General features: G+C 37.8%; 1 long non-coding RNA gene across 1 annotated transcript; it reads right to left on the bottom strand.

Moving 5' to 3' along the window:
* Positions 1-48,557: 48,557 nt before the first annotated feature.
* Positions 48,558-112,015, bottom strand: LOC123394365. The gene is made up of 5 exons (XR_006609053.1): positions 111,567-112,015; positions 55,854-55,944; positions 54,851-54,966; positions 51,153-51,328; positions 48,558-49,771 (listed from the first exon to the last, which is right to left on the bottom strand). It is a non-coding gene; the product is annotated as an uncharacterized LOC123394365 (long non-coding RNA).
* Between the last annotated feature and the right edge of the window lie 32,164 nt (positions 112,016-144,179).

Genomic DNA, 144,179 nt, shown 5'->3' with positions numbered 1-144,179 from the left:
TCTGCCAGGAATCGTGTGTGTAAAAAACAGCGGATGGATTTCATCATGCAGAGAAGAGTAGGCAGGAAGACCTTCTCCTCCTCACTCCTGGGGGGGTGGGGAATGGGAAGGAAGGTTTGCTCTAGGGTATTAACTCCCACCGGAACCCCTAATTCTGTCTTGTCAGGAAATTAGTTCCTTTAGAAGCATTTACTTGAAAAATGTCTCTAGATTGCCATATGGCTATCTGGTCTCAGAGGTATTTCTCAATCTCCTTATGTCCTGCTCCACAGAACACGAGCCTTATTTCTTAGGTTTCCTTGTCAGTTGGCTGAGTTCAGCCAGCAAGAAGTATGGATAAAAGACTGGGGCGTATCAGGGAGATTCACATTAAAACCACCTTGAGATATAACCTTACACCAGTTAGAATAGCCAAAATTAGCAAGATAGGAAACAACTTGTGTTGGAGAGGATGTGGAGAATGGGGAATCCTCTTACACTGTTGGTGGGAATGCAAGTTGGTGCAGCCACTTTGGAGAACAGTATGGAGATTCCTTAAGAAATTAAAAATAGAGCTTCCCTATGACCCTGCAATTGCACTACTGGGTATTTACCCCAAAGATACAGATGTAGTGAAAAGAAGGGCCATCTGTACCCCAATGTTTGTAGCAGCAATGGCTACAGTTGCCAAACTGTGGAAAGAACCAAGATGCCCTTCAATGGACGAATGGATAAGGAAGATATGGTCCATATACACTATGGAGTATTATGCCTCCATCAGAAAGGATGAATACCCAACTTTTGTATCAACATGGACAGGACTAGAGGAGATATGCTGAGTAAAATAAGTCAAGCAGAGAGAGTCAATTATCATGGTTTCACTTATTTGTGGAGCATAACAAATAACATGGAGGACATTGGGAGATGGAGAGGAGAAGGGGGTTGAGGGAAATTGGAAGGGGAGATGAACCATGGGAGACTATAGACTCTGAAAAACAATCTGAGGGTTTTGAAGGTGTGGGGGGTGGGAGGTTGGGGGAGCCAGGTGGTGGGTATTATGTAGGGCACATATTGCATGGAGCATTGGGTGTGGTGCATAAACAATGAATTCTGTTACGTTGAAAAGAAATTACAAAAAAAAAAAAAAAAAGACTGGGGCGTGGGAAGAAGAGAGGAGACTGGGTATTTCTCACTGTCTGTGTGTCTTCGGCAGCTGTAGCTTCTCAGGCAGCATTTGAGGATCTGGCAGTGCCTTCTGTATACATCTCCTGCCACTCCATCCTTTCTTCTGTGGTCTCAATTCTACTTGGCAGGCTTGCCATGGGGTCAGCTTCTATAGGGCTGTAGCGTTGGACTCTATTAACATTACCTTGACCTCTAGTCCCTCTAGCCCTCTGGCATGGTAGAGGTTTACTGCAATTGCCAGTCTCTGAGTTGCATCACCAGCTCAGGCTCTTGGGCATTCCCAGTTCTTCCAATTTTTAGGATAACCTATTCTCTGTAGCGGTTGATTTCTCTAAGGTTAGAATACCTATAAAGGTCTGTCTTTCTTTCTTTCTTGGTTTTTGTTATTCTGGTTAGACCCTGACTGATACCATTCCACAGCCCATTCCAACTTTCGAATCTGCTGATTCTCAGCTTAGACTTTCTCCAGACCTTCACCTCAGAGGAAAGGTCCTTCCTGAATTGTAGTGTTCTTTAGTGAGTGTGCATTCTGTTGAGTGCATGGCTTCTTCTACCCTGGGGGTATGCTTCCACGTGACCCCCACTTGCGTTCATTGTCTAATTAGCCACCTCTTCTACTCTCTATTAACCCCTTTTATGATATCATTCCTAACTTATTCTTTTTTGAACATCTTTACTGTCATTTCAATGGCATTTTGGGGGAAAAAAGATGACTGTGTGCACTCAGTTTACTGCTTGATCATAAGAGGTTTTTTAATTTTAAGAGGTCAGTTAATTTTGAGGGGTTACTTATCTTAAAAAAACAACAGGAAACTTGGTAATTTTGAGAGTGATTTTATTTTTACAAATTATGCTAAAAACAACAAGATTCAGTAATGCTTATTTACGTATTTAAAGGCTAGAGACTAATTATTTTGAACTAGGCAACTTAGGGAAGAATTTAGGGGAGCATTTTCTGACCTATTCCTTCATTTATGTCCAATTACATCCTCAGATCAGAGGCTCCTCCTCTTTGATGTTTCTGTGTATTAGAAGCTGCCTCTCTCGAGGTTCCATGGTTTAATCGGTTATTCTGTGAACACACCAAAACTATTCAATTTGCTAATTTGGTCCTGCAGTGATTTGAGTATGTCCCTTTCATTTAGCCACTCTGTTATGACACAAACATGATTATAATGTAATAAGAAAAGACATTTCCTCTGCACTTTTCTTTAATTCCAGTTACATTGAACTGAAAACATCAATCTATTTGGGAGAGTGGAGACAATTACGTAACAGCCAGCTAAGGTATGGATTCAGTCATCCCTAATGGTTTTATCGTGGCTAGAAAATTGTGGTCTAAATTTTCAGGACTGAATCTACTACAAACTGATTAAGAAACTGTGTCCTCAATATTGCATATTTGAAATATCTGCCAAAGTTTTAACATACAGACACTCTAACTGGTTTCCATGCAAGGAAAAATTTGGATAAGAACATGTATTGAATGGACAATTATTGGGACATCTGCTCAGTTAACACTGACTCTTTTTCCCTGAGAAATGCACTCCTAGGCATCTCTAGGTGGTTTTGTTTTTGTTTTGTTTTGTTTTGGGGGGGGCATGTGTACTAGACCTTTGCTACTTTGATTAGCAATTGGCCCAGAATGGATGCCTGACCATGCTGAATCAATCAGATTCTCTAAGAAACTGATTCTCAGAGCCATCCAGTTACTCTCTAAGCATGGCTAGAGATATACACATGTAACATGTCCCTGGGTGACCTATCCATCTTCCACTATGTGGAAAGAGAAAACAGAGAAATGACAAGAAGCAATGATGGAAACAGGCAAAGAGAATGGAGGAGATAAGAGACCATGGAGATAGAGACAGAGAGTCACCGCCTAGGAGCTTTTATTTCTGACTCCAATCCCTTTAGAGATATAAAGTTGTAAGACCCTCTTGAATTTTTTTTTTTTTGATATTTATTTATTTTTAGAAAGAAAGAGAAAGAGAGAGCCTGAGTCAGAGTGGCAGAAAGAGAGGGAGAGAGAATCTGAAGCAGACTCCACCCGGAGTGCAGAGTACCATGCAGGGCTCAATCTCAGGACCCTGAGATCAGGACCAGTGCTTAGGGGACTGTGCCCCTCAGGTGCCCTGAGACTCTCTTAAATTCTTATAATTAAATCTTACTGCTTAAGCTGCATTGAACTGGTCTGCAACTTGCCTTTCAAAGAGCCCAAAATACAACAGAGTGCACAGCAGCATGGGTTCTCTGTTTACTGTTAATGTTTTCTTTATTACTACATAAGAAACATGTCTTCAACAATTTTCATAGTAAACCCTCAGCAAGCATCTAATTCTTGAACGCTGTTTAGAAGATTTACTTTGCTCAGTTAAAGTGTTATAAATTTGTGTTATATTTTATGTAATGTAAAAAAGGTTTGATAAATCAAGGACTTTTGATAAAACTCATTAGATAATTCTGAATGAGCTTTATAGAATCAGCACAATGTCTGGTAAATAGTATAGATGCTCATTAAACATTAGCGCATGTTCCCTCTCATTCTTAAGTTGGAAAGTGTTTCATTGATTGAGTGCTTCTATTACTCAGGAAACATTTGAACACCAAAGACTATACCAAGTCCTGGGACCATGGAAGTCTTAACATCGGGAAGGAATCTAATTAGAACCACAGAGGCACACTGAGACAGATATTTTCCATCCTTCTATTGCTAAGGATGGCAATAGAAGGATGAATAGAAATTTACACGTGCACAGAGGGCCAGTAGCTGCTTGGCAGTGAGGGTGATGGTGGCAGATTTGCCAGTTCTGTCCTCAAAGAGAGTTCTTTGAATTCTATAGTCCCCAATTTAGTATTTGTAAAATGAGGCTACTAACAATTTTCTCTTTGTTTTTTTTTTTTGCATGGTTAAAGAGGATCTTAAGAAATTAGTCCTCCAGAAGTATGAATCCTACCTGGAGAAATTGAGAAGCCACAACTGAGATGTGACCCTTGAAATGAGTCATGTTTTGGTTAGCAGCGTACATTCTCCTGGGGAAGAATATTTTAGAAAGAAGAAACAGTAGATATGAGAGCAGTTCCTCCCCAGTTTCAGAGGGAAGTGTCTTCCCGCAGTAGGGAAGAACTTTATGTGACCCAGTACAGAAAGTGTTGGAGAGGAGTGGTCCAAGAGACAGGTTGGGGGTCACTGGGAAGGGCCACCCACAGAGATGGAGACGGAGTCATTTCAAAATACTCAAATCTCTTTATTTCTGGGACACCACGAAGAGAACATGAGTCCATGGCATTACTTCTTAATACATCCATATATGAGTGATTTATCTATATAAGAAGCCAACAGAGATTTTCAAGCTGAGTGTAGAAATGCGGGGGAGGAGAACATTTCCCTCTACCTAACTCAGATTTATTGGCTGAGGCTTTGTAAATTGGACTCAGAAAAGACAGATTAACAAGAGGAAAACAAACAGAAATTTAGTAATGTGTGCATACACGTGGAGGTATCCAGTGGTGAGTAACTCAAAGGGGTGATTAGAGCTTGGGTCTATATGGCATCTTAATAGAAGAACAACATATTTTTGGAGAAATGACAGGACAAAGGAAAGATAACTGAGTTTCGGGGGTGTGTGTGCAAATTGTGGGAAGGTAAAAAAATGGGAGAACTAATGGACGATAAAGGGTAGTTGGGGGCGCCTGGGTGGCTCAGTGGGTTAAGCCGCTGCCTTCGGCTCAGGTCATGATCTCAGGGTCCTGGGATCGAGTCCCACATCGGGCTCTCTGCTCAGCAGGGAGCCTGCTTCCTCCTCTCTCTCTCTCTGCCTGCCTCTCTGCCTACTCATGATCTGTCTGTCAAATAAATAAATAAAATCTTTAAAAAAAAAAAAAAAAAAAAAAAAAAAAAAAGGGTAGTTGGTAACATTTGTTATGTTGGTTCGTCTGGTGCCATCTCTGGGCTGATAAGGATCTAGAGTTGTCTCTAGTGATTAACTTCTGTCCTTCCTGGAGGAGAGGAGAGGGGAGGCATATTTACAGTTTATGTCCTGCTTTTAGATAAATAGGGGGAGGGCAGAGAGCTTTTCTTGCATCTGCTTTTTCTCAGTTGTCCTCAGCTCAAAATAATCTTTATGCCAAGTGGCGTATTTTGTGGTGGCATATTCTGCTACCCTCTAGCAATCAAATTCATTTTTAGGATAATGAACTGCAGGATTCATGCAGAAGGCACCAGAAGGAAAAGAGGGAGAAGTCCAGTTAAGAATTCTCTTAAGATAATAATGTATCTATTTTCTGTGTTTGTTTCTTAGGGACCATTTATTCTCAAGACTCAAAAGGCTAATAATGATTGCTGTGGAAAAACACTACCTTCCCCAAGTGCTTATGGATTTAAACATCATCTTAAAAGACAGAGAAGCAGAAACGTGTGAGCTGAAATATAAAGGAGAAGAAATGTGTTTCTTAAAACATATTTCTGTTTTTTAAACAAAATATTTTTAAACAAAAGAAGGTGGTTTGTTTTTTAATTTGTAGGAAAAATTAAAAATGCAAATTGCTGAAGTGACTCAGAGAATGCAGCTGTATAAGGATGGTTGAATGGATTTATTGATTGTTGCTTGGTGGAGCCCAGGGCTGAAAGCTATTTAGCCAACTTGAGCAACAGGAATTGTCCTTATTACACTACAACAACTATTTGAGTCCTCAACTCTTTCTTCCTGCACTTTATGATAAACTCTAGTCATGCACTTAACTTGGGTAACGATTATAAAGCCATGAACCATGTGGTCCAGTCTCAGAACGTACCACAGTTAAAGACAAACTCAGAAAATGAAAAGTCATTTCAAAATACTCAAATCTCTTTATTTCTGTTTCTAGAACACCACAAAGAGAACATGAGTCCATGGCATTACTTCTTAATACATCCACATATGAGTGATTTATCTATATTAGTAAATTGGACCAGAATGAGCAAAGTAGGAGGAAAGGGTTATTCTAGAGAAGAGGGCCAAGGGGAGGTATGGGATAAGATGGCATATAAGTTTAGTCTTTGGTCTGATAAACTTTACTTCACTACATTTTTCATACTAGATCAATGAGTGTGAAGAGTCTGAGGGGTCTGTTACATTTTTTCTCACTTCTTTGAATAGGGTATGATTCTATTTTCCTTAAGTCCTTGGTTGGGGAAATGAAGAAAGACAATTTATAAGTAAATTATAAAAAAAATAGTTTATATTTATTGACTGCTTATTAAGGACCAGCCATTTTGTGCACATTATCCTGTTTAATCCTCATGGAGACCTTTGACATATACTGTTATGTCTACTGTATAGGTAACAGTACTGGCTGTAAAATGTTTGAGTAATTTGCTCAAGTTGGTGGGGTTAGAATTTGAACCCAGTCATTTTTAGTCTAGAGTTTGTAATTTAACAATTGTGTTGAGAAAGTGTTGTAAACTTTTTCTTCCACACTAAGTCCCTAGAATGGGGTGAAGGAAAGAGAGAAAGACCATAAAATACATTAAGGTTATTGTCTTACTTCAAGATACTTCCTCTGAATTGTTAGCTTTTATAAAAATGAGACTAGGGAGCTTTGAGCCTACAGGGACTTGGGCCCAGGACCCCCTCCCGCGGGCTCCCCAGGGAGGGCAGGACCTGTGGACGAGAGACGCCCCAGAGTCCTGGGTCCCCCCAGGTGCTCACCCCACAGCATAAAAAAAAAAAATGAGACTAGGGGCGCTTGGGTGGTTCAGTCGGTTAAGCATCTGACTTTGGCTCATTTTATGATTTCAGAATCCTGGGATGGAGTCTTGAGTAGAGCTCCTCACTCAGTGGGGAGTCTGCCTGGCGCTCTGTTGCTACCCCCATTCCTACTCTCTCACTCTCTCACTTTCCAATAGATAAAGTTAAAAAAAAAAAAAGGAGAGAAAGAAAGAGACTAAAATTCTTATGAATATGAAGATTGGCTAATTTTAGACCTTTACTGATGGCTAATAGAATGATTAAGCAATGATAACATCTTTGGGAAGAAATCACTTTAAACACTGTTTTCAAATAAACACACACTTTCTGAACACCAGTTTGCCCTGTGTTTTGGAATTCAACAAAGAAAAAGTGTAAAATTTTGATCTTTTAAACGGGGATAGCATAAATAGAGTACGTAGCCCATTCCATGGTTTATAGCAGGCCAATTAATGTTGGCTCTCTTCCCTATGCTCCTTGGTGAATTTAAAATATAGTTGGGGAAGCATGATTAACATATGAGATATGCACATGAGCTAGTGAGATAGGATTAGTATAGGTGATACAAGCTATATTTTATTTATTTATTTATTTTTAAAAAATTAAATTTATTTATTTTCAGCATAACAGTATTCATTATTTTTTCACCACACCCAGTGCTCCATGCAATCCGTGCCCTCTATAATACCCACCACCTGGTTCCCCCAACCTCCGACCCCCCCGCCACTTCAGACTCCTCAGATTGTTTTTCAGAATCCATAGTCTCTCATGATTCAACTCCCCTTCCAATTTCCCCCAACTCCCTTCTCCTCTCTAACTCCCCGTGTCCTCCATGCTATTTGTTATGCTCCACAAATAAGTGAAACCATATGATAATTGACTCTTTCTCTCTCTCAGCATAATCTCTTCCAGTCCCGTCCATGTTGCTACAAAAGTTGGGTATTTGTCCTTTCTGATGGAGGCATAATACTCCATAGTGTATATGGACCACATCTTCCTTATCCATTCGTCTGTTGAAGGGCATCTCGGTTCTTTCCATAGTTTGGCGACCATGGCCATTGCTGCTATAAACATTGGGGTACAGATGGCCCTTCTTTTCACTACATCTGTGTCTTTGGGGTAAATAGAAGTGAGTAGTTAGGTAAGGCTTCCCAAGGGAAATGGACACTGAACTGAGATTTCACCATTTGGTAAGATTTACTTCAAGTTGAGAACTTATTTTAGGAAGATGAAACCATTTAAATGTATACAAGATTAAATATGAGTTTAGGGGAACATTGAATATATTTGATTGGCTGAGTTAGACTCCTTTCTTTAAGAAAAATTACATAAATTTCTAGCAAATGATAACATTTTAAGTCTTTTTACTCCCTAATTTGGGTTAAACAGCATAATCATGATAAATGCTTTGGTGGCACATTATCCCGAGTGAATTAAGCATTATGAGTGGAGACATCTGACCCCAAAAGAGCTTTTGAAACAAAACAAAGGTGCTTATCAAATGTTTGGTTCTACTCCAAAGAAACCTCAGAATCTGGCTAAAGGGAAGTATTTTAAACATGTTTCTTAGGATAACGGCCCAGGTTTTAGGATTCTTATAAGTCACTTGAAGAAGGGGCTGTCAAGATAAGGACATTATCATAAGGACTATCTGATCAACTATTCATTTGCCCTTACAAATATAAACCTTTCCCCTTGTCCTGAAATATTAAATCAGTGGTCACACACAACTTTCACTACGTGATAAATTACTCTGAAAGTCACATACAAATCAGAAGGTACGGTTTGAAACAGTGATTAATGAAACACCACCGCATTATAAGGCAGCAACTGTCTATAGCCACACATTTTTGTTATTTTATAGTCTTGACAATTCTTGTGTATTTTTAAGGGAATCATTTTTAAAATGAAAGCCTAAATCTTGGGAGTGACTTTTTAGTTTAGAGGAGAAAATTGGATCTTGCTAAAGCTGAGATATATAGTCATTAATCCCTCTGTAGTATATCTTGAAAAGACAACAGAATTATACTCTGACGTACATATCGGCATTCTCTATTATGCAAACTTGCAATATTCTGCATGGTGCCTACTTCATTCCACAAGAAAGAAGAGCCAAAGATGATAACATTTTAATGACATAGGTCATATGAATTTATTTTTGACACAATGCACATTGGATAAAATATATAATCTTATTAGAGCTAATTGAAATCACATGCCAAATGGAACTATAGTTCACTGTCTATAACTTGTCCAAGTGCCATTTAATACCAAAAATATTTCACAATTAATTTGATTATTTATATATTGTGTATTGTGTCTAGTGAGAATCAAATGGAATGATGTATATTAAAATGTCCTGGGCACTAAAAAGGAGACTAAAATAAAAGGTTTCCATAATAAGCTTTGGTTAGTGTGTTTTGAAAGAAAAATGTGGTATACAACTAATACTTTTTATTGTAAATCTTCCTTTGGCTATCGTGTTAATAATGACTGGTTCCAAAGTACTGGCTTTATCAAATCTATTGGTACTGCAACTTTCAGAATAAAAATATGAAATAAAATACAATAGACCTAAAGTTAAGATACTTTATTTTTTCCCTCAAAGTAATTTTGAAAGGTAGACACAATTAAAAATTCAGTTAAAAACTGTTTAAAACGCACTTTATCCATATTTGAAGCGAATACCTTAGGGTAATTAATGCCTCATCTTGGTCTCTGCAAACACATGGAACACAGTGCTAGGAAATTGTTGGCTCTCGAGTCTCGATGTCATCACTTTTCAGATCCAGCTTCTGAAGAATATAATCATTCTAAGCACAACATAGAGAAAATGGCACTAGTGGCCATGACTATGCACAAAAAACAATAGTATTGACACTCTGGTCCTTAGATGGAGACAAGCACACTTGGCGCTGGTATATGTCAAATTCTTCTTAGCTCAACTTAAATTGAAAAGCGTGTTTCCCAACACATCTGGGTTTGCCAGATTCCATGGCCCAAATTTTCTTACCCTGGCCAATAAGCCTATTGATTTTTCTCTTGCTACATCCTCACCCATGGGGCTCCTTCCAGTTCCACATTCTGGCTGAAGTCTGGCCAGCAGAGCATTCTGACCTTTGGGACACAGTCCTGGACACCCTGACCTTAGTGGCCTAACCTCTTGGACCCCAGTCTTTCAGGAGAGCTGAGGCACTCCACATTTGAAATCTGACACCTGCCAATTTTACAACCTCAGGGCCAAGGGCACTGGGCTCTAGGTGGGCAGTGTTTTGCTTGATTAATAACACCAGCTGTGCCACTGTCTTAGAGGAAGAACGGCTATATTGTTCTGAATGCAATTTCTGGCTCTTCGAAATTCTCCATGTACAGGAACTTCTGTCCTTAAATTCAAGGACTTTGTTAAAGGGGTGAGCAAACCCAGCGGGGAGTCCTCTTTGATGTGCAGGAGCTCAAATATGCAAAAGTCTAAATCAGCAAATGCTTGAAAAGTGCTTACTCTTCTCCTAGTTGGGATTGGCCATTAACTCACTTCTAGGCATTCTCAAGTAAAACTGTTTTTCTGGTTGCTTCAACATCAGTCGATGAGAGGCTGTCCCTCAGCAAGTGTTAATAACATTCCCCCCAAAACTGCCAACGTGAACTCCTTCTGTGTTAGCTCATTAGCATTTGTAAGGGACAGCTCCGCAGAGTTCCTAGATGGGACAGCCTTCTATTTGTTCTCTTTGCCTTCAGATCTCTTCCCGCTTCACTGGATGCTATACCCAACTGTGTTTGACATCTTCACTACTCACTTTTGGTCATTGGCTCAAGAGCTGGCACTGGAGTCCATGTCCCATCTTGGTGACCGCCTGCTCTTCATCATTTATCACCAGTATTTCTCAACATTATTATCTTGTCACCTCCCTCGATTACTTCAGTGTCACTTACCTGCTCCTGGCATTATTATTTTTACTTCCAGTAGGTTTTTTCCCCCTGCATTCTATGATTTCCATTTGCATTACACTCTTACATTTTCATATCTCCCTTCTTTTTTTTTTTTTTAAGATTTTATTTATTTATTTGACAGACAGAGATCACAAGAAGGCAGAGGGGGGCCGTTGTAAGCAGGATTCCTGCTAAGCAGGGAGCCAGATACAGGCCTGGATCCCAGGTCTCTGGGATCGTGACTTGAGCCTAAGGAAGAAGCTTAACCCACTGAGCCACCACGTGCCCCATTCATATCCTCTTCTTCCAGAAACTCTGCTGACTACGCTGAGCCATTCTTTTCCTATTCAATGCATCCTTAACATAAATATATGCCAATTTACTTTATTCATAGGTATATGAAATTTTGCTTTTCGTATTTAAACCATTCTTTGATAATAAAGACAAAATTAATTTTCCAAGTCATACTGCATTTCTTCACATGTCACTTTTTTATCATAGCGACAGCTCTCTGATACAGATGTATTTATTTTATAGAGGAGAAAACTGAAGCGTAAGAAAATGCCATAAGATCACCTGTGTGGTCAGTGTGGGGCTGGATGTGAACTCAGATTTATCTAAAAGCAGAACATAAGCACCTAATTACTCTGTTGTGCCTCTGGCTCCTTAAGCACCAAACCCTTATTAAGCATCTAGTAGGGACCAGACTCCACAACTGAAGGCTGGAGACAGTCACAACACAGATCCTGCCTGCCCCCATGGATATAATGGGGACAAACCGACAAATGGTAAAATGTGTGGAAACACAGAGGTAGATAAGGAAGACTCAAAGAAAGGGACAGATTTGAATCTGAAATGGAAAGAAAGAGCTTGTCAGGGCAACAAGGGAAAGGGGTGGAAGGAGGTATAGATAGAAAAGTGTAGAAGGAAGAAGGGTCTTGATACCCTCAAGAACACGGGGACTTGGGTCAGGATTAGCCACAGCTGAGGCTTCACAGGCAGAGAGGGTTACATCCCAAAGGGCTTGTGTAAAGTCTGAGGTGGTTGGACTTTATCCTCTGACATCTGGTTGCCTTTGTAAGGCGTACTTTCTGCATGATTTTCTCTACTGATTAAATTGTGAAGGCTGCAAGGGCAGGGTCATTATCATCTCAATTGTTTGTGTTCCCACCTGGATGATCCTTCAGGCAGAAAGGGCTCCATCTGGCCCCCAGAGACCTTGGATTCCTTGCTGCTTTTGCCTAGTGTAGGCCTGGTACTGTCAAGAAGCACCGGGTACCCTTATTCTGGAAGGCTCCGGAACATGCGGCGTCCCTATTGCAAAAGTTGACGTGACTGTCATTCAGCCATGTGATGCTTATGGAATCTGTAGGAAAGGTGTGATTGAAAAGAGAAAGTGAGAGAGCCCCAACGGGGTATTTAGAAAAGAGAGTGAAACCAGAGGGGATGAAACCGAAAGATACAGGAAGAAATAGAACAGGGAGTGGAGGGAGGGAATAGCATCATAACTGATATTCACCAGCTTTGCTATGGCGAGGGTTGTTGTTTTTATTATTATTAAAATAAGACCACTCCTCAAAAAAAGAAATAAAAATAAGCTCTAGGAAGGAGGTAAGATAATTTGAAAAGTGAGAGGAAAATCAGAAAAGAAATCCGGGAGTTATATCAGTACTCCTGTGAAAGGAAGCTCACCTCGGGTGTGCTTTTAATCTGTGATAGAGACATTATCCCTTCTTGCTAATGAAAGGGGTGTGCAGTCTTAAAGGTTGATAACCCTGTAGTTTGGGACCCATGCTGCTTTAACTGTGAGAAGAGATTTCTTAGTGCTGTGTATTAAAAGACCCTGGAAGAGATGGAACAGTAGCATTCCAGAAGCACCCTGACCATCCGTCCACCTCACGGGGGATGAAGGTGTCTTTGACGTTCAAGTTCCTGGTAGGCTTGATGTAGGAAACGTGGCATTTTGTCCTCTTTTACTCTGGAGTCTCAAAACAGTTCTGCGGAGTAATACAGACTTAGGAGGTTGAAAAAGAGGACATCGGTGTGGCTTAAAAATAGTAGAGAAAAACGAAATAGCTATGTAGAAGACCTTCAATGACAAAGTGCTATACAAAGGTTTGAGATCCAATAAATGAAATTATGGAAAGTAAATGCTTCAAAGATGCTTGCATGCTGCCTGAGCTCATTCTACTGCTCGCTAGTAGAGGGACCCTGTGAGCAGGACCGCTGCTAGCTTCTGTGTTTCCTTTTCTTTCTTTCTTTTTTTTTTTTAAGATTTTATTTTTATGTATTTGACAGAGAGAGATCATAAGTAGGCAGAGAGGCAGGCAGACTAAGAGGGGGAAGCAGGTTCCCCGCCGAGCAGGGAGCCCGATGTGGGGCTCAATCCTAGGACCCTGGGATCATGACCTGAGCTGAAGGCAGAGGCTTAACCCACTGAACCACCCAGGTGCCCCTAGCTTCTGTTTCTTCATCGATAAGAGAGGGGTAAACATGGTACCTCCTTCCAGAGCTTCTGTGAGAATTAAACACATCTTTGTGTGTAAACCAGTTGGAAGAGTGTTGACACACAGGAAGCCCTCACTAAACGTTAGCAGTTGCTTTTACTCTTTTTTTAGTCTCCAAATCTCTTGTGATAGTATAAAGATTTACAAAAGAGGTATTCTTTGAATGCATAATGCAATTGTTTCCAAGATGATTAAGTTGATAGTTTGAATAGTATTTATGTATTTAATTTTTTAGTAGCTATGTGTTGGTATCAGGTGTTTGCATTTTTTTTCTCGCTCTAATAATATAAATGTTCTTCTGCCCCCTTGTCTTATCCCCAAGACAAAAGGTAACACGTATAGAAAGAGAGGAGAGAGCTGACCACTACGATATTAAAATTTAATACATACACACACATACACATTCTAGAAGAACATTTCTCATCCCAAGACACTTTGTTCATCACCCATTCTTTCCTGTCAGCTACTGAATCAGGAAAAACAGGGTGCCCAGGAACCTGCTCTTTGAACTTATGACCTTATGACTCTCAGGCACAACAAGGTTTGGAACTAAGTGTCCTAGATGCATCAGTTGAACTAATGCTGAATAACCAAAGTTTTGTATGCTCTGTTTTATAATATCTATTTGGCCCTTAACATATAAACTCCAAATTCCAATTCTTTAGAGTACATTGATTTTTTTTTTCCTTTTTATAAATCAGACACTCTTGGTGGAAGGTGCAGTGCAGGTGTCCAAACAAGCAGTAAGACATGTTTAAGGGCTCAATCTTCAACACCATTTCACCAATTTCATCAGGGATTATGTAACACGGCTCTCATGATATGGTTATTTTCCTATAAAGGACGGAAAGGAAATCTTTTTCTGTAGTTCAGCAGAGGTGGGTCTTGGTGCTGAGCTTAAATTTTCTGTGCCTCTGCATGATTTTGTCTGTGGGCCATGTCCTGTGGAAATGTTCCCAAGATGAGGATTTGCCTTACAGCCGTCCTCTGCTATCACGGCCAGTGTGCATTCAGCCCACCAAACAGGCACGGCCCTTTCCACAGAAGCCTCCATCTTCAGAAGGAGTTGTCTTTTCTGTGTCTCATGAATGTGGTCTAACGGTTCCAACCTCTCCTCCCTGACCTTTGTCCTATTTAGTAGAGTTCAATTCTCTCCCACATTTATTTAAGCTAATGATAGAAGCATTAAGCAAAAGTTGAAAAAAGGGACAAATGGATTCATCATGAAAATGCACTGTGCCATAAAAAAAGGCCATACACCAAGATGCTATTCACAGTGGGTAGTAAATTTATGAAACTCATTGCCTCACAGTATTATATAGGCTATTATATATAAATAGGTTCAAGAAGCTCTACAGCAGGTTATTAAACAAAATTGGGATGCCAGCGGTGGAAGTGGGCAGGCTCATCCCTTACCTTCCAGAGCACTCTGGAAGTTGGCAGAATATTGCTCAGCGTCTCTGTTCCAGAGATACTGAACTTGGGTGTATGTGTTTCCTGTGGCTGCTGTAACAAACTTGACCCCAAACTTGGCAGCTTAAAACAACAGAAATGTATTCTCTCTCACTTCCGGAGGCCAGAAGTCTGAAGTCCAAGGATTAGCAGGGCACCCTCCTGCCAGGGGATCCAGGGAAGAATCTAGCCCTCGTTCAGCTTCTGGTGCTTGCCTTGGTATTCTCATCCCTGCTTCTGTCTTCACAACACATCCTCCTCTGTGTGTCAGTCTTATAAAGATACATCTGATTACATTTATGATCTGGGATAATCTCTGAGATTCCTAATTGTGTCTTTTGTCTTATAAAGATACACCTGATTACATTTATGATCTGGGATAATCTCTGAGATTCCTAATTGTGTCTTTTGCCATGTGTGGTAACATTCCCAGGTCCTGGGGATTAGGATGTGGGTGGACCTTCCTGGGGGCCACTGAAGGGACACATCCTTCTTCTAAGCACTCTAGAGTTCGTCTTGTTCTTCCTGTGTCTCTAGAGTGATAGGGCCATGCTCCTCCAGTCATGTAGTTGCCATCACAGGACCATCACCTTGGACTTTAGTTCGTTACCCTCCCTCTTCCCCGCAGCAGTATGGGGTACTGGTTCTGCTGGATGTTGCAAAGCTGTTGAATGAAAACAAGAGTAGCTGCGTATGTTTGAGAAACATTGGATCCAGAGTAACACTTAAGAGCACTTCTCAGAGACTTGCTATACCAGTCCATCTTTGTGATGTTCCCAGAAGACAATATAGTCCGTTCATTTCCCAAACGCTCAACCACAAACTCCCTAGCCAGCCAGCGTTCCCTAGCATACACTTTGGGAATCCATGCTTTAAAGCTAATGCTTATGAGAATAATGTTTAATCGACCTTCATTGTTATTTTTCTTTCAGGGGCCAGATGTCGGTCTAGGGCCCTTCCGGTCACATTTACAGGTTGTGATTTCCTCACAGTTATTGGAATTAGTACAAAATGAGCTTAAGTTTTTTGACTTAAGTCTTTGGCTTACGTTCTCTCTGGATTTGAGCAGATTTTCTTTCTTTTGAGTTTCCCGTACAAGTCAAGAACTTACCCTGGAGCCATCCAGCTACTATAATCTAAACATATACATCATCCAAGAAAAACTGTATATAGGCTTCTGGGATTTTGCTGGCTCATTCTGGGTAGAGAGCCAGAGCTGCCTGTAAGAAACTCCTGGGTACTCGTCTTGACTCCTGCAAGTCAGGCTGCCAGGTTTACATCTTTTAGAGACAGAGCAGATCTTAAAAAAGAACACTCTACCTATTCCCCTAACATCCTTTCGCTTTTCTCTTGGAGTCAGGTAAGAGAAGATGAATATTATTCTATCACAATAAGGTTAGAATAGTGTTAAGTCTTTGATTTTCCTTTTATTTTAAAAAGTTCTTTATAAATGCTTTTGTATTTTCTTCCCGTGGTCATTCAATAAATACCCAGAGGTACCAGCACCTGAGGTCAGTGTGGGTTGGGGAACGGTATGTAAATCTGGATAAGATTCTGCTCTGGCTTTAAAGGCAATCTCAGTTTCACAGAGGGCAAGCAACATGAGGGGAAGAGATACATCACAAAACACACTCAAATAGCAGTGTGAAAAATATGAGATAACACTGGAAAGGAGAGAAAAATGAATGCTGCTTGGGAATGTTTTGCAAACAAAAGTAACATTGACACTGGGTTTTAAAGCATGAAGAGAAGTTCGTTAACTATGGAAAAGTATAATCCGGGATACAAAAAAACAATATATTTAAAGGAACAGAGTCATAGATGGGTCTGGTATATTTGGGGAGTGGTAAGAAGTATAGAATTATCAGACAGGATAAAAGGGCTATAGAACTGGAAAAGGAGAAGTTGAAGTGGTAGGCTAGTGTCTAATTGGAAGCATTCTGACTGCCCTACCAAGAAGCTTAAATATCACTGGGCAGGAAATCGGGGGTCTTTGGAGGGTTTTACACAAAGGAGTGATCTGTTGAGATTTTGATTTTAGAAAGACAATTCTGAAAGTTAGGACACATGGAATATTTTCTTTAAAGGGAATAACCTGCTAGATTACTAGTAAAGAAACTTAATAACAGTCTGTTTAAAAATGTGAAGAGGGCTTGCACGAAGGCAGTGGCATTTGAGCTAGAACTAACAGGATTTACTGACCATAGGATTGATAGTTCAGTGAATGAGGGAGTGACTGAGGCCAAATCCAAGACTTCTGTCTCAGTCACTTGGGTGCATGGTGAAGATAATAAACAAGACAGGCAAGGAAAGGAGCTACTTTGGGGTGAATCCTAGGTAGGAGCAGATAGTGAAGTACTAAATTGTAAATGGGCAGGGAGATAATCTAGTCTTTTGTGGTAAGAGTATGGATTGGATTCTCTCACATGCCTTTCAGTCCACCCCTTTGCCTAGTTACCCAATAACCTGTACTGTATTATAATGCAATAGTGATAAAAACTACAATTCCCAGATTTCCTTGCAGGGATCCATCAACCATACACTCAGTTTAGGGTCCATGCCTCCAGTCTTTCCACAAATCTTAAGCACCAAGATCTTCTCTTTTTAACCCACCTGGAGTGGGTCCAGTTGTCTTCATCTGATCTCTAATTCACCTTTCAAATGGAAAAATGCTTTATAAGAGACTTCTTTAAATGTTGTTCTCATAAAATCTTTAGTCCATTTGGCATTATGCATAGCTGACTGCTACTGACAATGTACAGTCTTCTCAGCTGTGAGAATATGATGGACATGACCTTGTCTTAAATACCTTTGAGTGCCTGGTGCCTAGAACAGGGCTTTGCACTTGGTGGTGTCCAATAAGCTCGTTAGGTTTCATTGCATTTAATTGAATTGAATGAACAATTTGTGCTTCTCCTAATAGTGTCATATAATACAGTTGGCAATCTCCCTGAATCTAATAGTTGTTTTATATGATAAATTGCCCATATTGTTAGTATCCAAAATACTTTGATCTTAAGTTTCTTCAGAATTCTCAAATGCATGCCATCTGGCTTCAGTGACTCATGGAAATTTAATGTCTTGAGTTGTATTCGCCACCTGTTGTTTCTTTTTTTATATTTATGCTAGTGAATCATCTTTGTTTTCAATGGAAAGTATTCTTTAGTAACAATTTTACATTTATCCTGTCAGTGATGATCACTGATTGAGTGATAAAGAGAAACAATTCAACCTTCTCTGACCCTTAAATGCTCCTGTCCTCTCTAGTGATGTGACTGCATTTTGAATTCCTTAGGAATGTCCAGACAGATCTCTTTCAACCCTCACACTATTCTTACAGAAGAGTGTTTTTTTTTTCTTCTGGATTTTATCTGAGTTTGATTGTTATAGTTTCCCCCATTTTGGCACCATTCAAATCTGATATTCTAGACCAATATTACTGTCTCTTTCTTATGTTGTATTTTTTTCTCATGGACACTAAATGATTTTAGTACTTTCTACAGCAAGGTGACTTCAAATGGCTCCCCAAACATTTCTGTATACTAGATCAACTAGAGGACAAAAGCGGATGGACATAGACACTCTTCCTATAGCTTGTAGCAAGGAACAGAAACCCAACTCAAACTAGATAAAAGATAAGTGGAATACATTAACAAAAGTGCTGAGATAGAGAAGGCTTCAGATAGAGTTCAGCTGGAGTTCTTGTTCCATTTCCTTGTGATTTTCTTGATTCTGTCCCCTCTGTGTTGGCTTCATCTTTGGGTTTTCTGAGAGTTGCGAAACAGCTGTCAATCACAACTGGAGTTATAGCCTGCTGTTCCACATCCATTGACCAAAATTCCTAAGCTTTGCCTTCATCAGGCCACCCTCTAACAGCAGGGATGGGTTCCTCCCTGGAGCATCTGTATGAGGTGTACTTCATGAGTCTTACCCAATGAAGGAAAAGTGAGGAATGTGGGGAAGGAAACTGTGTTTCTTCTTCCCATGACCCAGTTTTGCCATGATCTGTACTCCAGGAGGCCAATTGGGCATATTTCCTAGTATTCTCAAGGTCAGAATAACTTCTAATATACATTGTTGCATCATTTTTACTGTATATATTTTTCCCATTTCCTCTGTTAACAATGCAAAGCTTGAGGACAGATTTCATCTATTTTATACTTTTTTGTTGATGCTCACCAGCTATAGCAAAAGTCTCCTCACTGCAGGAAGCCAATAAATGTTCATCATCTACACGACATTCCGATTATGTGGGCTCAGAACAATGCAATTTTTAAATTTCGTTTTGTATAATTCTTGACTTGGGCTTTACCTCTTCTGTCCCTTTGAGCCAGAAATAGGGAATGAATCATTAACCACATATTAAATCCTACTGTATGCCAGGCATTTGGTGGGAGCTTGAATGGGGAGTATAACACATGTAGTATCTCATTAAAATATTTTGAAACAAAAGTAAATGAATGATGTTTATTTCCCAGATCTGGGCCTCTCCTATTACTTTTAGAATTCTTCTTACTCTCTTTGGTGCTGTCTTCATTATGAAAGCAAAGCTTAGGAATTCTGTTCAATGGATATGACAAAGCACCAAAAAACCCCTACTGTGATAGCCAGATTCCCAGTGCTATCCTGTGGGTTGTCCCCCATCCTTGATTTCTACAGCTGCAGTTCACTGGCTCTGGGAGGGCTCCTTCACCTACCAGTTCATCAAACCATTATGGAACATCCCGTGAGGATCCCAAGATAACTGAAGTACATGTCTTGCCTTTGAGTCTTTAAAGTCTAGCGTAAGGCTTTCACGTGAATAATAATGTGATGTGTGCCAGGACACGAACGAGCATTGGATAGAATCCAAGCTCCAGAACAGGGAAGTCAAGAAAACTTTCTGAGACACAGTGAAGACCATGAATTTAAAAAGAAAAAGAAAAAAAAAAAAGTAAAAGTCAGGTGAAAAAGCATTGCAGTGAAAGGAAATGGCATTGCTAGAAACCATGTGAAAGAACCTAGTTTATAGGGAAATACAGATAATTTTCCATATCTGGATCATTTAGTGAATGTGTAAAATTGTTAAGAACAGCCTCATTTTCTGTGTTCTGATTCCAATGCTGTGGTTAAAGTTCTTGGTGATCCTAAAGTCACCAGTTGACACCAAGGGGTATGTTTTTCCTCACAAATATAGGAGGAAGCCATACTCGGAAAAAGCCTGGGAGTATCTTTCTTCTCAGTAGGAAGAACAATTTTGTCTCCAGAGCCAGGCCTACATAAAAGGAAGTCTATTAAGGCAACTCCTTGCCTGGGGTGACTTGAGAGGATTTCTCAGCAAAACATCTTCCCAGTGGGGTCTCCTTCCCTTTCTCTCTGGCCACAAATTCTCAACAGTCAACTCACTAAGTGGTGAGGTCAATAAAAGTGGAACATCCTCTTCTATAGAAAGTCTTGGTGATAATGCAGCCTGAAGAGCACATTAGCCTAGATTAGCTCATTATCTTTGAGATGAACTTCAGAACAATTTCCGTTCAGTGGAAAAAGGAGGATGAGATCACAGGGTACAAGGCTAGGCAAGGCCAGGAGAGGAACAGAAGGTATCCGTTCTGCTCTCTCTTCTGTGGTCAGTTGGGTCCTTAGGTCTTCATTCCTCTTTCCCCACTTTTAGTTCTTTCTCTTTTGTAACAGGCAGAGTAATGCACTCCCTCCCCCAAGACGTCCACATCTTAATCCCTAGAATTTGTGAATATGTGCCCTTCCAGGGCAGAAGGGATGTCTCCAAGGTGGTTTAAATTGGGGAGCTTCAGATGGGGAGATTATCCTGGATTCTCCAAGCGAGCCCAGTGACATCACAAGTGTCCTTCTAAGTGAAAGAGGGAGGGAGGAGACTCAGGAGATCTGTTGGCAGAAACAGAAGGCTGACACAGCCATGATCCAAGAAGTGTGGGCAGACTTTAGAAGCAGAAAGGGCTCCCCTAGAATCTCCAGAAGGAATGCAGTCCTGCCAAACCTTGATTTTAGCCCAGAAGACCCATTCGGGATTTTTACCTCAAAACTATAAGATCATAAATGTATGTTGTTCTCAGTCAGCGCGTTTGTGGTCATTTCTTATAGCGGCTGTAGGAAACGAATACATGTCTCTTCCCTTGACACTCCTGACCAAGGAAGTCAACCCTTCCACCAGCCACCACCATCCCCCTCCGTCAAGTCCGTTTAGGGTCTTTGATTCCGTGGGCCGATGCTGGGATATTGTCTCAGGGTCAAACGTTTCCCAGAGCCACAAGTCAAATGCAAGTCACATTACAGGGAAACATGAGAGGAATGGAGGGCCTGTGGTGATCGAGTCTGTGGCACACCACCAGCAAAGTGTCAGAAGGAACAGGGACACCAGAAAAGAACATTAAAAAGAACATTAACCCGTTCTGTGCAGGAATGGAAGGACTTGGATGGGGCACGAAGCAGGGACAGCCAAGAACATTTCAGCCTGACCGAGACTTGTGTATTTTTGTTGGGTTCCACAACTTGAGGAACACAGTGACCCAGGTGTGAATGTGCGGTGATCCTATCCTCCGCCGTTACATCTTTAGATAAATCAAGAGAAAATAAAATGAATCCAGAAATGAGAACTTAAAAATAATTGTTTTAATGTATACATATATATTTGGCTTGAAGAATTTGTGGAAGCCCACATTATATCCAAAAATACCTATTAAAATTTTCACACAAACTTTATTCTCCACCTGACAGTGACAAGGAGCCAAACTCTATGAAAAGTCATCCAAAATGACTCAAGTTTTGACCATAAATACTATAAAGGAGGATTTTTTTTTAATTTCTCACAGATGTGCACTAATATATATCACTTTTAGAGGACATTCATCTTCCTTAGCTTCTTACTATCACCTTAAAAAGTAGCTTGGAAAAACACTATTGTTACTATTTTGCAGGAAACTGAGGCCCAGAGAGTTTAAGTGACTTGCCTGGAGACATAGACTTGTAGGAAGGAGAAGCTAAAATTATAACACATATGATTACCTCATTAAATCCTCACAGCATGAGATGAGGCAAGTAAATAGTATTTTTTTTTATTTTAATATTTGGAAATTAAAGCCAAATTGGTGAAACAACCGAGTTAGCAAAATGCAGCAACGTGGAAGGGGTTATGACTCACTGCCTTTTTCATCCCTAAGTACCTGAGATGTCAGTTTTTCTTCCCTCCTAAGAAGCAATTTGTAAGATGTCTTGGCTCCTTCCCTTCTTCTGGAACTAAATCCCAAGTAAAGTGCTGACAAGAGGATCCAGCTGGGGAGTTCAGTGACCTTTGCTCAGCCAAGAGGCCCACAGAATCACCAAGGAGACGGGTTCTGGGTCAATGCCTGGAGGAACCCCTTATTAACGGCATTAACTGCTCTGTGCCTTCTTCAAGCGATGACTGGAGTCTCTGCAGATAGTTGGAGTCCCGTTTCTGAAGTTGGTTGAGAGCACAGTCTAGTGGGGAGGTTTGTGGGAGCAAGACCTGACGTGTACCATGAGCCTCACATTTGTTATGAAAAAACCAGAAGGGGAAGATTCCGCTCTTTGACAGGTTGTTCCTTGGGTTACCACGGGTCACATTAAGAGAGAATCTCAATTCAGGAAACCAGCTCTCCCTCAAGTTGGCCTCTTCCATATCCCTAGAGAGCATGGGTTTGCTCTCTGTGGCGCTCTGTCAGCACTCTTGGAACACTGGCTCTGCCAGGTGGTCTGTGAAGGGGGGATGTTGTGGTAAATACGTTAAAAAAAGCTACCACTATGACCTCACCATTTAGACTCCCAAATGTAACAAACACATTAAAAGCTTTGTTTTACCAGGAAGAAACCTATCTCAAACTTGGTTGATCATGGAACACGAACTCTCTCCCACCCCAACCTCACCGTAAAACCAAATATAAACATAATGTGAGAAACCTTCTCTTAATTTATCCTTAGGGTTTTTTTTTACCCTAAAATATTTTAGTAGGATTTCAGAAGAAAGAAGATAGAGCACAAAGGAAGAGAGATGAAGTTCTTGCCATTCTGTTGTTGCCTCGAGCAAAAATTAGGAAACATCTTCAGTTCTTGCCCGGCAATGTGTAGGATGTGTAATATTCTCCTCAATGGACTGTTTTGGGGATATTGTAGTTATCATTAAACTTTATTGAAGTGATAGAAAATAAAACTAAAACAAGCCAAACACTTTGAGATGAGATGTCTTATTTTTCAGAAATGAATTTAGCAAATAGCATGTAATACTTTGCCCATTTAAAAGACGAATTTTAGTCAAATTCCTGTTTTCTTCAAATGTTAGATGGAGCTTAGAGGCTTAATTTCCTACACTAGGTTATGTATAGAATTGAGAGACAATCAGGATTTTGCAATAGCTGGAAAAAAGAGAAGACATCTGAGGGATGAGTGATGTGAAAGCCATGAGAATATAGACAGTTTATTTTCTCACAACCTAAATACATTGAGTTACTTTTCAAAGGCTGGCCCCATGGGAGAGGTAAAAATGTATTTACTTAACTGCTATATATGGGATGACATGGAAAATATATTTCTTGGGATCCTGAGGTGCATGCCAAAGATTGTCTTCCTATGTCTGCTATTAGTCAAATTAGTTAGCTTAAAAAGTAACCAGTAGTTTAGAATAACAAGTAACCCAGTAAGATTATACTGTCCATTCACATCATTCAGTAGTTTCCTCTTATCACATGCTGGGGGTTAAGAGATACACAGTGTGTGAAAAAAGCTTGTGTATGCTTTTAGCGTCTTTGAAATATGAATTACTTTAACATCTGCCTTGAGTGAATATTATATAGGATTATACAATAAACACATCACTATTGACCTTGCATCATGTTGAAGTATTTACAATCAATCTCTTAAGATACAGACCCAGGAAGTTTGAGGATAGTGTTTTTGTTCAGGCCTGATCCTAGGAAAGTAATACAGAACATATGAGTTCAAACTGTTATTTCCAGCAAGTGCTTCCCAGTTGCTAATAGCCTGAAATGAGAATCCCATGCCTTTCCTTTTAAGACCCAGCACAGTCTGCTTTCTCCCTAATTCCAGGCTTAGTTCCCATGGCTCCGAAGCAGCTAGTCTCCGGGCCAGCCAAAATCCCTGGGACACACATTCCTCCTGTCTCCACTTCTGCGGCCGCTCACGGCTGTCTCTCCAAACTCACCTCTCACCATCTGAAAACTATTACTATTATTAGAGGTTAAAACATTCGCCCCAGGTCACCAAGCAAGGAATGGGAAAAGCTAACAACTCAAAACCTGGCACTAAGCCCACAGTCTTCACAGCATCACTGAATTTGTGAAAAGCTGAACGCGTGATATTGACAGGGCCAGACTCGAACCCGGGCTCTGTGGGTTCCAGCACTGTGACCTGGGGGGTGGATATTTGGTCCCCATAATCATGAGTTTGCTTATCTGTAAAATGGGACTGATTATAGACCTTCCTTCATAAGATTCCTATAAAGGTTAAATAAGAGGATTCTTATTTGGCTTTGTGCCTGGTCTGTAGTGAGGACCTCAGAAACTCCAGCAGTTATGTTTACATCTTTATACTGCAGGATTTCTCCTGCTCTCACATATCTATATGTATCCCCTGCACCCCCACAGCCAGACTGTATGAATCCTGATGGGGAGAAAGGGTCCTGTGTTTTGTCAAACCTGTTTGGAGCATTAACAACAGTTCTTGAACTTGGGAGGGGCTAAACATATATATACACACATATATATGTGTATATATATTTTAGTGGATTTATTGAGTTGGATTAGATTTATTTAATTTGGATTTATTGGATTGGATTAGATTTATTTAATTACCAATAATTAGTTATTCTTTGTCTTAAGATTTTTTGGTGGCTCATTAAGAATACTACCATCAAAGCCTTACATAATATAATAGTTACCTATCCTCTGATAGGACAGACACTTCTCAATAATATAAACCTTTTAAGTAATTCTTTGGTATTTTGCTAACATTTAGTAAATATATTTTTTAAAGATTATATTTATTTATTTAACAGAGAGAGACACAGCAAGAGAGGGAACACAGCAGGAGGAGTGGGAGAGGGAGGAGCAGGCTCCCTGCTGAGCAGGAAGCTCAATCCTAGGACCCCAGGATCATGACCTGAGCTGAAGGCAGACGCTTAACGACTGAGCCACCCAGGTGCCCCACATTCAGTAAATATTTTTAAATGCATCTTCCTATGACACAATAGTATAGCCTAAGAGCTTTTGCAACTTTCCTTATTGCAATTTTCCATCTTTTTTTCATGCCATAGGAAATGTTTGGTTAATATTTTATCTTAGCTGATCTAGTATGGTGAATTAATTTAGTGCTCACATGGATATATACCACATGTACTTTTCTAGGTGTTTCACTATCATTTAGCTTTAGCTAATGGGCACTTAAAGTCTAGCTGATTTTTCCCCAAAGACCCATAGTCATCTATAACATTCCTGAATAATTGGGCTTTAAGTGGAAGTTAACAGGGTTGACTACTTTCAGAAATACGCAGAAATATTTTTACTAGTTTGAATTTAAAACTTGCATCACTCTTAAGATAGCAAGTTTTAAAATTCTCCCCTCAAAAACTGCAAGTTAATCAATACATAAAACAGAATGACTTGGATTTTGGTATTAGAAGTTATTTATACAAGTCCTATTTTTATAAAAGTATTATTCAATATCATTGTAGTTCTTCCATTAAAACAACAACACCACCTGAAACATGCAAACAGCTACCAGAATAAATCAGATGTATCATTAAGACCTTTAAGAAGCCTTATTTTGGGGATAGCCTCATTTCAAAATCCACTGTTGATTTCCCCTCTAGAGCCCTTTCCCTCTAGATCAGCATATACGTGTTGACATTGATTAATTGTCTAAGAACTGGCCGACAATCATTTGTAAAACTAAGTCTTTCATATATTCAACTGTTTTTAAATTGAAGTCAGTAGTGGTGGCTGGCGTCTGGTGGCGAGATCGGAGTGTTTCCACCACAAAGGCCTTCTCCATTTTGGGAGTGGCTTCAGGAGAAGGTGAATGGATGAAGGCAGGAGAGTATTTCCAACTAGTATCCACCAATTTCACAAGAAATTTCTTTCTTTTTTTTTTTTTTCCTTTCTTTTCCTTTTGTTTCCTTTCCTTTCCTTTGTGTTGTGCTTGATGTTGTTTTGTTTTAGGAGGAATGACCCACCAGATTCCTAGAGCAAAATATCGGTAACCTCATATTTGTTACCTCTTACATCATCTCCTCCAATAACTACAGCAACCCTGCGAATTTGGTAAGTTATAATCACCCTCATTTTATAGTTGAAGAAGCTAGAGCTAAAAGAAGTTAATTTATGAAGCTCACACATGATTAAATGAAAGAACCATGATTCTAATAGAGGTCTTAGACTTACTACTTTACTTTGATGCATTTACTACTCTGCATATTGCCTGAGCTTTTCCAAAGAAATGGAAAATAAAATCATTGGTAACTTAATGGATACATCTTTAATAGTATTACTAATTGTAATTGTGCTACATGATAATAATGGTGTAACAGACAAGTCGTGCACATAAATGACTGAAATTAGCATGACTTTCAAACATAGCCATACTTAGTATTTTTGGCAGCTAGAAAAAAGGGAGAAAAGAAGAGAGCAGAGTAAGGAGCTGCTAAGATTTTCTGGATCTGTCACTTACTGTCTGGATTTGGAAAACTGAAGGCTACAAAATTCTATTTTTCTACCTTCCTATCAGAGTCCATTGAAAATAAAGTCTCTGCATTGCAATAGAAGACAGAACAAGGGCTCAAATCAAATCCACTTTTGTTTTAGGGCAGGTTAATTTCATTAGCGAGCGGTTGCCTGCACCCATCACTAACTAGGGTTCTTTCTTTCAAGTAATTCAGGAGCATTCTTCTCTTAATCATTAGAATGAGGATGGCCAGAGTTTGGTGAGAACAGGACAACCAGAGTTATTCCTAAGACCAAGGTAAGATTTTCTAACATCTAAGAGAGAGGTAACTTTGACAACCTGACATCTGAATTTCTGTTTCTCCACCCACCCTCACTGGATACACATAAGTCTCTGTTTTTTAAAACCCCATAGTGAGAAGTAGAGCCCTCATTCTGTTTGAAACACTGCCCTGAAGCATTCCAAAGTTCTTCTGATTCCAATTATTTCTTTAAAGATTTTATTTATTAGGGAGAGAGAGAGAAAGAGAAGGAACAGGGGAAGGACAGGGGAAGAAGCAGACTCCCTGCTGAGCAGAGAGCCCAGCATAGGGCTCAATCCAAGGATCCTGAGATCATGAGCTGACCCAAAGGCAGACGCTTCACCAACTGAGCCATCCAGGCACCCCAAGAGTCCCCAGATATTTTAACCTCAAAGAAAACTCCCACCCCCTTAACATAGACCAGGATTCAGCAAACTGAAGTGTTAAATAGTAAATGTTTTCATCTCTGGTGGCCAGATGGTCTCTGTTGCAACTACTCAAAGTGCAAGTTGTAGGGTAAAAGCAGCCACAGACAATATGTAAACAAATGAGCATGCTGAGTTTCAATAAAACTTTATTTACAAAAACAGATGGCAGGCTAGATTTGGCTGAAAGAACAATCTCCCTGGTCCCATAGACCTTCCCCCTCATTATGCCATGTTCCAGGGTCAAAGTAACAAAGAGGAGGAAAGTAAAACGGACACGTGGTTCTCATTTAGTCAATATGAGAGCACCCATAACATGCCAAGCCCTGTGCCCCACGCTGTGGATTTAGTGGTGATTAACTCAGGCTTGGATCCTGGATTCATGCTGCTTCCCTTCCTTCTTCCAGAGGAGGAACAGTCCTGTCTCATCACAGGATGGCAGTATTCCAAATTTGTAACTCACTTCTTTTGCAACAGTATACAGGCTCTGCCAAGAAAGCTCTTGGTAAACTGACAAAGTAATCAAAGTCTGCCTATCCACATTCCCTCCTCATTCTTATCTTGTGCCTTATCTCTCACCTCCAGGTAATCCGTGCCTTTGCTCTGTTGCTGAGTCTTCCCTCTCTTCCCTCCTCTTTCACACTCTTCCCTTTCCATATTCCTCCTTGCCTAAGAAATCTTCCTGATTGTTCCAAGACCAACACAAAGTCTTTAGAGTCTTAAACTGAACAAGTTAAATGCATTAACACCATGGTATGCATGAGACAGATTTTCTTGCTTAACAGGCAAGCTTGTGAGCCCAAATTACACCGCAGCTGGTATGATCAAGTGTGCATCTCCACACTTGACCTAAGCTGTCAGGGATCAAAGTTCCTTTTTTCCAGGCTTGATAGAAATTAACTTGAATCCTGAATAAGGAGAGACTCTGGTACTGTTTTCAGTTTTCTGGAAGAAGAGAGAAAAGAGATCAGAACTGCTTATTAGGGGAGGTCCACTCAGTTCAAGGCCTACCTTGCTTTGCCAGCTGAAACAGAAGGGACGTGACAGATTAATTCAGGCCAGCACACAGCTTACTGGGAAGTAGGCTCTAATCGAGAAAAGTGGAATTCACCATTTAAATATGTCACAATAAAAAAGTGAATTGCCTCTACCCCCCTTGTCATTTCTTCCCCTCTTAATTTTGCACTATTTAAGGTGCAAGTTGTAGGGTAAAAGCAGCCACAGACAATATGTAAACAAGGATCATTTTTGTCTGGAGATCGAGGTAGTCAACCCTGACTCATTTGAAAATTCAAAGGCCTTTTGGACTGTAGCCTAGGTTTGGGGCAATTGATGACTCTGGTTGTGTTAGATGAAAAATATAAATTTCAGTTAATACTTATGAGTGAATACAAAAACATCACCAACAATTTTTGTTCGTAGAAAGAGAGGTGAGATTCTGTCTGTATTGGTCTAAAGAGAAAAGCCAATGGTTATAATATTAGAAGAGGATAATGAGGTATATAAAACAAAAAAGGGAGTCTATAAAAGTCAATCAGCTTCTATTGGCTTGATACACACACACACACACACACACACACATATACACACACACACAGTAAGCTTGGAGTAGCTTTGCATTTCAGCAAACATAATAGATATTGGCCTTCAGCCTACTCCATTGCATTTATTTTTCTCTAGGGAGTTGTTTTTATAGCCTAAGGAACTGGTCTAAAAAGAGTTGGGGTTACTTAAGAAGTGATGATTTACTATTTAGTCCTGGAAGAGCTGTAATGGCTTGGAAGTCTAACCCGTACCTGGCTCTATCTGAACGAATTCATCTCTTTTGCTTGATAAACGTGTTCACTGGACGACAATGAAATGACTGGGCTAATTATGCTAATACCTGACACCGATGGAAGAAAGACATCTTAAAGTTGGATTCAGCCTAGTGAAAGCAAAATGAGGGTCATATTGAAAATGGAAAGTAAAAATTCACCAAGATCTTTTTTCCCCACAATGTGGAGTCTCTCATTTCTTCTTCCTTATATTGATCTCATCTTTCTCTTCTATGTGAACCAAGGATTATAGCCACTTTCATGCTATGGATGCCCTTAGCCCTTTGAGGACACCTATGGGACCCTTCTCAGAAAGTGCTTTCAATTTACGAAATACATTATACAGAATTAGAAAGGAAACCAAATATATAAAACACCATTATAAAATATTAGGTTTGATTTGATTTTTTAATAATGTTTGCAATTTATTAATATATGTGTTTCTTTAAAATATAGTCAATAAGAAGATATGACAGTATGTCAGTAGTTACCATAATTCCAAAACAAGGATAGATTTTTTTTGATGGTCCTAACATAAAAACATCTGCAATTTCTACTGGAAATAAAGTCATAGGTGTTGCTGGTACTACTATAGTTTTGCCTAAATTCATGATATAGTTAGAAGCTGTGAAAACCAATGTAATTTTTTTTCCCCTTCCATGTTTATGAGCTCCCTGAATTCTCACCCTGGATCAGATACCTGGGCTCAGGTTAAAAAGTGCTGCTATTCTGTTTCTTGTCTTCCTTTTTATCTCTGTACAAATTGGGAAGTGACAGACCACTTAAGGGTTGCAAATTCCCACATTCAGAGTCTCAGCAACTGTCCCATGACTAAGTGTCCCCAGCCAAATCCCTGGAAGAGTCAGTCTGATTGGCCAGGGGCCATGTATCCTTTCCTAGTCCCCAAAACAATAGAACCAATGCAAACGATCCTGTTAAGGAAGTATCCTTGACCCACTCCTTTGGGGAACAAGGAAAAAGAGAATTCCAAAGGGAACGTAATGTGTAAGACAGACATCCTCAAAAAGAAATTTTACAGATATGAACTTAGAGTCTTTAAAAACAATTTGAAAATTCCTTAACTTTACAGATATAATGAGGGAGTTCTTCCCCTTCATTGAGAAGAAAAGTTGTCTGTGTACAAAAAAAGTTTAGATATTTTAAGTCTGTTATGGCACTGTCCAACAGAACTTTCTGTGGGGAAAGACATGTTCTTTATCTGCACTGTCCAATGTGGTAGCCACTAGTCTCATACAGTATTGAGCAATTTAATGCTCAATTTAATGATTGAAAAAGTAAATTTTAAATTTTATTTAATGTTAATTTATTAAAATTTAAATTCACATAGCCAAATGGGGCCAGAAGATACTATAGTGGATAGCCCAGCTGTAACCTGTTAAATCACTTTCCTTGTAACCCTGACACTCTAGTCAAACTATCAAAGAGCTACCTTTCTGCATCTGACCTTTGTTGTGACTGTTTTGCCAGCAGCCAGGTATGCAATCACAGTCTGTCCATTTCTCTAGGTCATCCCACATCTCATATGTCTAGCTCATATCCCACCTCCTCTGGAAGGCTTCTACTATCAGCTTAGCCCTCTGAAGTTTTACAGCACCGAATGTTATAGCACTCATTGGGACAAATCACATGCTACTTTGTATAGATATTTATACTTCTAAAGATTTTATTGATTTATTTGACAGAGAGATAGAGAGCACAAGTAGGCATAGTGACAAGCAGAGGGAGAGGAAGAAGCAGGCTCCCCAATGATCAGGGAGCCTGCCAGGGATGGGGTTTAATCCCAGGACCCTGGGATCATGACCTGAGCTAAAGGCAGATGCTTAACCGACTGAGCCACCCTGGTGCCCCGTACTGATATTTATACTTTTAAAAACATTTTCAGTTTACCTTCAAGTAGAGTGTATGCTCCTCTGTGGGAAGAAATGATTTCTAATATAGCTTTGAATACCTAATCTTGTTATGTGGATTTTCAGTGTGGTTTTGTTGAAGATGAGATCAGGAGATGATTTGGAAAAGCACATGATGCAAATAAAGACCTAAATCCACTAGAGCACAGAAATCCGAAGGTAAAGAATCACTATGTGGAAACAGATAACTGAAATATGTTAGATCAAAGAGAAGCCAATACATTATTTGGTGCTATTTTTAGGCAAATAAAGTATTCTCCTTTCATGGATGAGACAGCCAAGCTCTAGTGATATTGAATAATTAACCTAGGATCATATGTCAATAAAGGATGTAGGGGAAACTGGAACCTGGGTCTCTGGCATTCAGCAATATCTACAAAGCAGAATGCTAGAAAGATTGGGGAGATCTTAAGCAAGGGAGAGGGGCCGATAGAAGAGGACAGCATGGGGAAGATTCACAAAGAGAAATGCAAGAGAAGGTTTATGATGGATGTCCTTGGTCTGTTCAGGTTGCAGAAAACCTAAAAGGTAATGTCCACAAAATCAACAGAAATTCAAATATCTGATGAATAAGGAAGTCCTTCTGATTTTAAATGCATGAATCCAGGCCTAATGACTAGATATGCCTAAGATATCCCTCTGTGCTCTGTGGTCTCCAGGTCACATTATTTTACCTGATAGAGACTTGGGGTACATACCTCACTCTGTACTTGCATGCTAGGCTACAATGAATCAAGCATGGATGGAAAGCTTTGCCAGAGAATAAATTATTTTTTTTTTAAGATTTTATTTATTTATTTGACAGATCACAAGCGGGCAGAGAGGCAGGCAGAGAGCCCGATGTGGGGCTTGATCCCAGGATCCAGGGATCATGACCTAAGCCGAAGGCAGAGGCTTTAACCCACTGAGCCACCCAGGCGCCCCAGAGAGAAGAAATTATTTGACAGCATTTCCTATATGTTTTTGACATGAAAATTGGAGAGAGTGTAGGAAAAAAAAATGATTATGAATGTATGGTATGTAGTTCATAAAGGAGAAATCACCCATCCACCTATCTCCTAGGCAGTAATAGCATCACGGAGAGAAGATAAAATTCAACACTGGCTAAACAATAACATAATAGACCCCATACACCCACTGGACACTTATACAACTACCTCAAAGCTATTCTATCAGATCCGATCCATTTGTCTTCTTAGAATAGAGATAAATAGGAGACAGAAGAAGGAAACTCTTAGATGAGTAGATAGATAGTAGATGGGTATTTAGAGAAAGGAGACTCAAAAGTCAAAGAATTATATTACAGATGCCCTTGATTTGTTAAGAATGTGATATGCTAAGAATGTTCTTAGTATCCACAGGCTAAACAAAGTGCTGATTAAAACATTTAGACTAAAGTATCATTATTATACAAAATCCTTCTTAACATTTAACTGGGAGAATGTGCTCAGTAATCTATTTTCTTTCTTTTCTTTCTTTCTTTCTTTCTTTTTTTCTTTCTTTCTTTCTCTCTTTCTTTCAGTAGGCCTCACACCCAGTGTGGAGCCTAATGCAAGGCTTGAACTCAACTCCCTGAAATCATGACCTGAGCACAGATCAAGACCTAAGTTGAGATCAAGCATCAGAAACAGCCAACTAAGCCACCCAGGTGCCCCTTGCTGAGCGATCTTTTAAAGTGGTTAGTGTTTGAATGTTCTTACTGAATGTCTACATGTTGTATTAAGATCCCCAAATAATAAGGCTACTTCACATGATGCCAAAGCCAGGTGGTTTTCATGGGTCACAGCCCACTTTTGCTACTTAGTCACAGACTGGGAAAATTTCAAGTCATTCCATAAGTTCTTGGGAATATGTCTGATCATCCTTGATGTGAATACATTTGAAAGCCACCTATCAAAAGGAAAGAATATTTAGGGACATTAGGTAGTTCTATAGAAAAAGAATAACTTCGTCTACCAAGGAGTCATTTAAGAGAATCAGCCTATAAATGAAATTGATGGAAAATAATTTCCAATGGAGAATCAATGAAGAGTGAACTTGTGAATCAGGAAAAGTGAAAATGAAATTTTGGCCAATCAAGGTGACCATGTATGTATCTTGCAAACCCGGTGTTGTGCTTTTAGCAAAAATATTAGTGTCATTTTGATAAAAACAATAATGAATAAGCATGATGTGCTTATGATATGCCAAATCACTTTGCTAAATCCATTTGAGGATGATTTCATTTAATTCTTACCATGACCTTATGTAGATTATTTCTATTATTTCCATTTTTTATTTTTTTTAATTCTATTTATTTATTGAGAGAGAGATTGAGAGAATGATTGGGAGGAGGGGCAGAGAGAGAAGCAAACTCCTTGGAGAGCAGGGAGCACAAGGTTGGACGCGATCCCAAGACCCTGAGATCATGAACTGAGCCGAAGGCAGAGGCCCAACTAACTGACTGAGCCACCCAGATACCCTCTATTATTTTTATTTTATAGTTAAGAAAACTGAGATGAGATAATTAGGCAGATTTCCCTCAACACTTGGGAAGGGATGGAGCTAGGATGTAAAATCAGATAGGCAGGTTCTCAGTATCTATACTCTTAGCTACCATGCTATGCTATAGTTCATACCTTGAATGCATCAATATAATGATCTAATTTTTATCAAGTTTAAGTAATATACAAAACCTTGTTAGAGGTAAAAAATTGCATGAAACTCCTCATTTTGAAAAGTAATGGCTTCCAAACCTAAAATCACATTCTTCGAAAGAAGCTGTTATGGACCAAATGTTTGTGTCCTCCACCAAATTCATTTATTAAAGCACCAACCCCAAGTTAGTAATGGGGCCTCTAAGGAAATAAATACGGCTAAATGTAGTCATAAGGGTGGGAATCCCCTCTCATAAGATTGGTATCCTTATAAGAAGAAACCCCAGAGAGCTCTCTCTTTCTGTGTGTATGCGCTGAGAGAAGGCCATGGGAAGATGGGGAGAATGTGGTCAGGCGCAAGGAAAGAAATACAATAGGTCAGCACCTTACTCTTGGGCCTCAGCTTCCAGAACTGTGAGAAAATTAGTCTCTGTTGTTTAAGGCATCAAGTTTATGGTATTTCGTTATGGCAGGTGAGCTGATTAAAACAGAAGTTTTAAGTTATAAATTCTTCCTTAAAAGAAGGAGTTACATGGGTTTATAACCAATAAATTGATTTTGAAAGATAATCATTGAGGGGCATTTGGCTGGCTCAGTTGGTTAAGTGTCTGCCTTCTGCTTAGGTCATGATCTCTAGGTCCTGGGATCGAGCCCCATGCTCAGCAGGAGGTCTGCACATGCCCTTCCCCATGCTCATGCTCTCTCTCTCTCAGCTAGACAAAATCTTATAAAAAGACTTTGAAATGAAAATCTGAAATCAAAAACATCATAATCTGGCTATTGTTGATAAAGTTGCTATAAACATTAGGGTGCATGTATCTCTTCGAGTCAGTATTTTTGTATCCTTCAGTAAATAGCCAGTAGTGCAACTGTTGGATTGTAAGGCAGTTCTATTTTCAACTTTTTGAGGATATTTGTTTTCCAGAGTGAAAAGAGCTCAAATGCCCATCGACTGATGAATGGACCAAGATGTGGTGTGTATGGGATAAATAGATGAGAGGTACATAGACACAGAGATGTAAAATGGAATATCACTCAGCCATAAAAAAGAATGATATCTTGCCCTTTGCAGCAATGTGGATGGAGCTAGACAATATTATGCTAAGCAAAATAAGTCCATCAGAGAAAGACAAATACTGTATGATTTCATTCATATGTGGAACTTAAGAAACAAAACAAATGAACATAGGGGATGACAAGTGAGGCAAACAGAGACAGACTCTTAACTATAGAGAACAAACTGGGGGTTGCTGGAGAGGAGGTGGGGAGGGGAATGGGTTAAATGGGGGATGGGGATTAAGGAGGGCACTTGTGATGAACACTGGGTGTTTTTAAGTAAGTGATGAATCACTAGATTCCAGGCCTGAAACTATTATTATACTGTACGTTAACTAACTGGAATTTAAATAAGCCCTTGGGAAAAAATAAAATAAAAACATCACAAAACTCATTACCCATCCCCTCTTTCCTTAGAAAATGTGTCCTTTAAAAAAAAAAAAAAACTTTAAAAAAGCACCTTGGTGACTCAGTGGGTTAAAGCCCCTGCCTTCGGCTCAAGTCATGATCCCAGGATCCTGGGATCGAGCCCCGCCTTGGGCTGTCTGCTCAGTGAGGAGCCTGCTTCCCCCTCTCTCTCTGCCTGCTTCTCTGCCTACTTTGATCTCTGTCAAATAAATTTAAAAAAGAAAAAAAGAAAATGTGTCCTTGATTCCCAGTGTTTGTAATCTTCCTTAAGAGAAAGCATGGGCTAACGAACCATTACCAGAAATCTTGTGAATAAGTGTTTCATATCATCCTGCCTCCATTCAAAAATTAATATAGGCCAATTATTTCCAAGTAATGAAGAAAAAAAAGGACACACATAGACTAACCCCAGAATTTCTGAATGTTTGAGGTAGAAACCTCCACTCTTATAAAACAAACAAGCAAACGTATAGCTCTTGTGAAGAATGGAGTGTCACATTTAGTTAAAATAGAGGTGAATTCAGAAAATTTTTAAAGAAATTTTAAGGGAAATTTTCAGAAAATTTCCCTTTCATTTTGCACAGATAAATTAGTGTACAGTTATGGTATAGTCCACTAGAATATTTTATTTCCTCCTTAAATGGAGATGATGTCAGTGTTGTATATGTTATAAGTGGTCATTAAGATTATCAGAGAAAGTAATCACGTGAAGCCTCGAAAGCTTTCAACTTCTCTCGAAATGCTAAGTTAATTATTATTACTGAGTTGTTTATTTTCAGCGGCCAACACCACATTTTGAATTTAAATTGTGTGTACCTTATTGAAAGGAAGTAATAACCATGTAATTTTGGAAAACAAGTGCAACGTTTCCTGAATGGCCACACCTAGTATTTTTGACAAGGGAACACATCATTAAGTATATTTAGTGACAAAAACATACATAAAAAATACAAGTTTTGTTAAGAGCCTAATAAAATGTTATAAAGTAGGCTGACAAAGGATCTGTTCTGTGGATAGAGTGGATTGGAGAAATTTTAATCGTTTAAATGTGGCAGATTTCTGCAGAAAGGAGATACTTAATTTCAATGTAACCTGCATGTGGCAAGCGTCTGGCATATGAAGTCACTCTACTGGCTTCTGAGACATTAAGGCAATATGTTTGTAGATCTGCTGTTGGGTTGTGTCATATGGTGAGATTGGGTGGTAGTGGGGAGGGGCCAGTATGGAAAAGGTCCCAAGTGGTCCTCCTGAAACTTGGGATAAAGGAGATAAATTCAGAGAATGAGAAGGAAAGTTCGAGGAGAAGTGAGTTGGGGGAAATTGGAGGGGGAGACGAACCATGAGAGACTGTGGACTCTGAGAAACAAATTGAGGGTTTTGGAGGGGAGGTGGGGAGGAGGTTGGGGGAGCCTGGTGGTGGGTATTAAGGAGGGCATGTACTGCATGGAGCACTGGGCGTGGTGCATCAACAATGAATTCTGGAACATTGAAAAGAAATTAAAAACATAATTTAAAAATTTTTTAAAAAACTAATCATGTCCTATATGTTGGCTAATTGAACATAATAAAAACAAATTTAAATAATGGAATGTTATCCTTGTACGTCTACTTCAGAGATAATCTTGCCAGCTACAGGCCTACCTTGCAAATACATAGTTCATGCAGCAAACAGTGATTTTTGCTTTCTCAGTCTTGATACCCAAAGCACCCGGTGTCACTAGTGATGAACCAGTACCCTAATAGAAAACTCACATTACATAACTTTCCCCTTCTTCTTTAACGCTGAGTCTCAGAGGTGCATTAAATCTGGCTCTTATGAAATTAAAACTATTCCCATTTCTATGCAAAAGAGGAAGGAATTTCCTTTCAACACAAAGAAAGATGAGAGAAGAAATTCAAGCATGGTTTTTGCTTAGGTGTGTATAAATTCTATATTGTCACTATTATTTTGCAGATATTTTCCAGATGACATTCTTTGTCTTTAGGCTCTCATTGTCAGCAGGTTTGTTTTTCAAGTCTCTTAAGCTTTCAAAATTCTGACCGCTGGCTTTTGTGCATTTTTAACTTTCAGCTTCTCTGGGAGCAAGCTTGGATGGGCTGTTCCTTCCACCCAAGCCATGGTTCTCAACATCAGAGTTCAGTCTTCAATCAAAACACATTAATTTGCATCAATCAGCTCTAAGTGGACAAATTCACTCTCCCAATGTGGGTAAAATGGGGCACCTGGGTGGTTCAGTCAGTTAAATGTCCAAGCTCTTGATTTTGGATTTTGGCTCAGGTCATGATCTCAGGATTGTGAGATAGAGCCCCATGTGGGCTCTGTGCTCAGTGCAGAGTCTGCTTGAGGTTTCTCCCTCTTTCTCTCCCTCTGCCCTTCCCCCAGCTCTCTCTCTCTCTCTCTCTAAAATAGATAAATAAATCTTAACATGTGGGTTAAAATAAGATGATAAACTCATGTAATATGTTGATTTCAAGATACAGAGTGCCAGAAGTCCATATTTGTAATGGGAACTATCAGTGTTGTTAGATGAAATAGTTAATTATGTAGGGTTCTTATGCCAGGAAAGGGAGGAAAAAAGTTTGTTTGTGTGTTTGTTTTTTTCCATAGTTGTCAATTGAAAATGTGTGGTGTTGTAGCTGAAACATGAATATTTTAAAGTAATAACAAGTGCCTGTAATTCTTCTTGGTCAGAGGCTCCAGGCATGTCCTTAATGGCAATGAATCATACACAGCGAGAGTCTATCTCATGGTGCCAAAGAGTTAATTATGCTTCTCTTAGATTCTCAGGACATGATTGCCTTTATTATATGTTCTCTGCCCCTTCCTTTTCCATAAAGTGAAAGAAACCTCTCTGCCTGCCTTATCAAATTGTTTCATTTCAACCAGGTGCAATTTTCTGTCTTTTTTTTTTTTTTTTTTTATTCATGAGTAAGGTTTGCAAAATCAAGTCAAAGACTAATGATGCTCTAACTTATGCTTCTCTCATACTTTCGTATTACTTCCTGGGGCTCATAGTGTAAACATAGCCCCACACCCAGGGGGCAGTATTCCTAGCTGTGCACTGGAGGAGAGCATCAGGCTTTCTAAACTCTCTTTAGTTTGTAGTATACATTAAGGAAAATAAATGCCATTGAGGATGCCTAATGGAACTGTCTGGCGCATGCTGCTTAAATATAGTCTGATAAAAAATTAAAACCAATTTATCAAAATGGTAAAACATTTGGTAATTTGGAACACTCTTAATGTCCATTTAAAGTGCAATAGTCAGTAATTTATTCCATTCTGGAGATTTCAAGTTATCAGCATTTAGCACAATTTATAGCTCGTTCTTAATTTTGCTATTATTTACTTTAGCAAATAGGGGGGAGTCTTACTCGGAAAAAAAAAAAATGCTGATTCTCATCTTGTAAAGTACTTCAGAGTAAAGATCCAGTGTGGAAAACAAAGTGACAGTTTGCTACCATCAGAGCAGAGTTTTAAACTTATTTTATGTTAGCTTTTAGATGAGCGGTTCTCATTCTTTAGTGGCTTGAAGAACCAACTAGGGAGCTTATTAAAAATGAAAATTCCTGGCTTCTAGCCCTAGGGATTCTGATCACAATGTCTGGAATCGGGCCAAGTAATCTGAACTGATTTTTAACAATCACCCCTAAATGAGCCTCTTCCTAGGATATATTTGGAGAAAGACTCATTGAGATAGAAGAATCTGCGCTTTTCGTACATGATATTTATTTTATGTATGAACTACTGATTAATAGGGAGAGTAATCCTAGAATTAATGAGGTTGATTATATTCAACTTTCAGGATATACATGATCTTCCAAAAATTCAGTTTGGGAAGCTGTTCCATTTTGTATTAACATTCCGAGTTGTGTCACTGAGACCAAACCAAATTCATCAAATCAATAATTCATTTAAAAAGCTTGGTATACACTCAAAGCTATAAATATTTAAATGGGTAAGGTGTATTTCCTTCCCTTAGATAACATAATTCATAGGGAAATACAGATAGTGAAACACATCATCAGAAAAATAAATATAAATATAACAAGCAGCTAATATTAATATACACTGGAAAGAATAGGCTGATTTATTGAAAGTAATATTCTGCTGTATCCCAAAGACTTTCTAAAGAATATGGCTTCAGGGAGTCCACACAATGGTGAGGTTTTATTCTGGCCATGCATTATAATAATATTCATTATTATGGAACAGAAACCAAACCTCACTGTGAATATTTTTTTTACTTGAAGTGAAGTCAGCATGTAATATCGTATTAGTTTCAGGTATACAACATAGTGAAATGATAGTTGTGTATATTGCAAAACGCTCATCACTGTGAGTGTAGTTACTGTCTGCTCATGGTGAATATTTTGGCGTCAGAACTCAACATATTCTGAATAACATCATTTTATTTTATTTATTGTAAAGATTTTATTTATTTATTTGAGAGAGAATGCCAGCAAAGGGGCGGGACAGAGGGAGAAGTGGACTCCCTGCTGAGCTGGGAGCATGACATGAGGCTCCATCTCAGGACCCTGAGTTCATGACCTGAGCCAAAGGCAGATGCTTCACCAAATGAGCCACCCAGGACCCTCTCAAGACCATCATTTGAAATAACCCCATTATTTCCATCAAGGAACTAGAGCAGGTGTCATTATGAGAAGAATAATTTGTACGGTGAAGAAGATAAGTCCTGTTCTTCTCATGGGTACAAGTGGAAGATCAATGAGATTCGTAAAGACCTTGATTCAAGCTTGAAATCTATTGAATTGATCATAAGGAAATGCAGGATGTTAACCAGTAGGTATTATCTTAGATTTGTAGTGATGGTCTGAGTAGAAATTACAAGACTTCTCCATAGTCTGGTATATTCCAGAGGGCATAGGTGGCGAATCAATATTATTACAAGCAAAATCACAGTGCCACATGTGACCACATGCATGGGACAATAGAAAAATGTCATCTATGTGTGAGCAAATAAAGGTTCTTTTGCTCATCTCCAGCTCTTGGCAGATTTTGGCAGAGAAAGATTGTTCTGAGTGATGAGTGAGAAATTGGAGGAAAAGTAAAAATCAGTTTCTAAGGAATTTTCGGCCTAAGGCATTCCAGATCCTTAAAGCTGATCAGACTATAATAAGGACCTTAACAAGTTTTATGTTTTCTGATGTGCTACCTGAAATTTAAGAATCTAGAGTAGAAGAACAAAGAAAATCAGCTAGGACCTAGTTCTCCATCCATTATCTAGGTAAAAAAAAACACAGAATCAACCTACTGGTGCTGTTTATGTTTCCAATGAACCATTTCAAATATTTAAATGACATCAATACTGGTTTCTGGAGAAACTCACTGACATTAATAGGACCACCAAAGTGTAATGCAAACTTCTGAACGTATGTCCTACTCAGGAAAGTCTATTCTTCAGTTCGTTTCCACAAAGCTGGAGAAAAAAAACCATAATTTACTGTGGTAGTTGGGGAAGGAAACAAAAGTTTAACGAAGGCTTCTCATGGGCTTCATATCATGCTACGGGCTTTATCTATTATCTCCTTAGGTAGGCTAATGATACTCACTAAAGATGTGAGAGATAGTAATAATGGTTTCTAGATGTCCCAAGGTTTCATAATGACTCACAGGGGCTCACATCCTGTGACACTACTTCTTACAGTGTAACCAGAATGACCCCATCAGCCTGGGTTCCCCTGAAAGCCTCAAATACTCATGTTTATTTTATTTTTTTAATTTCACTTAATTAACATATAATATATTATTAGTTTCAGAGGTAGAGTTCAGTGATTCATCAGTCTTAGAGAACACCCATTGCGCATTATATCACATGCCCTCCTTAATGTCTATCACCCAGTTACCTCACCCCGCCAAACTTCTCCCCTCCAGATACCCTCAGTTTGTCCCCTATGATTAAGAGTCTCTTATGGTTTGTCTCCCTCTCTGATTTTGTCTCTCTTTATTTTCTCCTTTCTTAAATTTCACATACAAGTGAAACCGTATGATAATTGTCTTTCTCTGACAATTATTTTGCTTAGCATAATACCTTCTAGTTCCATCCACCAAATACTTATGTTTAAATAGCCTATTTGAGAGTCCGAATCCATGGAAGCAGGAACAAGAGAGAGGCAGAGAAATATATGGAAGGAAAAATGACCCAAGCTGAGTTCTTCAGTTGGCCACTGCTATGACTGATGAGTTGCTCTGTACTATGGAATGGCCTGAGAATCCACATGACACATGTCTTGGAATCATCTGCTTAAAGGGAAAAAAAAAAAAGGAAATAGTAACACATCGGGTTCGGTCTCCAAATAGCCAAGAACTGTCCCATGTACCCTGCAGTTCTTGTTACTCGGCTTCTCTTTCTGTTAGAGGAGCTCTAGAATAGGATCAAGGGACACCTATCTCAGGCCTGAGGGGAGGTACTGTGGGTCGCCTCCGTAAGAAATTCATCAAAGCCCATGACTAGATGTTTTGGCAAGTTTTTGATATTCACGAGTTTCCCTTCTGGTGGAGGACTAAGCATTTTGGCCTCAGCCACTAGCAGGTTAATTGCCAGCTGTTACAGCTCGGCTCCTAGAGACTTAAAAACCAATGGAAAATCGTTACATCTGCTCAGTGAGGGGATACACTCCTGGAAATTGGGGATTAAAGTGCAGCTTTTCCTGCTACAGTGAATGGGGAACCCCAATGCAGTATATCCAATGTCAAGTAGTGACGAAAGTGTGCCCAGGAGTGCCTTTGGAAGTTCTGCTTGGCACTTCATGGTCAGATCTAGATATTTAGTATGTAAATTCATTCTAAAATCACTTTTTTTAAGTGATGAGCACTTGTTAAAACATGTTAAGGCAAAGATTAGAAATAAAAGACTGATCTGGTTTGCCTGATAATGTTTACACTGAACCTAGTTCTACATTTTATGTTCATGAATTGTAAAGGAAAGTTTATTCTTTTTTAATTTTTTTTAAGATTGTATTTATTAGAGAGAGAGAGTGTGTGTGTGTGTGTGTGTGTGCACAAGGCAGGGAAGGGCAGGTGGAGGGAGACACAGACTCCTTGCTGAGCAGGGAGCCCTATGCAGACTCAATCCTGGGACTTCAGGATCCTGACCTGAGGCGAAGGCAGTCGCTCAACCAATCGAGCCACCCATGCACCTAAAGGAAAGTTTAAATGGAGGGAAGATTCTCCATAACCTGCTTTGCAGATGGGGATACAGATGTGGGCCAAAGGGGGCTGTTGAAAGCCTTCTTTCCTCTCATATATTATGAAATTATGCTTTGAATTTTTGATATCTCAAATGAGAAGAATATGTCAATTGTGAGCATTTTCTATTTAAGGAGTTTTGTTTTGTAAAGAGGATTGTCTATTCCTGATTAATAACATCTTGTATGATTTTTAGGTTTTCTCCGGACTGTGACCATGTACTTGATTTACTGTAACACTGAGCAATGATTTGATGGCCATAGTTCCATCTTGCTTTTTTCAAAAGAACCCTAACATCCTTTTCTATTCTTGTACTTCGAATCACTTGGCTTAAAGCACTTTCTGGTATGTTCTTGCGGTGTTAGAGTCAGTCCAATCTTTCTTTGTTCAACATGGCTTTATATAAAATACCTTGTTTCCCCACTTACTCTGCTCCCCTTTTTCAATTATTATGGATAATATGACTCAATCTAGGCCCTTTCAAACCCTGCTTCTGTTCAACAGGAAATATATAAGGTGATGGAGTCCAAACATTTTGTTCAATGAAGGCAGGGTCATTTCTGTTGAATGCCATGTATGGGAGTCAAAAAAAGGAGGCTTCCATCCTTCCATGGCTTCTTTCAACAGACTGTTGAATCATAGCATGCATAGAATGCTATTATTCTGGGATGCCTGTGTGGCTCTACTGGGTAAACTTCCAGTTCCTGATTTGAGCTCAAGTCATGATCTCAGGGGATTGAGAGGAGCAGGCTCCGCGCTCAGCAGGGTGTCTGCTTGAGATTCACTCTCTTTAAATTTTAAAAAATTTAAAAATTTAAAAATATATATATATATATTTTTAAAATTAGATCAATCTTAAAAAAAAAAAAAAGAATGCTATTATTCTCTGTGTGTGGGATATTATAAAATGTAAAAGACTTGAGTCCCGGGAAGTAAGCAAACTGATGTTGCTAACCCCATTTTGTCAAGGAATTTGGGTGTGGGAAATAACCAGCGGGAAAGCAAGTAGGGAAAGAAAAATAAGTAGGAAGACTCCAAACAGATGTTCAACACAGCAGGAGCTAGCATTGCAGACCTGGGATCCAGCCTGTAAAAAGAAAGTGTGCAGTGGCTTGCAGTTTGAAAAGAACCCCAGACAGGAAAAGATTATACTTTGTGGCAAAGACACAACAGGGAGACCTAAATGAGATCATGACTATGTTCCTTGTGGAACCGCAGAGAAGAATTTGGGGTTAGGAAGCCCATTAGCCAATGACATGCCTGGGAGCGGTACTTAGCTACTGCCTGGGCATTCGTGGTGGACTGTGTTTGTGTAGGTAGCTTATAAAACTCTGAATTGCCCTTTTCATTTAGCATCTTTTATGTAGAAAATTATTTACACTGCAGTCTCCTTTTCTCACATTTCAGACACCAGCTATTTCTTAGGTTATAGTAATTGTATAAGAACAGAAAATTAACTGGTACAACTCATTTTCAGGATTTCCTCACTTTTAATTAAACCTAGCATCAATATTAGAAAACCCACAAGAATAAAATAAAATAAAATTCCTTTTGCTAGTAAAATGGATTTTCAAAGACTTTCAAGTCCCTTGAGGATTGGAAGCCCGGAAGACATGAAGTCTTATCGTCCTGTATGCTAGAAAGGGCCAAATACCATGTGGGAAATTTGAGAGTGTTCTGAACCAGCAAAGGAAAGCAGCACCCCTCAACAAAAATAAATAAATAAATAAATAATAAAAATAAAAACAACCTCTCATCTACTTTGCAGTGAGAAAACTATCAGTCTCCCACTCAGAGTGCACTTCTTTGTGGTCATACAGAAATACAATTCCAGGTCCCAAAGGAATTGAGTTCCAAAAAGGGGTTTTACAGGAATCATATCACATGTGAGTTAGGTTCAAAATCAGGAGGTTGATGTCTAGGTAAAGAATGTGGAAAAATAAGGTCTAGATGAAAACAAACAAGCAGTTCAGATTATCAGAGGAGAAAGTCCAGAGAACAGGGGAAGAAATGCTTTCTATGTTGGACCATGGGGATAAAATGATAACTTGTCAAACTGCTTACTAGATGATCAAAAAAAAAAAAAAAAAAAAAAAAAAAAAAGGAAATTCTCTGGCCAAGGGCAAGGAACCTATCAGACCTATTACTAGACCAAGGGATGCTATGGGTTTCCCATTGCTCTGAGCATGTTCTTGACCCACTCCATTTTAATCAGCATCTTCCTTCTCTGTGTTGTATTTTATTTATAGAGATTATCTCTGTTGGAAGATTTTGAGGATATTCACTTACTGCTTTATAGATTCTTTGTTTCTTCATCTTTGAATGTGAGTTTCATAGTGGTTACCATGGAATGCTTATGAACAGGGTCCTATACATTGTAGTGGTCCAAAAATGTTCAATAAATGGACAAAACGTGAAATGAATATTTTGCAGGAACAGTCATGCCATAGCATCATTGTTGCATCATGTTCACAAGTGAAACATAATGTAAGATGCTATTGTTGATTAAAGCTCAGATGCGTTCAGTAGACAGAGAGCTTGGGAATGGAAGCCCTCTGACAACAGCCCTGTTTATGGTCATGCACAGTGAATTTCAATTCATTTTGTGAATATAATAAGGATGGGGTATTAAATATAACTTTGGCATAGCCTTCCTCGGTTGACACATTATGACTTTTGGTGGTTCTTTTTCTCCCAGAAGAGAATTCATTATGGTTAGGGCTAAAGTTAGGGAAAAGTTGTCCCACAATGTTTGACACAAAAGTGTTTGAACTTTATGTCTAACTTTTCAGAAACAATAGCATGCATTCTTTCCTTCCCCCGTGAAATTACCATGGAATTGATATGGTATATTACAAAACATACAACCTGGGACACCTAGGTGGCTCAGTTGGTTAAGGGTCTGCCTTTGGCTCAGGTCATGATCTCAGGGTCCTGGGATTGAGCCCCACATCAGGCTCCCTGCTCAGCAGAGACTATGCTTCTCCCTCTCTCTCGGTGACCCTCCTCCCTGCTTGTTTGTTCTCCCTCTCTCAAGAAAATATGAAAATAAAAAACCAAAAAACCCCAAAACAAAACAAAAAAACAACCTTTCTCCAAAAACTTGGATATTTCTATATAACTCATTTTAAAAATGTGTTCAACATGAAGGGATTATTTGGATCTTGAAAGTGTTTTCAACCCAAACTCATTTGTTCCATCAGTCCCTTGGATTCCTTCAAGAACTCTCTCTCTCACCCTTTCCCTCCTTGAATTAGAACCAATGTTTTATATCTAATGTCTTCCGGATGAGATATACATTGCATGAGGGCAAGGACATTTTCTAGTTCATTCCCTACTTCGCCTTCAGTGACATGGTGAATGCACAACAATGACAAATTCCAGATAAATGAAGGAGGAGCTAATGGGCTGTTTAAAGCTATACTTCCTGGAACATCTGGAGTATGGTAGGGCTCAGAGTCTGTGTCTTCATTGTGTGTTTGGAAATCAGTTTTTATTAGTTGTTTTAGTGGGGTCATAAGCTTTTTAAAAATTTAATTCTAAGTTGATTCTTTATTTCCAAAGTAAACTATCGCTGAAAGCTTATAGTAGTGTCTATCCCCCTTTCCCATTACCAAAAGCTTATTCGACACAGAGATCTTCCTTTGGAGATAAGAAATACCACCTTTCTTAGCTTTTCTGGTACTGGTATCTTTCTTCCTAAGTAGTATACAATATTGTTTGATTTTGATTATTAACTTTTTTTTTTAAGATTTTATTTATTTATTTAATAGAGCAAGTGAGCAGAAGCAAGGGGAGCGGCAGGAGGGAGAGGGAGAAGCAGCCTCCCCACTGGGCAGGGAGCCCAACTTGGGCCTTGATCCCAGGAACCTGGGATCATGAACAGAGTTGAAGGCAGACGCTTAACTGACTGAGCCACCCAGGTGCCCCTAATTATTAACTTTAACCATTATCCAACTCTTTCACAGTTTGGCAATAAAGCCACAGTCAATGTTATCTTTAGTGTGACTAAGGCAAACACTATTCGCTGTTGAACCAAGTAGCATGCTGTATTTATACTGCATTCCTATAGAATTTTCCCTGGAATTAATAACCTTTTTCTACTGTTTTCTCAGTTTATCTTAAAATTATAGCTAAGTCATCATATACTTTCTAGTAGCTATCTAAAATATTGCCTCATTCAAATCCCCATGAATCCAAATCTGTTAATCTATCAATTTCTTCTTCATCTTTATTTCCACCGGAAACTTCTCTTCTGGGGTCTTCTGTCCAGTCTGGAAGTGCTCTGCTCTGTGAGCAGGCTTCTGCCCAACTATCATCTTGGATACTTTGCAGTCTTTGGAGAATTCCTTTTGCTCCTCTCCATTTTTGATCCCTCCATTCTGGATTGGTTTCCTGATTATGGGTCTTCTACCTTCTTGGTTTATCCCTGGTTACAGATGGAATCTACCATAGCTTCTGGAGAAACAGAGTATGAGAGATGAACATTTTTGAGACACAGCATTTCTTAAAATGCTTATGTCATTTTTAATATTATATGTGGGTGATAATGTGTTTGGATGGAGACTACCATGTTGGCTATCATACACATTAAAAATTAGAGAGCCACCTGGGTGGCTCCGTGGATTAGGCACCTGACTCTTGGTTTTAGCTCAGGTCATGAACTCAGGGTCATGAGATCAAGTCCCAAGTGTGACTCTGCACTCAGTGGTGAGCCTGCTTGAAATTTCTCAACCTCTGCTCTTCTCTCCATTTGATCATGTGCTCTCTCTTTTTAAAAAAAAATTTGAAATTCATCACACTGCTCTCCTCTCCCATTCTATGTTGCTTTTAGAAAGCAAAAGCAATTTTTATTCCTGATATTTTTGTGTGTACCCCCTTTTACTCTAGAGGGTCTCTTCTTTATTCCTCCCCCTTTTCATGTATAGCTTCAGGCACTTGATGGTAGATCTTTTCAAAATGGAGACTTACATCCTTCAGAGGTGGGAATTTTCTGGTTTTCTCTATGGAACTCCTGTTAGTCAGATGTTGGGCCTCTTTGCTTAATTATTTTTCTTTCATCTTTTCACTCCTATTGGTTATGTGTTTGCATTTTTGATCTTCCAATTCTTTTGTTGAATTTTTATTCAATTTTTATTTATCTATTTCTTGTTCCATGAATGTTTCTTTTTATGCCTGTTGGTTTTGTTCCATGGGTTCAATACTTCTCTTATCTCTCCAAGGATATTAATTACAGTATTTTTTCTTCTTCCTGAATTTGTTTTGGTTCTCTTCTCAGTTTAATTTTAGAAGCTTTCAGTTCTTTGGTTTTGTGTCTAATTAAGATCAAGGCCTTAAAAATTGAATAGGAAGTTCTGTGGGTGTGGCTTGTGTTTCTGCACTGCTGAACCTCCTGTGTTAATAACCATGACTGACTGGTCAGCTTCTACGTTGTAAAATCCCCAAATGTCTGTTCCTCCTGGGATTTTCTGCGAAGCCGTATAGTACAGTATATTTTCTGTTACACCTACTGGTGGAAATTGACATGGCTACCAGCTTTCTGGAATTTGGTGAAATGGGAAGTCTCAGATCGAAAATTTATTAATCCAACTTTAACTTAATTCTACATTTTCCCCTAGTATGGTATCTTGCTCTCTGCTGTGGCCTATGCCTGCAGGTGTGCTAGAAGAGGGATAGTCATTTGAAGGCTCTCAGAGGGAATGTGGACCAGGGATGTGGGATTAACTGATCCCTCGGTGTTTATTCAAATACTTTCCTCAATCTCTTCAAATTATTCTTAGTAATTCCAATTTCTAAGGCTTTCTGGGTTGTCAGGGACAAATGAGTTCGTAGATGCACATGCAAGATTTTACTCCTTCCATTCATCTAAGATAGTCCTCTGTGTCCTTCAGTCTTTAAGCATGATGGCTTGGGATTACAGATATCTGACTGATTTTTTTAAAAAAAAGATATCCAATTTTCTTGTTTTAATCTATTTGTTTTTGTTTTGTCTTCATGGATTTTAGGGAGTTGGATTTTGAGAGGAGAGGTGATAAAAGATTCTCCCAACTCGAAATCATAAATCTGGTGATCAAATTTTGAGGCATACATTCTCTTTATTATAAAACTTATCAAAATGTGTCTTTAAACAGAAACAAGAAAACAAGAGAAGGAGACAAACCATAAGAGAGTCTTAATCATAGGAAAGAAATAAACTGAGGGTTGCTGGAGGGAGGTGGGGTGGAGGGAATGGGATAACGGGGTGATGGACACTGGGGAGGGTATGTGTTGTAATGAGCCCTGGTCATTATGTAAGACTGATGAATCACAGACCTGTACCTCTGAAACAAATAATACGTTATATGTTAATTTAGAAAGAAAATTACTATTAATTGGTACTTGGCAAAAATATCATAAAGTAAATTAGAATATTTCTAGTGTTTGCCAAAAGCAAACTTGTCCTATTAGGAAAGTCAAGAAAAAAAACTGATGTCCAAACATTTCTGGTGGGTATTGAGTCCGTGTAGAGAAAGTTAAATAATCTTTCTGGTTAATGTTATCACATTATCCTGCACTAATGCCAGGTTCCCCATATAAGTAAGTGCCTGCCAAGATAAACAGAATGTTTACATAGGGCAGCTAGGCAACTCTCACCATTGGATATTTCTGGTAATACTCAGAAAGAGGCTTTTTTTTTTTTTCCCCTCTATTCTTCATACAGACTACTGACACCTATCCTTAAAACATTACATTTTATAATTATTTGGGTGAGGAAGGAACAAACATTCAGTGCCATGTATAGTACTGTGGCTTATGCATTATTATTGTTATTATTATTATTATCTCCTTATTTGTCAGATCTTTGTTACATTTAAATTTATGCATTTTTAATGAGCTTTGAGGGAAGTACCTAGTTTCTGGATGAAATTAAAGAGCTTCCCATTATTTACTTGAATTATTTCTGGAAAGAGTTTCACCTGTGGCTGCCCACATTCATTTTATGATTTCTATATTTTATATTTTTATTTTTTTCTGAATTTGTTCATAATTCTGCACATAAATCTTTTTTTACCCATATTCTATGGTAACTGCACACTCAGCATTGTGCAAAATCCCCATTGCTCATCTTCCTACAAAAACAAGGAATCTTTGTATCTAAAGGGGTCTTAAAAGAGCTGGTCAGAGTTCAAAACTAAGCACAAGCCCTCACTGGACTTTGATGAAAAGCCCGAAAACCCCCATTTTTGTCTAAGCCGCAACGTGAAAACACACACATACACATACACCGCAACAAATGCACGTTTCTAATCACTGCACGTTCTCCGACTTTTGGAACAGAGCTGCAGGGACAATGATGAGTTCTTCTGAGGCTCGTTGGGGCTCTATCTTTAGCACCTGCTCCTGAGGTGAGCCCGCCAGGCAAGAAGAGAAGGTAGGACTGATTCCAAAGTGTTAGTCCTTGGCCAGTCACTAAAGTTGCAAACCCTCAGGGTGAGCTGGAACCACAGATGCACGTTAGAGGTTCATCCCTGCGTTAAAAAAAGATTCTGTGAAAATAGTGGCTGGTCCTGAGTCCAGCAAGCATGGAGAGCAAGAATGATAAGTTCTCCATTTCTAGCGACTTTATAAATATAGGACTTGCTTACCACAGACTGCTGACCTTGAATTCCCTTCTTATGAGTATGTTTGTAATTCTGAAAGCAGCCTCACGAGGCTGGGGGACTACTCACAGGGTGGCTATTAATAAGCCGTGCTCTGAAAGTTGCAGTAGTCCAGAGCGTGCAGACAGGTGTTTCATTGCAATACAGTCACAGACTGCTGAAGAGGTCAGGTGCATAACGTCCACAGCTTTGTGTGAGCGCGGTGGAGTGTGGGTCTGTGTCCCTGTGAGCACACACACTTGTGTCCACATGCACAATCCCTTCACACATGCTTTGAAAGTACTTGCAAGACGTGCATTTTGTAGTAAGTGATGCTCATTTAAGAGTATGGTACAAAGGAAACCAAAACTTGGTTTCCAAAATCATTCAAATTTTCCTGTGTTTTCAGCAATGTCAATGATGCTATTGAATAAAATAACGTTAGGCCAGTGTATTTTTGTGGCTGATGTTAGAGTCAAGACCAGCTGTCTGGAGGGAAGCAACATTTGGGTTGCTATTTAGACTGAGTTTATCTCAAAATGTAGGAAAAATAATATAAACTCAGTTTACCTCCTAAAGAAAGTCGGTCAATAGCATCTTCACACCTAGAGAGGTGGGTTTTCAATATTTAAAAAACTGTTGCCCAAATTGCACATTTCATAATCAAATAGAGACGGAGGACCAAATATTTTGACATAATGCAAACATTCGCAGTAAGGATAAATGGGTGAGTTTTGTTTTTTACCCCGATTTCATGTCTGGATTTATAACATTGCCTTCCATTTTATTTTTCATTTCTTTTATCTCTGTTTTTTTTTTCTCCTTCTCTCTCCTGCCCACCATTGCCTCTCAGTCATATTATGTAATTAAATTCTAATGTGAAGAGCATCTTCAAGAAGTTATATCCTATGGCCTTTCTTAAGGTAATTCAAACTTTTCAGTGGCCAAAAAAGAATCGTAGGCTAAATTTATGTATGTTCCCAGAGACAGGGAGAAACTATTTTTTTCTCTGTCCCCTTCATGAGACATTTAAACGAGTGGGTAACAGGTGCTACACGCCAGGAACACACTGTACCCTGAATATTTTTGTAAGAAGCTGTTCACTCTGGGGAAAGCATTTCATTTCTAAGTCCTAGCAAATACCACCTGTGCTTGGTCAGTCACTGGTGCCATAGATACATCCTCGGTGATGAAAAGGGATTTTATTGGACTGTGGGTAGAATTGTTTCTTCAAATACTTGGTGGGGGGGAGCTGATAAATTACACCTACCATGTTGGATAATCACCACACGTCCTTGGGGACAAGACATCACACACGCACTGTGAGCAGCAGGAACAATGCAAGATGGAACAGTGTATGAAACTTGCGTCTTCTTTTCTTCTGGAAAAAAGTCTTTGCTTCTACTCTTATGAGATGTGAAAGTTGGTTGTGCCAAGATGATGGTGCTCAAGGAGGAAAAGAAAATAAAATTTGAGATAGAAAGAAGAGAATATTGTTTAAGAGGATCAAGGGAGGCAAACCAACCTGTTTCTTGCATTAACCTCAGAATTAGCAGATAACATCTCATGGACTTGGCTTAATAAAGGCAATTTACACAGCACTATGGATAAGAAAAGAGCCTCAGAGACAATATTTGTAAGCCATAAATTACTAATACATATGTACTTATGATGAATAAATTATTTTCCAGTATGATGAGCAGGATCTTGTTTTAAAAAGAAAAATAAAATCCGGGTTTTTGAAGGAGGATTAACTCCATCTGCCCCTGAGATTACATATTTTTTCTTAAGTCATTTTCATGGCCTTGAGTCTTAAGTACACTAATGGTTAGAACTAATGTGCTCGGCCATACCCAGCATCATTGTACCCGCCCCCCCAGACCGAGCTGGACTGTGATTCATATCAGTACTTGAAGAATTTCCCAAGCCTGGCAAGGCCCTATTCTCCTGCTCTACCGTCTCTGTCTCCCACCACCCTGGGTGTGTGAATTGCTCTCCCGGTCCAAAAAGCACCGTGCTGGGTTTATCAATTGAAAGATCAAATCACTTCTCAAGAAGAACTCTACCGAATACCACCTGTGATTTAATGCTCTCTCTATCTACATGCTAGCTTTTTAACAAAATTATGCCAGTTGACCACCGCCGCATAGATTCTGACTCGGAAATTATTGGGGTAAACTCGATGGTGGGGAGGAGTTTGGGTTAGTGACAGCGGGTTCACACATAATACTGAGACCTAAAACCAGAACACTCCAGGCCTGACCCCCAAATTGTTCAGCTTATATTTTAAAATGTGTATTTCCCGGAGCCTTGAGGAAATTCCTACTTACATGTTTCATCGTAACTAACATTAAATTCGTCTCCCTCTCCACTTGGACCTGTTTTCCTTTTTACCTAATCCACTTTGTCAAGGATATTGTTATCCTTCTAGTTTTCAGGGCAAGAGGCCAGAAGTAGGATCATTTTTGCTGCTTCTTGCCAATACTCTCTATGTCCCAACTTCTATCAAGCCTCACATTCTCACCTTTTTCAAAGATTAGCTTAGATGTACTCCCCCGTGTGCGTGCCATTCGCTTCTAAGCTCCACTGGGCTTTCAAATCCCACCAGCTGTCCACCTCCAATCCCCAGCACACATTCTCTGCTTTCAAGGGGCCTCTTTGCACTGGCATTACACTTTGTGAAGGCTTATCCTGCTTCTGGAGCTTTCTTTATACTTTTCTTCTTGCCTGAATTGTCCTCCCAAATCTGACCCTAGATCCGACTTCCCAGATCTCTACCCAGATCTGACTGTTGCTTTTTTTTTTCCTTTTTTCGTTTTCTTCTTTTTAAGAGACAGCTTGTGTTTCAAGGGAAAGCTTAGTACACTCCAACACCAGGCACGGCCTGAAGTCAGGGCAGCCGGGATGGGTGGGTGATTCCCAGGGAGCCTCGCATGGAGAAGAGGATGAGGAAGGCCACCATCAAACAGAAGGGCCCCCTGGCCTCAGAAAGGGCAAAGCCCAGAATGGCTTAGAAGAGTTGCTGCTTAAGAGATGGGCTCCAGGCATCGCCAACAATCAAGCTGCTGAACACTGTTCCAATGCCAGCCCTGAACCAGCCACACCAACTGTGGCAGCTCCAGCACCCATAAACTTGGCAACTGGGTCAATGTCCCAGGAGACAATACCAGACTGGGTGTCGGGCCATTGGAGTGGAGAGCTGCTGTTTAGATGGGATCGCTGGTCTACTCAAGAGGCAAGCAGACACAGGCCTGATTGCACCCCTGGTACAATGGCGGATCAGAGCCAGAGGCTTGATGGAGCTGTTGATCTGCCCATCTGGGTCTGCATTCCTGCCGCCCCATGCCCCTGCTTGGACCCTGGAACTTGCCCAGCTCAAGATGACTCTGACAACTTCCTGTTGTTACCAATTCCTTTTCCACTCAACCTAAACACCGTGGTTGAATCACTTAAATGCCCCTTTACCAGCCCTCTCAATTTCTTTCTTATTTTGTCTTTTTTCTTTTTTTAAGGCATTATCCACCCCAGCCACCCTCATGACGATATGCAACCAAAGATTAATCTAACCTTCTACCCATTCTTTTTATTTATAATCATTCTTTCTCTTTACTAGTTGTCTCTGAACATTGACATTCATTGAAATGGGGTTGAAGAGGACAACGGCACTTGAAGCCAACAGGCCTTCCATACCGCTGGGTAATTCTTTCTCTTGCCTCTGATTATGACTCTTACATTTCTTGTTGCTGCTCTGCAGGTTTTTTACATCCTTCTTCATAGCACTCATGCCATTTGCATCTTCCTGACCCCCAGCAGTTCACTCTATTCTTCAAACTGAAGAGCGACTGTTCCAAGCAGCTGCCCTTTCTCCCTGGCACCCTAGCCTGACCATGGAACCCATCCTGAACCATCTTCCCTCCTGTCTCCAAGCAACGTATCCCTTTGCCTTTTCTCTATGGCATTCTTCCCCATCCTCTAGGATATTGGTTATCTTGTAGTTATTTTGCATTTATTTGGCTTTTTTTTCCCCTGAATCCTTCCTCCAGAGTATATCGATGTGATCCAGTCTCCCTCACCCTCAAAAATGTTTTATCTTATGCCTATGATCTGGCTTCCTCTCTCATTAACCTACTGAGATTTTTCTTTCTCTGACCACAAATGACCTTCTAATGGCCAAATCACATTTTGCTCTCACATTACTGGATTTTTTTCTGCAGATGCTGATGCTTGATATTGTGTCTCCATGGATTCTGAGTACTATTGTCTCTTGGTTTCTATTGATGTACTGTACTTCTTCCTTCCCTTTAGCCCACCCATTGCACTGTAGGGTTTGTTTCCTCAGTATTTAATGGATACTCTTCTGACATCCATTTATTTTCTTTAGAGTCCCATCTTTACCCCAAATTGTATCTTCTATTCCAAGCTGTATTTCCGTATATAACTGACTGCCCAATCTGTATATCCAAGCCTCTCCCCATGTCGTTCCCTTCAGTCTGTTAGAACTTCGTCTTAAAAAAAAAAATTTTTTTTTGGTCTCATATCATTACCTCATTTAAATATCTCTGGTGTTTATAGGATTAAGGTCAAATTCCAGCGGGATGGGAAGCCCATCAGTATCTGGGCTCATATTCTCTTCAGGACTGTATAGTGTTCTTTAGCCATACTAGAATTCTTATCATAATCTTTCTTTCTGCTGCATTTGTGTTATTAGATTTTTCCCTTCATGAAACACATTTCATGACTATGTATAAGACTATATAACCCAGATTGAGAAATACTAATATCTGACTTTTTTCAAGATTATTTTGTTGGTATCCTGGGACAAAGATATACCCTAAGAGAATCAGTTTTTGTGTTTTTTTTTTTTCCCTCTAAAAAAAAAAAGTGATCATTGTCAAACATCCTGAAAACTTCAATATGGAGTAAGCAATAAGGTGCATCTTTGAACCGAGTATTGGAGAAAAGTTTTACCTTCTCAGGCCTGGTGACTTCCAGAAGTGGGTTTGACCCGGCATCCTAGGTTGGGTTTCCAGAGTTCAAACTCTGATGTGAGAGGATTTGGGTGAAAGTGGTTTATTGAGGGGAAACTGGAAAGGACACAGGAAAAGCAGGATGTGTGAACAGGAAAAGCTGAGCAAAGGTATGATTTCAAGTGAAGTGCAAGCCAGGACTTGATCCTGTGGGTAAAATCTCCCTCACACAATGTCCTTCCTGGAGGCAAGGGATCTGAAACTATGTCTACTTGCAGCAGCTGGATGAAAGTGGGAGCACTGAGGATTTGTGAATTCCAATTCTGCTTCCGTAGCCAAAGAACAATTGTCTGGGAAACCTGCAGGTGCAGGTGGTTAGGAGTAAAAGGCAGAGCTGTGAATGCACATTTAGAACTGGCAACAGAAACATGGAGAACATGAATAATCTCCACTATTCCTGGTTATGGAGAAGCAGAAAAGGAGTTCATAATCACAGAGCTTGCCCTTTCCACTGCAAGCAGCAGGAGTAGAAGAACAGAGAAGTGACAGCTTTTGGAACAAGCATCTTTTAAGATTCCTGGACTCAGTTCCAACATGTGTAAGGAGGTATGTGTATGTTGGAGAGGGGGTGTTTCCCACACACAAGACACCAAGCAGTTTCCCGGCGCTAGAAAGGATATCCACAAATTCAACTCAATTCCAGCACTTTCTACTCAGACACAGCATCAGATTTCATAGTTTAAAGTTCAGTCCTATAAGACTGACCCTTCTTCCTAAATCAAATGCCGGTCACAAGCCCTAGGCGTTTACCTGTGCTTCTAACTAACTGGCTATAGACTGGCTGTTCCAGTGACTTTGCTAGAGTTCCATTAATTTGTTAGAGTAGTGCATAGAACTCAGGGAAACAAGTTTCCATTAGGTTCCATTAATTTGCTAGAGTGGTTCACAGAACTCTGGGAAACAAGTGTACCAGTTTATTAAAGGATAGGATACAGAATACAAACCAACAGCCAGATGAAGAAATACATAAGATGAGATCCTAAACAAAGGGGTTTCTGTATTCTGGAGCTTGGGACCCCCGGGAGTGGAAGATCTCTGAAAAAGAAAAAGAAAAAAAAAACCTGAATTGTTGGGTTTCGATGGAGGCTTCATTACATAGTCATGTTTGACTAAGTCGTTAGTCATTGACTGATTCAACCTCTAACTCTTCTTTCCTCCGAGGGACCTAGGGGGTTGAGTTTGTTGGAAAGTTCCAACCCTCTAATCGCATGGTTAGTCCTTCTTACAACTAGTCCCCCACCTTGGGTGGGATATGGAAGTCACCTTCATTTGTAACAAGATCCCCACCGAAGACCAAATATACCTGAGAAATATCTTTTTGGCTATCAGATTACCAATATAAATACAGTGGTCATAAAACAGTATGTTGCAAACCATCTTCTGGAATGTAGCAAATTCTCCCAGCCACATGTGGTCATGCCTAGTCCCACTAGCAACTGAGAAGATGTATAAGACTTTGGTCTCAAATAGAGGAAGCATTGTGGTCACTGGCAGGCCAATGTGTTCAGCAGAACAGAGACTTTCTGAAGGTCATTAGTAGCAGAGCAAGAGCACTGGGACAAAATGAGCAAGCCTGAGATGAATGGCCCAGCAGAATCATTTCAAAATGCATGCAGAACACTATCATGGGAAACTTACAAATACTAAGATATGGAAAAGACATTTTGAGTAAGATCAGTCAGTAGAATCTCTGGAACAGGTTAGAATTTTGGCTGCATTCTTTTAAAGTCCTGGTGACAGATGAGGATCACTGGGCTCTAAACCTCCAACAGCTGTGGGTAGTTAATCCACCAATGATCCAGGAGATGGAGCAATATTAGCTCATCTTCACCTTGGGCTTTAAGACCCATGAACAATTTCCCAATTTGAATGAACTCTTTCCGACCTCCCCTAACTTCATTTTCTCCCTCTTCCTTGCACAAAGAGTACTCAGTTACTTTAAAAAAAAAAAAAAAAAAAAAAAAGATTTATTTCTTTCTTTCAGTGGTGGGGGGAGCGTGCATGAAGGGGGAAGGGGCAGAAGAAGAGGGAGAGAGAAACTCAAGCAGACTCTGAGCTGAGCAGGGAACCAGACACGGATTCGATCTCATGACCCTAAGATCACACCTGAGCCCAAACCCAGAGTCAGATGCTTAACTAACCGCATAACATGAAGGTGCCCCTCAGCTAATTTTATCACAGAATTTGCTGCACCTACTGTGGTGGTCTGTGTCTGTCTGACCCAATAAATGCCTTCAGGAAAAGACCTATTACTCATTTCTGGTCCCCAGTATTTAGTGTAATATGTGGCAAATATTACAGTCTTAATAAATGTTAGCTGAATGTATAAAGTATGTAGACCCCTGTTTTTCATCCTTTTGGGTGGCAAAAAAAAAAAATCAGTGTGGGGCTGATAAAAGCTATGAAACTTTTTCCCATAAATATGCACAAAAACAGAGAATTTTATATACACTAATCTAGGAGAACTGTCTTAAACAGAAAAGAAAAATCATAGGTTCTAGGGGAACCCATGTCCTTCAAACTCAAGACCAATAGTAGAGGTCCTCCAAATTTTTTGAAATCCTGGTGTGTTCTCTTACAGTAAATCAATGGAAAACTTAAAATCAGTGTGAGCATTAAGGATTTAGGAGCTCTCTTCCAAATTACATGCACCAGCTACTTTGGAGGAAGTTGATAGGAATTGCAATTAGTGTGAAGTGAAGCATTGATGGGAGCCAAGCAAGAAAACAGAAGAGAAGGAAATGAACAGACCTTTTAATGAACAGAGAAAACAGGCAGAACAGGCACATTTGGCACTGAAAATGAATAGTGGAGGGTGACAGTATTTTCCCTCAGTTTTAAGTCACATTCTAGGCCACCATTTGACTATTGAATGAATCATATCTAAGATAACTTAGTAGATGGAGGCAAAACCTCCTTCTTAGAGATTCAAGCTTTTTTATGTACCCCTGGGAGCTCTGAATCCCCATTTCATTCCTCTAGGCTTAAAATGTTTTTACTTTCTAGGTGTTGGCTGCAGAGCCATGAGATTGACATCATTTATATAAAGAAATAACTTCCAATATTCATGTTCAATGCATTCACATTGCCGATTTTTGAGTCACTGGGTGGTCTGTTAAACCACCCACTTTATCATTACACTTTGATGAAAGCGTAATGAGATATTTTGCACATGTTAAGTTCTGGTGAGTAATTATCGATGAGCTGATTGTTGATTGAAAGCAGATTTAATGAAAGAGGTATCACTTTATATACTTTATTTCTAATTTTGAGAAAGCTTAAATCTTACCTTGTCTATGTCTCTCAGTAGACCACCCTGTAGTTTTTCTATGCAATCTGAGATTTTACCCTGCAGTTTAAAATGCACCCTCAGCTAAATCCCTGAGGCAGAATTAGGCAGCATCCAGTTAGCCAGATAGAAGCAAATTTCAGTAAATAATTATTTAATGGTAAATTGAAAATATAATCTACCAAATAATAACTATACTTCTCCTGGCCACAGAAATTCATTCCTTCTGTTTCACCATGTCCTTAAAATTTCTAAATATATGGAAAGAGTGGAAGTAAAAAAATATTCAGGTGGGCAATAATAATCTCCTTGACAGTTTATTTAAACTTACCTGCAAAGATGAATTGAATAAAAATCAATTTCTTACCATTAGCTGTCATTTAATTGTTGTTAATGTGCTTTTCATATATATTTTTTTGAAGTATAATGACATTTTAAGTTTCTGATTGTTTATGATAAAGTAGTACATTTCCTTGATTCAAAGACTCAAATGTTTCTGAAATTGGGATGCAGTTTACCATCTATATGGATGCATAAATGTGAAAGTTGTCTTTAAATTGATGATGCGTTGTTCAGTTGATGAAATCTTAGAATGGAGGAGATGTGGTAAAAGAAGACTGTGGGTCTTCCAAAAACATTTCTCAGAGATGGTTTCTTTTAGCAGTTAGTCCACAGCTTCTATGTTCTTGATCCACTTTCTTCTTTTATTTCCCATCAAAATTAATTGGGGGACCTGGATGGCTCAGTTGGTTAAGTGTCTGCCTTCAGCTCAGGTCCTGACCCTGGGGTCCTGGATCAAGCCCCACATTGGGCTGCTGCTTTTCCCTCTCTTCCTGTCCCTCCCCACTGCTCCTGCATTCTCTCTTTCCATCAAATAAATAAATAAATTCTTAGAAAAAAAAGAACTCACTTGTTCAGGAAACAATTAAGCAAGGCTTTCTGAGAATGGGGTCAGAATGAGATATATTTGGCTTTCTAATTCTGTAAGAAATACATGCATTATCAATTGAATCAATGTGAGGAGATGTCCCATTGTCACTAATTTACAAATTTGCTTTAGGAAATCACCTTCATACCTGGCAATGTTGCCAAATGGAGTCAGACTGAAGTACTCATATAAAACTTTAAACTTTCAAACAAGATCAAGACCAGAAAGCTTCGTTTTAGCACCTGGTCACACTTTTCCTCCAAACATAAATCTATTTGTGTTAGAATTGGCCAAAGGCTTTGTCTCATTAAACTGTATTCAAGTGAAAGTATTTTATCAGTGATGAAAAATAAAATGTTATGTCAAAGTTACTTAAAAGGTGATGGGTGGAATGAAAGTCATTTCATGAAACAATGTGAAAAATGAAAAAGCTCTCTTTGATCATAGTTCATAATTGAAGGTTATTTCCATTTCCTAGGTAGTTATTTTGGCAATTAAATCAACTCCAAAGTTTTATCTCTAAAAAAATTAATTGTATGTTGAAAAAGTGAATTGGGATAATGTACTCTGGAAAGGTTAAAAGAGGTCATTCCAAATGTTATTTCAGTAACATTAGATTTGTTATCATATGCAGAGAAGTTTAAGGTATTAAAAAAGTATAAGATGCTAAAAATGTTCTCTGTATGGAAAAAAATACTTTTTAGTTTTATTAGTAACAATTCTTCTGAGTGAATAAATTTATTACTCCAAACTACTTATTTAAATTCGTGTTTATGAGGGTGATACCAGTCAATATTGCAATGTATCACATTGTTCATAAATCTCTTTTGATTTATAAATCCCTCGGGTACCGATATTTATATTGTTAATGCTTTCTTGGAGTATAACTGATAAAAAATTGCATAATTTAAAATTCACCAGTTGATAGATTGTACCACAACTCGATGATGCTCTGTTCACTTTTTTTCCCAGTCTTTTTTTTCTCTCCCTGCTTCATTTTGAATAGTTTCTATTGCTGTGTCTCCAAGTTCACTAGGCTTTTCTTCCATAGCATTTAATCTGCAGGACACCAACTAGTGTATTTTTCATCTCACACATTGTAGTTTTCTAGAAAGTGTCTCTGTACATTCAGTTTGGGTCTTTTTAAAATAATTTTTGGGCCTTAATTCAACATTTTGAACTAAGGAATATAATCCTAATTGTCTTAATACCTGTGTAAGTTAATTCTAACATCTGTATCAGTTCTGGGCGGGTTCAATTGATTGAACTTTATCACTGATTGTATTTTCCTGCTTTCTGTGCTAATCATCTTTGATGAGTGGCAGACATTGTGGATTTTATCTTATATGATGCTGGTTATTTTTGTATTCCTATAAAAGTTCTTGAGTTTTGTGCTAGGGCATGGTTAAGTTCCTTGGAAGTGGCTTGACTTCATCAGGTCTTGCTTTTAAGAATCATTAGGTGGGACCAGAGTAATGTTTACTAGGACTAATTATTCCCCATGACTGAGGAAGGGGTCTTCTGAGCTACCCCATGCCCTGTGACTTATGAGGTTTGCCAGTATGGCTGATGGGAACATGTGCAATTCCAGGACCTATGTGAGCACCAAATGCCATTCAAATCTTTTCAGATGATTTTTTCCGAGCCTCAGGTAGCTTCCTTGCATGCCTGTGCTGGTTAATACTATGTTGAATGCTACTTGGGATGAACCCTCTGCAGACTTTTGGTTTATTTTCCTGATACATCTCTATCCTCTCCTGTCTTATGGCTAGTGAATTCAGGCTGCCTTTGTCCCTCCAGACTCTATCCCTCTGCCAGGTCCTCCTGGGCTCTCTCCCCTATCCTGCAGCCTGAGAACTTTCCCAAATCAGTAAGTTGGGGTCTGTTATGAAGCTCATCTCTCCAGGATCACTTCCTTTGTTGCCTGATGTCCATTGTTAACTCACATATTTTGTCCCCTCTTCTTCTCCTTTGGTTGTTTCGGGTAGGAGAGTGAATTCAGTCCTTGTGACTTCATCTTAGCCAGAGGTAGAAATCTACATGTCCATATCATATACACACACACATCTGTATATATGAATTCATATATATACACATATATATGAATTACTGTATTCATTTTATATATATATGTACATATATTATATGCATGTATATCTGAGTACTGTATTATGTTTTAATCCAAGCAAATATCAACTATGAAATTTTTAGGGGAAAGTACTATTATAGACTTTCTAATCTTATAGGAAATATGATCATGTATTATCTTTTTTTTTTAAAGATTTTATTTATTTATTTGACAGACAAAGATCACAAGTAGGCAGAGAAGCAGGCAGAGAGAGGAGGAAGCAGGCTCCCTGCTGAGCAGAAAGCCTGATGCAGGGCTCGATCCCAGGAACCTGGGATCATGACCTGAGCCGAAAGCAGGGGCTTTAACCCACTGAGCCACCCAGGGGCCCTTTATCATGTATTATCTTGTTCAAAAGTTTTGTTTGGATGTTTCAGTATGACCTTCAATATGAGGCCTTCAATATGCTTTCAATATGAGGCAATATTGAAAAGCATGAAGGTGGTTTACTATATTATGATATAAAAAATTACTACTCTTTTTCTGTGCCAAGCCCCTATCCCAGTGTGATGGGATAAAAATTGGTATATTATTTTGACCAGAAGAACTTTAGTGATTTTGAAATTTTTTCAGTTTCTTTCCTATCCTCTCAATCACCTTTTTGTTCAATTCTCTTCTTCAAAGGTACCAAGTCTCCTTTATAATAATTTGTTATAGTTATGCAAGAGAATTTGTTAAACCTTGCCCATTTTAGGACATGGTTTCATAGGTCCTCAATAGACTTTTTCTAAGAACGTAAGGACCACTGGAAGAAAAAAGAAATTATTGAAAATAAATTGGAAAACATTTCAGTTATTTTAGAAATGGCCTCTTTATATAAATCATTTCTCTGTGCCACACACAAAAGATATCTTTAATAAGGTGCTTGTTCTTGAGAATCACTGTTAGAGGATACAAAAAAGATTCTTTCTCAAGAGTGGTTAAGTGGGCTTCTAGGGTTTGATAATAAAAGCAGGACTATTCATGCATAATAGAATCAGACTTTTTTTTTTTTTTTAACTTGCCTTCCTTTGCTATTCTGGACAGGTGTTTCCATAGTGCAATTTAAACTACAAAAATGGCTCATAATTGCCAACACCTAATTTAACATTCTGAAGCTAATCATAAAACAACCTCCCCTTTCACAGGAAAGACAAAGTCTCAGCTGGGCTTTAAATCCTGATTATATGACAAGGTTCCAATTGAAATTTTAGCTATCAACCAAGTGACCTTCAATGACCACAAGCTGGGAAGCTTGGTAACTAATCTAAACACATCTCGAGGCAAAACCCCCACCTCAGCGTTAGTTTCCAGACTCTTGCATTATTCACTTCATGAAGAAAGCAGAATATGAAAAGCAAATGATTGTAGCAACCTTCAACCCTCAATTCTTGAAAGGCCAACAGCAAGCTGTGAAAATATTCCCATAACCCTACTTCCTGTGTGGGAGTTTAGGACACTGATAAAATGTTTATGTTGTCAGCCCACGTGTAGCAGTCAGTAATTCCTTCTGCTTTTAAGAAAGAGTTATTTGAAAAAAAAAATCTTGCTCATATGAAAATAAAAGAAATCCTGCACTCATAGCCACTTTCAGATCATAATAAAGTCACGCTTAGTTTTTTTTTACTTCCAATAATCCTCTTCAGCAACTTTCAATTCGAGAGCAGCTTTATTAATAATAATTTTACGTAAAGTTTTTCTTTTCTTCATAAAAAAAATTCTCCCATCACGTAGTTTTCATCTTTTTTTTTTTTTTTTTTAAGATTTTAGTTTTTTATTTGACAGACAGGGATCACAAGTAGGCAGAGAGGCAGGCAGACAGAGAGGAGGAAGCAGGCTCCCTGCTGAGCACAGAGCCTGATGCTTGGCTCCACCCCAGGACCCTGGGAACATGACCTGAGCCGAAGGCAGGGGCTTTAACCCACTGAGCCACCCAGGTGCCCCCAGAGTTTCATCTTTATGACTTCTTTTTCAATTACATTAAAAAGCAGAATCCTGGCATAGTGACCTACAGTCCTGCTGGACAAGAAATACTTTACTCCTATCTTTAAGTAAGATTGGTAAACCCACTGGCTCTTAATTGCTAAACTATAAATTTCTTGAGGGTGATCCATTTTTTAAACCAAGTTTGTATTCTCCAAAGCAACCAGCGGGCTGCTTTGAACAAAGCTAACACTATTAAACATTTGTTGAATAAATGCTGGGCTTTACTAATACAATGAATGAACGAATTGATTTTCTCTATGGCTACAGTGATTATGTCCCTGAGATTTTTTTCCCCTGATTTGTAACTTTATGTCTATAAAATTTTGCCAAAGGCTTATGATTAAATCACACTTAATTATACACTGAACAAGGTGTCTATCCTTAAACTGAATTCAGTTTTGCATTCAATTGCTTCTATATTGAATTCAATAACATTTTGTAAAACAAAACAGGAAATACCTCAAAAAATCTGTATCAAGTAAAGCAGTGCATCTGTAGGTTTTATTTGGGTATGCTCAGCCTTTTTCTAATATAGATTTTGGCTGACTTACATAAAAAGACTTATACAGTAGTTTTATTGGAATAAATTAGAAGACAGAAGGTTAAGAATAAAAGAAGATACCAACATGCCAACCACAAAGGCCAACACGGTGGGTATGATCATACACAAAAATTGTCTGTATGTTTCTTGGCAGTTAAGCCAATAAATAAATAAATAAATAAAAATAATAAAACCTAGAGAGAAGAAGAAGGAGGAGGAGGAGGAAAAATACAATGGGTTACATAACTCACTAAGAGAAAAGAAGAAAATTTACTACTGTCTCAAAGAAGGCACATTTTTTCTTGGTACTAAACTCAGAGCAAGTTCTCATGTGGGTCTTAGGTAGGGAACATTGAGTAATTTAATGGACAATGTCCTTATACCAATTTCACAGCAAATGCAGAAATGGGCCTCATGTGGCTCTTTCTTGTAAAGGCCTTCAATAAAAGTTGAAGGCATAATATTAAAACACCAGGGAGGAAGACAGTTCTGGGAGGGACCCAGCGAATGAGATGCCAGCATGTGTTCAATCCTGATCCAAAGGTAGAACTTAGGATGCCGGCAGTTGTAAAAGGCTTAAACTGGTTCTTTGCTGAAGTTTCATATTTGTTAGGAGCTGGAAGCAGTGGATTCTTTGAAATAACCCTCAGTGAGGGTTTTGAGGTTTTGCTGTTTATGGTTAAAAATAGTCTTGTAAGATTTAGAATCTATACAAGGAAATGAAAGACTAATATATAATAAAAAAAATTCCAAAACCTGAACCAGTGTTGGGGTCTGAGTCTCCTCACGCCACAAGATGGTGGGATATGAAGGGGTTACTCGATATGGCAAGCTTCTTAGTCTTTTTCATCCTTGTAATGGCAGGGTCAAGTTAAACTCTTTGCACTAAGACTTGGGATAAATTCCCAAAGATTTGTTCCATAAGTCAACAATCTCTTTAAATTCTCAACTTGAGATTTCAAAATATGTACACATTATTATTCCATTAAATGTTTGTTTTATTTTAATATGAAAATAATGACAGTATCAAATGCTGATGAAGATGTGGAGAAATAGGACTCTCATTCACAACTGGGGGGAACATAAAATGGTACAGACATTTTGGAAGACAGTTTGGAATTTACTAATAAAACTAAACACGTTCTTATCATATAAACCAGCAATCACACTTCTTGATATTAACCTCAAAGGAGTTGAAAAGAACAAAAAGTTCCACATGGATATTTACAGCAACTTTATTCATAATTGCCAAAACTTGGAAGCATCTAAGATATCCTTTAGTAGATGAATAGGTAAATGAACCACGGTGCATCCAGACGATGGAATGTGATTTGGCATTAAAAACAAATGAGCAATCAAACCATGAGAAGACATGGAGGAATCCCAAATGCATATTACTATGAAAGAATCCAAGGACTATATACTGTATGATTTCAATTGTATGATTATTCTGGAAAAAACGAAAGTATGGGGATGGTAATAAAATTAGTGGTTGCTAGGGGTCAAGGGGAGAGAGGAATGATTAGGATTTTTAGGGTACCAACAATGCTCTGTATGATACTGTAATAGTGGATACATTTGCCCAAACTCGTAGAATGTACAACACCAAGAGTGAACCCTAACGTTAACTATGGGCTTTGGGTGATAATGATTGGTTTATTTATTTATTTATAAATATTTTATTAATGTACTTTAGAGAGAGAGAGAGTTTGTGGTAAAGTGGGGGACCCTCCCCCATAGGGAGAGGGAAAGAATCTTAAGCTGACTCCCTGTCAAGTACAGACCCTGATGTGGGGCTCAATCCCACAATCCTGAGGCCACGATCCGAGCCTAAATTAAGAGTCAGATGTTCAATCAACTGAGCCACCCAGGTGTCCTGAGAATGATGTGTTTAAATGTAGATTCATCAGGTATGACAAATGTACCACACTGGTGGGGGATGTTGATAATAGGGGAGACTATGTTTGTGTGAAGGAAAGGGATATATGGAAAATTTCTGTACTTTCCATTCATATTTGCCATAAACCTAAAGCTCTTCTAAAAAAGTGTATTTTAAGAAGTGTGTTAAATAAACTGTAAGAAGAGATAAGCCTTGTTTATAGACCAGCTTCGAGTACTGCCTGGCCCACTTCTCCAATCTGAGTAGCACAGCCAGAGACAAGCCAGTAGTTGTACCCTGAAAAAATGTCAATGCACGCTTCCACGCATCCACTACAGCCCTAAGTGAAACCAGTTAATGTTGTGAAGAGCTGAATTCTGAGTATCATCATCTCCCAAAGTATTTTGCCCGGAAATATCAGTAGAAAATAACTTAAACAATTGACCTGCTGTGGGGATTTGAATGAGTCCCACAGCTTGAATGTCCATGAAGATAAATAGCTTCACTTTTTTCAGATACGACATTGAGTCCCTCTTGCTGATAATAGTGGATGAGCAGGGATCTGAACCAGTCAGCTTGACTTTAGAATCTTTCTTTTAATGTGTATGCTAAATTGATTTGAGATTATTCTATTTAAAATCCTTTGGTTCTATAATCTTGAGTTACTTCAAGTCTCCATGTGGCCTAGAACCTTCTTTGTAAATGTATCTGGGCCAAAGCTGTCTCAGGGTCAGACTGTGGATGTGCAGCCATTCTTGTTCTCCTTTAACACTCTGTTTTATTCTCTCCACTTCAGTGACTTTCTCCAGAGTTCATGGGCTTTTTTTTTTCTCCTGACAACTTTACCTCAGGTCTGTGGCATCATGTCCTCTGAGACACGTCTTGTGTTTCCATGATACCTTTCCTGCTTTTACTCCTCACTCAGGGCTTTACCATATATGTTCTGAGAGGAAATCGTGGACTAGCTCCTTTTTTACCACAGGCCATGCCATAATTTCTAACCAGCCTTGTGGTCAGTGCCCTGATCTGGTCTTGTCAGCAGTGGCTGGGAGAACTGGCGTTCAGTGGGTGGAAAGCAGGGTTATTCAAGAAATAATGATGCAGGCGAGATGTTTCCCTCTAAGGGGAATGTGTGTGACAGGCTTTCTCAGACTTGGCATGTCCACTACAAAGCTGAAGCAGATGTTCTATCATTCTTTTTTTTTTTTTTTTTTTAAAGATTTTATTTATTTATTTGACAGAGAGAGATCACAGTAGGAGAGAGGAAGGGAAGAGATCAGAGAGAGAGGAAGGGAAGCAGGCCCCCTGCTGAGCAGAGAGCCCAATTCGGGACTCGATCCCAGGACCCTGAGATCATGACCTGAGCCAAAGGCAGAGGCTTTAACCCACTGAGCCACCCAGGCGCCCCGAGATGTTCTATCATTCTTTTGAATTTCTTTGAAGAGCCTGGTTTGTTCCATTACTGTGTGTCCCTTTTCAAATTTATCTTGTCAAGTCACTATTAACTTATTTATATGGGAGGTGACACTGCTTCAGTGGGTATCTTCAGTGGCTTGTCCAGGTCCCGAAAGTTCTTAATCGGTATCAAAAAAAAAAAAAAAAACCCTCTGGATTTCAATGAATGAACACTTGAAAGCATTTTCAACTGTTAGAATGCTAGCGTTAGTCAATATGAGTTTTCATGCTGGCTTACTCCTTATATACTCAGTTTCTAATTTAAAAAAAAAAAAACAAAAGAGAAAAAAACACTCTTTGTTGTGTGAACTTTTCCCATTTTCCAGACAGCTATAATTTTACATTTTTTCTCTCTGGTTATATTCTGAGTTCACAAGGACCATCCCTACACTCTTATCTCAGATGGTCTTTGTTTCTGTTCTGTGACACACCATCACTGTCACCCCTTCCTCCCTCCGCTGCCATCTCTACTGGTTTCAAATGCCTGCTGTCCTTCTAGTTTTTCCATTTTAGTGTTTCACATCCACTGAGGTATGTGTTAATTTTGTATAGAAATAACATTGAGGGCGCCTGGGTGGCTCAGTGGGTTAGGCCGCTGCCTTCGGCTCAGGTCATGATCTCAGGGTCCTGGGATCGAGTCCCGCATTGGGATCTCTGCTCAATAGGGAGCCTGCTTCCCTCTCTCTCTCTCTCTGCCTGCCTCTCCATCTACTTGTGATTTCTCTCTGTCAAATAAATAAATAAAATCTTTAAAAAAAAAAAAAGAAATAACATTGAATTTGCACACAGACAAGTCAGTCATAAGAATGAGATGAGTGGTTTTGTCTAATACCTATTAGACAAGTCTTCTGTGTTTTGGAAGCAATAGTTTTTTTTTCACAGTTGCTTTGCTTTTGTTTGTGCTGACAGAATTTTACTTTCAAGCAATGAAAAAAATAAGATTAAATGTGTATGCTTAAATCTGAAACTGTTTTTCAGAAAATGATATACAATTATAGTGTGTTTTTTTTAACCAAAACCTCATGTTAAGAGGATTATCTTTTACAAAAAAAAAGTTGTTGATAAAAGTTCTAGAGGCTACATACTTGGGAAGCAAATACTACTTCTTTCATGGGAAGAACAATGTATAAACTTATGTCAGCTTTCCAGTAAAAACAATGGTTATCTTGCTGATATATTGGGTGTAAAAGACTCTATGGAAATACTATATTTCTTCTGGAAACATACTTATTTCCTTGAAAAGTTTCTTTACAAGTGTTCTTCTCTGTCTTGTCACTTGAGACAACTTTTTATTATACTAAACACTTTAAGTTGTGCAATTTTGACACAGCAAACTCTAAGAACAATAACCAAATGATGTGTGATATTTGCTTGATTAGTTGGTTATCTTGTATTGCTACCTTGCTGGAACATTTAAAACTACTCTTTTACTCTCAAGACTTCAATTGCCATGGTGTCTTACAATGAATCTTCAACACCTATCTTAAAATATATTTATAGTACATATTTATTTAAACTAATTACTTATATAACTATATATATAATTATATTATAACCAAAATATACATCTTTCCTCTTTTTTGTGAGGTGGAATATATTTTTTTGTATGTCTGTATCTTAAGACTTACTAGTTTGTATAACTAAATCATTATTTGCCAAAAGATTACAATTTCAAGGGCATTACTGATATTTCATATGGTCAATTTTATATAAAAATGTGGTCAATTTTAATTTAAAATTAAAACCACTTTGGAAATTCTGTCATATGTAATACATTTTAACAGTGAATTAAAAAGTAAGAGTTTAAAAAACACATTCTTTTTGAAATAGGAAGCTATAAGTGAAATCACACACATCACAGCACTAGTTTATAATAGGATGCCCTCATTTTAATTATTTTCAGAATATGAATTAAGCCATTATAGGTGATCCTTTTAAAAGTGGGCTCAGGAAAGATGGGAAACATTTTTATAGACTTAGAGAAAAGGGATGTGGTCATTTGGAAACACACCATTAAAGACTTAATCCTAGTCACAATATGGAAAAGGCAATTGTACAGACCTTTCCAGAAGAAATACAGAGGATGTGAGGTCAGGAAGGAGAAGAGAAAGAGGTTCAAAGCAAGGCACATCTGGGATTGTTAAGAACAATCAGAACCCATAACATAAAGAAGACAAAAGGTAAATGTGCCTCAGTGCGTTCCACAGCCATCTGGCTCAACAGACTTTAAATATTGAGCAAGCATTGTTTCAAAGACTTCTTTTTTCTCTTTCTGACCTCAGCTACTAGAAAACCAGTTTATACAAAGTCAACCTTTTTGTGGCATCCCCATTAATTCAGGAGTAGTACATTTAAAAAAAAAATTTCCAGCCTGGGATAGTCTTAACTTCCTACTCACTGGCTTCTCTATGTCCAAGACAATTGTCCAAGACAATTTTAGTTCCCTAAAATTACAGATTGTCATCCTACAGTTGACTTCACTGAGAAAATGTGGCGATTGTCCCATAAACAAGCAGTAGGCATTTTAACCCCTGAACAAATGATTAAAACAAATACACAACTAATTTTTTTTTTTAATATTCAGGATGAAAACTGAAGTATGTTCTTTTTCTTTTTCTTTTTTTTTTAATTTTTTATTTTTTATAAACATATATTTTTATCCCCAGGGGTACAGGTCTGTGAATCACCAGGTTTGAAGTATGTTCTTTTTCTAAATCTATGAAGAAAAATGGTCCATTTTCCATGAGAAGAAAAATGCAAATTCTTCTTTTAGTAAAAGAAAAGGTGAATCAAATATATGAGAGTATCATACATAATTAATAATTAATAGATTTATATTTAAAATAATTAATAAATTTATTTATAACATAGTTTCAGATTTACAGAATAACTGAGCAGATAATACAAATAATTTGATACACCCTTTTCACCCCTCACAATGTTCCCTGTTATTAACATCTTGCATTAGTGTAGTTCATTTGTTACAGTCGATACCTATTGATGCTTTATTATTAACTATTGTTTATTATTTACATTAAGATTCACACTTTGTATTGCTTAGTTCTGTGGTTTTAACAAGTACATAATAATATGAATCCACCATTACAATTTTTTCCCCTCATGTCACTCTTTTATTTTTATTTTTTTTATTAACATATAATGTATTATTTCACCACCCTACAAACTCCGTATTTCACCTACCTATTCATCATCTTCCTCTATTCCTTCAAAACCGTGATGACCGCTGACTCTATAGTTCTACCTTTTCCAGAATATCATTTAGTTGATATCATAGTTATAATCTTTTCAGACTGAATTCTTTCACTTACTAATATGCTTTTAAGGCTACTTTATGTCTTCATAGTTTTATAGTTCATTTCTTTTTATCACCAAAGAATTCTTTAAATATGCAAAATTTCTGAGACCAAATATAGCACTGGAAAATAAGGATACTTAAGTATGTATCTTTAAGGAAAATTGAGTATCAAAAAGTTGTTTATTTCAGATGCACAAGTAATTTTCAAAGATCATTAGGCTCAACAAAATTATTTTTTGTCTGCAAAATTTATTAGCCTCATTAGATTTTCCAGTACCACTAACATGTTTCTAAGTCATATTCAATTCCTTTCTTACCCATCTGTAATACTTGGACTATCTGGTAGGTTCCATAGGCTGTTATACCCCATTCATCAGAAGGATTGGCCAATAATCAATATTCCATGTATCCCCAAAGCCATGAGAATTGGTCCGCCTCTTCTCTGTCCTTCTGTATCACTTCCTTCCCTCCTCTTCACACCCCTGACTTAGACATTAATACTCTAATACATAAGAGAATTTTGGGTGGGGGGGATGAATAACTATGAATAACCATGAAACAGTAAGACATTTCTCTATGGCTGTTTTCCCTTCATCTCATCTTATCTGTGGTTGATGATCAGTTGTTTCTAGAGTTCTCCACAAATATAAATTTCCACTGAAATGAAACACACAGGAAACTAAACAGAAAGAATTAGAAAAACTGAATTTTTCACTGAATCTGATGTCTCCTATTTATAGATACTCTGGCATAATCACTTAAATGAGCATTTTTTAAGGCCAGTGTACTTATCATAAAAACTTATCTAACTTGTAATAAAAAAGTATTAAAAATAATCTGATTTTCATGTGCTTATGATCTAAACTATATACAGTAGTAGTTTTCGTTTTCATTAATGGGAACCAGGTCGTTATACAAGTGTTTCTTGAACATATGTTTGAGAAAACCATTGTAATGATCTAGGCAAGGCTGCTTTATAACCACCAGACTGGAATAAATTTAGTATCCTAGAAAATATAATTGAATAGTGTAATTAAAAGTTCATCTTTCTTCTAAATAACTTGCTTAAATAGAAAGACATCTTGTAAAATGGCTTAGATCCAGTATTTTTGCTCTGCTTCCTTTTTCTAGGAACCATATTGATTGTAATTTTAGAAATAAAGCTATTTAAACAAAATCAATTAAAACAATATTAAGAAGGTCATGCACCTATTTATAAAAATCAAATAATCTGTTAATTAAAAAGCACAACCCATTAGTAACGTTGGAGCTTGAAATTTCCATGGTAACAGTTAAAAAAAAAATTAACAGCACACATTTTATTTACTTTGAAAAGAGATAGATCCAATAAAACAGGCTGATGACCCAAAACAGGGTGGGTTTAGAGTCATATGTTTGGGTTAGTAAATTGAGATGTGTCAGCAAGATTGACAGGGAAAGTAGACTTGAAGTTCCGGTACATCCCTCTAACAGTCATGGCTACTGCATTGAGAAAATATACGTAATGTTAAGTAATCTACTTACGTTTGTTACAGTTGTAGTTTTCGACATTGCTACATAGGCAAACACTAATTAATTTACAAATACAGAATTGCCTCCATAGTATCACACCTGTTTCCCCTCTGCAGGAGTTGATTGTTAGGAATGTTGCATTTTCTCTCATCTTTAGCATTACTTTTAAAGACATAATTCCCCTGGCCACCCAGGGCGTTTTCAAATTTTCCTTGTCCCTTCCCTTTTTAATCCCTTTATGCATTATAAATAGTGAATAATAGTTTCCTCTATTTATCTATCCTTTTCCCCCCTTATTTTCAGTTGTGCTGGATATGAAATTATTGTCCTCCTCCCCTTGATACCTGCAAACTCTGCTTGTATTCTGATTTTATCTGACCCAAATTCTTGACAGTCAAGTGTACAAATAATTCAACATATATATGTCTATCACATGTATTCTCAATGTTTGTTTATCAGTAATATAAATGAATATCAACAAATCAATGATGCCTTATTGTGGAAAAGTCATAAATGTAAAGATATGTAAGTTCTTTAGTAATCTGGGCTCTCAGGAGGCATATGAGTTATGGGGGAGATGTTATGAATGTAGATGAAATTAGAGCAAACAACATGGGCTCTGAATAATCAGTGTTTAGAGTGTGGTGCAGAGCAAAAGAAGAGAAGCAGAGAAGGACAGAAGAGGGAGAGGCTGTTCAGCACTGGACGATTGGGGTAAGTCCCGCCGAAGGAGGTGGGCTTTCCTTTGGGTCCTAGAGAATGGGTGAGATTTAAATAGCAGGAAAACAGGAGGAAAAGGAGTTCTCAGAATAAGCACAGAGGGAGCCTGGACAGAGAGAGTGTGGAAGTTCAAGATGTCTTGGGGACACTGAAGAGATGGGAACAGAAAGTTCATGTCAGGCCTGGGTGAGAGATGAGCTTGCAAAAACAGACTGAGACTGGATTCTGCCAGATTCTATACATCAGGCTAGATAGTCCTAGTAATGAGACTCAGAGGATCATTTTGTTGGGTTCTTGGCAGGAGAATGGGTTATCCTTAGGTAGGTTAATCAGACAGTAGTATGAAGGGGGCTTTGCCAGGGAAAGATTGGGGAACTATGAAGAGGGAATTGCTGAGAAGCGGTGAGGAGGGGACGGTCTTAGCACTGATTAGTCTTAGTGATGTTGAATTCCAGGTGAATGACTAAGCAGTCAATTAAGGTGGAAATATCCACTTGAAAACTGTTTTAGGAGAGAATTTAGATTTAGAATTCATTCCAACTAGGAAAGTTTGACCAAGTTCCTCTCCTGCCTTCAAGGTCTAAAATTAAGCCATTAAAGGTAATGGCCAATTGAACAGATGACAGCTTTGAGGGTAAAAAAATGTAAAGAACAAAAATTGGAGAGAGGACTGAATCCTGAATCTAATGTTCTCGTGGGAAGAGGAATCATTAAACGAAAGAATGAAGTTGTGAGAGAAATAGGTGGACTAGAAGAATGTAGCCTTGTTGAAGTTATGCAAAAAAGGGATTGACTGACCCAGTAATACTAACATCCACCTGTCAGAGACTAAGGTAGCACATTTGTTTCATCATGATTTTTCACTACATAGTTCACACATCGCTAGGAAATGCTTCATGTAACTGAATATACTTCTCCTCTGCCAACAAGTATCAACATACCCTGTGAACTGTTGCAGAGTGATTTATAATGTGAATAAGAGGAGGAAAATGTGTTTTCCTCATGCTTGTGGATACCCGTCAGTCAAAATATTCAAAAGCATACCCTCAATGGCATGAAAAACTCTGGAGCCATGTTTTCTTCTCTTTCGTATTTTGCTAATTTCAGAAATCAGCTATTAATCACAGAGAATACCACAAAACGTGATCATATCTTTTTTAATCCCTGAGTCCAAAATGAGAATTTGCTGAGGCAATGCTCTGTCCATGCATGCCCGGATGTAGATTTGCTCATGATAAGAGTAAGGAGTCAGTTCTGCAGAAGGGCTGCTCTTGGTACTTTAGCTGGATGTATCTGTGCATACTAGAACAGAGGGAAAAGGTAGGAAAAGTAAGTAGATTTGGATTCTGCAGTACTGGAGATTGTGCAGCATGATAACTGGAGTTGGCTCCATTCATTGTCGTCCAGAATAGAAACCACTGTAGTAATCCATCAACCCTGGGAGTGCAATGTACAATCCTAGCTAAGGAGTAGTGGCTTCTCGGAATAATGTATTCATCCCTTAGGTTAAAGGTAAGAATGAAAAAATTGCTGAGGTTAAATTACCATCACCTTGCCCTGATGACTTAAAATACTAGAGGAGGGCTGTTATTAGGCATCTCTCCTGCTAACATTGCTGAATCCAGTTGAGAATTTGGGAGGCTTGTTACATAGCTAAAGCTATCAGTTCAGCTCAGTTGGGAGAATCCTGGACCAGTTCCAGTCTTTCTTCTGCCTCTGACTTAGCTGCATGATCCTGAGCAAGTCACTGGACTTGCTATTTTCCACCGATGTTCTCGGGAAAGAAAGAGATGTGTCTATTCTACGGTGAGATACAGGAAGATTCTTTTAAAAAGTAGAAAACACAGTAGGAACAAGTCATTTTCAAAAGTGTTCCTGGGTTTAGGAAATACATACTTACTTTCCTCCAAGTTTATTTAAGATCAGTAATTAAGAATATATATTTTTTAAATTTTGTAAGAGCTCTTCAAGGAGAAATTTGCCATTTCTGGAAAATGAATGTGGTTCCAAACTTGGAATCATATTTTTAGACACTGCAACCTGGTTTCTCACCAAATGTCCACAGCTTCCTACTGGACTTTTCATGCTTTTCACTTTCTGTTGTTGTTGTCTTTTTTCTTCCTTTTGGATTCTCTTTCTCTCCCTCACTCCCTCTCTCACTCTCTCCCTTTCCCCTCCCCCATCCCATTGCCTCTGCCTCCCCATCTCTATTGTAGAATAGTTCTTATTTTCAGACTACAGAGGTTCCTTGTCTTATCTTTTTTTTTTTAAAGATTTTTATTTATTTATTTATTTGACAGAGAGAGAGATCACAAGTAGGCTGAGAGGCAGGCAGAGAGAGAGAGGGAAGCAGGCTCCTGCTGAGCAGAGAGCCCGATGCAGAGCTCGATCCCAGGACCCTGAGATCATGACCTGAGCCGAAGGCAGTGGCTTAATCCACTGAGCCACCCAGGCGCCCCCTTGTTTTATCTTTAATGATATGTAAAAAAGTACCCTTTGGAATTAATTCTGAAGAGCAGAAATCACTGTACAATTTTATGAAAGGCAGGTCCAGCAAAGACTAGTTCAGATGAAGTGAATATCACACTTAAATTACCTAGAATTTAGTTTAGGACTGAAAACTAATTGGAATAGCATCATTTTGTAGTACATCCAGATTTGGAAAGGATTTTTTCCTTTTTTTAATCAGGCGATAGTTACTAATAACACTGATCATAGAAAATGAGATTTGGGCATAGAATATAATAAATAGTAGAAAATGTCAAAACTTCTGAAAATCTGCATCAGTCTGCTAACTACAGAGAGTTCATCAGAGTTAGCAGAGATTTGGAAACTTTGGAAGAAAGTGTATTCTTTCCTAAGCAGTACAAGCTATACCCCTGAGGGATAATATTGTTAAAGAGATTTAAAATTGTATGATTTGTGGAATATTAAGCAAACCTGACTACAAGGTGATCTGTTTTCCAAAGAGAAGATCCTAAAAAAGGCTTTTGTTTTATTTTGTTGTGCTTGGTTTTCCAAATCACATACATACATTTGGGGATGTAGCTTAAAAAGCTATTTATAAAATTTAAAATTGTATTTGGACACACAATTTTAAAATTGCATATTATTTAAATGATACAGTAATGAACAAATGCTACTTTTTTCCATGTTCTCATTCCCTGAAGTAGCTATATTAAAACTTATCACTTGCATGAGTAATGCCTGAATATAAATAAAAGGGTTTTTTGGAAATTATCCTTCAGAAACCAGTGTCTTTATTATAAGTGCAACCACTTGGTAGGTCATCTAAACCAAAGAATTTATCACCTTTCTATCCAAGTTGTTGGAGATATCTCTTCTACATCTTATGCAGAAGGTGGCCATTGGAAATTTTACCCTAAGCCACAAATATCCATTTGATAGTCATCATTTCAACAACTTAATCATTAATACTTTACTTTTGAAAGTAAGAATAATTATCAAGTATGCATACATTTGTTTGCCATATTTTACGAAGTTAATTCCATCATTAATTGAGTTATTTTGGGTCAGTGTACCTTTCCCAAATAGAATTTTATTGTTAAAATAAGAGAATTCCATTTAATATTTAAGATTCTATTAGATGACTTTCTTGTTTCTGAGGAATAATTTAAAAAAAAAAAAAAACCTCATCCTATATTCAAGTATACATGTTACTTGTGTTTTTAAGTGACTGGGTCTATTGAGGGTAATATAATCAGGATAACATATTTGAAAAAGCATATATTCTCTTCTTGTTAGGCAATTTCAATCCCTGTGGTTAACATTGCCATGGAGAAGGTAAGGGTAATTACTCAGACCTAAAGCAGCAGCAGCATAGGGAAGCTCCACCAACTGAAAGAGGAAGTGGGATGACCTGACTCCACAGGAAGGTGAAGAAGAAGGTTAAGAGTGAGAGGAGGAAGGTAACAGCTGGAGTAAGCAAGGAGAGCTCTCTTACTCCTCTCATTTGCATAAAACCCAAAGACAGAAGGGCATAGAAACATTCATATAAGTTTTGTGGAGTCATAGACATGTCCTAGGGATGTTCTCTTTCAGAGAAGTTGTCTCTTGGAAGCCACAGTCAACATGGCATCAGGCAGTAGAATAGAAAAAGCCAAGGAAGGTGATCTGAAGAAAAGCTTCACAGAGATCTGTGCACTTCAGGTGAGAGTGAGAGAAAGCAACTCAGAACTCTACATGGAAAGGAAGAGCCAAGAGAACCCAAAAATCTGGGGTCAAATTTTATTGGCTAAAGAATGTCACATGGTCATATCTAACATCAAGGGTACATAGAAGTGTAATTTGCCATATGTCCACAAGAAGATGTAGGAACAGTTGGTGAACAGTGCTAATGGCCACCATAATTTGTAAGCCCTCTGTAACTCTGCATTATGGTTTCAACATGGACAGGATGTGAGAAATAGAAAAGATATCAGTGGCTAAAATTTCAGCATAATTAATGTTTACAGTTTGTGCCACCATATTCTTACATTTTTAAATAGAACAGCATCGATTATTCAAAGTTCAATTAAACTAAGAGAATTCATTTTAGATCAGGAGTTGGTGAACTTTCTATGTGAAAGGCCAGACAATACATTTTTTTTCAAGTTTTGATTTAAATTCCCGTTAGTTAACACACAATGTAATATTAGTGTCAAGTATAGAATTTAGTGATTCATCACTCACATATAACAGTCAATGCTCGTCACAGCCAGTACCCTCTTTAAAACCTATGACCCATTTAACCCATCCCCCCAGAAACTCCCCTTCCTTTCTTACATCCTATACAAAAATAAACATAATAAATATTTTAAACTTCGCAGATCACGTGGTCTCTGTTGCAATGACTTGATTCTGCTATTGGAGTGTAGAATCCAGGATAGCTGATAGGCAAATGTATGGGAGTGGTACGTTCCCATACATCTTTACTTAAGGATACTAAGTTTGAAACTCATAAAATTTTCATACATCACAGAATATTATTCTTCTTTTCGTTTTTCTTCCAATCCGGTAAAAATATAAAAACCATTTGTAGCTTGCAGACTATACCAAAGCAAGATGGTGGGTGACACTTGGCATCAAAGGGATCTTATATTGAGAATTGAAATCATACAAAACTATTGGAAGGAATGGAGGAACAGTCCTAGCTTCCACGACCAGGAACAATAAGCAGCTCCAGAAATTACTCTACCTTTGCCATGAGCAGGAAAACCACTATCACAAATGCAGAGAGCCGAAAAATCACGAATCTGCTGCTAATTGTGCTGACTTCCTAGGCTGGAGTCTCAAGCTCCTGGGCCAGGAATCAGAAATCTGCCACTGCTGTTCTAGGAAGCTGTTGAATCAGGAATTCACCCACCATGTTGGGAAGTCTCTGCCATAGCTTCCACCTTGGCTTAATCCTTGCCAGCAAAACATAGGCCTCAGACTTGGCTTTTGCTTACACTTGATTCCATTTCTAAACATTCCTATATGCGCATGGGGGAACCCAAATCATATCCTAGCACCCAAAGAGTCTGAGAAATGGTTTTAACCTTCCAGCTACTGCGTGTTAGCAGTGGGTTTAAATGGATGTTTGACAAAACAATTAAAGGTATGGAATACAGCCCAATGACAGGGAGGTGGACTCAATTAAGATGACTTCTCTGGCATTTCCGAAACCTTCCATGAGCTCTTAGGAAGACAAAGTCCTCTGTAGAACTCTCCCAAAATAGCATAATGGTAAAAATGATTGTATACATCCTTTTCCCACCAGTACCACCACCCCCGAACAATCACTTACTCCCTCCCACTGAACTGTGAATTTTCCACAGTTGCACAGAGATTTGTGTCATCATGCTTATGGTGGCCCTGTTTGAAATAGCAAAAAAAAGGGGCTTTTTAATACAGAAAAGGGGAAAGATTTTGGTGTAGACATGTTATAAAACAATTAAAAGAGGCACCTTTGGGAGGCTCAGCCAGTTAAGTGTCTGCCTTCAGCTCAGGTCATGATCTCAGGGTCCTGGGATTGAGCCCCACATTGGACTCCAGCTCTACACCGGGCTCCTGGGAGCCTGCTTCATCCTCTCCCTCTGCCACTGGCCCTGCTTGTGCTCTCTTGCTCTCTCAAATAAATAAATAAAATCTTAAAAAGAAATTAAAATATGGTTATAGATACTGGCATGGAAAGAGGTCCCAGACAGATTATAAACAAAGAGTTCAAGAACAGTTTATGAAGTAGGATCCTACTTTAGGAAAGATAATTTTTTAAGTGCATTATTATCTTTATGGATTAATTCTCATCTTAAATATAATCCAAAGGTATAAATAGAGTTGATAGAAGAATAGAAAATAGGAAGCCAACGTTCTCTATAATCCTCATCTCCTGAGATAACCTGGATCAGTTTTTTTTTAATGTATATCACTTTTTTTTTTTTGTACACATACAAAGTTTGGATTACATTTTTAAGCCAATTCAGTTTTGTTTGAGATGCACATTTTTATTTTTAGGAATAAAATTTGTTGTGTCAGGGCTATACTACTTAGGGATTTTGTGGCACTCTGAATTTCATTTTTCTACCGAAAACAGCCATAGGAGGCCACTGATTCCTTCATAGATTTCCTTTCTCTTGGCTCACATATAGGACTGACTTGTTTCATAAATGTGGGTTCAGTTTTACACAATTTTATTTTTTTTATTTTAATTTTTTTAAAGATTTTATTATTTACTTCATACAGAGAGAAAGAGCATAAGCAGAGAGAGTGGAAGAGGGAGAAGCAGGCTCACTGCTGAGCAGGGGGCAGGACTTGATGCCAGGACCTGAGATCATGACCTGAGCAAAGGCAGTCGCTTAACCAACGGAGACACCCAGGCTCCCGTACACAATTTTAAATTGTAACATGTTTTGAAGGCTATTGTTTTCCACAAGAACTGCAAAGTGCTATTATTTGCAGTGCAAATATGACATTTAATCAATCCAAGACAGGCAAAGTACTTGTAAACATTAAGCAAAAAATTTATGATATATCTCTGGGAAGCACTATATTCTGCTAGGTCCTGCTCGAACACTTGCGTAGTTCTCAAAATATAAGACTTCTAGACAAAACACTTCAATTTCCTATTGTTGAACAAAAAGAGAATCTACATAAAATAAGTGTAGGAGCTATTTCCATCATCATTTAATACCTTCCTGAGAATATCTCCATCATATCTCTCCCTGTGTGCATGGGTCCGTCATTGCTTTACATGAAGCAAACTATAAAACATATGATAGGTTTATCAGTTCTGCTACCACAACATATTTATTTTCTACTTGAGCAAAAAATACATAGATGAATAACCTGTCTGTAACTAACTATAAAAAGTATAACGTCCAATAGCAAGTAAGTCTAGAGGTAATAAGACAGTTAAAGTAATTATAGCTAAACCCGACTAATTTTGAGTAAGTGAAAGGAAAAGAAAGCAAAATGGAAAAAGGCTGAACAGTCAAAAGCATCTAAGCAGTGGTTTTCAAACCATTGGGCCTTAGAACTTCTTTATACTAAAAAAAGCATTGAGAGGGGCCCCTGGGCGGTTCAGTGCGTTAAGCCTCTGCTTCAGCTTGGGTCATGGTCTTCAGCTTGGGTCCTGGGATCGAGCCCCGTATCGGGCTCTCTGCTCAGCGGGGAGCCTGCTTCCTCCTCTCTCTCTCTGCCTGCTTCTCTGCCTACTTGTAATCTCTCTCTCTGTCAAATAAATAAATAAAATCTTTAAAAAAAGAAAAATAAAAAGCATTGAGAATGCCCAAGTAGGCCTGCCAGATAAAATATAGGATGCCTAGTGAAATTTGAATTTCAGATAAACAATGAATAATTTATTAGCATAAGTTCATCTCAAATATTACATGGGACATATGTATATTAACAGTTATTGATTGCTTATCTGAAATTCAAATTTACTGGGTGTCCTGTAGCTTTATTTACTAAATCTGACAACCTTACCCCATTTGGTTATATTTGTCAGTGCTTTCCATATTATAAATTAAAACTGAGAATTTTTTTTAAAATCTGCATTCATTAATTCATTTTAAGATAATAGCAAAAGACCTATTACTGAAACCACAATTTTATGAAAAATAATTACACTTTCCCTAAAAAACACTGAAAGGGTTGGAATGGTTTTACATTTCTGCCTATCTCTCTGACATCTAGCTTAGTAGAAGACAGCTAGACTCTCGTACTAATTCTCTATTGAATCTCTTGCACTATGTTGCCCCATTTAAAGTATTCAAACAGGGGCGCCTGGGTGGCTCAGTGGATTAAGCTTCTGCCTTTGGCTCAGGTCATGATCTCAGGGTCCTGGGATCAAGCCCCGCATCAGGCTCTCAGGAGCCTGCTTCCCCCCTCTCTCTCTGCCTGCCTCTCTGCCTACTTGTGATCTCTCTCTGTGTGTCAATTAAATAAATAAAATCTTTTAAAAAAAAAAAGAAAGTATCTGAATAAAACATGGCCTCATTCAGATATATAGTTTAGAAAAAGGAATAGTATTTTAATGCCTCTTTGGATAACTATGGATATTCTCCTTTGATCTATACCCCAAATCCATAACTGATCATTTCTTAGAGGTTGGTTGCAATAAGGAATCAGAAACTACAAGAGTTTTTCATACTGTCACAGTAAAATCCATTTATCTGTCTAGCTCTCTGAATGGATATTCTATCCTTGCCATGTGACATTATGGGGCATTAACCATTTGGGAAATGATTGGCTTACCGATATATGTAGTTCTTTCAAATGATCTTTGTACAGTATCAAGAGACGACATTGGTTAATATTACCACCAATCACCTCAGAAGAATCTTAAACATTGAGAAGCTTTTGGGTTCAAGATGGTAGATTTATGTTTTCCCAAATACTAATTATAACTTGAAAATTCAAATTGTGTCATTGACAATAGATCCTAATAGTTTTTTTTTCCCTAAAGTTAACGGACACATTTTGTTTCTTTTCAAGAAGATGTTTGCCAGAGACCCAAGTCTGAACAATCACAGTCAGTCATTTTCTCATGTAGAGATGGTATTCTCGTTAAAAAAGCATCTCGTTCAGTTTGCAACACAAACATTTTCCTTAAGACCACCATCAGACTTAGGCAGAAGTACTTTTGTGTATACTTCAATTTTCACATCATGATATTAAAAAATACGTTTTTAGGGTAGAGATTTAATTGAAGTAATGCTTAATCAAAGTGATTCTTAAGGGAAATTGGCTTTCTTTCTTTCCCGCACGGGTATGTGATGGTAAAGACTACAACAGTCTCTTGTGCAATTTGGTGCCTTGATTCATGCCAAGGTGCCAGGACCATCGCTTTCTCACCAGGTGTTCTGATGTCATCCCAGTGAAATGGCAAATGGCTTCCTGGTATTATTATAAATATAGTTATGACTTTGTGAACTTCCTGAAAAAGTCTTGGGAACCTGTAAAGTTGTGCATACCAGGATTTGAGAACCACTGCTTAAAACAACAGCAACAAAACTGTTCTGTTTTCAAGACTACTTTAAAGAGTAGGTAGTTATAATACACAACACTAGTATTTCTATAGACAATAATTAATGACCAAGCCAACATAGTTTCTTTAACATTGACCACCCAGTCATTTTCTTCTTTTCATAAGAAGATGCCCTTCTTCTCTTTTACTTTTATAAAGATTTACTTTTTTTTTTTTTTTTTTTTTTTTTTGAGAGAGGGAGAGCATGCGCACATGCACACAGAATTGAGGGAGAGGGCAGAAGGAGAGACAGAAAGAGAACCCCAAGCAGACTCCTGCAGAGCCCCAGGCGGTAGGCTAGATCTTATGACCCTGAGATCATGACCTGAGCGGAGCCCAAGAGGCGGACGCTCAACCAACTGCCCCACCCAGGTGTCCCCAAGGTGCCCTTATTTTCTGTAGCTTCAGTTTACCCTCTCCGTCTGTTAAAGTACCACCTTCTCATTTGGTCCTCTTACATGTCAAAAATTCCTCTCATTGGCATCTATGTCCAAAATAAAATCATGTATGAGTGCGAGGAAAACCTACAATGATTCAGGAAGGTCTTGGAGTTGCATACAATTTAATGCTAGCCATGCCCCAAGGCCATAGTGATGTCGCAGCAGCCAACCGACTCTATGGTTAAGTCTCATCATCCCCTTGCTTCAAAACTTGTCCAGTAGCCTTATTGTCCTGATGAAGTACAAATTCCTTAGCCCAGTGAATATGTTTCTCACATCTTGGTCTCAATCCAGCCTTTCTTTTACTTTTCTTGTTAACTTTCAAAGGGCACATGTGTATGTGCGTGCGTGCGCGCACACACAGACACACACAGACACACACACACACACACACAACTTGGCCCAACTACTTTCTATTTCCTAAATGTAGTTTGACTTATAAGCTTCCATGTCTTTGCACATGTTCTCTTTTCTGTCTCAGATGTTCCCTCCAAATCCTCATTTGCCTGGCAAATTTCTCCCCAACCAAGTATTTACTTAGAACTTGTCTTCTCAAGGAGGCTCTTCATGAACACCTTTTCAAAAAATATCATCCCCTTCAACATTTCATTTCCTTCTTCTTTGTTTTGTCCTTCATTCTCACTTCTGACATGCAATACAGAGTACTTACCTTGATCAATTGCTGCCTTATACACTAGAATGCATGTACCACAAAGGCAGAGATTTTTGCCTGTATTGTCCGCCATTATATTTTCTGCCCCTACTGGTACTTTCCAAATATTTGTAGGTGCTTGATAAATATTTATGGAATGAATGAATGATTTCAAACTGCATCTCCTCTGTTAGCCCCCTCCGCCTCAGTAAGGCAATTGAATTGCACTTTTCCCTCACTCTTTTCATGATACATACAGCATTCTACTATGCATCACTTGGTTTTGACCTTACTTATTTTTAAAATGTGGTGTTTCTACCAGATTGGGAAACCCATGCCATATATAACTTGATTCATTCATCCTCAGCTGTTGGCACATGCTGACACATAGTAGGTGTTTTACAAACATTTGTTGAAATGAAACTAAGTGGAGCTCCATGAGGCAGTTAAAACGAAAAATGTAGAATAAATTGAAGTTTGCATAAAACGGCATGTTTGATACAAGCAGCTATTTTAAGTAAAAAAAAAAAAAAAGGTACTGAACGGCTCTAAAAATATGGCCAGAACTACTATTTCCACCGAAACTAATGGCACATGCAAATACTCCTTTTCGTGTTAAACATGGTTGATACTAAACTGGGCTTTCATGAATCAAAAGTTTTCCAGAGATCCTATCTGTCAGTGCCAGGGGTCTCCTCTGCTTCAGAAGCCTTCTATCCCTCTTGTTCTCTTACTCCCTCCAGGAAAGAAATTCTGATCTGACTCAGTTGTCCTTTTGCTTCATAGTGCTGTTTTCAGTCTTCGATTTCTAATTTCTTTAAGGGATAGCTTTCTCACTTTTAAAGAATTCAGATAGCAGCCACCTTGGGAAGGAGATATCTGTCAGGATCTTTCTTCTATTAACCCACAAAGTCATACCATACACAGGTTCTTTTTAAGGATGAATCTGATTTATTCCATTGATCAGTCAGGACGAAATGTTTATATCTTCTCATGGCATTATCCACATTATAATGAAAAAGTAGACTTGAGAATGTTACCCCAAGGTTCAAAAAGCACCCTCGTGGTTCAGTTACATGGTTAACCCACGTCCTTCAGAAGGTAGAGAATAGATTGCGGGAGTGAAAGTAGGGGTGTGGGGAGATTGGAGTGCAGAAGGAGTAGCTGAATGAGCCCTTTGAGGACCCAGAATGTTCCGGAAGTTTGAGAAGATGGAAGAGTACTGGAAAGAGTTCAGAGCCCAGCAGCCTGGGGCCAAAGTTCAAACCCCTGACCTTTTATTTTCACATGTGTCTGTGGGAAAGCATCTACAATGAAGATTGAAATAAATAGTTTGACCCCCGTCTTGATCCTGATTATGGAAACAGGAGAAATATAGTGAAAAAAAAAAAAAGAGGAAAGTGAAAATTTAAGGTTTGACAGTATAAAATTAACAGTCATTTGAGTAAACTCTGTGTAGTTTGTTGGCTTTTCATATGATAATAACAATGTGCCTATTACTAAATGTGATTTATTAACCACTATAAACTTTAATTTGATTAGAATTGCTCATGCTTGCAGAGTCTACCATTAATAAACAATGTTGTAATTGGCCCACAACTTTAAAGAACAGGCAAATTGTCACAAAAGGATTCGTACTTAATCACCCACACCAGATAAAATTTTAATCTTTTGTGGGAAATGTTACCAGTAGAAGAGGGCATGTATGCTACATATAGAACTTCCATATGTTGTCTGCATTTTATGATGCCTGGTAAAGTATTTCTGGCTGACCTTACTGATCTGGCTGATCCTTAGGTTTCTGTGACTCAAGTCCTTGAGAATACATACCTATGTCTAAAGTGGTTTTCTAAGACATCCTCGTCAGAGTCAAAATATGGTCCGTAATATGACCTTTGTTATCCACTTCATTAATCTGAAATTGAAGATGGGAGGCTTCAACTTCCAAATATTTCTCATGTATCTTTTGATAACTTTTACCATCAGAAATGTGTGGTGTAAAATGTAAGTTCTGTAGTCAGTGCTAATATTGGCATGGTGTGTGACAGCGCTATTTAAATTCCTTATCAAGAGAGTAAATGCAGCTTTTAGAGAACATTAAAAAGGTGTTCACATTTTCAGAGACCAGTTTTCAACTGTGAACATGTCTGCTGGTACAATAATGCTCGAGTTCATTGGTCCATCAAGCTGTATCCTTCTGTCTGAGGCAGCTTTTCATTTGCATATTGACAGAAAGGATGACCTTCTCTTCTGACCTTTTAACCCCAGTGAAGCTAATCCTGCCTTTACTTAGAAAAAGGGGGTGGGAGGGGTCCTCTTGCTTCAATTGTTTTCCAAATTTAAGAACAGGGCTCTTGTTATTTTCACAAAAAATAAGATAATTAGCACAATTAATAATCACCAATTTGGAATTCCACAAAATATCTAACTGCTTTGCTGAGCTGTATAAATGTTATTAAAATCAATTGTCATGGAAGTAAAAGAAATACATGAACAGAATTAATTGCCCATCAAATCAATAAACTAAAATGCAGTGGTTAAATAAGGCATTGCCTTTTACTAAATCAAACAACTTGATTTTTCCCCAACAGGCTTGGAAGACTATTGAAACCAGACATAAACTAGCTGGAAAGCTTACTTGTGGTTTAGAATAAAAGGCCAAAATCCTTCCCATCTATCCCTGGTGATTTAACCTTTCGAGCTCATAATCTGAAAGAAGACAAAATGCCCCAGAAGAGACATAGCTGCTGTCATCTTTGGTGTATAGTCAAGCAAGATGAACTAGATATAATGGAAAAGCTTGGAATCTTTTCATCTATAATAAGAGAAACATAGCCACTGAATGTTACTGCTTCTCTGAGCATCATTGTGGAGTTTGGCAAATGTCCACAAAAGCTGAGTTTACTTAATATAACTAATAACAAATTTATGCATTAACAATGCATTGATTTACAAAAAGGGAAAAGAGAGTTGTTTTATTATCTATCATTGGAAAAGATGTGTTTTTACAAAACTGCTGTAAACTTCTCTCATTATTTTGATTAATTTGACTTTCTGGTGGCTCTACTGAGAACAATTCTTTTATTTTTAAGGAACTAGGGTGCTGTTATTAAATATATCAATCAATATCAGAGAGCATGGAAATAGGTAAAGTGAATTTTAATTTATTCAATTCAACACTCTTATTAGGAACAAAAATACATTGCTTCAAAAAAAAGTCTCACATTGTTTCTAGGTTTGGATATTTTATAAATGCAAATCAGACATTTATATGTGTTGACAATTTATAGATTTGACTGGAAATACTTGGTTTGGAAAAATTCAAAGAAAAGCTCTGAATAAAAAGATGGTTAAAATATTTGTAACATAGATCACTCATATAAGCAAACTCAATAGATAACTATATTTTCTTTTTTCTTCTTAACACTAAATGTCCGAAATTTAAACAAACTTTAAATTAAATTCTGTCTTAACTTCTGCCAAAACCTCACTCAAAATTAAATTTCTGGAAAGGCTTTAATGGCAAATATTGATTGATTAAGCATCCCCTTCCCCAATTTTCACAGTGCTATTTTATATTTATTAATATAAATTAATTGCCGTCTCTTCTTGCCCTCCCTGAGATAGTTCGTATCTTCCCTTCCTTCTTTTTTTTACTGAGGCATCTACTTAAATAAGTCTTTGGAGCACCTTGGTTTTTACTTATTTATTTATTTTTAGCACTTTGGTTATTCCTAGATATTTTTGGAGACCACATTAACAGATTAAGACTAAAAAAAGTGGCATTTACTAAATTATGCCTCAAGACAGCAAACCAATTCTGTCTGAAAGAGAATAAAATCATTTTTGCATATAACATTCAAAACTGATTTTGACTGCTATTGCCACTTTAAATTTGATGATTAACAAGTTCATTTTTGTTCTTGAACATTCTAGAAAGTAGATGAATCATGTGAACTTTTAAGTGTTCTTTAACTTTTATTTGGAAGTTACCACTTAGTACAATCGTGGAAAGAGAACATTTTTGTGTTGGTAATTATGCTCATTTACCACTGAATCTAATCTCTGGGAATTGAAAATAATTATTTTCAATGAATATTGTATTTGTTCAAGATATTAGAATTTGAGAAGAGCAAAATTCTGTGAAATGTTCTAATGTATGCGTACATATTTATTATTCTGCTGATAATGGAAGATAGATGTGTTTGCACTTCTTGCTAAAATTTTGAGAATTCTAATCATATACCCTGCTTATTATGTTCCTTCATTATTAAACTATGATCACTGAAGAACTTGAACTTGAAACAAGGCACTTACAAAGTGAATAACAATTGGTATTACACATATCCTGTCTTTGCTTTTGATCCTAATCACTCTGAGCTTGGGGTTGCATTATGAACAAGTAGATTCAGAATTCAAAATCCTAATGCAGTAAAAACTAAATCACATTCATGTAAAATGGAGATGTTCCCAGAACTTTATGACCAGACATGTGGAAGTTTGCATTCTTGGCTCTGATATGCAGGGCTCTCTGTAGAACGAGCAGCAGACAGATGATCTCTCTGTAGAATTCATTGTCAGAAAATTATTAGTTGGATAGATGATACTGTTCCCAATCTTCCACAAAACTGAAGCAATTTCCTCAGTGCAATGTGCATTTTCATGAGTCTGCTTTAAGTTTCATTCTGCAGCATCAAGGGGAAACCTTATGAGGTATTTCATGTAAATCAAGAAAACTTTGTGTTTTACAATATTGCAATACATACCAATAGTCGGTATAGGAATATAGCTCTTGGAATAAGAGTTCCATTTATTTAATATATTTGAAAATCAACTGAAAGAAATCTCTTTAATCATGTCTTGCAAACTGTGTTAAAATCTATTGTTTTTATTTCTTAATAAAAACTTAAAAGTTTAGAAAACACAGAAAAGAACCAAGATAATAAAATTCAACCATCATCTGTCACTTAAAGATCACTACTATTAATATTATGTTACTATATTCTGGAATTTTTCTCTATATGTACAGTCTATAGACCCTCACGCATCCATATTTGAAGAGGAAACTGTAAAAACTGGATATTTGTGATGAGTTGGATTCATTTAGCATTTATTCTCCTTTCTAATAACTCCTGATTCCTTATTTCAATATTACCTCACTATTGTGTATAGTCTTGGCGGGATCATAAATCAAAAAGCCTTTTCCTCCCCCAACCAAGGACTGGCAGTTGGCCCAAAATGGAACAATTAGTCTCTTCCTTCCAGGACTTTGGATCTTAAGTGAAGTGACAGAAATATGGGTGCGATGGGGCTGGGCATAGAAAACATTGGCACTCCTTTGTCTTGATAGACAAGTTGGAAAGATAGCTAAGTAAATCCCTGCTCTATTTCCAGTCCTATCTGTATCTTACCCTGTTTCCTGGACTCCTCTGTCTGGTCGTTCTTACCTGTGCCATCTGTAAGTGCCTGAGACAAAGCTGGTTTTTGTGTTTGTAGCCAAAGAACCTGATCCACGGAGTACACAATTTTATAAACTGTTTATTTTGCATCCATATATTATGACTATAAGAAGTGCATATATACTTGCCATAATAAACTCTGTGGTGGTACACATCTTCAGACATAAATATTTATGTGCATTTCTTTTTCTTTTTTTCTTTTTCTTTTTTCTTTAAGATTTATTTTATTTTATTTTATTTATTTAACAGACAGAGATCACAAGTAGGCAGAGAGGCAGGCAGAGAGAGAGAGAGAGAGAGAGAGGAAGGAGCAGCCTCCCTGCTGAACAGAGAGCCAGATGCGGGGCTCCATCCCAGGACGCTGGGATCGTGACCTGAGCCGAAGACAGAAGCTTTAACCCACTGAGCCACCCAGGCGCCCCTAAAGTCTTCTTATTTCTATTGATCAATAATCCCAAAGAATGGTTATGCCAGGGTTGCCTGGTGGCTCAGTCAGTTAAACATCTGCTTTCAACTCAGGTTATGATCATAGGGTTCTGGGATGAAGCCCGCATTGGGCTCCCTGATCAGCTGAGAGTCTTCTCCTCCCTTTCCCCCTATTGTTCCCCCTGCTTATACTTTCTCTCTTTCTATCAAATAAATAAATAAAATCCTAAAAAAAAATAAATAAAAGAATGGTTAACCCAGTTATGAGAATGCCACTTCCCTATACTCCTTCCAAAACTATCCTTATTTAATATTGCAAATTTAATAAGAAAAATATTTTATATTTTAAATTTGCTGTTCTTAATTATCAGTAAATTGAGATTTTTGCATCTGTTGTTTGGCCATTAAAATGTCTTTGTTGAATCATTACTTGCACATATTCTTTACTTATGTTTCTTCCATTACTAAATATGTTTGTACCTTATTTATTTGTAGGAGCTTTCTATATATTAAATACATGAGCCTTTAGATTAAGCATGCTGCAAATATTTTCATAATTTGTTATTTGACTTAATATTTTAAGTATTTTTTGGCATACAGAAATTAAATTTTTAAATACCTTTCTTAATCTTATTTCTTTATGTTTCTATCTTAAGAGCTGATCTTAAGCCTTCTTCACACCCAAATATATAAATATTCACCTTTATCTAGTTGAAACAAGGCTAGCTTATTTTAAAAGATTTTATTTATTTATTTGATAGAGATCACAAGTAGGCAGAGAGGCAGGCAAAGAGAGAGAGAGAGAGGAGGAAGCAGGCTCTCCGCTGAGCAGGGAGCCCGATGCGGGGCTTGATCCCAGGACCCTGAGATCATGACCTCAGCCAAAGGCAGAGGCTTAACCCACTGAGCCACCCAGGTGCCCCAAGGCTAGCTTATTTTAAACGTAACTATATTTTATACACATTTTAAACCTACCTTATTTTAAAACTTTATTGTACTTGCAGTAATTTTTATATATTATATGAAGTAAGAAATTTTTTTATCTGTTATGTTTGTTCTTTTTTTTTTTTAAAGATTTTATTTATTTAATTGATAGAGATCACAAGTAGGCAGAGAAGCAGGCAGAGAGAGAGGAGGAAGCAGGCTCCCCACCTAGCAGAGAGCCCGATGCAGGGCTCATGACCTGAGCCGGAGGCAGAGGCTTTAACCCATTGAGCCACCCAGGCGCCCCTGAAGTAAGAATTTGATTGGGTGGCTCAGTTGGTTGAATGGCTACCTTTGGCTCAGGTCATGATCCTGGCGACCCGGGGTGGAGTCCAGAGTCAGGCTCCCTGCCTGCTCAGTGGGCTGGAGGGGAGGGTCTGCTTCTCCCTTTGACCTTCCCCCCCAATGCTTGCTCACTTTCATTCTCTCTCTCTCTCAAATAAATAAATAAAATCTTTAAAAAAAAAGATTTTATTCTTTCTAGATGATAATAGAATATCCCAGTATATATCCATTGATCAAATGTCGATCACATGATTTAAATAATCATATTTTAAATACCTCCTTTATCATATAATGCTTTGTTACATGAAGTGTGATTCACAGAGCAGGAGCATTAGAATCACCTGGGAGTTTTCTAGAAATGCAGGATCATAGACTCTACCTCAGATCTACTGAATCAGAATTTGCATTTAAATAAGATCTCCAAGATTTGCAGGTACCTTGTTTTTTGTGTTTTTTTTTTTTTAAGATTTTATTTATTTATTTGAGAGAGAGCATGAGCAAGGAGAAGGTCAGAGGGAGAAGCAGACTCCGCATGGAGCTGGGAGCCCAATGCGGGACCCGATCCCAGGACTCCGGGATCATGACCTGAGCCAAAGGCAGTCGTCCAACCAACTGAGCCACCCAGGCATCCCGTGGTACCTTGTTAAGAAGCACTGGTTTCACTTTCATTCTTTCTCGAGTCATTCACCAAGTAATTCATTTCCTTTTAGTACAACCTCATTATTTTGTTTTAATGACTATTTTTTTCTTCTTTGGTCTTGAGATAAAATGTCTAATCACATGGTCAAATTCCAGAAAGGATTTCTTTGTTTGTTTGTTTGTTTGTTTGTTTTTTGGAGCTGCATTGACATGTCATAGATTTGTAAAAAACATGTTCACGAAGTATACTTCTATTCCTAATATGCTGAAACTTTTTTTGTTTCCACTAGGATTAGATCTAAACTTATTGAGAGCCATTTCAAGATCCATTGCGATGATTACAAAATTTTTCTTTGACTCTGATGAGACATATTACACTAAGAGATTTACAAATAGTAAACAACCAATACATTCCTAAGATAAAATCTGACCATAGTTTTTTAAAAATAAATTTTTATAGCCCCTAGTTTTTTTAAGATTAAAAGAATTATAGACAAGTAAGATGGTTTTGTGGAACTTTTGTGGGGTGTGTGTGTGTGTACATTCATGTGTATGCCATTATTGCCAGATTTCATTGTCAGAGTTATTATGGCTTGGTAACATACATTGCAACAATTTTCATGTTTTAATATGCTTTCTCCAGCATTTTATTATGAAAAAATTCAAACATACACAAAAGTATATAAAAATTGCACTTGAATGCTTGTACAGTAACTACCTAGGTCCTGCAATTAATATTTTTATAGTTGCTTTATTCTCTATCGATTCATATTCCTATCCTTTTACCTATATTTTAATTTGTTACTTTTCTGCTTTTTGAAATAAGTTTCACATATCAGTACACTTCCCACTAGCTATACCAACATCCATTTTACTAAGGTTCAATATTTGTCTCTTTCTCCTTCTGTAAAATTTACACACAAAAAAATCCACAAATATTTTCTTCTCCTTCTCCTCCTCCTTCTTCTTTTTTAAATTAGGCTCCATACCCAGTGTGGAGCCCAACAAGGGGCTTGAACTCATGACCCTGAGATCAAGACCTGAGCTGAAATCAAGACTTAGACACTTAACTAAGTCACATAGGTGCCCCAAGATGCATAAATCTTTCTCATTCCATTCAGTGGGTTCTGACAAATCCATACAACTATGTAACCAAATCCCTCATCAAGATACAGAAGATTACCATCACCTCAGAAAGTTAACTCTAGTGTCTCTTTTAAGTCATTCTCTGCCTCTCCACAAGAGGCAACTGCTACTCTAATTTTCTTTCCAACACAGATTTGTTTTACCTGTTTTAGAATGTCACATAAATGCAGTCATATAATATGCACTCTTCTTTTTAAGTCTCCCTCATTCAGCAAACATTTTAGAGTTTCATTCTTGTTGTTTTTTTATCAGTAGTTTAATTTGTAAAATTCCTAGCTAATATTTTGTTTTTTTGGATATGGTACAGTCTGTCCGTTCTTCTGTGGAGAAACACATGTTCTCTTTCTACATTTTCACTAATATGAATAAAACTTCCATAAACATTCTTGCAAAGTTTCTTTGTGGACCTGTGTTTTCAATTTCTCTTGTGAAATACTCAATATTTCTGTTGTGAAATACATTCTGAGTGGAACAACTGGGTGATAACGTTAAATTTTATAAGAAACTGCCAGGTTTGGGTTTGTTTGTTTTTTTTTACCCCAAAATAGTTTTTTTATATTTTATCTTAGTAGTTGTTTTAATATTTATTCCCTTGCTAGCAATATATAAGAGTTCTAGAAACAAATCTTCACTGACACTTGGTGTGGCCAGTCTTTTTAACCATTCTGGTTAATCTGTAGTGTTAAACTGTTTAAGCAATTAGTATTGGATATGAATTATATGTCCCTTGGAAGTTTGAGGAGTAAATTTCCCCAGTAATGACTTGATCTAACATTTTTTAAGTCAATTTTGGAGACAATTTGGACATTCTTGCGTAGGTGTCGTTTTCTTAACTCTTGTTGAGATATATTTTGGTAATTTTTCTTTTCATGGAAAATTATAGTTTCAATCAATTTTTTTTAGTTTATTGGTATGATTTGTACATTTTATACTCACAGTTTAATCTTTATTGTATTTACCCTATGTAAATTTTCAATTTTTCCTTTCCATAGCTAAAGCCAACTAGATTTTTTTCTCTTTTCAAACATAATTTTAAAATACTCAGTTTTTTCCTTCATTAAAAGCTTTGTTTCACCTTCATCGTGTTTGTTTTACTAAACCCAGAGTATGTATACTCTTACCTTTTGTGGAACAAAATATCCTTCAAATTTAGAAAATAAAATAAAATACTCAGTTTTATACTCATATATCCATTATACATTATAAATTAGTGGCTATGACCACTTGTTTCCCCGTTAAGAGACCAAGTTTGTGTCTATACTATTCCTAAATATATGACCTGGAAAAATTTAAACTTTATAAATCTATCTTTCATCATCTGTGATGAGAACATAGCTCTCATGTAAAAGCACTATTGTATTACGTGAGATCAATCTCATAAAATAGAGTGCTTTGCAGGGTTCAGTAAATATTAATTTCGTTGTGACTATTTTTGTTTTCTTGTTCATATGTTATTTATTTTGTCTTTAGCTTCATATAGTTTCTCCTGGTTTATTTTTTCTAGAATTTTGAACTGGGTGCTTTGTACATTTATTTTTTGTTTGTTACTAAAAACATTTAAGTCTACAATTTTATCTCATCTTATACATTCTGGTTGCCACTCATTTTTTTAACTACAATACCTATTTTAATAACCTCCTTGAGAAAGACTGGGGAAGAGATGGTATGAATTATAACCTTTATTAAAGTAAAATAATGCACTTCCTTTATTGTTTACCTAATATTACTTCATACATTTTCCTTTCAACGCTTTACTATATTTTTTGTAGGTATGCTTTTGAAAACATCTTATATTTGGACACTTTTACTCCTTTTACTTAAAACTTCTAAACCAAGCATTTATCTTTTAATGGTTGAGTTTAATTCATTTATATTTTTGCCACAATAATGTATTTATTCTTTCTGCTGTTCTTTATGCTTCTTAGTGATTCCCTTAATTTTCTTTCTATTTTTTTAAAAAGACTTATTTGTTTATTTATTTGTCAGAGAGAGAGAGAGAGAGAGAGCACAACCAGGGGGAACAGGAGGCAAAGGAAAAAGCAGGCTCCCCACTGAGCAAGGAGTCTGATGCTGGACTTGATTCTAGGACTCTGCGACCATGACCTGAGCCGAAGACAGATGCTTAACTGACTAAACCACCCAGGTGTCCCTCTTTCTTTTTTAATCTTTTACTGAAGATCTTTCTTTAGTTGAGCATATCAGATGCCTCAACTAATGGTATATTTATTCATTGCTCTTTGAGGGGTTCTATTTGATTTATTTTATTTTCCCTTCGAACTTTAATCACTAATCCCCACTTGGTCTTTATAACCCAACAATGACTCTCATGTCCACATTATATGTTTTTGCAAAAGCATGTGTTTGTAAATTAGAAAGGGATGTTTTCGGCTTAACAAGGTTTAGGTAGTGTGCTGTATATTTTATGTGCATGTATGGGCTTTAATTTATAAGAATAGTAGATCTTACTCTCTTTCTTACCTTTTTTTAAACACATTTTTAAACACATGTATTCATCCTGCTCTCTGTATATTTAGTTCATGGCTTCTGAAAACTACATATTATTCCATCATGGTCACCAAAATTTAAATATCTGTCACCTAGTGATGGATACAAACAAATCCACTAACAGTTTTTGCTTTGTTTTTTTTTTTTCATCGACTTATTAGAGAGCCTTTGGAATATGCTTCCAAGAGTGAAATATGTCATAGTGAATACATATTCTTAATTTTAGTGAGTAAGATCATATTGTTCTCCAGGGGGTCTATACTTGTTAACACTTCAAGCAATAGCACAATAGTTTTCCCACATCCTGAACCAATGTTTGGTATTTATTTGTGTTTTATTGCCAATCAGAAAATCATTAGCTGTCTTTTCTTTTTTATTTAATTTGCATCTTTAAAAAAATTTATTTATTGTTTTAGAGAGAGAGAACACAAATGAGGGGGAGGATGGGGAGCAGGAGAGAATCCCTAAGCAGACTCCCCACTGAATGCAGACCTATTGTGGCATTTGATCCCACGACCCATGAGATCTGAACCAAAATCAGAAGTCAGAAGTTTGACCAACTTAGCCATCCGGGTACCCCATAAATTTGCATTCTTGTGAACACTAAAAAGTTTGAGAATTTCTTCAAACATTTGTTAGCTACTTAGGTTTATCCTTTTGTGCATATTCTATATTTTTTGTCCATCTTAAAAAACAAAAAAAGGTTTCCTATCTTTTTATTGTCAATCTGTAGAAATGCTTTCTATAGTTAAGATTAGATAATAATCACTTAATAGTTTAGGATTCTAAGTATGTCTTCTCCCGGTCTATCACTGGTATGTGGAATGCTAATTTCTTCTTCCATGTATTTCATTGCACAGAATTCATCAGTTTGGGGTGTCATGATTTTGTGGTTTGTGGTTTTTGGCTCTAGTTTAAGAAACTTTCCTCCACAGTCATAATTTCTTTCAGGTCACAATCATAATTTCTTAATCTACTATTTGTGTTCTGGCTGACCTATTACATGTAAGTTTTTATTTCTGTGAAGTTTGTTTTTCTCTCTGAGTCGGTTTTCCCAAAGCAGTTACTAAATAAGCCACACTTCCCTTCCTGGCTGACAATGCCACCTTTTCTGGGCATTTCTGCTCTCTATTCTGTTTCACTGGTTGCCTGTTCTGAGCCAGTATTTCAGTTGTCATCACTATGTCTTACTATCTGGGAATGCAATAAATCCTAGTTTGCTGCTTCTTTCCCCCTAATATTGCCCGAGTTTCTAATTTGCATTTAGAATTACATATACATGTAGAATAAGTTTGTTTAATTTCTCAAAAAATTTTGGTCATGTTTTGATTGAAAATTTGGGGGGACTTGTAGGTGGGGAGAACTCACACCTTTAACATATGAAATCCTTCTAAACAGAAACATGTCATCCTCTTCATATAATCATCTTCTTTATGTTCTTCTACAGTTTAACTCATTTCTTCTTTGAAAGAGTATGGACTCTTTTCCATTTCATTCCTTGATAGATCCTGTTAATATTAGGAATTGCATCTTCTTTCTTTCTCTTTCTCCCTCCCCCCATCCTTCCTTCCTCCCTTCTCTCCTTTTTTTCTTGCTTGCTTCCCCACTAGTTATTTCTAATTTAGATTAATGTTACGGAATTTTGAAAACTGCTCATTCATTTGGCCCGTTACTTAATTTTATCCCTGGATTTTATAATTTATTGATTCTTTGGGGTTTTCCATGTAGTTGATGACATATCTTTTGTAAAGAATGATATTTTTACCTCTTCCCTACCAATATTCACAGTCTAGTCTGTGTGCATAGGACTAAATGCCGTGGAGAATTATCTAGTGCTATATGAAACAGTAGAAATGTAATGATCTTCCTTCTCTTGTTTTGGTCTCCCAGAGATGGCATCTAAAGTTTCTGTCTTAATGTGATGTTCTCTCTTGGATTTGTTACATTGTCTGTATCATGTTAATCATACTTCATTTTATATGTGATTTTCTGAGTCTATGTCAAACATAGTGAAATTTCTGTAATAATCTTTCTGCATCTATGAAATAATCACATGACTCTTTCTTCTGTAACATATTAATGGGCTGAATTAGACTGACAGATTTTTTCCTGAGGTTAAAATAGTCCTGTCTTCTTAGGGTGAGCCCTCTTTATCATGATAGGTTAATGTTGTTATTATTTAACTCTGGATTATATTTAGCTATTATTTTAATTAGAGCTTTGTATTTTTGTTTAGAGGAGTTATGGGCCCATATCTTTCTTTTTTATGTACTATCATTATCTGCTTTTGAAATCAAGGTTACAGTAGTCTGTCAAAATGACTTGGTCACTGTTTCCTCCTTCTTTATTTTCTGAAAGAATTTGTAATAAAATATGGATTATTTGTGCCTTAAAATTTTGATCAAATTTGCCTGTAGAATTCTCTTGGCCAGGGTTTCTTTATTTTAATGGGAAGAAAGGGAAATTGATTATTGTTCAATTCGTTATTAATTTATTCAAGATTGTATTACTTTTCTGCTAGTTTTCACATGTTATAATATGCAAAAGTCTGTTTACTATGTGATTCCAAATGTATTAGTTTATAATTCTTTCTGGCATTTTATCATATTGTAAATTTCTTTTTTGATTTGTAGTTGTTTATCCTCTTTCAATCTTTATTTTAACATGCAGTATAGCACTAGTTTCATGTGTATCTTATTTTGATTTTTAACCTCTCCATCATACCATTGTCTATAGTTTAAATGCAAGTAAAAAAATCACTTCTGGTTTTATTTTCCTCTTCATTTTTCCTTCATTCTTTTGGTTTGTTTCAATGTCATAGTTTTCTGCCCCTTTCTCCTTATTTTTTTTTTTAAGATTGTATTTATTTATTTGACACACAGAGATCACAAGTAGGCAGAGAGGCAGGCAGAGAGTGGGGGAAGCAGGCTCCCTGCTGAGCTGAGAGCCTGATGCGGGGCTCCATCCCAGGACTCTGAGATCATGACCTGAGCCCAAGGCAGAAGCTTAACCCCCTGAGCCACCCAGGCACCCCCCTTTCTTCCTATTTTATGGGTATGATCTGTTGCTCTTTTTATTTTTCCAAATTGTTCAGCTAGTCATTTGCCTATTCGGTTTTTAGTGACTATTATTTTATGATAGCTTACTTAGCATTAAATTTTCTGCTAATTACTGCTCTGTCGTTGTTCTGTATTTTTATTGACATTTTCTTCTTTGCATTAAAAAAATTCCTTATAGGTTATTCTTTAACCTATGGATTATTTATTGGTGTCTTTCAGCTTTGCAGATATGTGGTTTTATTTTTATTTTTATTTATTTATTTATTTTTAAAGATTTTATTTATTTATTTGAGAGAGAGACAGTGAGAGAGAACATGAGAGGCAAGAAGGTCAGAGGGAGAAGCAGACTCCCCATGGAGCTGGGAGCCCGATGCGGGACTCGATCCCGCGACTCCAGGACGGTGACCTGAGCCGAAGGCAGTTGCTCAACCAACTGAGCCACCCAAGCGCCCCGCAGATATGTGGTTTTAAAAGATATTCTTTTTTTTGTTAGTTAGTTAGTTAGTTTGTATGTTTTGTTTTGTTTTTAAAGATTTTATTTATTTATTTGACAGAGAGAGATCACAAGTAGGCAGAGAGAGAGAGAGAGAGAGAGAGAGAGGAGGAAGCAGGCTCCCTGCTGAGCAGAAAGCCCGATGTGGGACTCGATCCCAGGACCCTGAGATCATGACCTGAGCCGAAGGCAGTGGCTTAACCCACTGAGCCACCCAGGCACCCAAAAAGATATTCTTCAATTACATATTTTTAATGTATTACATTGTGATCAGGGAATATAACATCTGAAGTGGTGGTTAATCAGAACTAAATGATACAGTTTTTCTTTTTTTTTTAAAGCATTTTTATTTATTTGACCGAGAGAGAAAGAGAGCACAAGCAGGTGGAGTAGCAGGCAGAGAGAGAGGGAGAACCAGGTTCGCCACTGACCAAGGATCCCGATGCAGAGATAGGTCCCAGGACCCTGGGATCATGACCTGAGCCAAAGGCAGACACTTAACTGACTGAGCCATCCAGGCGCCCCAAAGATACCCTTTTCTTGGAAAATAATGCATGGACTATTTTTCTATTTGAAGAGAACTGTGCATTTTTCTTATTTTAAAAAGTTTAATTTAATTTAATTTCTTTTCAGTGTTCCAGAATTCACTGTTTATGCACCTCAGCCAGTGCTCCATGCAATACATGCCCTTAATACCCACCACCAGGCTCATCCAACCCCCCCCCCCCCACCCGCCTCCCCTCCAAAACCCTCAGTTTGTTTCTCAGAGTCCAAAGTCTTTCATGGATGTTACCCACAAACAGTGGAAGAGGGTTCCCCTTTCTGCAAATCCTCTCCAACACACTTGTTTATTGTCTTGTTAATTTTGGCCATTCTAACTGGTGTAAGGTGGTATCTCAATGTGGTTTTGATTTGAATCTCTCTGATGGCTAATGATGATGAATATTTTTCATGTGTCTGTTAGCAATTTCTATGTCTTCTTTGGCGAAGTGTCTGTTCATGTCCTCTGCCCAATTTTTTTTTAATGTGATTATCCTCTTTGTGTGTGTTTGTGAGTTTGAGGAGTTTTTTTTAGATTTTGGATATCAGCCCTTTGTCAATAGTGTCATTTGCGAATATCTTCTCCCATTCCCTGGGTTGCCGCTTTGTTTTGTTGACTGTTTCCTTTGCTGTGCAGAAACTTTTGATCTTGATGAAGTCCCAAAAGTTCATTTTCCCTTTTGTTTCCTTTGTCTTTGGGGACATGTCTTGAAAAAGTTGCTGTGACCAATGTCAAAGAGGCTACTGCCAATGTTGTTCTTTAAGATTTTGATAGGTTCCTCACATTGAGGTCTTTCATCCATGTCTTTATCCATGTATCCATTATCTTTGTGTCTGGTGTAAGAGAACAGTCAAGTTTCATTCTTCTACACATAGCTGTCCAATTTTCCCAACACCATTTATTGAAGAGACTGTCTTTTTTCCACTGCACATTTTTTCCTGCTTTGTTGAAGATATTTTGACCATAGAGTTGAGGGTCCATATCTGGGCTCTGTACTCTGTTACCCCGGTCTATGTGTCTGTTTTTGTGCCAGTATCATGCTGTCTTGGTGATCACAGATTTGTAGTAAAGCTTGAAATCAGGCAACGTGATGCCCCAGTTTTGTTTTTCTTTTTCAACATTTCCTTAGCAATTCCAAGTCTCTTCTGGTTCCATACAAATTTTAAGATTGCTTGTTAAAATATCTATACTGTCTAGAGCAATCTATACTTTCAAAGCCATCCCAATCAAAATTCCACCGGCATTGTTCATTTGTGTGAACCTTTTACATATTTTGCACAATATATTTTAGTTCAAGCTCATAGATTATTTAGTTTAAATCCTTTATAAATTGTTTATTTTTACCTATAGATCTATGCATTTCTGAGTGAGACATTAATTTCTAACTGCAATTGCTCATTTATCTACTTCAGTATATCGGACTTCTATACTATATATATATACCTATATATATACACTCATATAAATTATATTATGTATATAGAAGGGGGCAGTATGTTTATATTGTTAGGTACATATATTTTGATGATCATTATATGTTCTTAACTACTTTTCCTTTGCCAGTATCTTTGTGATTTAGTTGAAATTTTTTATTAAATTATATCTTTATATGCACCTTTTTTAATTAAAATTTGTTATCTTTACTTTTTGTTCATATTTGACCATTATATCTGTTCCAATCCCTTTATTTTCAGTCTTTTTTGCATATTTTTCCAAGTATATCTCTTATTGATAGCATTTTACTGAATATGCTTTTTAAAAATACAATCTGAGAATCTGCCTTTTGATTTGAGAGTTTCAACTTCTTATACGTCTTTTTTACTCTATTAATATCCACTGATCCTATCTCTCTCAATCTCTATCAAAATCTATCATTTGATTACATCTGTCTGTCTTGTCTTACAAGTAAAAATGGGTATAAATTTACATCACCTTGGATTAGGCTATGGTTTCTTAGATAGGCCACCAAAAGTATGAGCAGCAACAATACAATAGATAAATTGTACTTCATTAAATTAAATACTTTTGAGGCTGAAGTGACACTACCAAGAATGTGAAAAAACAATCCACAGGTTGGAAGAAAATATCTGCAAATCATATATCTGATAAAGGTCTAGTAATTAGAATATATAAAGAATGCTTATAATTAACAATAAAAAAGACAAAGAATTCAACCAAAAATGGGCAAAGCATCTGCATAGACATTTGTAGAAAGAATATATGAAAGGAATGAATAAGCACATGAAAAGATACTCAGTATAATTCATCACTAATCAAAACACAATGAGATACTACTCCACACACTCTAGGATTGGCAATGATAATTTTTTTAAAAAGAAAAAAAACCACAAGTGTTAATAAAAATTTAGAGAAAGTCAAATGCTAATACACTGCTGGCAGGAATATAAAATAATGCAGTTATTGTGGAAAATAATTTTGTAGTTGCTCAGAAAGTTAAACACAGAATTAGCAGATGCTCCAACATTTCCACTCCTAAGTATATACCCAAGGAAAGTGAAAACATATGTTCTCCCCAAAACTTGTGTACAATGTTTGTAGCATTATTCATAATAACCACAAAGTAAAAATAGCCTAAGTGCTTATCGGCTGATGAACGAATCAACAAATATAATATGTGTCTACGATGGAATATTATTCAACCACAAAAAAGGAACACGGTACTATTAAATGGTACAATACAGATGAACCTTGAAAACTTTATGCAAAGCAGAATCCGCTAGGTGCAAAAGGCCACATGTGAGAACAAACAAATCCTCACACATGGAAAATAGATTAATGGTTGTCAGAGAATTGTTTATGGGTGGGTGAGGTGTGATTGGGATGGAAGTCTAATAGATATAGGGTTTTGGGGGGCTGTTAAAAATGTTCTGGAATTAGATAATGGTGATTATACAATGTAGGGATTGGGCTGAAAATATTTAAATTGTGAATTTTGTGTTATGTGATTTATATCAATTTTAAAAACTTTTAAAATATGATTAATTTGTGTTGTACAATTATTTACACCTTCCTTCACTATGTCTATTACTATTATAAGTTACTTAAGAGCTAGAGTACCCTTTTATTTTTAAGAATGGCCCTTTCTCAAACACACTACTTAAAACCAACTCCCTACAGTCTCATTTTTCATTTTCAGAGAACAGCTTTTCAATCTCCTTCTCATATAGACTCCTAGTTCTTTAAAGATGCCACATATATATGTACGCTTCCTTTTAAAAATTCAGTGATTCTAAGTATCTAAGTATTTATTTTTCTGAACTGTTATTGATAAGTGCCTAAATGATTTGCAGTAAAATGTTTCTTATCTAGTTAGTTACCAAAGGCGCTATGAAAATAAGAGTCCTACATAGTGATGGGATGAGAGGAAGCCTGTCATTTTCTCCCATTTGATTAAGAAAGAGATTCACATTTTGAATTCCTAAAGATATTATAAAAAGAAAAGAAAAAAGTTTTAAACAATTAAGATGTAAAAGATAAATATTGATTAGTAATAGTAACTCAACTTTACTCATTTTAACTAAGGTAGAGTTTCTTACTTAGAGACATCAATAGTTAAATGTATTGGGGTAAAAGTTGGAAGATGGTAAAACTTAGCTCAAATTCTGACCCAAGGGTATCTACCTACCTGTCCACATATTGGTTCTTTCCTTTACCCAGAAAAGACCTAAGGCCAATGAGATGCATCACTTTTCCAGGAAGGAGCATGCCACAGTTACCCCTCATTGTCTTGCTCCCTTCTACTAACTCTATTCAGTCCAGCAGTTTAGGGTGCAAGCTCCCCACTGAGCAGAGAGCCCGATGTGGGGCTGGATCCCAGGACCTGAGATCATGACCCCAGCTGAAGGCAGAGGCTTTAACCCACTGAGCCACCCAGGCGCCCCTCTTTCTAACTTTTTAGCATAGTCAAGCCTTTTGGACTCCCTTTTCCATACTGTGGCTGGAGGGAACTCTTGAAATCATAAACTGATCATTTCACTCTGCTCACAGCCTCCAAAGGCTTCTTCTTCTTCTTGAGTTAAAGACCAAATCCCAGCATAGTTTGTTCTCTAACCTACTTCTCCTGCACCAATTTAACACTTTACTCTCTGTGCTCCAACCTCCCTGACTTTCAGTTTTTAGGTGAATCATGCTGCCTCCTGCCACAGGACAATTACCTGGAATTTATTCTCATTCACTCAATAAATATTTGAGAGTGCCCTTTTCCCCTAGTTAATTTCTACTCAACCTTAAAATCAAACATTCTTTCACTCCTCAGTGCAAGCCAGTTTTCTTTGTCATAAACCCCTGTTCTTTTTCTTGAGAGCCTATAGGCAACATTTGTAATTGTACACTCTCCAGTGTGATTTTATGATGGTCTGTCACCTTCACTGGTCTGTAAAGCTTTGGATGATCAACAGTCATGTCTATTTTTACCTCCTCTGTGTGTCCGTGTGTCCAGTATCCAGCACAGTGCGTGGAAACTAATAAATGGTCTATTACTACAGCTTACATAAAGTGTTCATCAAACAATACATTGAATATGACTTAGATTTTAGAGGGCCATTATTATATTTCTAAAGTCATATCTATGGTATATATATATAGTATGGTATTCCTTTGTGAGAGGATTCTCCTTTAATAAGTTTCGTGGCTTATTGTTAGATTTCTAGAAGTAAATGTTTTCCTGTCATCTGTGCTCTCATTCATGCTTCCTTTGCCACACTAAATCTTGCACTGTGGGTTTCTCACAGAAAGCAATGTTTGAGATCATGTATTTTCACTTTATGTTTCTCATTTTAAAGCCAATCATCTTAAATTTCTTCTATAGATTTCTAACCTGAACTTTCACTAAGAAAAAAAAGTGCATATCTGAAGAAAAAGAAAAAATGGCAGTCTTCCTATTGAAGATTCTTCATCCAAGCTAGACATAGAGAAATATCCTCTCTCCCTCTGAATTTTACTTAGTCATAAGTTTTTAGCTTGAGTTTCGATTATAAGAGCTGACAAACATTTAATGCTGAGAAAAATATGAATGGCTGTTTCCAAATAGCACACTGTTCTTTGGGAAAGATCACTTAAAATATCAAATTTATTTCAGCTCCATTATCAGTGGATCTGAAAGTCTCCTTTGAGTCATTCATCTTTGGGATCATTGCTTGGATCTATATATTGGCATTTAGACAGGTGCGAGAGATGGACAATATCTTAAAAAAAATACACATGTATAAAAATGCACCCATTATATACCTATTAAAACATTAATGATAAGGGAAGTAAATTTAATGTGTTCATTTTTATAAAAACTTTAAAGAATTCATGTTTAATTAAAAGTGATATATAAATCATGCTGTTTGCTAGCAGTATTGACTGTGCCGTTCCCATTCTGCCAAACTTAATATAAAATTAATTGTTAATTTTCAGGCCAGTGGCCTGCTCTTCAGCAAGATATATGCTGATTGTTTAGACATGAGTCAGTGAAATACTAAACTTCATAATTGAGGTCTCTCTGTGATGCCCTGAAGTAATTCTCAAGATTTGATACTACTCTCAGTATATAAGTTTACTCTTTTAAACACTGAAAAGAATGTTTTGAAATATAACTTTCAAGACATGTTAGGCATCAAGTCTATTTCACATTCAGTTGAATGGTTACTATTTCAGTAAAGTGCACTCAGCATTTAAGAGTAGTGTGACCTCGTAGGGTGGCAAAGAATGGCTTATCTTTTGCACAATCACACACAACTGTGGACCAATCTAAACTTTTCTCACTTCATAATACTCTGGGTTAGTCTGACCTTACATAAATAAATATAGCATTTCAACAGCCTTTCACACGCCTCTTCTGGACAGAACTTCAAGCTGAAACAGCCACCAAACTCCAAAGTAAGTGATGATTAACTTAGGGAGTGCTTGGCTTTATCTTCAAGGAGGTTAACATGACCTCGAATAGCAAAACGATATTACTTACTGATATTGTATGCATTTCATGCACTGTTAGGATAATGGCTATTTCATTTATGAAGGAGGCTAGACTGAAAAACCTGACCAGTAAATGTTTCTCTGACATTGTCCTCCTTGAACCAGAATCTCCCACCTTACCGAACTGCTTTTTATTTCTATTATTTCTATTTCTATTATGTTTTTGCTTGGTAATAAGGCACACTGAATCTTTCATTACGTAGAAATACAATTCCTTTTCTCCAGGTAAAGGAAAAGCATTATTTTCTGATATTTTTACCCAGTGAGGGACAGTACAGAGACCTTATCTTCTCATATCTCGACAGGATCTCCACAGAACATTTCAACTCACTTAACGAGGCTAGTGTCCGACCTTCTCTTATGCCAAGCACATTCTGGCCTCTGGGCTCCTATCATTCTCTATCCTAGGATATCTTCTTTCCCCCTGACATTTTCCTCTCTGCTATCTGTAGATATTCAACAGTTTTCCTGATTTTCTTTGTACCTCATTATCATGATGGACAAAGCCTATGTTGGGAAACACCACCATAGCTGCATGTAAACAGAGTTTCTTATGCTTCCAGAAATTCAGCTCTAAACCTCCTCATTTATCTTTTACTCAGGAAATCAAGTCGGAATACGAATGAGAATGTAGTTATTACACACCATAAATTCAATCTATTGCTTTTGATGAGACAACTGGCAAGGTTTTGTAAATTATTTTTAACAGCAAATCATTTGTAGCCCATGTCATAAGTAGGGCATCATGACGTTGGTTGGCTGGAAAGCACTGACCCAGTCAAATTCAATCCTGCTTACTTACTGAGACCCAAGTCAAATCCACTGTAATGCAGAATATATCCATTCATTTGTGTATTCATTCACTGACGATTTATTCATTGCTTAGACCAGACAGTGTACAGGGTTTTAGGGCTATAAAGGCAGATGGAAAAATTCCCCATTCTCAACACAAGCAGGCTGCACTCCCAATTCCCCTTCTGGGACAGATACTTTTCAACTTTTGAGTCGAGCTTATATAATACCTCAGAATCCTTCTGAACACAGATCTTCAAACAACTACTAGCAATCTATTAGAGAGGGCTTAGAGGTAGATATTTCCACTATAATTAAACAGACAGACATGTAAACAAATAATTAGTAAAATGTCAGTTGTAGAGTCAGGTAAATAGTATCAGAGCAAAACTTTAATGCCTACTCATTAATTTAAAACATACAGTTTTTGAAGAGCACCATTAGATTCTGTGCGCGAGTCAAAGAAATAGTCTCTGGCTAGAAAGATGAAGAATTTAGAAAAGGAGATAAAATGCTTATCTGAGTAACAGGAGTACACAATGAATACCCTTGTAGGTACAGTCTCCATTTATTACTTCCATTTTCTCTTTTCCAAGTCATTATTTAATGCTACCACACTCTGACTTGTGACTTATACTTGGATCTCAGTCTTGCTGGCACCAGCAATCACCTACTATTTCCAGGTACCAAAAAATAAATAAATAAAATCTTTAAATCCTGCATTTTATTGGATCTTTTTCACAGAATTTCATATTGTAGATTATGTTCTTTTTGAAAATGGTTCCTCTGTTTCTAAACACTGTACTTCTGGTTTCCCTATTAATCTCTCTGACAATTTCCATTCAGTCCTATGTTTTGATTTTTTTTTTCTTTCTGCTCCGGATATTTGGTGTTCTTTGTGATTTTCCTGTGCCCTCCCCCTCCTCTTGAAATATTATACTTGGTATATTTTCTCCAGTGTCAGGGTAGCTCCCCGAATAACTCCAGTAGGCACCATTCATTTCACAGTCCAAGTGAATGATGTCTAGCATTGTACAGGGCAAAGTCTGTGTGGCTGAACACCTACTAGCAATATGTCTCTGGTCTAGGGACTCCAGTCTTCTTTCCTGATTTCTTGCCATGGTGGATTTCTTCAGTTGCATGAATTAGCCACGTGTTCAGTTTTACCTATATAATCACACTCAAACCTATTTCTCCAGTCCTGAAAACTCCAAAGTTCCAGATTTGTGTTTCTAGTTTTCTACTAGACACCTCCACCTGGAAATTGTAGAGCTTCTCATTTAGATCATATTCCAATCTAAGTCTTCATACTTGATCCTCATACTCTATTAATATTTTATCCATGAATGCCATCACTCATTTAGTTCCTCAAGCTAGAAATTTAGGAGCCAGCTTTGACTTCTCTCATTTTCTCCATCCAAATCCAATCAATCATTACGTCTTGTCAAGTCTAACTCTGAAATCTTTCAAATCTGTCAGTTTTTACCCATTCCTCCATATTTTTATGTATAGAACACAAATGACCTTCTCCATCTTTCATGTGAGTCAGGCTAGCCTTAATGAGCCTCAATGCCACTTATTTTTTATGCCTATCCACTCTTTTGCTTATTCTCACTATTTTCTGAAAACCCATTTTTGCATCCATTGTTTTCTCTACCTGAGTGATGTTTCTTAACAAAGTCTGAACACAAAAATCATTTCCAAGTTTCAATTAAAATGTTTCTTCCTTTAAAACTTTCACTGATCTTTTCCTAGTCTGATTCTCCTCCATGAAATATTATTATCAATTCTCTTCTTCTGGTTTCCACGGTGTTTTATTCATGTTATTAGTAAACCTTTGTTAATAATCACTATTTGCAAAATACTTGTTATTTTTTATTAGACCATAAAATCCTTCAGATCAGGAACCAGAAATCTTACTCATCTATGTATCTTTAGAATATAGATAAGTGAGTAACACATAGAAGATACTCAATAAATTTGGGAAGGGATTAAACTGCTCTCTTTTATTTTTTTAAATTCAATTTATTTTATTTTATTCTTTTCTCTTTTATTTTTCTAGAGAGAGAGAGAGCATACACAAGTGCTGGGGGTTGGTGGAGAGCAGAGGGAGAGAGAAGAGAGAATCTTAAGCAGTCTCCATGCCCCCTGCAGAGCCCTACACAGGGCTCTGTCTCACAACCCTGAGATCACGACCTGAGCTGCAATCAAGAGTAAGGGACTTACGCAACTGAGTCACCCAGGTATCCCGAAACTGTAGTCTTAATATTTAAAGACCTGAACAGTTTTGTTTTTTTTTTAATAATACTAGGTAATTCTTATTCATCCCCTCAATTTCAATTTTAATGCAAAAATGTTTGGGAATGCTATTTATAAAAGTAAGGGGAAATTGACAAAAAAAAAAAAATTCATGTATAGTTCCTGAAACTCACAACTGCCATTAAGCTACACAGTGATTTGAGGTGGTATTGCTCATTTTGTCTGTTTGTAACTCTTAATAATTATAAGGACAGAAAGGTGATTTTGGCTCTTGCAACTTGACTGACTTCTATTTTATGCTCTCTCTGCTTTGGCTCCACAATTTTGAAAACAAACTACTCAATAAACACTATTTATGTCTTAAATATACTTTGTAATGAATAAATAATATTTATGAACACACATATCTTTTGTTTATCAATCCAGCCTATTATTTTGTCCCTGAAAATGGATGAGGAAAAATGGATCAGTTATCAATTCCAGGTGTTTCTGGAGCACAATGCTTTTCTTCTGCTAAATCTAGATTTGCCCTCATTCTGCTTGTCAAATTCTGCTACTTGAACTTTCAGCCTTTCTCAACTCAAATTTTGTTTGTCTAGGTCTTCGACTTGATTCAGTTCTCATTCTACCTTTAAGCAATATTTATACCTTTCGCAGTTTTTTCTTTCATTTCTTTTATGCAAGTAGAGTTCAAGGAGATGTAGAAGAAAGATTGAAGAGAGATGCCTGTCTCTTTGGGCACAGAGTAGAGGGGAGAAATGTAAAGAGTGGATCTGGAGGATCAATGGAAGGTAGGCAGCACAACAAGTTTGAAGGACCCAAGAAGGCCAGTGTGTCTGGAATTTGTAGTGTAAATGGGGAAACAGCAGGAAATAAGAACAGTGAAGTACAGCACCAAATCATGTAGGGTCTTGTATCCATAATATGGATGTTGTAGTTTCTTCTGAGTGATCTGTGAAGCCACGGCATGCTTCTGAGCAGAGGAGATGTCAAGGATACAAACAGGAAGACCATTGGGGAACTGTTGCAATAATCCAGGTGAGAGATGGTGGTGGCTTACACTAGAGGAACTGTGAACGTGGTGGTATGACTAGGGTCAGACTCTGCATGCATTTGGAAAGTTGAACTGTCATAGTTTATTTATGTTGATTGCGAGAGGAAGAGCGGATCATCAAGGAGGACTCCAGAGTTGGTGACAGATAGAATAGAGTTGCCATTTATCAAGATGTGAAAGACTTCAGAAGTTGTAGGTTTCAGAAGGTTCTTAGGCATCTCAATAGAAATGTCATATGGGAACTTGAAGGAGGTTGGATCTAGGAATATAATGTTGTCATTGGTCAGAAATAGAAGTTATATAAAGCTATGGGACCAGGTGTGATCAGCCTCTTTGTTGATTAAGCATAACTGAATAACAGTACCCTAGCGCTGACTCCTAGGTAATACTAGCATTTAAATTTTAGTAATGCAGGGAGCATCCAGCAAAGAACACTGAGAAGAATATGTTACAAAAGGATTCCATTGTGCATTGAGTATAATTGGATGGTATAAGTTGAAAACAATTTGAGTCGAAAAAAAAGCCTACACTTATAGTGAGAAAAAATCAGAATATGAGAGTCACTGATATATTTCATTATTGTGGGAAAATTTAAAAGGGGTAGAAATATATCTGATGACATTTGGGTGGTGATTAGGACATAACTTTGGTATTATTATTTTTGAATAGTATACTCGTTAGTTGTTATTACTACATTATATTATATTACATTATTTGTTGATTATTCAACACTTTTTACGTAATTTTTGAAAAACAGTTTGATCAAGAAAATATCTTAAACATAACCTGACCCCAAAACTGTATGTATGTATTTACTTTCATTTACTAATTAATTTACGTTCATATTACTTACCACTTTTGACAATAGGAAACTATTCAGAGGACTAGTTCTAAAATTGTTCACGTGTATCCTTAAAACAGAATAAAGGTTGCAAAGATATTTTCTTGTAAGTAACAAAGAGCATTTATAAGATTCTGCCACTTCCCAGGATATGATAAGCAGAATAATAGCCTTTAAAGATATTCACGCTGTACTCCTAGGAAACTATGAACAGACTACCTTACATAATAGCAAAAGGGACTTTTCAGATATGAATAAGTTAAGGACTTTGAGATGAGGGGGGATATCCTGAATTATCCAAGTGAACTCAGTGGAATCATTATGAGTCCTTAAAAATCACAGAACTTTTCTGGCTATAGTCAGAGAGACGTAAAGTTGCTGACTTTGAAGTAAAACCCCAGGTTGGGCTCCATGCTAGGTATGGAGCTTACTAAAACAAACAAACAAACAAACAAAAAAAACTTGCTGACTATGAACATGGAGAAAGTGGGTCCTGAGTCAGGGAGTGTAGAAGCTAGAAAAGGGAAGGAAATAGATTCTTTCCTAGAGTCTTCAGAAAGTAATAAAGCCATACCAACAACTTGTTTTATCCTAATGATATCTGTGTCAAACTTTTAACCTAATGTAAGATATTTACATTATGTAAATATGTAATATGTAATATAGAAATGTAAGATATTTAATTTGCATCATCTCAAGTTATGAAGTTGGTGGCAATTTGTTACAGCAGTAATAGAAAATCTAATACATAATGTCATGATTTAAATAAATTTTATCATGTCGTTTGAATGAAGAAACAACCACAATGGTGAATTTTAAGATTTTTTTTTAAATTGAGAAGCAGTTTCCTTCCTCATGTTCAAGTGCAGATGTGTCAGCAACAGCCTGAACTCTTATCCACTATACCCTACTGTCCTAAGACAGAGATATTTATCTTGTAGAAGAAGGAACAGAAGCTCAGAGATGAAATACATTCATAAACTCACCCAAGTAATCAGAATGTTCCCAGTCCTAAAACCCATCTGCAACCCACCCCTGCACATTGCTTTAAAGGCTTTTCAATATTCCCTTGTCCATATATGCTTATAAAATTCAAATAAGCCTGGAAGTGGAATGGTTATTCACAATTTCTTTTTGACTGCCTGATTTCCTCTTGGCCTTCTGCAATTAGGAAGTGGGTACATTTGCATGGTCATCTTAACACAAGAAAGGAACAAACAAATATAGTCTAATCATAGTAGCCTGCTGAAGTAAAAAAAAAAATTGTTTGGCTTCTGAGAGCTTCTGCATTTCATAAGCAAAAAATTTTAAGGAAAGAGTAAAACCAATGATTTGCTGTTAAAAAAAAAAAAAAACCACATATCAGCCATGTTGAAAGATGACAATCAAAACAATCTTCTATATTTCCTGTCCCTTTATTTTTGGCTAGTGGGGGAGGGGAAATGATCAAGGCATCAGGCGTAAGTTTCTCATAAAACTAATTAACAGTCCTTCAGAGAGCCACACTCTCTGAGTATGAAGAAGACAGAAGCCTCTGTCTTCTGTCCAGTTACTGGAAGGAAACTGGGTGACCAGGTGGTTTTCTGGTACTATCCCTTTGCCAAGGGCTGCTGGAACTTGGAAAAAGACTTTAACTCCCCTCTCTTCCAGATCCTCAACCTTTCAACCCATGTTTCTTTTAGTCCTCCTAAGCCTCCTTCCCAAGGCTAGATCTAGATCATGGAGAATCAAGTATAAGGCAGCATGTTAATACTACCTCTTGAGTTCTAAGGTTCAAATTTGGTAAGTTGTAGTACAACCTGGCTATCTTGCTTTTGTAGTAAGAAGCCTAGCTCATTTTTATTAATGGATAATGGACTTACCTAGGAGATGTTTGAGGAATTGCAAAGATCAACCAGGGTCCATCTCTCTTGGCTGTGTCGTTTACTGTTCTCCCTGGTGGAAGTGGCTTGTATTTCAGCAGGATTGTTAATTTCCTGCATCTCAGGAGCATCCAAAGTTCAATGAAAGTAGCTGGAAGTGAGGCATTTGACAATAAGGAAGTGAGAATATTTGTTTGTTTGGGCTACAAGGCAAGTTCAAAGATGGAGGCTTTTGTTTTCTCTAACCATGATGAGTCGCTCTGGTTTCATGTCGAACATCAGGGTTCCATGCAGGATGTAAACATTTCCTGCTGGCCAAGTCTGTTTCTATAATGGTAACCCCATAGGTTCTGTGCTACTTGCACTGTAATTGTGCCAAGAGTTCCTGTATTCAACAGGGGAGGTTAGAAGTCAGTCTGGCTTCGCAGCTGTTTTGGTAAGAACTGGCTTTCCAGCAGCTCTGGAAACGTGCAGTGGCACTCCTCAGACAAACATTAATCAGTTGGTCATCACCTCCTGGGGGCATTGTGGAGTTGTCTGGAAAGAAGCTGCAAACATGCCTCTCTGTGTTTGTATGTAATGGTGGGTGTGTAGGGGTGCTCATGAACATTAATTTTAAGAAGGCCATTATGGAGTATAAGGTCACTATAGAATTTCATTTCATAATTTGTGCAGATAGCCATTAAGGGGCAAGTAAACAGAAACTGAAGCTTTAAACGGTAAGCCTTATTTTCCCCTTAGAAATGGTTTATCTTCATTTTTGATGGCTCTCAATTTGGCACTGGTCCCCAACACTTATTCTTCATTTTCTCATTTCTCCTGTCTCTCTTTCAAGTAGTTATTGATTTATAAACAAATACATAAGTGCAAGGAAGATGGAGAGACTTTGGTTGAAAGCAATCCTGTGGTAAAAAGAAGAAACATTTTGCCTCTAGAGAAAGCCCCTCTAATGGAGCTGTGTAATGGGTTTGGGTTTTCATACTCCAGGCCTTCTTAAATGGGGGTTCTGTCCATTCCCTTAGAGTTTCCCTAACTTGTGTCCAACAGATAGTATGAGCTGTCATTGATGAACCAACTTCAGACTTTGTTCTGTGATCTAGATCACAGAGTTGACATTGAGAATTATGTTCTCTCCCTTGATAAAGGTAGCCAGAAATGCCAGAACAAAAGTAGGAGATTTTTAAAAGTACTTGAAAGAGAAGATATCCCATGGGCTTTTCTGCCTAATAAGGTGTGCTGTGCACATCTCTTCTCAGGAGACAGAAGAGAGCTTTGAAAAGAAGACAGGGTATGGGTAGCACCAATATTTTAGAACTATCACAACATTCTAAGCATAGACAAAACTGAATTTTTTAACCTATAATGAAATGCACCATATAAATGGTGAAAGTTGCTTTTTTTTTTTTAATTTTTTTCAGGATGAATTGTCCCAGTCCCTTGATTTTTCTGGGAGAACATACATGAGAAGTTGTGTGTACAGGAGCCTTTTGAGAGAAGTAAAGCCAATAAAGCAGCTTCAATGTATTCTGAAACTATCCTCACCCCAAAAATGAATGAGGAACAAAATATATAGTTGTATCTACACAATTGTGTCTTTGGAATAAGAGATAGTAAGAAAAAGCTTCCACCAAAAAATAGCTTTTCCATTGACAGTCATTCAGCATATACACTAACATCCTGCGTGTTACAGTCATTGATGAAAATCGTTGAAGATGGCTCTTCTCTGGGCCTGAAATGCAAACTTGTTTGTAAATAGCAATTCTCATTCATGGCAAAAAAGTTTAAGTCTCTCGCTTTGACATAACATTTAACATCTGATGATAGTGATAGTCCCCAGTTACATGTGGCTACTGACCATTGGAAATGTGGCTAGTCTGAATTGAGAGATGCTGTAAATCTAAAATAAAATAGGCAGAGGACTTCAAATTGCAAAAAAATATATTTTTATATGGATTCCATGTTACAATGGCAGTAATTCGGGCATATTGGGTTAGTACAAATATTATTAAAATAAATTTGTTTCACTTTTTAACTCAGCTATTAGAAAATGTCAGATGACAATTAAATTTAAAATTACAGGGGTGGCTCACATGACCCTTGTACTGAGCAGCCCTGACCTAGAGGCCTGTCCTGGATATTTGTATCCCTACAACTGCACACACTGAAGTGGCTTTAAAAAAAAAAAATAAAGGAAACAAAAGAAATTTCAACCCTCAAGGTGAAACAAAGATGAATAGAGTTTAACTTGGATATGTGGAGACGAAAATCAAGAGAGAAGTGGGAAAGTAGAGTTAGGGGATCCAGAAAGGTTGGAGGAGTCAGGGGAACTGGGGAAGGTGATGAAACACGAATATGAAATACCAAAAAATACCGCAGCATGTGAGGACACACACACACACACACACACACACACACACACATGGATATACATAGACACTCCACACAGAGGGCTGCCATCCTCAGGCTTTGTCCCCCTGGTCTGCCCACCTGTCTCTTACCTGATTTCCAGGCAAGTTCATCAAGGTCATGGACTTTGGCACCCTTGCTCATGAAATGTCTTCCTGAAACTCCAGGTGGGCACCCACTTGAATGATATAAGCTGTTATTAAACGTATTTCCAGCGTTTTATATCTACTGAAGTGGTCACTGCCTACATGTTCATTATTCTTCTCTGTCGGCTTCCTCCATGTGCTGTGTATCAGCCAAAAAAATCCAAGTCTGAAAAATCAAAGTGATGTGACAAATCTATGGTCCCATATCTTATCTCAGTCTGAACCTTCAAAGTTATGTGGAAGAAATAGCATAAAAATTGATTCTACAAAGATACTCAAGCCCTCATCTATCCTTACATGGGCAGGATCATAAAAATATATATACCATCCAAATATAAATTTCCATGGCTCCCCTGGCCTTGGAGGAGAGAAAAACCATAGTTTTTAGTTTTATGGATCTGCTCGCCTTCATGAGCACCAATCCTGAGGAAATTAAACAATTAATCTTTTAATTGTACAGGAATGTCAGTCAGTGGAGTAAATACAGCTCATTCCACTCATGCTCAATGAAAGTTATCTACTGTGAAGGATTAGCTGCCACGTTCAACAATAACGAAGCCCTTGTTTTCCAATAAAGAGGTTAATTGGCTTCAGAGAAAATACATGTACAGAGCACATAGGCCTAATATTGGTTTTGCAAAGGCCCTGTGCGAGGGAAGTTAATGTTTCCTGTTTATTAGCTGTTTTACAACAATCTGCCCTTGACCAATAATTATGCTTACATAGCTGATGCTAATACGTGTCAGTGTGATAGCTACTTAACGTGTCCTCTCCACCTGTGTGCAACTGTCTTTGTCATCATGCCACACGGTCCTTAGTCCCTGCTCTCCGGGTTTTTCTTTCTTTTCTTTCTCTTTCTCTTTCTTTTCTTTCTTCCTTCCTTCCTTCTTTCCTTTCCTTCCTTCCTCCCCCCCCCTTCGTCCTTCCCTCTCTTTCTTTCTTCCTTTTCTTTCCCTCTCTCTCTTTCCTTTCCATCCATCCTTCCTTCCTCTTTCCTTGTTTTCTAAATGTAACCATCTGTTCTGTATGTTTAACCATGTGGTTAAAAACTAGAATAATTGAAGTCAGGGATACTTTCCTAAATTTTTGAAGGAAATTCACTAGGTGTCCTTCACCTATCCATTGGGGAGATGCTTCTGGAATTTTCAGAGCATCCAAATCACTGTGTGTGTGTGTGTGTGTGTGTGTGGCACGTGCGCGTGCGTAGCGGGGGCGGGAGAGGGTGTCTTGTTAAACTGAAGATTCTGACTCCATCAATCTGAGGAGGGGTCTGATGATCCACATTTCCAACAGGCGCCCCCGTCATGCTGATGATGTTGGTTCATGGAAGAAGATTTGAGCAGCAAGGCATTGGGTTCCTTGGCATCTCATTCATCATAATTACTCACTGATATTTGCTGAAAATCCAGGCAAGTTACTGTTCTCCCGCTAGCAGCCATGCTTTCTATTTACCTTGAATGAGCTCACAGAGCTTGCATATAGTGTGGCTCTGACCACAGAAATCGCCTATTAATTTTGTGAAGGAATTTTGATCATTAGATGATAATTTACTGAGACCTCTTTTGTCCATAAAGACTCAAAATCACATGTACCTGTGTTAAAAACAAGAAAACAGGGCCCAAACGGAGTTACTTATGCTAGTCCCACATTACCCAACAGAGACTCACAGAAATGGAATCTTAAACCAGCCAATCAGGACTTGCCTGAGCAGCCTAGTAGGCAAACTGCGCGCTAGACCCTTGTTTTTCCTGTTGTAAAGTTAGTTGCAACAACCAACTCGTTGTATGGCCTGCCGTAACTTCCTGTTCCCATCTGCCTGTACAAGTCTTTAATTTGGGGCAGCAACCCCTTTCTATCTGCTAGACTGGAAGCTGTCCGATTTGAATTCATTTTTGCTCAAATAAACCCTTAACATTTTTAATATGCCTCCGCTTATCTTTTAACAGTAGTGTATATTGAAATAGAAATTTAGGGAAAATAAATGCGTCAACTCCAATATTTGCAGCCTTTCAAACCTTAGCTTCCATTATCTGACTGTCCCACAGAATATTCATTCCAGTTTGCGCAGCTCACCTCGTTAAGACTGCAAGTTAACTAGGCTTCACACAGTTTTTAAAAAATCCTCCTCTAGGGGCGCCTGGGTGGCTCCGTGGGTTAAAGCCCCTGTCTTCAGTTCAGGTCATGATCCCAGGGTCCTGGGATCCAGCCCTGCATCAGGCTTTCTGCTTAGCAGGGAGCCTGCTTCCCCCTCTCTCTCTGCCTACTTGTGATCTCTGTCAAATGAATAAATAAAATCTTAAAAAAAAAAAAAATCCTCCTCTATTATAAACAGGGCACACGAAGTTCATTAATGAGGGGGGCAAGATAAAGGAACAGTAAAAATCTTTGAGACTTTGAACTTCAAGAAAAGAAGAGAGTACTTCCCCTCGTTCAAGATTTTTGATGGCTTTAGGAAATATTCATACTGGGTTCTTAAAAGAAAAAAAAAAAAAAAAACAAACGATGACCGGGATAAAGAAGATACATAAAAAAAGACTGAAGGACCATCACCAGGCTGTTTTCATTTCACCATGCAAGTTTTCAGCGACAGCTCTAAACTAGCAACTTTTCAATTAAATCCAATCTGTCATGGTGGGGAAAACAGTGCAGCCGACAGGCCCTGCAAAGAGATTTGGCTGTGAACGGCCAACTTAGCATTTTTCCCTGACAATAAGCTATATTTGTTTAAACCATTGCTTAAATAGCGCTGCATATTTTTATTCCTTTGTAGGAACTGATGCCATTAACTTAGACGGACACAATTAAGCACGGCAAACTGAGTCTTGGAATCTCCACTTTTTAGTCTTTTTCGGGGCTCTGGGTTTGCCTTGGTGGTAGTAATGCACAATGACAAAATTCTCTTCTCTTCCCTTCCCGTTCTCCCTACCACGTTGGGAGAAATTTGTGTCCTTGAGGCTGCTGAGTGTCCAAATCATGCCAGTGCCCAGTTCATGGTCAGGGCTTGAAGGGAACAATTCGAGACAGCGGGAGCCGCTTCAACCATGCCACCACACATGCAGGAAATCATGCATCCCTCCCTGCTTCCAACGCTAGCAACGCAACACCATTGCTGTACTAGAGACACCTTCTTTTCAAGGTTGTTCTTAAGAGCTGTGGAATTATACCTTACGAGAGATTTTGCATTGTTAACAAGGTTCGTATTATTAAAAAACATAGTGGTCATAAATTGATGGCATCGATATCTCCTGGAACTAGACATGAGCTGTGTTTTGGTTAGAGACCATCTTATTTGTATTGGTCTAATAATCAGGACTTTCTCCACTCATCGCGCTTCAGCAACTCGGATGGACTCGATCATCAGTCCAGGAGCGTGGAGTACCAGAACCCAGCCCCTGGGGTTCACCACTCATCTCCTGTCCTATTTCACTTCTCTCCCTCTGTCCCTCTGTCTTTCTCTTCCTCTTATTGTGATTTCATTGACCTGAGGTTTTCTGGCAGATGAAGCTGCACACAAACCTAAGCCTGCAGGTAGAACTCACTTCCTTTCCGTTTCATTGACTCAGTGTAATGCAATCCGTGTTAGGAGGGGCGGGAGCCTACCTACTAGTATTTTATTGAGGGCAACTGCCCTGTATTCCTTCAACTGCTGGCTGTCCCTTGATTTAATTCAGAAGTGAATCAGAGGCTTGCCTCCCTTCCATTTATGGGTTTTCAGCTTCGGGAAAGGCTTTCAGGAGTCAACAAGATTTTCTTACTGTTCATGTGCTGATTATAGAGTGTGTATCTGTTGAAGGTTTACATTTTCATTATGGGACTCTCAGTGTGTGCTCTCAATCCGTTGTGCTCAGACAATTACTGGAATTTTTTTTTTTTTTAATTTGTTTGACAGAGATCACAAGTAGGCAGAGAGAGAGAGAGAGGAGGAAGTAGGTTCCCTGCTGAGCAGAGAGCCCGATGCGGGGCTCCATCCCAGAACCCTGGGACCATGACCTGAGCCAAAGGCAGAGGGTTCAACCCACTGAGCCACCTAGGTGCCCCAATGACTGGAATTTTTAAAAACAAAATCTTAACCAGCTAGCCCAAGGGGATGAATTCCGCTCTTTGGAGCACGACGTTGCTTGTGAGTTCAATGCCTAACGCAGAGGGTAGAAAGAGAGAACTTCACATCGGTGGTGCTGAATTTTGTTGGAGAACAGACAGGTTACTTCAGCAAGGCGGGCCTGTAAACATGGGAAGCAAGAAAAATGCATGATTTCGGGGTCTATTTCCTATAAGGCACCAGAAGGGCTATTTTAAGAAACTAACATACCAGTGGGTGATGCTAAATGCTACGGAGGAACTTGCAATAGTTTGCACATATGGACTGACTGTGTGGCAGCATATATAAATATTTCATTTGCTAATTGTAGTGAGTTTTCAGATTGCACATGAACAGACAGAACGACATATGAGAAGTTCCAAGAACACTGTGTAACAGGACATACAGCTGAGATATAGTTCTTTCACACTTGGCGAGCATTCCGGCTCAGCAAACACAACTTTTTCTTTATTCTGTAATTAAGTTTAAAATATGTAAAAATCACCCAGTTGAGAAAGTCATGATATTGGCATGTTCAAAGACCAGTGCCAACTAGAAAGTTAAAAACTGGAGCCTGAAAGTCATCAGTCTCCTAAGTGGCTTGATATTATTTGGACTCGGTTGGCCATTCAATGTCTGACTTCCCCGGACTAGCTGCCCAATACCTCTCATTTTTATTTTGGAACTTAACTGATGAGCTGCTTAGAAAGGAGACAAAATGGAAAGCAAAATCATAATTCAGAAAGTTACAGAATCTCTGAAACTTGAACTATTAAGTCAACTGTTTATAATTTTTGAAGCAAAAATAATAGGATTAGAAATGTTTATAACTGGAAGGGAAGAGATCATAAAAATAATGTAACACATCTTCCCCTTTACAGAGGATTTATACATAAATCTCTTACAAATAAAGTGTCTTCTGCAAAATCATAAGTCTAGTTTGTCAGCGCCAGGACTAGAACCCTTACTTTCCAGCTTGTTAAACTGTCCTGATCATTAGGTGACCTTTCTCGTTTGTCCTTAAGATGGAATTTGGGAGGCAGCATAGTTGAGTGAAATGAGTCTCGGTTTTTGAATCAGTGGTAATTCAAGTTTAAATTCTGAGTTAGTCTCATTTTCTTCATCTAGAAAATAAATAACATCATATCTCATCTCCAGATTAGCCATGACACGTGTCTACTGCCACAAACCTAAGAAGTTGAGGTACTGGTAGCTCTTATTGTTCCTCTCATATCCTCAAGGCGAGGGCACGTTCCACACACTCAGTAAATATTTGTCAATTTGCCAACAAATGAAGGAATAAATGGATAGGTGAATAAACGACAGAACACAGAAGAATGAGAAAGGGAATGAATGGCCACGGTAAGAATTGCCAGTGAAAGATAAATGAAAAGAAACCTTGAATGTTTCTTGGGGTTCTTGCAATCTGTTAGGAATGCTTTGTTTCCCCTTTGATGTCACTCATTCATCAAGTTTGTTCTTTTGCCTTCTGTAGCACTTGAAAACATGACCCAGAAAATTGAAAATCAAAATGCACTAAATCACTCAAAAATGTGTATCAGCTCAGTGCAACCTCAACAGGAAAATCTAATTGAGCACTTATCCAAACAGACCTTTGTCTGCCTTCCTTGGACCATCTTTCCAAACCCAAGCACAAAATATCTCCTAGGAATGACCAATTTCAATTTACCAAGTAGTGAAGGGCAACATGGCCCTGTGCCTGGATATTCTTTTTTTAATTTTTGAAATTAATGTACCCAAAATTATTCTTGCACCATTTCAACAATTTACTGAATCAGCCTGCCTATAAAAGTTGGTCTTCAAATATTAACCTTGCTAAAGTGTCCTTTAGACCAGAGGAACAAAGAGAACAAGGAGAGGTCAGCAGTTCCCTGTGGAAATGCTTAAAAGAAACGGTATCCCTTATGTTCCAAAGACACTGAACTTTCATTAGGAGAGGTCAGGATGAGCCCGCTGAGTGATGGTAAACAATTTTTCTGCTGAGCCCTCCAGCTCGGACCATTCTCTAGCGAGTAATGTATCCAGGGGACCTTGTGTGGGAGGGATTGTTTTTTACTTTCCCAGTCTAAAGATGGGAAAGATGTTGAATATTCTCTCTAAGATTCTGTTAGAGCTCCAGTTTTTTAAAGCAAAGTAATTATAGGCAGAATAAAATGACATAGAGTAAGTCTGTATGGAAATTTGTATAAAAGATTTAGAATATATTGATCCTTTTCTATCATAGAAGAAATACTTGGAGATATATATATATATATAAACATATATATATGAATGAGAAGAACAAATATATAAACTCCCCATACTCTAGCCCATCAACATAAAATCAGTCTTGGTGATTTTTTTGTTTTGGTCACTTTCTTAAAAAATCGATATTATGGGGGCTTAATTTGCATACAATAAAATGCACCCTTATTAAGTGTACAATTCAGTGAGTTTTGAGAAACATATGCACCAAAGCAAACACCATCAAGTCAAAAAGTTCCCTTAAATTTCTCGGAATTCAACTCATCTTACTCATCCTGGCCCTGGGCAATCACCAGTGTGGTTTCTGTCATAAACTGGTTTCCCTTTTGCAGAATTTCATATAAATAGCATCATAGAGTATATATTTCTTTATGTATGCATCTTTTACTCAGCATGTTTTTGATACTCACTTACGTTGTAGCAAATATCAGAGACATGTTCCTTCTTGCTTCTAAGAAGTATTCTGTGGCATGGATATACTATAATATATTTATTCGCCTCCTGATAGATGTTTGTTTTTTAGTTTCCTGCTATCACAAACACTCATCACCAGTCTTCAGGTAGACATGTGTTTTCATTTCTTTTGGAAAAAATACTTAGGAGCTGAGTTGCAGGCTTGTATGATAATGGATGTTGAACCTTATTAAAAAAACAGAAAAACTGCCAAATTGTTTTTTCAAAGTGATTGTAAATTTTACTTTTCCTATAATGATGATAACAGTTTCAGTTGTTCCAAATCCTTGGCAACATTCGGCACTGCCATTATTTCAATTTTAGCTATTCTATTAGGTGTATACTATTTTATTGCTGCTTTTTAATTTGCATTTCTCTGATGACTAATGATGCTGAACATCTTTTCATGGGCTTATTGGCCATTTATACATTTTCTTTGGTGAGTTTTAAGTTTGTATCTTTTTTCATTTTAAAAATTGTTTGTCTTATTGAGTTGTAAGAGTTCTTTATGTATTCTGGATATAAATTATTTGTCAGAAATATGTGTTGTCAATATTTTTGTCCAATCTGTGGCTTGCCTTTTAATTTCTAAATGGTGTCTTTAAAGACCAAGTTTTTAATTTGGTGAAGTCTAATTCATCATTTTTTTCCTCTTAAAACTCATGTTCTTCATGTCCTAAGAATTTTTGCTTACCCAATGATATAAAGATTGTGTGTCCTATATTTATTCTAGAAGTTTTGGCAAAAACTCTAAGCAACACTTAAGCTATATCTCTTAAAAGTTGATGTTTTCTTTTTATTTATTTATTTATTTCGTTAGTTAGTTAGTTAATGCTTAATTTCTTCTTTGACTCATAGCTTCTGTAATGGTTAATTTTTTTAGGTCCCCAGGTATTTGGGGATAATTCCAGAGATCTTTTTCATCTAGATTTCTAGTTTAATTTTGTTATAGTTGGAAAACACACCCAAATGGGATTAATCGTTTGAAATATTAAGCCATTTTATGCTCCTATATATAATCTATTTGGTGAATGCTATCCTAGAACGAAAAGGCTAACAGAAACAGAGAAATCTCAATACTTCTTTAACTTTACAGGATGTTTACTTGTTTCAATCTTAAATACCAGTTATCAAATAAGAGTATGAAGTTAAAATTTCTTCAGAAGCATACATAATAATTCTAGGAATAAGAAATTCGTCTGTAAATAGCATCACATGATAAATATTTGGAGATTTATCTCATAATTTTAAGAAATTAACAAAATTGACTTCCTATGTCTAATCTCATATTCGAATGTATTGACTATTTTTCTGTAGGCTATATAATTTCGTTCTCACATCTTTAAGTAATATTATTACTTTACCAAATAACCTGTCTTTCCTATAACTCTTTCTAAAAAGTATTCTGAACATTAGGCAGAAAGTTCAGACATATAAGCCCAAGAGGAAGCTAATCAAACCAGAAAAGTTGGGAGTTGACCAAATATGTTTATTTCATATAATCTCCACCAAGATTCTTTCCTTGTCAAGAAAAATTTTTAGCAAAATCATCAATCATGTAACTGAAAATTCCTACTTTGCCAAAATGACCAAAAAGTAACAACAGTTGGAGGTTGAGTGAACATTCTAGTAGACTCCCAAAAACTTCAAGGATAAAATGGGAGATATGGGAAGAAATGATGAATAGTAAATGAAAGGATATTTTTTCTTGAGCAGATTGGAGTCCTCAGTGGACCCCAGAGGACTGACAGAACAACAGAACAGTCTGTTACTCAAAACCATAGGTAACCACCATGGGAGACGGGATGAAGCAGTGGAAGCAGAAAAGGAAGTGTGGGTGCCATGTTGGAAGAGGAACAATCTTTGGGCTTGGGAACCCATCATACCTCATCTGTTTTCCTGATGTGTCAGTCAGTCAGGGAGTCTTCCTCACACTACTGGTAGATTTTCCCCTCTTTGAATATTTCTTTGGGGTGTTCCATTGATGCCATGCAATTATATCTGTTAGGAATCAGCAGTATTAAAAGGTTTGTATGGCAAGAGGGAAATGAGAAAGGACTTTGCTCTACTTTTAAATTCAAATTAGCTTCCTCAAACCACAGCTGGAATTATTATTTTTGACCTTTCTTTAAATCATAATTGATATCTTTGCAAATTGCCATCATCAAAGTTGTCAGGGCAGCAAGAAAAACATTTCTGTTTTACATGGCAGAAGACATGATGCCATGATGACAGTTTGCAATGATTTGGGGGCTTCTTTACTCATGGTTTTTTCAATACCATTCAATTTTTTAAAAAATTTCAGGCTGATCACAAATATGTTTAACTGGCAAAATGCCTTGGTTTTTGTCTTCTACTCTTTTCTCTCCTGACTACCTGTGAATTCTATATTTCTTTTGTAATCCAAGTATTACTGGAAGTAACGCCTATGAACCTATAATCTAGAGTGGCTTTTAATGTTGCCTCTTTTCCAGGAAGTGTGTTCTTTTAACCCTCACTGCAACATCAGCAAACCCCTGTAACTGGTGAGAAAAAAGTTTAGATATACTGCATTAGATACACAGTCACACAAATAGTAAAGAATCATGTCTTGGATCCAGATCCTATTTGACTCCAGTCAAGACAAGACGTGACTAATTCAGTCTTTCATTCAATCATTTGTTTACTCATTCATTCACATTGAGCCCTGTTGTAGGCTAGGCATTATTCAAGATATTCAAGGTATTCTGGATATAGAAATATGAATTAAAAATCAGACCTTTCCAATAAAGAGTTTGTAATCTTTGATTAATTAAATTTAAAAGAGGCAGCCTTGTAATTGATGAAATTACTTCCTCTTACCATTTAATATGCCTGAGTACATTTATTTAAGTATGTTTTATAAAATTGCACTCTCTTCTTTGGCTTGTCTTTGCAACTAAGATAATAGTTACTTTTTAAAACTGGAGAGCAATTGTACCTAAGTCTGTGTATATTTAGTATGGGAATGGTTTCAAATAAATTTCAGCATATCTAGTTAAGCTAATAATTAGATGGATTGGAGAGATACTAAGAGCCATTTCCTTAATAAAATAGAAAAATAAAAGAGGAGGAGTCAAATAAATAGCACTTATAGTGTTTTTCAATCCACCAATCAGGTGGCCTGGAGTTGAAGTCATGAATTGCTTGTGGGATGATGTGGCACAAGAATCCAGGTAAGAGGACAAAAATAAAATAAATTCTACTTTTATGTAAAAGGATTGTGTCCAAAGCCCTTATGTCAATATGGTGTTGAAAACTTAGAATACTCTGACCCATCAAAGTTCCATCTGGATTTAGATGGAAATGATGGAAAGTCAGGTAAATGATGGAAATCTTTTGAACTTTCCAAATCACTCTTCAAAATAACCTGAGTTCCAGGTCCTAAGAACTGGGAAGATCAACTATAAAACAAGTAAAGGAGATGGAAGAGATTTTCTCCTGTCTCTTCAGGATGCATAAATGATCCTAGACTGATCACACAAAACAAAGTATGCTTGTTTGTTTTTGTTTGTTTGTTTTTGTTTTGTTTTGTTTTGCTTGTTTGGTTTTTTAACAGCTTTATTGAGATATAATTCACCTACTTGCAGTCTACTAATTGAAAGTATACAATTCAATGGTTTTTAGTATATTCACAGAGTTGTGCAACCAGAACCACAATCAATTTTAGAACATTTTCATCACCACAAAAAGAAACACGGCATCTCTTAGCCATTACTCCCCAATCCCTTGGTATTCCCCAGACCTAGTTAACCACCAATCTACTTTCTATCTCTATAGATTTGCCTATCATGGACGTTTCTTATAAATGGTATCAGAAAGTTATGTGGTCTTTTATGGCTTCTTTCTCTTAGTATAATGTTTTCAAATTTCATCCATGTTATAACATGTATCAGTACTTCATTTCTTTTTATTGCCAAAAAATATTCCATTGTATGGATGTAACACATTTTATAAACATATATATATATCATCATTGATTTGAGTTGTTTCCCTTTCCAGGCTATTATGAGTATTGCTGCTATGAACAATCATGTACAAGGTTTTATGTGGTCATAGATTTTCATTTCTCTTGTATCTATACCTAGAATGGAGTTGCTGGTTCATATGGTAATTCTATGTTCAAACTTTTAAGGAGCTATCAGATTGTTTTTCAAAATGGCTACATCATTTTACATTCCAAGAAGACATGTATGAGGGTTCAAACCTCCACATCCTCACCAATTTCTTATTATCTGTCTGTTGTTGTTTTGTTTTGCTTTATTAACAGTCATCCTAGTGAGAGTAAAGTGCTACCTCATTGTGGTTTTAATTTGCATTTCTATGATAGCTAATAATGTTGAGCATCTTTTCAGATGTTTATAAGTCACTGCATATCTTCTTTGGAGAAATGTCTATTTAGATCCTTTGCCAATTTTTTTTTTAAAGATTTTGTTTATTTATTTGACAGATGAAGATCACAAGTAGGCAGAGAGGCAGGCAGAGAGAGAGAGAGAGAGACAGGGAAGCAGGCTCCCTACTGAGCAGAGAGCCTGATGCGGGGCTCGATCCCAGGACCCTGGGATCATTACCTGAGCTGAAGGCAGAGGCTTTAACCCACTGAGCCACCCAGGTGCCCCCTTTTGCCCATTTTTTAATTGGGGTATTTGAAAGCCTTTACTTTTTTTTTTTTTTTTTTTTTTTTTTTTTTGCCCTCTGTTGCTTCACGGAACCCAGGGTACTTGACTTTCAAAGTGTTGCAGGCTCCAGAGTGAATGGTCAAACAGCATTCCCCTTTGTCTTGAAGGAGATTGGCTTATAAAATTTTACAGTAGAGATAATTTTATCAACCTATTAACCTTCATGTATATGTATAATAGACGGAACTTTGACACAGCCCAATAAATAATTCTAAGTAATTTTTCTTATTTTTAACATGAATTTTTCTAATTGACTACTACAGAATCCTTCCCTTGCTGAGGACCACCCTCACTACCCCGTCCCCCAGGCCTTTGTACCTCATCTCTATAAGTCTTCTGATTGAAATGCTCTCCTCCCAGTGATATGCACCCAGCTACCTCCTTCATGCCCTCTAGTTTTATGTCAAATGTCACCTTCTCAGAGGATCCTTACCTGACCCTCATCTAATTTTTTTTAAGATTTTATTTATTTATTTGACAGAGAGAGATCACAAGTAGGCAGAGAGGCAGGCAGAGAGAGAGGAGGAAGCAGGTTCCCCACCGAGCAGAGAGCTCGACATGGAACTTGATCCCAGGACCCTGAGATCATGACCTGAGCCGAAGGCAGAGGCTTAACCCACTGAGCCACCCAGGCGTCCCACACATCTAATTTGATTCTCAAGTTCCTCCCCTATCATTCACTATTACATTTCTAAATTATAATATCAGCATTATATTTTCTTCAAAGCTTTATCATGATCTCTAATTATATGTTTGTTTGTTTCCTCCTTTAGTCTTAAGAATGTGACAAGAGAATTGAACCCTCATCTCTTTTGTTAACACTTCTATCTGTGGCATGGAGAACCTTGCCCTGGAGGTAGGAGATTCTCAATAAATAGCTGTTGAATCAAACAAAGCCTCATTTGAGACCCAGAAACATTCATGTTAAATCTTGATTATAAATGTGAGTTAATAGAATATGAAAAAGTTTAGTCAAGTCAGAAAAAAAATGACTACTGAATGTGAGAGTAAATGCTGCTATGTGTCAGGCATTTACAAAGTGCTTTATTTGCATTATCTTTAAGTGGTTTATTTTAATCACCTTTTGGGGAAAATTAATTGGAATGCAGAATTGATGAAGTCCCAGAACCTGGGTCGGGTTCGGTGGGGTGAGGTTCAGAGCCGAGGGCTAAAGAAAGAATTCTTAAGAAGTCTCTGGTGCAAAAAGGTGGTTTATTAGAACACGGGGACAGGCCCCGTGTTGTGAGGGATGGCAGGTTATGTACCCTGGGGTTGGGGGAAGGTGAGGGGAAGGGAGGTGTCAGTGGAGTTTTCATATGCTAAAGAGGACCTACCAGGTGCCAGGATGTCCCAGGCCTGCCGGAATCCTTGCCCTTGCGGCTTGATCAATGTTGTCTTCAGACCAGCCATTAACATTAATATACTTGGGAGACTTTTTGGTGGGGTGTCACAATCCTGCTATCAATTGTCTTTGTTAGTGAGATTTAGGACATTTGTAAGCCAAGGGAGACTCCTGTCTAGCAGGATTGTGAGCTCTGCAAGTTAACTGTTTGCTTATTGTTCATGGCAGGGATGCTACACATATGACAGAGGGGGAGCGGATGGAGGGGGGGTACAAGGCGCCAGCTTTTGCTTTGTCCTCAGCCAGCCTCCTGCTCCCTCATCAGAACAGTGTCTACAGTTTGAGATCTACTTCTATATTCTGACACTATCTTCAGAAAAGAGATGACTAATGCCGGGATTTAGAATATGTGTTTTCAAGTCTCAGTTACAATACCAACAAGCTTTTTTTGACTTTAATACATACTTAACTTCTCCTGGCCTCAGTTTATACATGTCAATGTTGTGTATCTACCTGATTCACATGGTTATTTTAATGATAAAACAAGATATTTGGAAATGTAAATGTGCTGTGCAATTGTAGGGTACCACAATTATTATTATTATATGTATTTGTTTATTTAAAGAATCATGAAAACTTTCTTACTCATCTAAATTTCCTTGCATTTTACTCCTTGTTTTCTAAGATATGTATTATTTATTCTTCCAAATATTTTTTATGGAATTTTCTTATATCCCAAAGGAACTCAATGTAAAATGTCCATGATTAATTAAGTGCAGTGGTGTAATAGAGTACTTCAGGATGGAGAGCTCTTTCATTTAATAACCTGACCTTAATATACAAACAAAACATAGAGGCTTGACTGAGCAAAATTCCTGACTTCAAATTTCAAGTCTACTAGTATATATGTGTTAATATAAAAGGTGTCAATCTCACTGGCCTGTTTGAAAATATCCTCCTCCTGGCTGCCCTGTCCACATTTTGGTCCCCTGAATAAAGTCTCTGTATAATTAAAAACTAGAGTCATGGAGCCAGTTGTTTTTTGTATTTTTTTACAAAATCCTTTTTTTTTTTTTTTTGTTTAAACTCTTCTTGGATTGAGCAGCCCTTACCTTCTCATCATAATCCGCCTTTGGAAGGAAGAGGAAAGATTTCCATCTGCCTCATGCTTTTCAGCCACGCCCCTCGCCTCTCTCTGATTTGTTTACCTCTAAGACCACTGCCAGTGGTCGAGAGAATCATTTGTGGAATAATCGGACAACTGGGATGTGATAGGGACCTGCCATGTAGAAGTCAGTGCACTCAATGTTTCAGCTACCCTTTTACATTCTCCAGAGTAAGTAGGTGGAAAAAAAGCAAAAAAGGGAAGCAAAAGCATGAATCGTTTTTTAAGGGTTTTTTTGTTTGTTTGTTTGTTTGTTTAAACTGTCTTTATACCTGTTGGAGATGACAGGGGAGGGTTGATCTAGGGAGAACTGTTATTTCTGTTATTTCTGTAATTAAAGATGCAGAATCAAAAGAGAAGAGCTATTGCTCAGACTGGGTCTGAATTACATATCATCTTTAATTATTGGTCTTTCTTCCTAGTTATTTTAATATTTTATTAATCCTGTTCCTCCAAATACCCTCTTCCCTTTACAACCACTGAAGGAATAAAATATGACAATTTGTTTCCTTTTGTGCTTAGTGGATGGCCATTCTTTCACACTATGGGTCAACATGACCTTAACTTAGTTTTATTATATGATATCTATAATTGTGTCTTATCAGTGCCTCCTACTCTTTGGTGTTTATACAATTTTTAAAGAATTAATGTGGATTAGTGGACCTTAACCCTTGCTAGCAGGAAATCAAATTATGAATTCTTAGCAATTATTTATTTAGATTCTTCTGAACTGAAATTATGAAATAATTAATCACTCTTCTGAAAGGGGGTTAGGATAGAAAGTGAAGAAATTAACAAGTAGGGTAAATATGGATTCACTGATCATGTCAACTTTAAATAGCCTCTTAACTGCAAAAAACGAAAACCTGACTGTATCACAATATTGCTAAGGAAACCAGTTAGAGGGACACCTGATGAGGGAGCACGAGGCTGGCTGAGGACAAAGCAAAAGCTGGCGCCTTGTACACACCCCCTCCATCCACTTCCCCTCAGTCCTATGTGTAGCATCCCTCAAGCAGCCCGGACTGCCATGAACAATAAGCAAATAGTTAACTTGCAGAGCTCACAATCCTGCTAGACAGGAGTCTCCCTTGGCTTACAAATGTCCTAAATCTCACTAACAAAGACGATTGATCGCAGGATTCTGACATCCCACCAAAAAGTCTCCCAAGTATCTTAATGTTAATGGCTGGTCTGAAGACAACATTGATCAAGCCACAAGGGCAAGGCCTGCAAGGGCAAGGCCTCCGGTAGGCCTCCGGTAGGCCTCCGACTTCCTGGCACCTAGTAGGCCCTCTTTAGCATATGAAAACTCCCGTTGAAACCTCCCTTCTCCTCACCTTCCCCCAACTGCAAGGTATATAACATGCCTACCCTCACAACCCGGGGCAGCAGCTCTTCCTGCCCACGGGTCCTGTCCCTGTCTTTTAATAAACCACCATTTTGCACCAAAGAGATCTCAAGAATTCTTTCTTGGTCATCGGCTCCGGACCTCAGCCCACCAAACCTCACCTAGGTTCTAGAACTTCATCACACCTAGGTGCCTCAGTTGGTTAAATGACTGCCTTCAACTCGGGTCATGATCCCAGGGTCCTAGGATGAAGGAGTCCCTCATCCTGCTCCATGCTCAGCAGGGAGCTGCTTCTCCCTCTGTCTACTCCCTCCCCCCATTCACTTATGCACACACCCAAGTGCGTGCTCTCTCTCTCTCTCTCAAATAAGTAAATATAAAGTCTTCTAAAAAAGAGAGGAAAGCAGTTAGAGGGCAAGACAGAAGTTATTAGAACATATTTATAAACATATTATATAATCTTCTGCTTAGAGATACATATTTTTTAAGTTTTAATTTAAACTCCAGTTAGTTAACATAAAGTGTAATTAATAGTAGTTACAGGTGTACAATATAATGATCCGCACCTCTATACACCACCAGTGCTCATCCTAACACTTGCCCTCCTTAGTCCCCGTTGCCTATTTAACCAAACCCCACCCAACAAACCCTGCCCCCATAACTGCTTGGAGATACTTTTAACATGAGTAACTTTTGCTTCAGTGTTTCTTTACGTGTGATCAGCAGCAACCTAACCTGGGAACTTACTAGGCACGTAAATTCTCTGTCCCCACCCACGCCTACTGAGTCAGTCTCTGGGGATGGGCTCCAGCAACTTTTTGTCAACAACCTCTCCAAAGGATTCTGAGGTTTGAGAGCCACAGATCAGCCCATTGATGCTCAAGCTGGTTTTACATAAGAATCACCTGCAGAGCTTTTGAATTTCCAAAGGCCTGGGTTCCACCCAAAAGCACTTAATTGAGAATCTTGAGAGTTGAATTCAGGCATTGGTGTTTTTGACCCTCCTGGAGGCTATCTCTAAAATCTGACTGCACTTGATAGTGATCCTGGAGAAACTTCAAAACATTATGGATAGCAGGGACCCCACTATATAACATTAAATATACAAACCTCCAATTATAAAATAAGTTCTGAGGATGTAATGTACAGCGTGGTGACTATAGTTAATAATACAGTATTATATATTTAGACGTTGCTAAGAGATCTTACAAGTTCTCATCACAAGGAAAAATTTTTTTTGGAAAAAAAAAATCTATGGGAACGAGATCTGGCAATTGGTATCTTTTAGAAGTTCCCCCACATAACTGTCGTATACAGTCAAGGTCAAGAACCATTGCTCTACCAGAAGCCATTCGAATGGATTAAATGATCTCTCTAGGTCTGTTCTCTTGATGCAATTTATTTTTTAAAGGTTGTGCTAAAAGATGTAATTTTATGTGCACACTTTCCCACTTACCACGTTTTTATTTTTATTTTATTTTTTTTAAGATTTTTTAAAAATTTATTTGACAGAGATCACAAGTAGGCAGAGGCAGGCACTGAGAGAGGAGGAAGCAGGCTCCCTGCTGAGCAGAGAGCCACTCAGGTGCCCCCTTACTACGTTTTTAATTCAGTTCAATTTTTTGTGACCTTGTGTTACTTTTACTTCCTCATTGGGGTGCATCCCCTAATGTGATCCTGTTGTCAATGATGAGGAGTGAATGCATTAACCACCATCGAGGAAAGGGAAAGAGTAAAGTCAGATATGCACAAGGGGTGAAAGCCAACCGCAGGAGGAACTTTCAGGTCACAGGATAATTGACACAGTCCAACAAGCTGTTTCTTGTTAGAGAAGCCATAGCCACATTTGGAGAAGAGCAGGAACTCTTAGGATCTCTGCTAAGTTTGACTCCACCATCCAAAAGAGCATAAGGTGCAAATAAGACACAAGGTATCTTTGTCTTCCCATTTTAATTCTGTAGGTTATTGGGTATCGGGCAAAGCATACTGGCATTGATATTTACTTGGTCTCTCTGGATAAACCAGTCAACACATAGGTTACTTAAAAATAACATACTATTTTGTTTTGTCTCATTGGTCATTCAGATTTCAGTGAATGCTTTCCCAAAGGACATTTTCAAAGATTTCTTTGGTGAATGGAATAAACCTTCTGGGTTTGATGAAAAAATGCTTATGTAGATCATCTTTGACAGTTACCTCTTGTTAATTTCCTGCTTGGAATCTACCACCAGTGCTCTACTGAGAGTGGCTCCAGGGAACGCCATTTCTCCTCTATTCACATTTGCCACTACACTGGTCTCACAAACCGTGTCACTGCCATCATCTAACAAGCTGCTTTGCCCCAGTGTTTCCTACATCTGATGTCATCCTGCATACACAACAGCCAGAGATAATCAGACTAAAGCCTTGTCCCATCACATCATTAACCTGCCAGTTCTCCAAAATTCCATTAGGATAAAGTAAAAGTAACTTTGCATATTTTAAATCTTCCCCAAATAGATGTAACCTATCTCTCCAAATTTTTTATGCTGGTCCCTGAGCAAACTTTCAGTTCTAGTCAGTTGATTATCTCATTCCTTCCCAGATAGATAAAAAATTATTCCTATTGCTATAATATAGCAGCTCATGCCATCCCTTCCACTGCTCGCCTAATAGGGATCTACCCAAGTTAGATCCCTAGCTCAGAGTTCAGATGAAATCTCAAATCCTTCATTGTAGCGTTGATTACTCTTTTAAGGTTCTCTGAGTGATAAAGCTCACTACAAAGGCACTCACTGATCTTTCCTCTTCTGCCCTCCTGGTAAAACTTAAGTCCTTATCACAGATGTCAGCCCTTATCTTTTTCCTTGAGTAAAGGTGCTCACTCAAGCTCCGTTCTCCAGAAATCTTTCTTCAGCTTTAAATATGTTCATTTATCTCCTAAGTAAATTGTAACTTCCATGATGGCAGGGACTCACACTTTAATGTAGAACTAACTTCAAAGTAGGCACATTGTTTTACATGGATTATTTAGATCACTTAATTATACAATTTTAGGATGCAAACATTATTATTATCTGAGCTTATCAGACAAGGACAGTGAGATACAGAGGTTTTAAAGCACTGGATATACCCAAAGAAAAGAGCCACTGAGTAGAAGAGCTGGAATTCAAATCCACCTGTCATTCCAAAGCCTATGTTTTCCTGACATCCAAATTCTTCCACTCTTTAAATCTTTATGACTGAGTTGAAATGATTTAGACTTTGAAATCAAAATTCCTATTTTAAGAAGTGAGATTTTTATGTTGAATCTTTCTCAGGCAAACAGAGCAACAGAACTCAATTAAGAAAAAAAAAAAAACGTGAATTTCTTAAGTAGATAAATTAATTTCCTACTCACTAGAAATGGTTAATGTTGATGACCATGGCATATCGCCAGCCGGTAATGAGTCTGAGAAATCAAAACCTTAGACGTTGATCAAGCCACAACTCTGAGCTGGCAAAATGATTATTAGGAAGGATAGAGAGAAGTAAAGATGGAGAGGGGACTTTTCCAAGGTTAATTACAGAACAAACACGTAGGAACAAGGCAGTGAGAACAAGGAGGTCTGGAATGTGCCATATGTTGAAGGGCTGGGACCGACACATTGCAGATATTGTGCAAATACAGCTCATTATTTAAGACACATTACCCTCTACATTCTCTAAAGGTCAGGGTCAACTTGATACTAGGACTTTATTTTCATTCTTTGTGAACTTACAAATGGTCTCTTGAGTACCTCTCTTAGTCTCTTGTTGCATAGTCTGTAGGTACTCTATTGAAAATATTCAGATTAATCATCCAAATTCGTCCAGGCTCTGGCATTTTCTTGGCATTGTGCCAAGTGGTAAAGAAAGTGCATAAATATAGGATAAATATGGGTGTATATATCCATATCTAGATATATCCATGTCTAGATATATCCATGTCTAGATATGGATATATACACCCATATATATCCTTATATATCCATATCTAGATATGGATATATCTCTAGATATGGGTATATCTAGATATGGATATATACACCCATATATAGATATGTGTATGAGGTACATATCCATATATATGTGTATGTCTAGATATATCCATGTCTAGATATGGATATATACACCCATATATATCCTTATATATCCATATCTAGATATACCTATATCTAGATATGGATATATCTCTAGATATGGGTATATCTAGATATGGATATATACACCCATATATAGATATGTGTATGAGGTACATATCCATATATATGTGTATGTATACATATACAATATACATATACCTATGATATACATATGTATATATGCACTCTATATACTTCTCTCTATATATATAACTCAAAAAGATCACAAGCTCTCTAGGAAATGATACTATTTATCATTATATGATAATATATATTATATATATTATGTATTTATCTATTATATGGTAAGTAGGTGTATATTTTCTATAACCTAATAACTCTGCAAGATAGGTAGTAGCAACTTTAAGACATTTATATTGATTTTTGGAGGATAAGAATTTACTTCAGAAATGCAAAAAAGAGAGTCTTAGTTAAAGAAAGAAAAGACATGAAAGTGTACTGGGATGTTTTGTCCATGGTACAGCTATTCCTGCTTAGTAATTTAAGACATCTTCACTCTCCACAGGCAAAGGGAACTCCTTTATTGCAATGGGAGGGGACAGCCATTCCAGTGGTGGCCGAGCCACAAGCCTGTAAGAAGTCACTGCACTTGGACTATCTGCTAGGTATGGTTCCTGCTTTCACGCTGCTTCCATGAACATATTTTTATCATAGTCTCCCCAAAGTACATTTCAACTTCTTTTTTTTTTAAATCTAAAAGGTAGATGAAACAATTGTATGTCTAGCAAACTTTGAAACACAAGGCCCCAAACCAGGCCAAAGGCAGAAAGGACAATAACGACTGGTAGAAAATTCACTCTAAGGGAATACAGATTGTGGATCAAAAGACTGGATTCATCACCAAGACACAGATGAGACACTTTCCAGGTAGGTACTCAGCTGCTGTGGAAATTCTCCCTACTCAGGCCCCAGGATGATTATAGAACCTGGGAGAAGTCAGGTGTGTACTTTGAAAGTGCAAAGGCCAGAACTTAGCAACACTGATAGTGTCCCACAGAATTTGTGCACCTGTTTGAGGGAGGAGACCTTCACAAAAAGAGCTGTGAATCAACCACAACCCCCATCCATCCAGCTCAAGTGGTCAGGCTTGCAACGCCTTGGAGCCACAGGTCCCTCCCATCTATCAGCCCCATGTCTCTTTCTCTTCAGGGCAATTTCAGTTGAGATTGCACAGGCCCCATTACACTTATCCCCTTACCGAGCCTTCCGTGCAAACTGAAGCCCTGTATATTTGTCTAGAAACTCAGGACCCTCTCTCCCTCACTACAGGTAACAATTCAAGCTCCTCATTCCTATGTATGGCTTTATATTATTACTACTTACACATGTGTACCTAATAATAGGTACCATCATTCTTCATTTTAGAACATGAGGCATTATCAAGACTTCAGATTTTATTCTGGAGAGACAGAAAACTTTTCAAACATTTTAAGCCAAAATGTGGTATGAAATGACTGACATATTTTAAAGTCTCCCTCAGGTCGCCATATCCTTATCAGACAATAGGAGGGTAACAGTACAACCCAGGGGGCCCCAAAGAAATTGCAGTGATCTGGGTGAGAGATTGCGCACTTGGGCCAAGGGAGCCATTGTGGAGATAATGAGAGGTGGTCATATTTTGGATATGTTTCAAAAGCAGAGAAGTCAGGATTTGCTGGCAGATGGGATGTGGGCTCAGAGAAAGAGAAGAGCAAAAGACCACACCAAAGGTTTCAGTCTCCATGTTGAAAAGGACAGATTTGCCATTAAACCAGATGGGGAATACCGTGAGTAGAACACGGTTTAGGGGGAAATGAGGAGTTCTGTTTTGAAATATCCAGATAGAGATAACAAGCAGGCAACTAGATATGTGAATCTGAAGTAAAGGGTAGTGTCCAAGCTGACAGTGTAAACTTGGGAGTCACCAGGACATGGATGGTATTTTAAAATATGAACATGACCAGGTCATCAGAATAAATGCTTCCGGACAAGAGGTTGGAAGACTGGGCCCTGGGGCACTCCAGTGTTTGGAGGTTCACCTAGCTCCTGCAAGTCAGTCCAGAGCTGGGTTTTATAGTGGTAGACAGGATTTTCTATTTCATAATAAGATACTGGTTTAACCTTAGTCACTTATTCAACTTAGGTGTCCTTAAACCACCCTAGATTAAATGCTTAATATGTCAGAGTCTCAGACTATGTGAGTGAGTAACATTTCCAACCCCACCCCTGCTCCTGACTTAAGTGAGCCTGATAAATCTTCCAAAACTTCAGACATTTCATATAAGCTCTCTTAGACTTCTAGCCCATTTGCTTCCTCACGGCTTTTTCCCCACTCATCACTTGGCATTGTCTTTCACTTGTACATATTTGCCTTGTTTGTGAGCCTGGCTCTGTATTTAGCTTTCATCTTATATTTTTATCTCCGTATGCATTTGGATCAGAAGAGATATGCCAAAGAGTAAGCTTACTCTCTACCTTGATCTCTTGGCTTGTACCTTTTGTAAGCATTCAATACATTTGGCTTTTCCCTTCTTGAATACTTCTCTGACAGTGGTTTTTATTACACTCACTTTCCTGATTTCTTTCTGCCTGTCTGGATATTTCTTTGGCCCCTTGCAAGTTATCTTCCTCTCCTAGAACTCTAAATGTGTGAATTTCTTGGGGCTTAATCCCAAACCCAGATCTTTACGATCTACACTCTTTCCCTAGTCCATCTCATCGATATCTCCAGTTTAAAATAACATTTTAAGATGTCATGATGCTGATGACTTCCATACTTATCATCTCTCTGCCTGATCCGTCTTTTAAACAGTAGATTTTTATATTTAGCTGCATGTACACTCAGTTCCTGGAAGCATCTTAAACTTAAATTCTCAAAAGTTAAATTTTTGATAGTGTCCTTCAATATGGTTTCCTTCCAGTGTTTCTGATTTCAACATCCCCCCAGTGGTTTATACCAGAAACATAAACATTGTGGACATGCATCTCTGATGTTTCCTTCTCCTTCCTGCCCACAGTCAGAATACCAACAAATCTTGCCAAATCAATCTCCAAAATATATGTCAAACCCATCCTTTTATAAATTAACTAGATAAGAAAACCACCAAAGTCCGTGAAACAACATGAAGTTAATGGAACCCCCTAAGCATTGCAAGGTAAGTGGGTGTCATTTGATGTTGGATGTAGCAAAATAGAAGTGTCATACCTAAATCCCTTCCTTTTGGATCAGAAATGTAAACATTTAAGGTTAGAATGGATCCCAGGGACATCTTGCCTAGTCAGTGTCTTTGTCATAAAAAACAAAAACCCAGAAGGTGAATATCTGTTCCAACTTCCTACAGTTAGAGTTGAAAGACTCGATACTAGCACCTACCTCTCCTAATTCACTATAGTGTTCTTTCATGGAGCTATACTGACCGGAAGTCATGTCTGGGCTCTGATAAGTATGTGGCTAGTGCCATACAAATATTTTTTGTTGCTATTTTCTAAAAAGTAATTCAAAGCTGGTTTTGTAGAAATTTTCAGCTCTGTAGTAGTAGTATAAATTTAACTTTTGTCTTAGCATAAACATGATTTAATTTATGAAACACTGATCCGAAAATGAACAAGCAAATTAGCAAATAACTTGGCTGAAATACAGCTCAGACTGCAAATAATCCAATTGCTTGTGGTTAATGGTATTTGGATATCTGTGCAAGGTCTAAGATATTGGAAGAAAACTTCTGGGAAAGCAATGGCCTTTTGCCATCACCACCTCACCCCGCCCTAGACTCTATTACTGCTTTCAGAACTATTCTTCCAGAACTACACACTTCAAAGATCTGAGATTAGCACCCTTTATTTGATAGGGAAGATAATCCTGTTGATGTTTCCTGCAACCAAATTGTCTACAAACCTGATCTACTTAAAATAAAATATGATAACAAAATTGTGCCTTTCAGTCTCTGAAGAACCCAATAATAGAATGAACAAAATGTAATTGAGGTAATCTGAGAAAAGATTAAGGCAGTTGATGACAAAATTATTTCCTTACAGAATAGAGTTGTATTGATGAGTGAAAGCTCAAATTCTCCATTCTTTACTTGAGTTGAATCCTATTATTACTCTAGTTTAAGTAGATCCTTGCAATTAAACTGTCATTGATATAAAACTGAGTGAGACCTTTTATTATTTTTAAATGCTAAGCATGAAATTTTAGACAAATAATACTTTCTATAGGAATGAAAGTAAAAAACTTTGTAATAAACAGCAAAATTAAGCCTACTTCTCCAAGATGAAATTGCCTGAGACAATTTGCAAAAGAAGATCCATTGAGACAATAATAAACTTTATATTACCAAATATCTAATTGTGGCTGTATGCTTTTAAATCTTATGGTATGGATAGCCATGGTTAAAAACAGATTTTAGATTCAGGAAGATACGGTTTAAACCCAGCCTCAGTCACCACCTCAGGACACCGAACAAACCACTTAAAATGTACGTGCAAATGCCCAGTGGCCCCGCCACACAAAACCACTCAGCATTACCTGAGCTCATCTTATTTCCTTGGATTTCCACATGCTTGTACCTGATGCCTCCTTTCTCACTCTTCTGAAGCCTACACCAGTGGCGTTGCCTGCTAATTGTCCATCTGTTAAGATTCAGTGCACGTAGTACCTCTTTCAGGAGCTCTCTGATGCAACAAAATTTATGTTTGGACCCAGTAAAGCTCAATTCTAAGGCTTATTAAACTCTGTTTCAACTCCCAGTTGTATTGTCTTATGAGCTCTTTCAAGGCAGGGATTTTGACATTTATCTTTGCATCTTCCACACCTACCATGGGGTTTGGCCCATGGTAGGAATGCAATATATTTTGCAAGTTGAAAAAGGAAAAGCTGAAAGTAGAACGGAGCCAGAGAAGCTAATGAAAATTCACTGAACTTAGAAAGCTCTTGAACTCTAGCTGGTGATGGTAAGTGCCTGTGGATTCACAGTCACTTACAGTCAGCCAGTATTAGGAAAATAAGGCAAAGATCAGAGGATAGAAGTTGCAGGTTACTCCTTGCTGTTCATTTTCTGGTCCCTTGCAGTTGAAACCTGTAGTATCTAGCCAAGTTCTCTTTCAGGATAACTCCCCGGCCCATCTTGTGATCAATTGTTTTGTGTGTGTGTGCTTGTGTGCTTAAATCCATTCATGGCTTGCAGTGACAAGTGTGTGTGCTTGTGTGCTTAAATCCATTCATGGCTTGCAGTGACAAGAAAATATCAGACACTTCAAATCTTCTCTCTCCTTTTCTTCACCATAAGCCACTGAAAAATGTTTCTTCTCTATGGGTAGTAAAGCTGAATAACCAAAGATCGGACTCCAACATCAGATCTAATCCTGAAGCCTAATCATTACATAAAGAAGCAGTGAGTTTATGAGACAAGTTTAATTGGGCAAATAAAGAGCCCGTGAAGAGAAAGCAAGGATCAGCCATCAACTATTCTGTCTTAGAAAACAGAGTATGTGTATGGGTTCTAGTCAGTTGCAGAATCCATTGCAGTCATGTAAACATCCCATGCTAATAAGGAGACACTTGGGCAGAACTGCTATGTGTGATTTAAAAAAAAAAAAATTTTTTTTAAAGTGCCTGAGGTAAAGTTACTTACTAAGGTTTTCCTACACTTTAGCCCTTGGGAAATCATTTTTTAAAAGTTAAATAAGATAAAGTAGATTGAAGGAAGTCACTGTTTCAAAATGTAAATGTGTGACATTTAGCATCTGCATTTCTTTAATGAGTGAGAATTATGTTTCACAATGTTCTGTTAATGCTGTTATGCAGATTAGTACAGACCTAGGGACCAAAAGAAATAAGGCGTAGCCTAAAGAAATGAATTAGAAACCAATTAAAACCACTGTCAGGTTTGGGCTATGAAGCCCACTGCCCCCAGACACGTCCTTATTAGAAATGAAGAGAAGCAGGTGAACATGTTTTGCAAGACAATATATTTTTTCAACTTGACTATGAGACATTTATTAAGTAAGATTAATCCTAACTTCAGAATAAAATCAAAGTGCTGAAATCTCAATATTAGGATAAACTAAAGCAACAAATAACATTAGAATCATTAAGTATCACTCCTCTTTGTTTACTGACTTTTAGAGGACTGAAATTTTATCTCCAATTTTATTCTTAAGTTATCATTTAGGAAACAGAAACCTATACTTCAATAGAATTATAATTTCTTCCTGTTCCTCAAGTTCCCAATTCTTAGTTAAGGAAGCAGTTATTTCCTTGTTCTGTAGCTCCATTTGAAAGCTTGGTCAGGAGTGGTTTTTCTGGGTCACACAGCTAAGAAAGGGCTCTTTTCACATGGTCCTCGGAGATGCTGAAAGATGCTAAGGACACAGCGTGTTTGCAACAGCTGAGGGATCTGTAGATCAAGTTAGGCATCTCCGATTCAAGTTAAGAGTGCAAGAGGGCTTCGGAGGGCATTTTCTCCTGAGATTTCAAAAGTCTTGGGGCCTAGACTTAAGGGCAAGGAGGAGAATAATGAACAGTTGGTTTTCCACCTTACCTGCTCAATCTGGAAGCATGTGGAAGAGGAAACCAGGCAGGCTTAGTCTTGGAGAAGTGTTGGCCTTGCAGGGACATGGTACTATTGCCAACTGTGTGCAGGACTGTTTGGTGGAAGACAGGGTAGACCCTCTGTGTGCACGCTTGAGAAATAAAACAGGAATGATGGAGGAGTTACAGAGAGACAGAGTTCTTATGATGCAGAAGACTTTCCTACCAGCCTGAGATGTACGCTTCCTTTGGAAATTGTGGTCTCCTCATTACTGGAGGGGATTCAATATTGTCTAAACAGCCACTTATTGAATATTTCAAAAAGGAAACTCCTATGGGAGTAGGGCATGTTGACCTATTGTTCCTTAGACTTTTTTCCTAACAATAATAGTCTCTATTTCTTTGAAGAGTAAAGTGCTAGGCAGAAAACTTTTGCTTCAGGTCATGGTGGAGTAACTAGTACTGGATCAGCCCTTCTGATATGAACTATTTATTTTTAAAGATCTTATTTATTTATTTGATAGAGAGACAGAGATCACAAGTAGGCAGAGAGGCAGGCAGAGGGAAAAGGGGGGGAAGCAGGATCCCTGCTGAGCAAGGAGCCCGATGCGGGGCTCAATCCCAGGACCCTGGGATCATGACCTGAGTCGAAGACAGAGGCTTAACCCACTGAACCACCCAGGTGCCCCAAGATTCGAATAATTTAGAGTGAACAAAATACACAAACCAACTAATTTTAGACTTTGGACAAAAACAAACAAACAAGCAAATAAACAACAACAGCAAAAAAACATTGCAAGACTGTGATTTCTGAAAGGAGTGAAATGATGAGATGAGCCCTGTGATTTCCCCAGGTTTCTCCTGGAGGCATTCTCTAGGCTGTGGTGCAAAGGGGGGGAATCCAATGAGAACCACAGCAGCCTCCCTAAATTGAGGAAACATAAAGCAGCACTTGGGGAGGGTTAGGTAACTAGAATCTGTGGAGCTAAGTGGAAAGAAAAAAAAAAAACTATTCAGAGAAATTTCCCCCCAAATCTGCAAGGAGTCTCAAGTTTTTGGTAAATGTTAAAAGAAAAAAAAAAAGTTTGCACTGTGTACAGTGAGATGCTACAGTCAAAACAAAGAACTCCTGGAGAAAGAAAACTCATTAGGTAATGATAAACTGAAAGTCTTCGTCCATTTGGGGAATGATAACAAAACTAGGAACTAGGTAGCTTATAAATAAAAGAAACTTATTTTCTATGGTTTCTAGAAACTTATTTCTTACAGTTCTAATAGTTTTGAGTGTCTCAACTTACACCAGCATCAAATCAAAAGTCTAAGTCAAAGTCTTATCTGAATATTATCTAAGTCAGATACCAGTAATAGGATTCATCCTGAAGCAAATTGCTTTCCAGTTGTGAAGGTATGAAGTCAAAAAAGTTGTGTGCTTCCAAAATACAGGTGCAGCAAAGACACAGGATAAATACTCCTATTCTATTCCAAAGGGGAACATTAGAAAAGAAGAAAGAGGTAACAGGTCCTTAGCAAATCCTAAACTTTATGGCCCACTGGGACAAAGGTTCAGCCTTTTAAACCCATTAGACAGACTGTCCTGCCCCAACAGCTTTCCAGGGCACAACTTCTATTGCACTTTGCAGCTCTCATGGATTGATCACATGCCTATGGCTCTCCCAGGTGGGATTCCGGGGGTGGCCCTATCCCAGAGTATCGCCTCTGTGCAGTGGTCTCCCCCTTACCCACAGTTCCAAGCAGACATGTCTTTCAAAAGCTAGGTGGAGATAGTCATTGTCCCGATGACTCTGCTGGGTGGGTGTTTTACCCCCACAACTTTGGGCGTGATTTCTCTGGTCTGTTGAAACCCAGGCAATGACCCCCATTTTTGAAATTGATGAGGCAGCTCTAATGACCTCTAATTCACCTTTGGGATCCTTCTTCTTCTGTCATAAAGAATTTTGCACATTCACAGCTCAGTAGCTTTGTGGTTCTGTCCTATAAAACCTAATGAGTCTGACAACGTTCCTTCAGTCCTTTCTGTCTCCTTTCTCCTGAGTTTATATTGGCTGTTTTTCTGCTGGGGTGACTGATTAAGTTTGCTGTTCACACACATATGCATCTCCTTATCAGAGGGTCACTTGGTCACACTTTTAGTGTCCTCTTCCAAATACACTTTCTTATTTCATGCAATAGGGATAGGCTGAAAAATTTCTAAAATTTTAAATTCTGCTTCCTTTTTGGTAATTCCATCTTCAAGTCATTTTTTGTCCTCATTTTACTATTAGCATTCAAGAGAAGCCAAGCTGCACCTTCAACACTTTGCTTAAAAAATAGCTTCAGCCAAATATCCAATTTCATCCCTCACAAGTTCTATCTTCTACAAGACACTAGGACACCAACACAATTAAACCAAGCCCTTTGTCACTTTGTAACAAGGATGGCATTTCTGCCATGTTCAATAACATATTCCTCATTTCTGTCTGAGACCTCATTAGAATGACCTTTACCATCTATACTTCTACCAACATTTTGTTCACAACCACTTACATATTCTTTAAGAAAATTTGGGCTTTCTCTATATGTCTCTTTTCCTTTTGGGCTCTGAAGAGAATTGAATTTAGGCTTCCATTCATGACAACAAGGGTTTGCTCCAGCTTGTACCTCCAAACCCATCCAGCCTCTATCCATTACCCAGTCCAAAGCCACTTCCCCATTATTCGATATTTGTTACAGAAGCAAGCCCACTTCTTGATACCAATTTTCTTTCTTAGTCCATTTGAAATACTATCACAAAATACCTCAGACTGAGTGGCTTACAAACAACAGATATTTATTTCTTGCAGTCCCAGAGGCTAGGCAGGTCCAAGATCAAGGTACCAGCATGGTCATATTCCAGTGAAGGCTTTCTTCCTAATTCATGGGCAATGACTTCTCATTGAGTCCTTTCATGATGGAAAGGGCAAAGGATCTCTCTAGAGCCTCTTTTAATAAGGCATTAATCTCATTCATGAGGGCTCTGTTCCCATGACCCAGTCCCAAAGTCCCACATCCTAATACCATTATATTGGCTATTAGGATTTCAACATATGAATTTGAGGGGACACAAACATTAACACCATAGCACTGAATGACAATTGAAACTTGCAGACCAGAAGCACATGGAGACATTGGAGTTCCAACCAGCCAGAGTGGTGCGAGCTCACTGAATATGCTGGGCATCCAGTAGGGATACCAGAAAGCTTATGTGTTAGATATAGAATTAAAGGAGTACATTAGTAAAAACTATACTAGACTCACCATAGCAAAGCATTCTTTTAAAGCTTGAAAAGGTCAAGCTGTTCTATAAGTGAATTGCCTGCTGAAGTTGAAATAGATTTTATATGTATAATCAAGCCTTAAAGGAAAAGAAGGCAGAAATTGAAATTGTATATTAAAATTAGAACATCTAGAGCTGAAAAGTTCATTTCAGATATTGAAATTAAATGAAAATATTTTTCTGAAATGAAAATATTTCTAGATAGTAAAAACAAACTACATACTGTGAGAGAAAAGAGGAGGGCATTTGATGATAGAACAATAGAAACTAATCTAAGAAAATAGAAAAAGAAATGCTGAAACAAACAACTGAACAAGCAAAAGCAGAGACTTATGCCCTGTAGGATAATATGAAGCAAACTAACAAGCATGTAATCAGATCATGAAGTATTCAGGGGTCAGAAAACATAAAGACTGAGCAAACATTTTTTGTATTTGATGAAAAATATCAATATATCGAATCAAGAATATCATTGAATCACAAGAAAATAAACACAAGAAAAGCCACAAGCCATATCAAAATAAAATTTCTTAAAAACACTGACAAAGAGAAAATCTTAAAAGTAGCCAGAGGCAGGGTAGCAGGGAGGTTGGGAGGGTGAGGAAGAGATTACAAACAGAGGGAAACAGAAAAAATTTCTTACCGGAAACACAGCAAACTAAGAAATGACAAAATGATATTTTTAAAATGCTGAAAGGAAAAAAATGTATCATTATAATTAAA

The sequence above is a fragment of the Mustela putorius genome, unplaced genomic scaffold (genome assembly GCF_011764305.1).
Source record: "Mustela putorius furo isolate JIRA1106 unplaced genomic scaffold, ASM1176430v1.1 tig00003834_pilon_pilon_pilon, whole genome shotgun sequence".
Lineage (NCBI taxonomy): Eukaryota > Metazoa > Chordata > Mammalia > Carnivora > Mustelidae > Mustela > Mustela putorius.
Note: the sequence above shows the minus strand (reverse complement) of the source record. Positions and strands in the feature narration are given on the sequence as shown.